At 40.6% G+C, this 144,179-nt stretch overlaps 3 protein-coding genes, 1 long non-coding RNA gene and 1 pseudogene across 5 annotated transcripts; 2 read left to right on the top strand and 3 right to left on the bottom strand.

Annotated features, from left to right (window-relative positions):
• Positions 1–22,862: 22,862 nt before the first annotated feature.
• LOC104585614 (Chaperone DnaJ-domain superfamily protein) lies at positions 22,863–52,486 on the top strand. The gene is made up of 6 exons (XM_010242548.3): positions 22,863–23,128; positions 25,798–25,875; positions 26,006–26,081; positions 26,791–26,864; positions 50,778–50,848; positions 52,182–52,486. Exons 1-6 carry the CDS (start codon positions 23,102–23,104, stop codon positions 52,219–52,221), a joined length of 366 nt encoding a protein of 121 aa, XP_010240850.1. The 5' UTR covers positions 22,863–23,101; the 3' UTR covers positions 52,222–52,486.
• Positions 52,487–87,969: 35,483 nt separating this feature from the next.
• Positions 87,970–88,463, bottom strand: LOC104585647 (uncharacterized). The gene is made up of 3 exons (XR_016075929.1): positions 88,380–88,463; positions 88,208–88,282; positions 87,970–88,057 (listed from the first exon to the last, which is right to left on the bottom strand). It is a non-coding gene; the product is annotated as an uncharacterized LOC104585647 (long non-coding RNA).
• Positions 88,464–99,142: 10,679 nt separating this feature from the next.
• Positions 99,143–100,141, bottom strand: LOC104585615 (putative gamma-glutamylcyclotransferase At3g02910). Its single transcript, XM_010242549.2, has one exon. It carries the CDS (start codon positions 99,925–99,927, stop codon positions 99,343–99,345), a length of 585 nt encoding a protein of 194 aa, XP_010240851.1. The 5' UTR covers positions 99,928–100,141; the 3' UTR covers positions 99,143–99,342.
• A 3,266-nt stretch (positions 100,142–103,407) lies between these two features.
• LOC104585648 (heat shock cognate protein 80 pseudogene) lies at positions 103,408–105,174 on the top strand (annotated as a pseudogene).
• Positions 105,175–136,933: 31,759 nt separating this feature from the next.
• Positions 136,934–139,954, bottom strand: LOC104585616 (DUF740 family protein). Of its 2 annotated transcripts, none has more exons than XM_010242551.3 (2): positions 138,890–139,954; positions 136,934–138,793 (listed from the first exon to the last, which is right to left on the bottom strand). In XM_010242551.3, exon 1 carries the CDS (start codon positions 139,700–139,702, stop codon positions 139,064–139,066), a length of 639 nt encoding a protein of 212 aa, XP_010240853.1. In that variant the 5' UTR covers positions 139,703–139,954; the 3' UTR covers positions 136,934–138,793; positions 138,890–139,063. The 2 variants fall into 2 exon arrangements, with proteins under 2 accessions (XP_010240853.1, XP_088752156.1); XM_088896030.1 differs by having other exon boundaries at positions 136,934–138,803.
• Between the last annotated feature and the right edge of the window lie 4,225 nt (positions 139,955–144,179).

Raw genomic sequence — 144,179 nt, forward strand, 5'->3', positions numbered from 1 at the left:
ACCCATTCGACCTAGTTACTGGGTTACAAGTTGAATACTTAATGCATGTGCAAACTTTCGGAAGCTATAACTTTTGCACTTTGATGTTCACTTAAGGTGATCCCCTTTTTTATTTTGGGTAAGTTTTCAAGATCTAGGCGTTCTAAGGTGTCGTGGGTGCCTTACTCCGCTATTTTTGCAAAAAAAAAACCATTTTTTTTGTCCTAAAATCACAATTTTTTAACATTTTGTATAAACAAAAATTGAATTTAAAAAATATATAAACAATATAAAATAATACACATATTATATGTAAAACATAAATACACTATTTATTGATAAAATATGTATTTGCACACACACACACATATGCACATTTATATATGTATATAAATATATATAGTGAAGACGCTGAATGGTCTAACTTGTTCAACCAAGATGGCTGAATCAGTTTTCACTAATGGTTGGTTAGTTTCAAGTGACCAACTACCCAACTTGACCATATCAGTTTAACTGGCCAAATAGTCTGCAACTGAATTAAACCGCCTAGTGAACACTCCTAATTTAGCTAAATTGATAGTCTAATCTCAAACAAATAGCAATAGTTTAATCTCCAATAATTATTGAAAATTATAGTGAAAATACAATAAATAATTAGTGAAGTTTCAATACCTCTAAATTATTCAATCTACTTTCACTATTTCAATAATATTTAATATTTTTTCAATCATTTATATTTTATATTCTTATTATCAAAAATTAGTAAATCTATTATAATTAATTTTGTCTTTGATAATTTTTAAAGTTAGTACATAATTTCATTATTTAATCTATTTTTTATTTTAAAATAATGTTTAAAATATGATTCAGTATTGACTTTTTTATTTTAAAACAATTAAAAATTATTTATTTATAATATTACTTAGTTATTTTTTAAATTATTTATATTTTATATTATTATTATCAACTATTATTAAATCTATTATAATTATCTTGTGTTTTTGATAAAACTTTTAATGTTATTACATACTTTCTTTATTTAATCTATTTTATTTGTTTTAAATAATATTTAAAATATGATTTAGTTATTAATTTTTTAATATTTAAAATATTCGAAAATAGTTATTTAGAATATTATTTATCAATTTAAATAATATCATTATTTAGTTATTTCAATTTTACTTATTTATTGAATTTCATAATGCATACAATTATTACATAATTTCATTATTAATTTTGTAAAATATAAAATTATTATTAATTCAAATATTATGAAATATATTATAATGATTTTGTACTTTTAATAAAATTTTTAAGTTTATTATATAATTTTGTTATTTTAACTATTTAAAATTTAGTTATTTAAGTAAAATGTAAAATTTTTAAAAATTTTAATTATTTAAATTTTATTTGTTTTAAAAGTTATTAAATAATATTAAATATTTTGTTATATAATATATATCTATTTGTAATATTTAATTATTGAAATTTTTAAATAATATTTTTTTATTTTAAATTCTTATTATTTGAGTAATATTTAAATCAAATAATTCATAAAATTATAATTTATATTGTTAATACATAATTTCATTATGAGTTTCGTAAAAGTATAAAATTATTAATAATATGAATATTATTAAATATATGATAATTTTTTTTGTGTTTTTAATAAATATTTTAAAGCTATTACATAATTTTATTATAATATTTAAATAATTCTTAATTTTTGTAATTCAAACTTCTTTTTGATAGATATAGATCAAAAGTGGGGGATAGGATAATTAGGAATTAGAGATAATTGAGGAGAGAAACTCTCTACTAAATTAGAGCTAATTAGGAGTGAGAGAGATTTTAGGAATAGTTTTAGGAAGGAATATCCAAAGGGATAAACATAGAGGAAAGAGGGATGGGCTAGGCATGCTGAGATGTCGAAATGAGAGAGGGAGAAGGGAGTGATGAGGTGACTTCATGAGGGAGCAAGGAAGGCTAAAATGAAGAGGGTCTAAGAGTTCTCGGTTGGGATAAGGGAGAAAGATAAGGCCATGACGTGGCATGTTTCTACTTTATTGTATACTACCAGGGACCGTGCAATGCATGGGAAAATCTGAAAGATTTAATAATTTTATTTTTCATTTAATGTTGATTTATAAAAAGTATTTTTTGTTAATTGAATATGAATAAATATTTTTTAATAAATTTAGTTTTATTTATAATTTGTAGTAACTTTAATAATTTTTGTTCTTTTTTATTATTTTTAAATGAACTTTTGATTAACTTTAAATAAATAAAAATAATTATAAAAGCTAACATTTTTATTAATTCCACTAATAATTAAAAATTATATAGGAATGACAATGGGGTGGGTTCAGGGCAGGGCACCCCATCCCTTTTCTTGCCCCATAGTCAGGACACTCTACCCCATCCCCGCCCCGTTGCCAATGTCATGCGGGTTTAAGGCAATGTAACCACTCCTCGATGTCGGGCGAGTTCAGGGGCAAGACACCCCACTCCTCATGAGGGATAGAGAATCCTTGAATTTCCCTTCCTCGTCCCTAGTATTGGGCGGGTTCAAGTAGAGGTATAAATTGGGTCGTGCTGGGTTAGCACGACATAACCCGCATGTGGCCCGCAAAAAGTGCGAGTCGTGTCGTGCTAGCCCATGAGGCGTCCCGAGCAGTGCCTCCCTCCTCTAGGATAATTTGGGGGGTTGGTTTGGCACGACCCACGGCCTGAGCCCACACAAGCCCGTGCCATGCCGTGGGTGGGCTGGTCCATGGGTCGGGCCTTGGGCCAGGGCCGCTAGGCCATGCCGCACACCAAGCCAAGCTCAAGGCAAGGCACCCACTCCCCATCCAAGGTTTTTAAAATTAGACCAGATAGGGAACTATTTTGGGGTCAAACGATTCAACTGTTTGGTCTGAACGGATGACCCGCTCTAACAAAAAAAATAAAAAAGGCCAAAAACTATTTTCCGAGTTGACGGTTCAACTGCCCAAGTCAGCGGTTCGCTAACCAAATAAATGATTTTTGGACAAAAAGCGGTTTCAAGGTGCAACAATGTCCACTTCCCAATTTTTCCGATCTAACCATCTGGTTTGATTCGGTTTTGAAAACACTGTCCCCGTCAACCCAATATTCAATTTGATGATAGAAAAGATCACAAGGATATAATGAGTACCAACCACATGGTAAATTTGTAAAAGTACACTAAATTGTCTTTAATATTCAAAAATGTAATTTTATGAAAAATTTGGAAAGTTTATTGTACTTGTGTAATTTTGAAATTTTATTCAAATTTATTTAAATTTTTACTAAATAATTTATTTTCTTTTTAAATGGTTTACTTACAAAATTATACTAATTTATCTTATAATTTCTAATATAAACTAGTCAATAATTTCCTTTTTCCAATATTATACTAATTTATCTTAATAATTTGTGTAATTATTTGTTCAAATGATAGTTTTCTATTTCCCATGGTCATTTATCTTTAATAATTTTCAATAGTTTGCAATGAAAATTACATAATTTTTCAATGGTTTTCCAAAATCTATCAAATGTAAAAAAGTTTCCTAAAATTTCCAAAAATATTCTAATATTTTTCAATAATTATTTAATGCATTTTAAATAAACTTTCAAATACTTTATATCTTTTAATTTCAAAAATGTTATTTTACGAAAATGTAGTTTTATGAAAATTTTTGAAAAATTTATTACATTTGTGTAACTATGGGGATTTATTGATCTTTTTTTAATGTGTTATTAAATATATATTTTTATTTGGTAGTTTACTAACAAAATTACACTAATTTATCTTTTATTTTCAAAATAAATTAATTAATAATTTCATTTTTTAACATTATAATATTTTGTTCCCTCATTTGTATTTGGTTATTAATTATAATAATAACAATAACTAAAGTTTTATACTTTTTGATAATTGTTAAATATAATTCTCAATTTTATAGAAATTAGTTAAAGAGTTTTCAATTTCTATAAAATGTTGTTAATGTGTTAATTAATAACGGTATTTATAAATTTTTGGTAATTTACTAACCATAGTAATAAGAATATTTAATTTTCGGTAATTTACTAACCGTATTTATTTAATTTTGGTAATAACACTATTTAATACTCATTGAACATGGGTGGGATTAAATATTAACCGTAATTAACTATTTATTAATTAATATGAATATTTTAAATGAGGGAGAGTAGATATAGATTGGGGGGATGCATTTTAGGAATTGATTAGGGAGAGGGACAACATGATACTTTCCTATTGGTTTAAATGAAGTACCTTTGGGAGAGATTATATGAATATTTTTAGGTCATTGGTGACATGGCTTAATGGGGGTTGTGGGAAGGGGAGAGGGGAGGCATGGTGATGGGGACTCGTGCGATGCACGGGCTTTGTTAAGCGAAAGTTAAACAATAGAAATACATAAGAGTATATAATTTTTTTATATTCTAACTTTTTAATAAACAATCCGATCAAACTCAACCCGAGTTGGTTGATTTTCTAGTATTTCATATCAGCTTTGGTTTAGTAAATATATTAATATTTTATATTTTAAATTTATTTTTGTTAATACGGGAAGTTAGGAAAATTCCCATATTTGTTAGTCTAAAATATTTTATATCATAGATTTAATTTTTGTAATTATTTTTTAATAATATCATTATAATTTATGAAATTTAAAGTTTAAATCTTTTGAACAAACAAATTAAACCGAAAATAGACCCAAATTGATACAACTTGAGTTGGAAGGTTACTAATGGTGAAGCGGTTTCAAGTGACAAATTACGGACTTGACCAGATCGATTTGGTTGGCGAAACAGCCTACAAATGAACTGAACCAATCATTGAACACTCCTAATTTCAACTAAATTTATAGTCTAATCTCTAATAAGTAGCAATAGTTTAATCCCCAATAATTATTAAAAATTTATAGCAAACGTACACAATCCTTGAAAATAAGTTTATAATGAAAATATAATATGTAATAAAAATACAATAATTACAAAAATATAATAAATACTGAAAATATACTAAATTAGTCAATAAATAGTGTAATCTCAAATAATAGTTTAATCTCTAATAAGTATTAATATATAAATTATAAAAAATATATAATTACTAAAAATAAAATTTTAACAAAAATACAATAAATACAATAAATTAATTTCAAAAGTTAAATAATAGTTGTTACTAATAAATATAATTTTGTTGATAGTTATTTTCTATAATTATAAAATGATATAAGTGAAATTAGTTATTTACAATATTATTTAGTTATTGAATATAATATTGTTATTTAAATTCTTATGATAGTGCACGACCTGGATGCTCCTAGCTGGAGAGTACTGTCGATGTCCCTTACTTAGTACGACGATCAATCGGCAAGACGAATAGATCAGAGAACCCAGGATGGGTAGCCCGGAGAGGGCGCTACGATGCTTAAGTAGTATTAGGATGTGCGAGCTAGAGATTGAATGCTAGAGAGCTAGAGAGCAGATAGACGTGCGTACCTCGATTTCGGGTGGTTGAGGCCCATATATACGTGGATGATTGTAGGTCCTGCAAATTGCTGTCGGGTTCTTCGCTCTGAGCCATTGGGATCCATTTCTGAAAGGCGAGGATTCCGCTAATTGACGGGAGCTACTACTTCCTTCCGATTTGGACGGGATACAATTAATGCCTACTGTTACGCGATGTGCCCCCGAGAGGCTTGGAGACAACCGTTAGCCTTCTAGATATCCGCCATGTGTCACCCTGATAAGCTCGGTCTTCTGGGATACTTGGGCTTTGGTACCAATCGAGGTGGCCGACGTGCCCGAGGTGAAGCGACTGGCCAAGGTGGTCGGGGTGTGATCCGATCTGTCTAGGTGATCAGGTACGCGAAGTTAGTCTGCCAGATAACTGAAGATGCTGAGTCACGTGCTCAGTCACCTGAACAAATTCACGTGTCTGCTGCTTACTAGGTCAGGCCAAATCACCCCTCATCAATTGCTACTGATGGGAGTTACTACTTCCTTTCAATTCGGATGGGATAGAATTAATGCCTACGGTTACGCGATGTGCCCTCGAGAGGCTCGGAGACAATCGTTAGCCTTCTAGATATCCGCCACGTGTCACCCTGATAAGCTCGGTCTTCTAGGATTCATGGGCTTTGGTACCAACCGAGGTGGCCGAAGTGCCCGAGGTGAAGTGACTGGCCGAGGTGGTCGGGGTGTGACCCGACCTGTCTAAGTGATCAGGTACGCGAAGTTAGTCTGCCAGATAACTGAGGATGTTGAGTCACGTGCCCAGTCACCTGAACAAATCCACGTTTCTGCTGCTTACTAGGTTAGGCCAAATCACCCCTCATCAATTGCCCCCACTCCCCGTGCCAGGGGTCCTGACCTGGTGCGTGGAGGTCACGACGAGGCTAGGTCGGTTTGGCTCGTCTTCTTTTGGGTTATCACCCGGCTTGGTGGTCCATTGTCAGCAACCCACCCGGTTCGACTGTAAGCCCAGATCGTGTGTCAAGAATGTGCTCAGTTGTTTTTATCTCGAGGTGCGCGCAACCAGTTTTGAACAAGAACCGTTGGATCCTTTAGATCTAGACCGTCCAAGATCAATTATTCCAGTTATAAATAGGGGCCTTGGGGGTCCCATTTTGTTGCTTGTACTCGGAGTTGTCGTGTCTGGAGCTTGCTCATTGGTGTCTAGTTCAGTGGTGTCCGCCCTTGTGTCCGAAGTCGCTTGCTTTTCTCCTCGGGGTTGCTTTCTCTCTAGGTAAGTTCTCCTTTCTTTAGTCCGCTCCTTTGTTTCAGCATGAGTGATTTTAGTTTCTCCCATTGTGATAGTGAGTCTACTTAAACCGAGGAAACCTCCTCGGCTAGTGAGAATGAGTCCAGTCCGACCGAGGTGACCACCTCGGCCAGGAACATGAGGTCGGCACCACCGAGGTGACTTCCTCAGTGCGTCCTACTGATCCTAGTCCGACCGAGGTGACCCTTCGAGAATGCAAATCATCCAGTGGGAAGGTGTCTTCTTCCAGGCCGCCCAAAAAATCATCTAGGCCGGTGAAAAGTGCCAAGAAATCCCGGGGTCCAGACAAGTTCGGCCCTTCAACTCTATCTCTCGAAAGACTTTAGGCCTTGTCCTCGAAGCTTCCCGAGAACCTCGGTTACTTTATTACCTTAGGGCAATATCAACTACGATTAGATCACTATCTTTGAGGAGCAGCTCGTGGCTGGGCTTCTTCTCCCACTTCATCATTTGCTCGTCGAGGTCATTAAGTACTTCAACATCACCGTAGATCAGTTGCACCCGAACTCGATTCGGGCCATCATAGGAACCATCTTGGTCTTCCACGACTTCGACATGCCTTGAGACTTAGATGTCTTCAGTTCGCTTTGCGGGGTCAAGAAGAATTCTGTTGGCCTCGTCCAAGAGGACAAGTGGAGTTATTATACCTCCTTTCGTCCTGGGTACAAAATCCTCTATGAATACCCGAACAAGGTCCCGGCCTGGAAAAGGAGGTATTTTACTATCTCTTCCGAAGAGGGGTGGCTTTTTCCTACTCATTGGAGGACCTGTATTAAGGACCCTGTGGACAAGCTCAGCTCAAAGTAGTGAGAGGAGATATATTTCTTCATCGATCTCTACTTGTCTGCAGAGGAATATTTGTTTGAAAAGATAATTGTGGAGGCCGGATTGAGTTCTCCGGGTAGGTCGACACCTCGGCATATAAGCTCTCTCTCTTGCTTGTCTTTCTGATTACTTCAGCTAATCCGCTGTGATTTCTGCAGGAACTATGGCTGACATTCCCGGTGCTGAGCTTTTCGGAAATATTAAGAAGAGGAAGAAGAGGACGTTGTCAAAACGCCCCTCTTCAGGCCGCCGGTACTCACACCACCGAGCTTGCAACTATTAGTGCTCGGGTACCTCTGGTCATCAATCTAGTCAAGGAAGACCGTGAACAGACTCCACCTCCTCCACCCAAAGCAGTTCGATCTCCATCACGCCAGGTTACCACCCCCGGGGTTGACTCCTCCAGCAAGACCCCGAGGTGGTTCCGAGCATCCTAAACATCAAAACCAACCTTCTAAAGAGAAGGGATGCGGTCTTTCCCTCTGAGATTCAGAAGTTTGTCGGGCTGTCTGTCAAGCAATTGCTGTCCCGGGGTGCGAGTACCTACATGGTGGTACATCTCCGGCCTAGATTCCTTTAACTGCTTTGGTTTCCAACTCTTGGCCCATTTTTTCTCGTCTCGTAGGTGAATTCCATACTACACTTCCTCACCCAACAATTCTAACTGTGTCAGCAGGAAGCTTGAGCCGCTAAGGCAAAGGCTGAGGAAGCAGATGAAAGGGTTGTCTCCGCCCAGGTCGAATTGTCGAATACCCGTGGCCAAATCTATAAGCTCGAGAATGATGCGCGGGCTCATAAGGCTCAAGCACATGATGAAGGAAGTCGAGGAGCTGAAGAAGACTATGGAAGAGCGCGAGGCCGCCTTTGGTGAGGAAATTGAGAAGGCCAGGAAGGCCACTATCGCGGAGTATCCGAGTTCAAAGGAATTCCGCTAGCTAAAAATAGAGATCGGTACCACTGCTTATAGGAAAGGCTTCAAGTTGTGCTGGTGGCTGACTAGGCACGAGTTCCCTAAGCTTGGCCTTCATGCCATCACTACCAAGCGAGTCACTAAGGTTGTGAATACAGAAGCCGAGTAGGACCTAGACTCGGATGAGGCGAGTGATGACGAGCTTGATAAGGGAGATGGGATGACAGTAGTCGACGAGGTCGTTGGGACTGATGAGGTTACTGTTGTCGAAGAAGCTATGGAGATCGAACCACCCAGATCCAGCGAGCATGTCGAAGGCGGGGGCGAGGAGCCCCGAGTTGATTGATCCATTGCCTCTTTTCTTGGACCTTCATGTATATATTCTTATGTCGAGCCTCCGAGCTTGGCTTATCAGATTCTCTCTCCCTTTTTTTTGAATGTACTGGGACCATCCCCCTTTTGAAGTAATGAAGTGCGTTTTGTTCTCCAATTTTTTCTCTGTTATGCAAAGAATTTTCTAAGTATGAATAGATCCAAAGTCGATATAAGTCACGGGGTGTGGGTACTGTAAGGCGTATGCCCGACCTTCTTGCGCACCTATGAGGTTGATCGCAAACTATTTTTGTTTTGCCTATGCCAACGAGGCGACCAGGTCTTATAGCGTCAAGGTCTTTTCCCAAATCGGCCTATTAGCCCTTAGGCTGTGGGAGCGACTCATAGTCTACTCTCCTGCGTACAAACTGACAAGCTTGGTGGTCTTCTTGACTTAGCCCTTAGGCTTTGGGAGTGACTCGTAGTCCGCTCTCCTGAGTATGTCCGATCTATATGCTCATACATAGTATCTTCTTAAGTTGTCGGCATTCCAAGCACGGGGTACTTGCTTCCCCTTCATCGCTTTACCCTATACGGACCTTCCTAGTTCGGACCAAGCTTACCGACACCGGGCTCAGGTACCATCACCTTCTGGAGCACCAGGTCGCCAACTCAAAATTGGCGTTTCTTGACCCGGGCATTGTAGTACCGAGCTACTCGCTGCTGGTAGGCCGTAGTCCGAATATAGGCCAGGTCGCATACCTCCTCGATTAAGTCAAGGTTGGTTCATAGTTCATCGTTGTTGGCGTCTTCGTTGTACACTTAGAGCTGCAAGGTGGGTACTTCGATCTCAACTGGAATCACGGCCTCTGTTCCATATGTCAAATTGAATGGAATTTTTCCGGTCACGGTTTTGATAGTTGTTCGGTAGGCCCAAAGGACGTTGGGCAGCTCGTCCACCCACAACCCCTTAGCTCGCACCAAACGAGCTTTTAATCCATGGAGGATTGCCCTGCTCGTTGCCTCGACCTGTCCATTTGCTTAAGGGTGTGCAATCAAAGTGAAATTTTGTTGGATCCCCATCTCGGCACACCAGTTCTAGAACTTAATATCTTTAAACTGTTTTCCTTTGTCCGATATCAGCACTATGGGTAGTCCGAACTACAAACTATGCTCTTCCAGAAGAAGTTCAACATGTTCCTGGCTGTGATTGTTACTAGTGGCTCAGCTTCCACCCACTTCGTGAAGTAGTCAACTGTCATGACTAAAAATCTCCTCTACCCAGTTGTCGGTGGGAATGGTCGAAGGATGTCTATCCCCCATTGAGCAAAGGGCCATGGGCTAGTCAAGTATTTTAGGTCAGTAGCAGGTTGATGAAGGATGTTGGCATGTTTTTGTCATTTGTCACATTTCTTAACGAGCTCAAGTGCATCCGTTTTCATGGTAGGCCAATAATATCCTTGCCTTAGCGCCGTTTGGGCGAGCGCCCTGCCCCCCAGGTGTCCTCCACAAAGGCCTTCGTGGATCTCGTGGAGTACCCAGTCTTTTTCTAAAGGCTGCAAGCAACGTAGGTAGGGTCCCGTGGAGCAAATAATCGACGAGTAGGTAAACCCAGCTCGGTTCTGCTCGCAACACAGGAGAGACTTCTTCTACCCACCGAAAATGCTGGGCCGAGGCAGATTTTCTATGTACACTGTTCTCATGGTGTTGTCACAGGTGCTTGCTAGACGTGATAAGGCATCGGCTTCAGCATTCTTGGACCTAGGTATCTGTCGGATAAACCAAGAGAGGAAGGCTGGCAAGATTTTCCTTACTTTAGTCAAATAAGCCACCATGGTAGGGTCCCGAGCTTCGTACTCACCATTTACCTAGTTCACAAGTTGGGAGTCGCTGCATACTATAATGTTCAGCCCGACTATTAATGCCTCATACTCCGCCTTGTTGTTCGACGCCTCAAATCCAAACCGGAGAGCATACTCCAGTTTCACCTCGCTCGGCCCATATAGTAGGAGTCCGACACCACTTCCTCACTAATTGGACAAGCCATCCACGTGGAGGATCCAGGGCTCCTCATCCTAGGTCGGGGCTTCATCAACTGGGATTGGTGCCACATTGGTTGATGCTACCGACGTGCCCGCAGTTTCAGCCACCTCAGGGGCCAATGTGTTGAATGTGCATTCCGCATTGAAATCCGCCAAGGCCTAAGCTTTGATCATTGTACGCGGCTCGAACTGGATGTCATATTCGCATAGCTCAATAGCCCATTTCGTTAACCTTCCTGATACCTCGAGCTTCAATAGAACGCGCCTTAAGGGTTTATTGGTGAGGACGACGATCGTGTGAGCTTGAAAGTGTGGGCACAATTTCCGAGCTACTATTACTAATGCGTATGCCAACTTTTCAATATCGGGATATCTGGTCTCAGCTGCTTGCAACACTTTGCTTACATAGTAGATGAGTTGTTGGACCCGGTCTACCTCTCTGATTAGTACCGAGCTTACCACGTCGTCACTTGCTGAGAGGTATAGCCTCAATTTGTCTCCTTCTTTGGGTTGGGTTAGAATCGTTGGGGTGCTTAGGTACCTTTTTAGCTCATCGAATGCGAGCTGACATTCTTTGGTCCATTCAAAGTTTTCATTCTTTTTTATGGCTTTAAAAAAGGGTAAGCATCGACCTCCCGATTTAGACATGAATCGGCTCAAGGTGGCTACCCGGCTAGTTAGTTTTTGAACTTCCTTTACTTTCTGAGGCGGTCTCATATCTACTATGGCCTTTATTTTGTCTGGTTGGAAGACTCAACTTTGTTGCCAATTAATGGTTCGAAGACTTTATTTACAAGGCGCTGGAAGGTCTCTCTAGCGTTTTTTAGTCCGAAGGGCATTACTTTATAACAGTATAGCCCTAGTTCGGTTACAAAAGTGGTTTGTCTTTGCCAACTACGTCTATCATAATTTGGTTGTAGTCGGAGTAGGCGTCTCTGCCAACTTTGCCTTGCCTTTCAACGCGGCCACGTAGCACTTACGTGATTTGAGCTAGTCACCTCGTACTACCCCTACTCTATTGTCCGTAGGAAACTTTATGGACAGATAATAAGTCGACACCACCTCGCGGAGGGCGTGTAGGATGGACCGTCCTAAAATCACATTGTAGGGGGACGGGGTTGTGACCACCAGGAACGTGTGCTCGAGGTGACCAAATTGAGCCAAGCTCCTATTGAAACTGGAACTGTGATTCTACCGAGGGGCCTTACCACTTCGCCGTTGAACTCGACTAAGGGTGTGTCTACTGGCTTCAAGTCCTTCCGACTTAACTGCAGTTTGTTAAATGCTTCCAGGAACAAGATATCTGCCGAACTCCCGGAATCCACCAGTACCCGCTTTACCTCGAAGTCGTTGATTACGAGCTTGATGACGAGGGCATCATTGTGCAGATACTATACTCCACATGCATCGTCCTCGGTAAAGTAGATAGGCTCTTCTACCCGAGGTCACTTGGGCAGATTCTCTGCTTCGTGTTCCAATTCGCGGATCGAGGTCTTCCCTGCCGCTGTGTTGCACCCCACAACGATGGATCCGCCAATGATCATATTGATCACCCCGTGGATTGGCTTGTCTTCCGGTGGTGGATGTTGCATAGGTGGCTAATCGTTTCTTCTACTTGACTTTGAGGCTTCTCTTCTCTGGCTGGCTTACTGGTCCATCGTCTCCCTATCCTTATGCTGGATGAATTTCTTCAGATACCCGCGATAAATTAGTTATTCAATCTCATCGCAAAGGTTTCGACAATTCTCAGTGTTGTGCCCAATGTCACGATGAAAGTGGCAATAGACATTCAGGTTTTTGGTTGTTGGATCTCCCCGCATCCTGGGTGGTCACTTGATGTAGCTAGCATCCTTGATTGCCATCAAAATCTCACCCCATTATGTGTTGAGGGGGGTGTAGGTCCTTTGTACTAGGGGGGGGGGTCCTAGGGCCTCTTTCGTCTTCATGAACTTTTCGGCGTCGAAAAGGAATTTCTTGATCATCTTCGGTGGGTGTACTCTGAGGTTCCGCGTGAACTCGACATGCTTCACTCCTTTCTGAGCTGTGGTGAGGCGTACGGCTGGGTCGAGGTCGGGTATTTGTAGACACTCGTCATTGAAATGCGTAATGTAGCTTCTAATTGATTCATTATCCTTCTTGACCACGTTCAAAAGGCTTGACATGGACTTTGGGCACTTATTACTAGTGATGAAATGAGCAATAAAAATGTCGGCGAATTGAGCCTAGCTCTGGATCGAGCCCGGTGCTATGTTCCTATACCATGATCTGGCTAACCCTCTGAAGGTGGTGGAGAAGGCCATGCACATGCTCACCTCATCTACCCTGACAAGGAGCATTTGAGACTGGAATGCACCGACGTGGTCGTTAGGATCAGACTTCCCATCGTACGTCTCAGAGTAAATGGTGGCGTAGTCTTGGCCCCCAATAACACTCATGTCAATGGCCTTGCCGGTATTGCTTGATGATGCCATCGAGTATAGTAGAAATTGTGAGTGAGTAGGGACTTAGCTTTTATATAGCATTCCCACAAACGGCGCCAAATGATAGTGCACGACTTGGATGCTCCTAGCTGGAGAGTATTATCGATGTCACTTACTTAGTCGGACGATCAATCTGCAAAACAATCAGATTAGAGAACTCGAGATGGGTAGCCCAGGGAGGTCGCTTCAATGCTTAGGTCGAATTTGGATGTGCGAGCTAAAGATTGAATGCTAGAGAACTTGAGAACAGATAGACGTGCGTACCTCAATTTTGGGTGGTTGAGGCCCATATATAGGTGGATGACTATTGGTCCCGCAAAAAGCTCCCGGGTTCTTCACTCTGAGCCGTTGGGATCTGTTTCCGGAAGGCGACGATTCCACTAACTGCTGGGAGTTACTACTTCCTTCCGATTTGGATGGGATAGAATTAATGCCTACGTTTACGTGATGTGCCCCCGAGAGGCTCAGAGATAGCCGTTAGCCTTCTAGATATTCGCCACGTGTCACCCTGATAAGCTCGGTCTTCTGGGATACCTGGGCTTACGTACCAACCGAGGTGGACGACGTGCCCGAGGTGAAGCGACCAACCGAGGTGGCCGGGGTGTGGCTCGACCTATCAAGGTGATCAGGTATGCGAAGTTAGCCTACCAGATAGCTGAAGATGCTGAGTCACGTGTCTAGTCACCTGATCGAATCCACGTGTCCACTGCTTACTAGGTCGGGCCAAATCACCCCTCATCATCTTAAAATATTAATTATTTATTGAATTTAATAATCCATAAAATTATAATTGTACTATTATTATATAATTCGTTATTAATTTTGTAAAATATTGAAATATTATTAATATGAATATTATGAATTCTATTATAATTAATTTTCTACTTTTAAGATTTTTTTAAATTTATTACATAACTTCGTTATTTTAGCTATTTAAAATTTTTTCGTGTTAAATATTTTGTTATTTAAATATTTAAATACTATGTAAAATATTTAAAAATTTTCATTATTTTAATTTTATTTATTTTAATGTTATTACGTAATATTAAATATTTTGCTATATTATTTAGCTATTTTTAATGTTTTTTATTTAATATTTTTAGTTATTGAAATATTTAAATAATGTTTTATTTTTTTAAGTTAAATTTTTATTATTAGAATAACATTTAAATTGAATAATTCGTAAAATTGTAATTTATATTGTTACTACATAATTTCATGACGAATTCTGTAAAAATATTGAATTATTAATAATATGAATATTATTAAATCTATTAATTTTTTGTGTTTTGATTAAATATTTTAAATTTAGTATATAATTTTGTTATAACTATTAAATTGTTCTAAATTTTTTTAATTGACACTTTATTTAGATAGATATGGGTAAAAAGTGGGGGAGAGGATAAATAAGAATTAGATATAGTTTAGGAGAGAATCTTTCTACTAAATTAGAGATAATTTAGGAGATAAATAGGAATTAGAGACAATTTAGGAGGAAGTGGGGGAAAGTGGTGCCGCTAAACATTAGAAAATCAAATCCCTCTTTCTTTATGGTTGTTAGAAATAGTTAAGTATATGTGATTTCCTTATTGGTTTAATGGGTAATTATGTGGAACTAAAAAAATAAAAATTCAAAAAAACAAAAAATTAGGAAGGGGGGTTTGAAGCAAGGAGAGGTATATATATATATAGATAGATAGATAGATAGATAGATAGATAGATAGATAGATAGATAGATAGATGCATTTAGGAGATAATTAGGAATTGTATATAATTTAAGAGATAATTTAGGAGAAAGTGGGGGATAGTGGTGCCGCTTGGCTAGATTAGATTTGGTTTTGGTAGAGAGAGATTATGAATAGTTTTAGGAAGGGATATCCAAAGGGATAAACATAGAGGAAAAATGGATGGATAGGCTTGTTAAGATGTCAAAATGAGAGAGGGATAAGGGAGTGATGAGGTGGCTTCATGAGGGAACTAGGAAGGCTAAAATGAAGCGGGGCTAAGAGTTCTCCATTGGGGTAAGGAAGAAAACTCAGGCTTTGACGTGGCATGTTTCTACTTTAATATATATATATATATATATATATATTGGGCCAGACTTTTAGGTTGATCCATTCAAATTTTAACAAAATCCCAATCCAAACCACACAAGTTGCATTTTTAATAAATAAGTTATTAAGTGATGGGGTCGATTTACCCTTCAACTACATTTTGACAAGTGGTGATATAAATGATGCTTTATTGCACTTCATCACCACATGTGGCAGGATAGCGCTTAAACAACAGTTCGGAACACAAGTGACAGCCTGATCCTGGGTGTGCCCAGGTAGAAGTCGATCTTCGACCTAGAACGGGTCCAAAGATGTACTTCCAACCTGGTCACACAAGGCACATTCCCAATCTGGTCCATCCGACCCGGTCTACCTCCAACCTGGGAGAAGCACATCCGACCTCAGTCCTCTAACTTGTAAGACGAGTTTGATCTTATCTCCGACATCAAAGCTGAAGAGCCGATACCACCTTGGACAGTTCAATACTTACTGACTTGACCTTGTTCACCTTGCAGATCTGCTATTAGAGTTTGCATTCGAGTTCGAGGCTGTCAGTTCTAGCATGGGTCAAATCTACACTTTTGATCTTCATTGTTTGGCTGATTAATTTATTATTATTATACCCCATTAAAAGTTTTTAAAGTGTGTTTCTTTTGGTATTGCTTTTGTTTGGGTTTTTCTTCTCTCTCTTTGCATTACAAAAGTAACATTTATGACATAAAAGATTCCAAGTTAAATCTGAAAAAAAATTCAATATAGAAAGTGTAGTTATAAAGCTTGTTATATCCGTTGCAAGAAATGCTAGGCCTGGATGTAGACAAGTAACCAATGATATAACACAAAACCCAATGGGAGACGAGTCACTTAGTCAGGTGGATTTGCCGTATGTACAACAATTCTCTATAAACTTGTACTCTTTATAGCATTATTTCTATTAAAACTTATTTATATATAGTTATTTTTAGGGAAAATTCTCGATTAGTACCTTGTAGTTTAGGTCTAGTGTCACTTTGGTTCCCGAACTTTAAAACATGACAATTCAATACCCGAACTTTCAAAACATGTCAATTCAGTACCTGCCATTAAACAGCCATTATGTGGCATTTGAAAAGACATAAATGTCCTTCAAACGTCATCTAATTTTCTTTATCAACCATCCAAACATTGACAAAAAAATTAACTATTCCAAATCATCGCCTCTTCTATTCAAGAAAGTTGGTGTCACCAGAGTGCCCATTGAGGCGTGACCCCAACTTTCTTAAATAAAAGAGGCAAGGATTTGGGACTATTAATTTTTTGTCAACGTTTGGATGGTTGATAAAGAAATTTAGATGTCACTTAAAGGGCATTTGTGTCTTTTTCAAATGTTACTTAATGGCTGGTTAACAGTAGGTACTGGATTTACACATTTAGAAAGTTTGGGTACTGAATCGTCGTGTTTTGAAGTTTAGGGACCAAAGTGGCATTAAGCCAAAAGTACAAGGTACTAGTTGGGAATTTTCACTTATTTTTATATAATTATACAACCACAAAAAAAATAATGTCACCAACAACTAGGAAGATAGAAAATGAGTAGAAAAATGTACCCACATTCACCCCTTATAACAAACAAACAAGACTAGTATAAACACGCTGCAGTGAATTATAAGGTTTAATTTTAGGGGTGCAAATGGACCAATTGATCTGAAATCCAATCCCATAAGAGTATATAATTGTTTTATATTTTAACTTTTTAATGACCAATCCAATCGAACGCGACCCGAGTTGGTCGGTTTTCTAGTATTTTCGATTGGCTTTGGTTCATCAATTTTCCAACACAACCAAGTTAGGCCAATTTCAATTTGGCCATTTGTAAATTGACCAAAACTGAACCGACCTGACAATAGATATATATTATTGTTTTATATTTTAAATATATTTTTTAATACAAGAAAGTGAGAAAATTCCCATATTTCTTAGTCTAAAATATTTTATATCATAAATTTATTTTTTTATCTATTTACTAATAATACCATTATAATTTATTAAATTAAAATTTAATTTTTAAGTTTTAATCTTTTGAACAAACAAACCAAACCAAAAATGGACCAAAATTGATACACCCGAGTTGGTGGGTTTTCACGAATGGTTAGTCAGTTTCGAGTGACAAACTCCTGACCTGTCCAGGTTGATTTGGTTGACAAAACAACTAGCAACCAAACTGAACTAATCCTTGAACACTCCTAATTTAAGCTAAATTAATAGTCTAATCTCTAATAAAAATTAATAGTTTAATCTCTAATAATTATTAAAAATTTATAGCAAAAACACATAATTATTAAAAATAAATAGTGTAATCTCAAATAATAGTTTAATCTCTAATAAATATTAATCAATAAATTATAAAAAATATATAATTACTAAAAATAAATTTATAACAAAAATTGAATAAATATAATAAATTCAATTTCAAAATTAATAATAGTTGTTTAATCTCCAATAGTTATTGATAATTTTATGTTAAATAACAAAACAAAAATATACTTATAAATAATTATTGAAAACATATTTATCAAAAATACTATAAGTAATTACTGAAAATACAATAAATATTAATTTTAGTATAAATAAATATACAATGAATATACACTATTATTGTAAAATTATTAATAATAAATATTAATTTTTTGAAAGTTATTTTCTATAATTATTAATTGATATAACTGAAATTAGTTATTTACAATATTATTTAGTTATTTAAATAATATTTTTATTTAAAATTTTAAAATATTTATTATTTTTTGAAGTTAATAATCCATAAAATTATAATTAATACTATTAATACATAATTTTTTATTGATTTTGTAAAATATTAAATTATTATTAATGTGAATATCATGAAATCTATTACAATTATTTTCTACTTTTAAGATTTTTTTTAAAATTTTATTACATAATTTTGTTATTTTAACTATTTAAAATTTAGTCATGTTAAATATTTAAAATTTTTCATTATTTTAATTTTATTTATTTTAAAGTTATTGCATAATATTAAATATTTTCTTATATAATTATTTAACTATTTTTAATGTTTTGTTAATTAAGATATTTTGTTATTGAAATATATAAATAATTTTTTAATTTTAGATTTTTATTATTTGAATAACATTTAAATTGAATAATTAGCAAAATTATAATTTATATTGTTACTGCATAATTTCTAGATGAATTTTGTCAAAATATAGAATTATTAATAATATGAATATTATTAAATCTAATAATTAATTTTTGTGTTTTGAATAAATATTTGAATGTTAGTATATAATTTCGTTATAATATTTAAATAATTTTATAATTTTGTAATTAAAACTTTCTTTAGATAGGTGTAAATAAAAAGTGGGGGAGTGGATAAATACGAATTAGAGATAATTTAGGAGGGAATCCCTCTACTAAATTGGAGATAATTTAAGAGATAAATAGGAGTTAGAGATAATGTAGTAGATAAAGGAATTAGAGACAATTTAGGAGAAAGTGGGGTAAAGTGGTACACTTTTGGTTTCTTTGGCCATGGTTTGTTTGGTTCGCACGACAAATCAAATCATGGTTCCCAAACTATTAATGACGACTGAAATTGTTAAACTTAACAACTTATTTTTTTTATCTTTTATTGGATATAATAATAATAATAATAATAATAATAATAATAATAATAATAATAATAATAATAATAATATAAACTAAAATTAGGTTTGTAATGAAACGTGCCATATGAATTTAGGTCCAGTCCAGTCCTAATCAATTCAAGATCCAGGCACACCAACCTTTGGCAGTTGTTAGTTGATGGGATGAGGCCGATGGCTATGAAAACCTACTTCCCTTAACATGAAGATGGAGTCATAAACTTACTTCCCTTAACCATAGTCAAAACTATGGTTTGGACCAATCAGCACCCGCCATGTCATTTAAGTTCCTCTTTATTTACGACGAAGACAACTAACGGTCACATATGTGCCCACGTACAACAGAACCAGCTGAATATGAGGAGGAAATTTGTAGATAAATCGGCCTCCAATATCTACAAGTTAGGAGTAGGATTAAAACATTCCCCAAAGAATCAAACTTTACCAACTGCTTCGGTTGATATCTTTTTGCCCATAATCCATATCTGGTCTATTATAGTGTAATTAGAAGTAGCCTAAACCAAACCCAACCTTTTTCCTATCCAGATATCGGGTGTGAACGGATCAAATCCGAATTGAATCAGCCAGTATCCGAATTTAAAATCGATTAGGAAATTTCATATTTGAATTTGATTTGATATTTAATGGATATTAAAAATTAATGTTTGAATTCGAATTTGACTGATTAATTATTTTAGATAATTGATAGATATATAAAGTATATAAATATATAAATTATTTATATAATTTAAATATTCTATATATAAATTATATATAATATTTAAATATTTTATATCTATATATATATAGTAAGACAGTCCACATCAGCATGCCTCTTCTTGTTTTATTACCCCCACTCTGCATTCTCTTTAACTCTCTCTCCTCTCTCCTTTCCACCACGTCATGTCATAATTCCCAACCCAGGTATCTCTTCTAAGCCTTACCTAGAGGTGTAAAGTGAGCCGTGCCGGATTGGCACGACATGACCCGCGGGCGGTCCACACAAAGTGTGGGCTGTGCCGTGTTGGCCCGCGGGCCATTATAGGTCGTGCCGCCCTCCTAGGTGAAAATTTTGGAGGTCAGCCCGGCATGGCCCAAGCCCGTGCGGGCCCGTGCCATGCCGTGTCGTGTTGCGGACCAAGCCTTGGGCTAGGTTGGGCCGTGCATCGGGCCAAAGCTATTTATTTAAAAAAATTGACATAAACTTAAAATTTTAATTTTATATGAATTTTTGTGTATACAATTGCTTATATATACAACAATTAAATAATTAGTATAATAAAATTATAAATTATTTATTTTATTATATAATTATAATATATATATTATTTTATTATTTATATATATATATATAAATAATATATATGGGTCGTGTTGCGAGCTAAGTCGTGCCGGCCCATGGGTCACAGGCAGCACGGCCAGCTCGGTCGTGCTATGTTGTGCCGGCCCATGGACCTAAAACCCTAGGTCCAACACGGCCCGCATGATCGTGTTGGGCCTAGCATGGCCCGCGGACCATCGTGTCGGGCCGCGAGCGACACGACCCAATTTACACCTCTAGTACCCCACTCCCCAATCAATTCCTAAAATCTCTCCCTGCAATCTATATTGACTCTCTCTCCCATTTAAAATATCATATTAATTAATAAATAGTTAAATATGGTTAATATTTAATCCAACTCATATTCAATTAGTATTAATTAGTGTTATTACCAAAAGTTAATAAGTATAGTTAGTAAATTACCAAAAATTAATAAATATTGTTATTAATTAACTCATCATGACTTTTTAAAGTATTTTGGGTAAATATTGTTATATTCATGTTAATTAACAACATTTTATAGAAATTGAAAACTCTTTAACTAATTTATATAAAATTGAGAATTATATTTAACAATTATAAAAAAATATAGAATTTTAGTTAGTGCTACTATTATAGTTAATAACCGAATGAAGATCATGGAATAAAATATTATAATGTAGGAAAATGAAATTATTCATTAATTTATATTGGAAAATAAAAGATAAATTAGTGTAATTTTGTTAGTAAACTACCTAATAAAAATAAATATTTAATAAAAATTTAAAATAATTTTCAATAAATCTCCATAATTACACAAATGTAATAAACTTTTAAAAAATTTCATAAAACTACATTTTTGTAAAATAACATTTTAGAAATTAAAAGATATAAATTTTTGAAAGTATATTTAAAATGTATTAAATAATTATTGAAAATTATTAGAATATTTTGAAAATTTTAGGAAATTTTATTAGATTTGATAGATTTTGGAAAACTATTGAAAAATTATGTTATTTTCATTATAAATTATTGTAAATTATTGAAGATAAATGAGTATGGGAAAGGGAAAACCGTAATTTGAACCAATAATTATACAAATGATTAAGATAAATTAGTATAATATTGGAAAAATGAAATTATTAATTAGTTTATATTAGAAAATATAAGATATATTAGTGTAATGTTGTAAGTAAACCAATTAAAAATAAAATAAATTATTTAATAACAATTTAAAAAATAAATTTTCAAAGTTACACAAATGTAATAAAATTTTCAAATTTTTCATAAAATTACATTTTTGAAAATTGAAGACAATTTAGTATCCTTCTAGAAATTTGCCATGTGGTGCGGCTAATACTCAATATATTCTTTTGATCATTTTTGTCATCAAATTGAATATTGGGTTGACGGGGAGTGGGTGCCTTTCCTTGAACCCGCTCGACACTGGGGACGGGGCGGGGAAAATTGGAGGATTCCCCATCCTTGATGAGGAGTGGGTGCTTTGCCTTGAACTCACCTAACAATGAGGACGAGGTGGCAAAATTTGAGGATTCTTCGTCCTAACAGGGAGTGGGTGCCTTGCCTTGAACCTACTTGACACTGAGGATGAGGCGGGGAAATTCGACGTCCCTAACGGGGAGTGGGTGCCTTGCCTTGAATTCGCCTAACATTGGGGGCGAGATGGGAATGGGATAGAGTGTGTTCACTATGGGGCGGGGACAGGGATGGGTGCCCCGCCCCATTGCCATTCCTATATAATTGTTAATTATTAGTGAAATTAATAAAAGTGTTAGCTTTTGTAATTATTTTCATTTATTTAGGGTCAACCAAAATTTTATTTAAAAATAATAACATTTATTAAAATTACTACAAATGATTAATAAAATTAAATTTATTAAAAAATATTTGTTCATATTAAATTAACAATAATTATTTGATGTAAACCTACATTAAATGAAAATACAATTATTAAAAATTTAAATATTAACAATAACTTTGAATACTTTTAGTTAATTAACATCAAATTTTGATTATTAATTTATCAATAAATTAATAATAAATAACATTATTCAATCTTTTAAATTTTCCCGCACGGGTCCACGCTAATATTATATATAGGAATTAAATAATTAATTAAATTCGAATATTCATCGAATCAAATCAGATAATATCCTAATTTGAATCGATTACTTAAATGGTATAAATAGAATATCCAAATTCAACTGATTATTCGAATTATCAAAATCCATTTCGATTATTTTGAATGTCGAATTCGTTGACACCCTACTATACGCCCCACGAGCCACGGCCCCAGTCAAGCAGCGACCCATCTATCACTTGGTGGGCTTTTAATCGGACCCAAAAAAAACCCATATCTTTGGGACCCATATTTTCTACCCACGTGTGCGCGTGCGTTATCTGTTGCAACCGATGTGTATTAAAAATTTAAAAAATGGCTGCCTCTCTGTCTCTTTTTAAGTTTTATCGCTCCTTCTGTACTCCCCCTCCAAATTCTACCACAAAACTCTTTTCATCCAACTCCAAAGATTTATCTTCTTTTTTTTTTTTTGTTCTTTTTCTCTCCAGTTTTTATTTTCTCTCTCCTTGGATTTTTTTTTTCTGTATTCCCTTTTTTATGGTGGTTTGCTTCATCTCTGTGGAGATTCTATCAATGAAGTATGTAGTTGGAAGATTCTTCAGACCGCGGCGAATTTTAGCAGATGGAAAACAGGGATGAAACCCCAAAGGTATACCAATCTTCCTCGAATTCTGCAATTCTTTTCTTTTTCCCATGAGCTCATCTCAACCAATTCGAGTGAAAGCTATGTATGTTCTACTTCTAGGGTTTTATCTTTCAGTTTCATGAAGAACGCTGTAGCTTTTTTGCTATTACTGAGAAAGAAGCCAAAGTCGTTTAACATTCTCTTTATTGATTTCAACTATTTTCCTAGTTTCTCAGGTATCCCTTCTCTGCTACGCTAGAATGTTTGGAATATAGGAAACTGATATTTCGGGATTGTTAATGCCACTTTAAACTTTAAATCCAGGCTTTCATATGGGTTTTGCACCATTAGTCCTTATGGCTTGATGTTTGGTTTGGTGTTTCCGTAGCTTAATGCTATGTTTGACCCGGAAAAGTTGAGTAAATTGTAAGATTCAAAAATTGGATGATAAGATTTAAACAATAATTAAGAGAACATTTAAAGGACTGAATGGTAAGATTGATTCTCTTAGGGTTCGTGAATTGTAAATTGTTTCGTGAATCATAAGGTTTTGATAACATTGGTTCCTATTTCATACGTCATGTAAAGGACAATTGTGTATGCCTTGGGTGTTGGCATTTTATAATACAGTACTTACATGGTCATTGTTCAGATATATGCTAGTGCCAAGCCAAGAACCATCTTCCTTAGATTAGGTTTAGCCTACTTAGAAAGCAATGGACTTCATTCATGCTTTTGCAGGTGGCTTTCTAATTCTACTTTCTTCCCTACCACTGACACTGACACCCTGGAAACCATCTATTGTGTCTCATTTCTGGGTTCATTGTAAGATTACTGGTTTTTATTGCCTGCCTAAACATAAGAAGACACCCTGTTTTTCCATACAGATGATTACTTCCTTTGGGGGGCCGAACTTGAGAAGAACTGGGGCAGAACTAGAAGCATTGTTGAAGACTCTTGGCATTTGGGAAGTTCAATTTTAAAATCCTTTCATGTCCTTAGTCTAAACCAGTCTATCCTAATTCAGCCAAAGTCCATTAGCCTAGAACTAGGCCCATTACCATCCATTTCTGGAAACCAGCAATAGAACTGGAATAAATTCTTCATTTTTATCCTATTTTAATAATAAAAGAACTAAAAAAGGAATTACAACAAAGAGGTGATGAGAAATCATAAGCAGCTGCATACACTCAAAATTAGCCCAAACAAATAAACACCACACCATAACACCTTCCCTTAAAACTGATCCTTCCAAACAAAATCCTCTTCTACCCAAAACAATATTGTAATTCCTTGCTAATCAACTACCCCTATCTGATTAGTCTATTAACTTAAAAACCCCTATAGGCTACTACACTATCTCCAGACATACATCATCATCATCATCATCATCATCCGAGCCTTCTCCCAACTATATGGGGTCAACTACATGAATCCTGTTTCACCATGCCCCTAACAGAAGATAAATTCTTTATTTCCCTGTTGATTCTGATCAAATTTGGATCATTGGATAAGAGACTTATAGGGCTTCAAAACATGACCATTGACCAATTTCCAAAAGAAGGTAGTTGAATAATCATTGAGGCACATCTACAATGGCTTGCAAACAGAAGGTTTTTCTCATAAAATTATTGATTATCAAATGGAGTTTCCACCACCACGGCACTACCACCAAATGTCTCTACAAATGCTTCAAAATGGTTGTTCTGTTGTAATTTCAATAATTTTCTGAAAAATGAAAAGGACATTCCTATTTTGGTTTTATATTGAGATTTCTGCATAATGGTGATTTAATATAGAGCATTGATTTCTAGATTGATCAAGAGATTGTTAAAGTATTTCTCAAGATTAGGAGTTCTAAAGGGACAAGTGGAGCCCTGGGGGATTGGAATACTTTTAATGGATTTTTTGTGGTTGGTATACACTCACATTTAACGGATTATTCTAGAAAAGGTTTGAACTCTTACTTTAAGGCAAGGGTAATGGCTGAGGTGGTCTGACGATGGTGATATGCATGTTTATGCTCTTTTACTTACTTTACATGATTGATTGGAAACCATGATGTCATCACTTGTTGTCTGCCAAATAATCAATCAAGAAGCCTTTTGATTGAAATCAATCAGCGCTCCCAATCAGTGGGCAAACAATTTATCAATCCCTGCACCCTAGATAGAAGGCTTAGGAGGCTCATCAGCAAAAAGTTGTATGGTTTTGGCAGATCTGCCCTTTTGAGGGGTGGGTGACCTGGACCTAAGGAACAACCTGTGAACCCTCTTGAGTTATCCCTATCCGTTGTGTGTGTTTTTAATTTTTTTTTTTTGCGTAAATAATTGTGTTTTATTTGTATTAAACCCTTGTAGAAGTAAATTTAACCCCTTGATGATCACATAAGATACTTAGGAGATCTTCCGAGCCAAGTAACTGACACGAGTTTGGATGACTAAAACCTTCCTATCTGGAGAGCTTCAGGACTTTTCCTCATAATCTTTTTTTAGCTCCTTGAAAGAATGTAATAGAGTGGATGGTTGCAGTTACCTGACAAAGTCAAACTTACCATACAGTATCTTCTAGGCAGGGTTAGTTTAATGATGTATCTACTGTGTTTTATACGGTTCAATTCCATTCTAAATGACTCGACTTTATATCTCCACTAACATTGAAATTTCCTTAATGTAAACATTATCTACCTCAAGGATTATTACAAAATTTTGGAGGTTGACTACGATGCAACAGATGAGAATATCAGATTAAATTATCGAAGACTTGCTCTGGTTAGTAATATTTATTTTCTGATTTGCTCTTCAAATCATGGTTTTCTATTGCTTGACCTCAAATATCTGTTCTTTAAATGCTTTGGGTGACTTTCAAGGGAAATTTACATGGTATCTTGTCTTTCTCCAGAAGTGGCATCCTGACAAACACAAGGGTGATAATGCTGTTACCGCAAAGTTCCAAGAGATAAATGAAGCATACACAGGTAGTTCTCTTAAATCCTAGTGGACTTAGATAATGGCTAATTGTTTATGAGATGATTGATGGCCTTTCTGGCATGTAGCTACAAGTTAAGCTAGGCTACTTATGCTTGTGTTCTTGAATTGTGCCCCCCTCCACCCCCACCCCTACCCCCACCACCATGCAATGCTTTACTTGGAGCCGACCTAGGCGTCAATTCAAACTACTTAGTGGGTGAGCTGTGGGTGTGAGTGAGCCTCGAAAGGAACATGGATACACCCAGTTGCTTGGCTTTTTTAATTATCTTTTATTATTATTATTATTATTATTATGATTATTTTTAGTATTACATACTATACTTTACAGGGGAATTGGGGTGGGGCAAATCAGTGTGCACATGAGGCCCATTGGCCATACCACTGAGAGCCTGCAGTTAACCCGCATCTACAAATTGGAGGGGGTGCCAAGTGACCAACTTGACTACATGATCATTAGCCAGAGTGACAGAAATAATGATAAAAGCTATGATGACCAAATAATAATTGATAATTTGTTCCCCTGGAAGGTAAAACAGGAGGAACTAATTCATCATATGTATCATGTACTTTCAAGTTTGGCATCAATTTGGAAGTAATTAGATTCTTATAGTAACATAAATATTCTGTAATTCTGATTCCTCATTTGTGCAGTAAAGAAGAAAACCCATTAATTTGTTGGATGTTCACTTTTTTCAGTATTGAGTGATCCAGCCAAACGACTTGACTATGATCTGACTGGAAACTATGAGATTGATAAATTCACATTGCGGGTAAGAGGTCTTGCATATTATAATCATTACTTTTTTTCTTCTTCTTCTTGGGGCTACATAACAGGGGTAGTGATAGGAATCGATCAGCACTCTTGAAGACTTACTCTAGAAAGAAGAAGGCCTTACAACAGGTCCTGATATGGCATAGTGATGGTACTTGGGATTTGGACTGAATTGAACACCAAGGGTATTTTTGTCATTTTATATTTTTCTGTAGGGTCCAATGATGGGGTTTAATTTGTCTAGTTATAGTTTGTTTATGTTTAAAATTTCAGAGTCATTGCATAAGTAGGATTATAGTTATTGAGTCTTTGAATTGAAATAGGATATGACAGCTTAGTTTGAGTCCTACTAGGATTATTGAGTCTTATAGTTTGACTCCTAAGACTATTATGAGTCTAACAGTTTGACTCCTAGGATTATTATGAGTTTAGAGTCTATAAATATGTGTGGACGTTTTATATTGATTTTTCTTCATCTTATGCTAGTTATGGTGAGTGATTCCCGTGCCCTAGTGTGATTGTAGGCACCCTGTGAGTGATTCCAGGCATTTTTTCTCTTCTTTCTCTCCTTATTTTCTCTCTTATTCCTTCAAGATGCCATTACAGCCATCAACAACCATAAAACTCTGATCAAGAAGATCATTCAACATTCTCTAAGGATTAGAACTGAGCTGGTCCTACATCAGTTGGTATCAGAGCCAAGGTTATAAGCTGTTATCATAATGGCTACACGTAGTGGCAAGCAGTACAGGGGTCGGCTGGTTGATACATAAAGAGATTCATTGATTTCTACCCTTTACAAGAGGGTTGAAATCCTTGAAGCACAAGTAAAAGAACTTCAAGAAGATAAAGAAGAAGAAATCTAGCAAGCAGCACCTCTAATCAATGAAAGGGATGGAGGACGAAACAACGGATCAGTCCATGAAGATGAAGGATCTGTTAATCTAAGAGGATGACAAAGAGCTGCAAACTGCACAAGGGTACCACTTGCACAAGCTAATCGAACCCGAAATACCCATCAAGGAATTGATCAAGAAGCATCACTCACAAATTTATTTGATGAGATGATGGAACAAGCTGAACATGGTGGTTATTGCAGATGATATAACCAAGAAGGTAAAGGTGGATGTTTCTGATTCCAATGGAGATTTAGACCCCCAATCTTTTTCGGATTAGCTGGCTGCACTAGAGGAATATTTTGACTGGAATGACATGACTGATGATCGGAGGATCAGATTTGCACGTATGAAGCTTGGTGGTTATGCTGAAGTATGGTGGAGAAGCATGGAGTGACGATTGGAGAATAGAGGTGATGGTTCTATTTCTACATGGTCAGAAATGAAGAAACATTGTACCTCCCAATGGACTTCCAAGATGACTTATATGAGGAATTGACTAACCTCAAGCAAGGTATGCTATCTGTAGTTGAATACATGCGTAAATTTGGTGAATTATCTATTGGATATTCTTGACAGTATGGCCGGCCAGAAATAAGAGGATGAGAAGAAGAGAAGAGAAGAGAGGAGGGAAGAAAGAAGGGTTTTGCAATGTAACAGTGTTGGCGGTGCCAACCTTTATTTTAATATATATAGGGCGGCAGAAGTAACAAGGGAAAAGACCCTTGTGCCCCTGAGTACAATAACAGACATAACAGAAAGAAAAAAACGAAATAAAAAACACTTTAATAAGCCAAATAGGCCCTAACATCAGTAACTAAATTATTTTAACATTATTTTAACACTCCCCCTCAAGTTGGAGCATAGATGTCAATCATGCCCAACTTGTCACACAAATCTTTGTGCTGCACATGATGGAGACCTTTGGTGAAGATATCTGCAAGTTGTTCTTCTAAGTTGACATATGGTGTACACACTTCTCCACTTTCAAGTTTCTCTCTAATAAAATGCTTGTCCACTTCAATGTGTTTTGTCCTATCATGCAGAACTGGATTAGCAGCAATATTGATGGCAGCCTTATTGTCGCAGTAGAGTGACATAGGATTGCTTATTGCGAAACCCAGTTCACCTAACAGATTTCTTATCCACATGATTTCCGCAACTCTATGAGCCATTGCTCTATACTCTGCTTCAACACTGGATCTAGCCACCACACTTTGTTTTTTGCTTCTCCATGTGACAAGGTTTCCTCCTACAAAGGCACAATACCCACTGGTAGACTTTCGGTCATTGACTGCTTCTGCCCAATCTGCATCAGTATATACTTCCACTTTTAAGTGACTGTGTTTCTGGAACAACAAACCAGCTCCAGGAAACTTCTTGAGATATCTCAAGATCCTCTCTATAGCCTCAAAGTGAGTTGTCTTAGGGCTGTGTAGAATTGACTAAGGACACCCACTGCATAGGCAATATTAGGCCTGATCATAGACAAATACAAAAGTCTCCCCACGAGTCTTTGGAACATCTTTACATCTTTCAAAAACTCTCCCTGATTGTATCCCAGATGGTGATTAGGTTCAATAGGTGAATCAAATGGTTTTACCCCCAACTTGCCTGTATCTTCTAGTAGATCTAGTACATACTTCCGTTGGGAAATAAAGATGCCCTTGTGAGAGCGGGCAACTTCAATACCAAGGAAGTATCGTGAAGAGCCTAGATCCTTCACCTCAAATTTAGTGGCTAAGAATTTTTTCAGTCTCCGGATTTCAGCCTCCCAATCTCCTGTGATCACTATGTCATCCACATACACAATAAGGGTTGCAATTTTACCTTCACCTCTTTTCACAAATAGAGTATGATCTGACTGGCATTGTTTGAACCCCATCTGTTGAACTGCTAAATGAAACTTACTGAACCAAGACCGAGGTGATTGTTTCAACCCATATAGAGATTTTTTTAACCTGCACACCTTTTGTTCACTGCCTTTGGCACAAAACCCTGGGGGTTGAGTCATGTACACTTCCTCTTCCAAGTCACCATTCAAGAAAGCATTTTTTGATGTCCAATTGGTGAAGATCCCAGTCAAGATTTGCTGCCAAGGAAAGAAGAATCCTAATAGAGTTCATCTTGGCTACTGGAGCAAAAGTCTCTGCATAGTCCACTCCATATACCTATGTGAAGCCTCTTGCTACCAGTCTAGCCTTGTACCTTTCAACAGTTCCATCAGCCTTGTGTTTCACTGTGAATACCCACTTGCACCCCACTGGTTCGTTCCCTTCAGGAAGGTCTACCAATTCCCAAGTGCCATTTTTGTGTAAAGCATCAATTTCTTCCTGCATTGCATCTGTCCATTCAGGTTTTGACAAAGCTTCTGCCACAGTCTTAGGAACGGGGACACTATCCACAGATGAGAGAAATGCACGGTATGAAGGCGAAACATGCTCATAGGACACAAAATTAGAGATAGGATGATTAGTGGTACAAGACCTAACACCCTTCCTCTTAGCAATAGGAATATTAAGATCATTGGTGACAGGTGAATCAACATTTAAAGGGGCAAATATATCAATGGGAGCAAGAGTACTTGGCTGATGAGACGGATCTGCCTCGGGTGAATTCGATGATGTTGATTGCATAGTGTTAGGCACCACGGCTCTTGAACTCTACTGGCTCTTATGGTGACGATGAAAAACCTGGAATGGAGGAGGATCAGGTAAAGGAGGTAGTTGAATTTGAGTTGTCCCCTGTTTCTCCTCAACCCTACTCTCCCCCTGTGGAGAAACCGAGAAAAAAGGTTGATTCTCAAAGAATGAGACATCAATGGAAACATAGTACTTGCGAGCAATGGGATCATAGCAACGATTCCCCTTTTGAGATAAAGGGTAGCCAAGAAAAACACAAGGAGTAGCCCGAGGATCAAGCTTACCACGAGTAGGGGACAGGTTATGGACAAAACAACGACACCCAAAAACACGCATCGAAATAGTGGATAGCGGGGCTATAGGGAACAAGAGCTGATGTGGGGCCTTATACTCTAGTAGCCGAGAGGGCATGCGATTGATGATATATGTCGCACACAAGACTGCATCCATCCAGAACTGTTTTGGTACACATATGAATCAACAAGCCACGAGCGACTTCGAGAAGGTGACGATTCTTCCGTTCAACCACACCATTTTGTTGGGGTGTCCTGGCATAAGAGCTTCGCTGAAGTGACCCACTCGAAGCAAAAAACTTCGTGAGATCACTATGGAAATATTCCTTGGCATTGTCTGACTGGAAGATATGGATTTCCATTTGGATCTGAGTGAACACCATGCGTTGAAAATCTTTCACAATTTGTGGCACTTCATCTCGAGATCGCATAGGGTAAACCCAAGTGTATCTAGAATAATCATCAATCAAAGTAATGAAGTACTTATAGCCAGCTGCAGTAGGTAGAGTAACAGGGCCCCAAACATCAGAATAAACAATATGAAATGGAAATTCAGATCTTTTATTTCGTAAAGGTAAAGAACTTCTACAACGCTTACTCAACTGACAAGTTTGACACTGTAACTGACTCACTGACAAGGACTCAAACAACTTTGGAAACATAACTTTTAACGACTCAAAAGAAAGATGACCTAAACGACTATGCCATAAATAGGCTTGATTCTCACTTGACGAACTTGTGGACTCTGTCGCCGCTAGACCAGCATTATTCTCCAACACGTAGAGACCATCCACCATGCTTCCTCTACCAATCGTCTTCCCCGAGGTCAAATCCTGAAACACACATGAAGACGGAAAAAAAGTGACTGAGCAGTTCAAGGAGTGAGTCATACTACTAATAGACAACAAATTAATAGGTAATTTCGGAACGTGCAGTACATTAGGAAGAGTAAGGCCAAGTGGGAGAGGTATGGTGCCTCGACCAGCTATGGTAGAAAAAGAACCATTAGCCAGTCTTACCTTATCTTTCCCAGAGAGATGGTTATATGTCTGAAACAAATTAGACTTACCGGTCATGTGATTTGAGGCTCCGGAGTCAATAATCCAAGGAGAATCAATAGTATGAGATGACACATGGAAGACTGTGGCATTACCTGATGTAGACGCAAACGAGGTAGAGGGAAGGAGTTGATAATATCTTCTTTAGGGTCAGAACTGGGATGTCTCTCCTGAGTTACCGAAGGACTAGTCTCTGTCGATGCCATATTAGCTGAGTTATACCTTTTTTGATTCTGCTGGCCTGGTTTGTTGCCCTGATCAGGTGCTGACTTCTTACCCAAATCCTATGCCCATTTAGGTTTTCCGTGGAGATCCCAACATGTATCTTTCATGTGTCGTGTCTTCTGGCAGTGAGTACACCAAAGCTTGCTCTTATCATCTGATTTTTTTCTGAGTGTCATCCTTTTTAAAACCACCTCCGACATTTGTATCTGAATTTCCCCGGACAGCTAGGGCAACTGACTCCCTTTCTACACCGTTCATCACACTTCTTCTGCTTTCTTCTGACTGCACCAAGGCATACACCTCCTCAACTGATGGCAAGTCTTTACTACCCAAGATCTGCACCCTGATGGACTCATACGACGGATTCAGCCCTAGGAGGAAGGCAAACACTCGTTACTGAGATACAAGTGACTTATAGGCATTTGCATCTTCATCACACTTCCAATTCACATTCTGATAGTGATCAAGTTCTTTCCATATTGGTGTCAAATCAGAATAGTACATTGAGAGACTCCTCTCCCCTTGCTTGCAAGTAGAGGATTCAGCTTGCAGTTGATATATCTTGGCATAGTGTCTTTGCTTTGAATAGGTGGACATTGCTTGTTCCCATATCTCACAAGCAGTTTCAGCCCACATAAAAGTCTTCCTTACTTGTGGCAACATTGAAACCAAGAGCCAAGACATCACCATACTATTCTCTTAGTTCCACCTATCATGCTCAGCACTTCCATACTTCGGTTCCTTCACTCTCCCATTGATGTATCCTATTTTCCCCCTAGCAGTGATGTAGAGTTTTATCAAGGTAATTTAGACCATCAAAGGGAATAACAACCATGGGAAAGCTCATATCCATTCCCCTACTCACTCCATTGTGGCTCCCTGAAATCTCTGAAGTAGTAGAATTCTCAGTCGACATGGTCAAGCAGTTAATCAGTCCCAAACACCGGACTTAGGACCCCTCCTTACTCCACAAAACAATGCTCCACTCAGTTCACACCCACACACTTGGGTTTAACAACCAGGCTGAGCACAAACAGTACCAAATTCTGGACAAAACAGAGGTAATATTCGGTAGATTTCAGACCGGTATAGTTTTAATAGTCCTAACCTACCAGAATTCCAGAATGTCTTAACAACTACTAATCAGCAGGAGAGATCCTTCGTACTTATAGTCAAATCAAACCATTGAGAAGACAGGTCATCCTTGACCTACAGTTGTCTTAACACATGAACAGGATCACACGATCCAAAAAAACAGGGGGTACACAGGTTCGATAACATTCAGCCACCCAGTTGTAGCTGTTTTTTCAGTCCAGAATCAGATTTCTGTTCCGCCCAGGTTTTGCTAGTCTGTTCGATCTGTCCTCTCAGTAGGGTTGTTCGATCTGCTCTCTTTAATCAGTATTCCCGCTCTGATACCATCTTGACAGTATGGCCGGCCAGAAATAAGAGGATGAGAAGAGAAGAGAAGAGGAGAAGAAGAGAAGAGAAGAGAGGAGGGAAGAAAGAAGGGTTTTGCAATGTAACAGTGCTGGCGGCGCCATCCTTTATTTTAATATATATAGAGCGGCAGAAATAACAAGGGAAAAGACCCTTGTGCCCCTGAGTACAATAACAAACATAACAGAAAGAAAAAACGAAATAAAAAACACTTTAATCAGCCAAACAGGCCCTAACATCAGCAACTAAATTATTTTAACAGATATGATACTATTGAAAGTGAGGGGCAAAAGTTGGCTCGATTCAAGAATGGACTAAGGGCTGAAATCAAGAAAGAGATTATAGCTACTCGAGTCTTTGACTTGGAGGATGCCTACCAAGTTGCTGTCAAAATTGAGAAGAGTTTAGATCAAACAAATACAAGGCAATTTGTATCACAAGCCGGGGAGTATGCAGCTCATAAGCAAGCTGATGGGGGAAAGACTTCTAGGCCAGCATATTCTAATGCCATCTCTAATAAGTTTAGTGAGTCTAGACCTTATCAAGGGGCTGACTATAAGAGTAAATTAATTGCTAGAGGTGTTACTCACAAAAAGCAGCTTGATACTAGTTGCTTTAGATGTAGAGGAAAAGGGCCATATGGCTTACCAATGTCCTGCTAAAAGCCTTAATATCATTTATAAAGAAAGCATTGAAGTGGTAGGTGACCCAGGTGATGACTTAGCTGAAGAAGAGGATTATTCTTTTTCTGATGATGATGCTTTAGATGAAGACAACAACTATGTTGGTGTAGTTCGGCATATTCTTGCATCCCCAAAGGAAGAACTTGAAGGGATGAGAGATCCATCATATGGATGGCCGAACCCTGCAGGAAGGTTGGGCGAAATTTCAAAAATTTCTCTTTCCCATGTGGGAATCACATTCTCTATTTTAGAAAACTATATTTTCAAGGATCAATCTTGAAACAAACCAGACTAGATCTGAAACAAAAAGGGTAGGAGAGGGATATGCCTGATACAGAGTAACAGTAACTCCCAATGAAGGTGTTCACGCTCAAAGAGAAAACCAAAGACTGCTTCCACCGAAGATGACACGGTGTGAGGTGAAGCAGAATCAGTAGGACGGTTCTAAAGCATGAACATATGATGGAGGGCTGGTGAGCACGACTTCAGATTGCCTCTTCTAGCAAAAGGCAATATCAAGAACCGTTCTTGATCACTCATACTGGTGGAGATCGAACTGGGTAGGGTGGCTAGAGCAGGAAAGAACAAGAGCAAAAGACAGATGTAGTCGAACTGTGTAGTCTTCTCTCTCAATTCAGCAGACTATGAGATGTCATTGGAGGTTCGCCCTGCTCTCCTTTTTATAGCCTTAAAAAGAGGTTCTCCTAATCCCATTAGGAGTTTCCTAATCCAAATCTTATATTTGGATCTGGACTCTCTTTAAGAGATAAGGATAATCCCTTATCTTATCTACAGATAAAGATCAGCCATCCTAATCCAATTAGGAGTTTCCTGATCCAAATCTTTATTTGGATCTGGGCTCTTTGAGTGGATAAGGATAATCCCTTATCCTATCAGCTGATCCAAATCCCAGAACCGCCCTTTATTTAATTAATCTTATTAAGCCAGTTCGAATGGGCTTTAGGCCCATTAAGTCTATGTGCTCACTTAACCTCTTAACCTACTGCCCAGTTGGCTGTCCTTGTATGGCGTGGGACCCAAACATTGATCTACACATCAGCCACATGGGTTCAACCCAGCCTTTGTTACAAGGCCTAGCTGAATTCACTGTAGGAGACAGTGAACCCCTGAGTCCATCACCATGGGCTTTTAACGGGCCCGACATTTACATTAAATGGTCCTTGGGTCCAGCCACCTTATGAAAACCCAAGGACTATGGGCAGATGCAAGATTAGCCCATCAGGTATTACCCTCAATGGTCTTACACTTAACCTCTCAGCCCATAATGATGAAATACTGCTCGACAAGAGAGGATCTCTCCCTCGGTTGCAAGGAACAATGCTGCACTCTCTACTCACATGGATCCCGGGAATTAAAACCTTTTGCAAACATTTTGAAACTATATATATCTTTATATAAATATATTTTGCAAAAACAAATTTCAGTGGTTGAAATTAACTGTCGGCAGTTTAGTTTTCCATCAGAGAGTGCATACCCGATCATTCACTTTGTCCGATAAAGGGGCTGATCCTGTCACTATGATAACCTACTCAGATGAATTCTCGGACTGTCCCAACATACCCAGGTTTTGACCCCTTCTAAGGATCTCACTGATTGGCACATCAAAGACAGCCCAATCCGACACCTAGTGCAGTACCATAATCGAGTCTAGGGTTAGGTGTAACCTTCCAGTTTTGCCCATCTATCTCCAAGGTCCAAGGCAATACTGGAATTTTGGTCCGGTTCAGGGTTTCAAGAAAATCCACACTGCATGTACCTTAGGTCTCACCCTGGCAGCTGAGACAAGCCACCCCAAGCAACTTGGTGGCACATCAGTGTCAGCCTTGGCAGGATAAATCTCCCCAGATCTATCCAACGACTGTGAAGATTCTAAACTAACACGAGTCTCATTAAGTATCCAGTTTAAGGGTATTACACAGAAACACACCACAATGACATGAATCAATTATGTACTTTATTCATTTACAATAAATGTCAAAAAGGTACATCAATTTGATTGGAGCTAAAGGGCATAACTGTCTAACAACTCCCACTTCCACTTAGGTCTAATCGGGTACAAGCCGGAGTCTCATACTTTCCACATGTTTCTCAAACACTTTCTGTGTCAGTGGCTTAGTCAATGAGTTTGCTACATTTTCTGCTGATGCTACCTTCTGAATCAGGACATCCCCTCTTTCAACTATCTCCCGCAGTACGTGGTACTTCCTCTTGATGTGCTTCGACTTCGAGTGGGCTTGTGGCTCCTTAGCCTGAGCAATGTCTCTAGTGTTGTCACACAACAATGGAATGGACGATGTGCTGGATGGAACTACTCCTAATTCCTGAATGAACTTCTTCATCCAAACGACTTCTTTGGCAGCTTCACTTGCGGCAATGTATTCGGCTTCAGTTGTGGAATTTGCGGTGGACCCCTGTTTGCTGCTTTTCCAGCAAATAGCACACGATCCTATCGTGAAGATATAACTAGATGTAGACTTTCTATCATTTGGATCTAATTGGAAATCAGCATCAGTATACCCTTGGATCTGTAGTGAACTACCATCGAATACCAGACAAAACTCTTTTGTCCTTCGAAGGTATTTTAGTATGTTTTTCACTAGCGGTCCAGTGCTCATTCCTTGGGTTAGATTGGTATCTGCTTACCACACTCACTGCCTGAGAAATGTCAGGACGAGTGCACAACATGGCATACATGATGCTCCCTATGACTGAGGCATAGGGAACCTCTTTCATGCCCTCAATCTCTTCGGGAGTCTTGGGAGACATACTCTTGGAGAGAGTGACTATATGCTTGAAAGGAACATTTCCTTTCTTGGAGTTCTCCATACTGTATCCTATTATCCTCTTCGATCTATCTCCATAGAGTCGAAAACCCAGTATGTAAGAGGCTTCTCCAAGATCTTTCATGGAGAATTGCTGTGAAAGCCACACTTTCACCGTAGTTAACATTCCTACATCATTCCCAATGAGTAGAATGTCATCTACATACAGAACCAAGAACGTAACCTTATCACTACTGTTTTTTTTGTAGACATAGGGTTCATCCGGAATTTGCTCAAAGTCAAACTGTTTGACGGTAGAGTCAAACCGGATGCTCCAACTCCTAGAAGCTTGCTTAAGTCCATATATGGATCGGTTGAGTTTACATACCATGTGTTCTTGACCTGTAGCTATGAAACCTTGCGGTTGTTGCATATAGATATCTTTAGTAAGATCTCCATTCAGGAACGCAGTTTTGACATCCATTTGCCAAATCTCATAGTTATTGTATGCTGCTACAGCTAGCAGGATCCTAATGGATTTAAGCATGGCCACGGGCGAGAAGGTTTTCTCATAATCGATTCCTTTTTTCTGAGTGTACTCTTTCGCTACAAGACGAGCCTTGTAGGTCTCAACTTTACCATCGGGGCCCTTTCTCCTCTTATAGATCCATTTGCAACCAATTGCCTTTACCCTAGGGGGCGGATCTACAAGAGTCCAAACTCCATTGGTATCCATTGAGTCCATCTCAGCTCTCATGGCATCTACCAACTTCAAGGAATCTATGTCCAACATAGCTTCCGTATAAGTCACGGGATCCTCCTCACTGGTCGTGGCTTCCACCAAGTAACTTTCTTGGTCATAGCCAAAACGAACTGGAGGCCTGGAAACCCGAGTAGATATCATAGGTTGGTTATTTTCTAGAGCTGGTGGGACATCTCCCACTACCCCTGGGCTCTCCTCATCAAGAACAACTTCCTGATGATGATTATCCAAGATGTAATCTTCTAAGAAGTGGGCATTTCGAATACAAAACACTTTTTGCTCTTTTGGATCATAGAATAAGTAACCCACAAAGCCTTTGGGGTAACCTATAAATAGGCAATGACTGGTCTTGGATTCCAATTTGTCAGCACTAGTTCTTTTAACATGTGCCGAACAACCCCAAATTTTCAAGTGTCTCACACTTGGTTTTTTGCCGGTCCAAAGATCATAGAGTCTTCGGAACGGATTTGGTTGGAACTCGGTTCAGCACGTATATCGCAGTCTCAAATGCATAACCCCAAAAGGATGTGGATAGCTCTGAGTGTACGAGAAGTGATCGGACCATATCCAATAAAGTCTGGTTCCTCCTGTCTGACACACTGTTTAACTGTGGTGTAGAAGGAGGAGCTAGTTGTGATACTATTCCATTGTTCTTTAAGTAGTCATTGAATTTGTCAGAGAGATACTCGCCACCTCGATCTGATCGAAGGGTCTTAATTTCTCTCCCTAACTGTTTCTCGACCTCTTGTTTGAATTCTTTGAACTTTTCAAAAGATTCAGACTTATGTCTCATTAGGTACACGTAACTATACTGTGAGTAATCATCGGTAAAAGTTATGAAATAAACATGCTGGTTACGTGTCCCAACATTCGACTTCGGGTGGGCTCGTGGCTCCTTAGCCTGAGCAATGGCTCCAGTGTTGTCACACAACAATGAAATGGGTGATGTGCTGGATGGAACTACTCCCAATTCGTGAATGAACTTCTTCATCTATACGGCTTCTTTGGCAACTTCATTTGCGGCAATGTATTCGGCTTCGGTTGTGGAATCCGCTGTGGACCCCTATTTGCTACTTTTCTAGCAAACAACACACGATACTATCATGAAAACGTAATTAGATGTAGACTTTCTATCATCTGGATCTAACTGGAAGTCGGCATCAGTATACCCCTGGATTTGTAGTGAACTACAATTGAATACCAGAAAAAACAACCCACATTGCATGTACTTCTGGTCTCACCCTGGCAACTGAGACAAGCCACCCCAACCAACTTGGCGGCACATCAGTGTCAGCCTTGGCAGGATAAATCTCCCTAGATCTATCCAACGACTATGAAGATTCTAAACTAACACGAGTCTCATTAAGTGTTCAGTTTAAGGGTATTACACAGAAACACACCACAATGACATGAATCAAGTATGTACTTTATTCATTTACAATAAATGTCAAAAAGGTACATCAATCTGATTGAAGCTAAAGGGCATAACTGTCCAACAGAACTCAAGGAAGATTGGCTTCGTACAGCAATATTTCAAATTATAGTAAATAGTGGAGACAAGTATTGTAAGCTTATCATAGATGGTGGCAGTAGTATGAATGGGATTTCTGAAGTCATTATGGATCGGCTAAAGTTGACACCACAACCACATCCACAACCATACAAGATTGCTTGGGTTGATAAGGCAACTGTTGTAAGGTTTATTTAATTGTTACTTTATAGCTGCTGTTAGTAGGCTGACTTCTTAGGATACTGTCAGTTAGTTACTTATCTTTTTTTCTTATTATTTTTGGTTCTAGGGTGTGCCGCCAGGGGCATACTTGTAATTTCTATTCCTTTATTAAGTTAATATAAATAGAAGACTGGCGGCGGCCAGTAGGATCTTTTTCCTCTCAATCGTAACTCTCTTTTTCTTGTCTTTGTCTCTCTCCCACTCTCCATGAATCATTACATGGTATCAGAGCAGGTTTTCTGGATTGTAAAAGACCTACGATCCCTCCTGTTTTGAGCAAGGTTTCCTTCTTTAAAAATTTTGGACGTGGAAGACAGGGAAACCCTAGTAGGTTATTGGCGAAAACCCTAGCAGTTTTCTGGCGGCAATTTCTGTGTTTTTTCCTTGGTCGTAATACCAAGAAAACTCTAGTCGGAGAAGGGCGATGCTGGCACAGACTCCCTCTGTTCGATGCTGTGAAGTCGAGTTCAGGTTAGCACCTTCGTACAAGTGCTGAACAGGTGTGTTTTTTGTTTCAATCTTCTTTGGCCGATGATGTGTAGGGTTCATTCCTTGGTTATATAGATATTTGTTTGGATGTTGGATTGTTAGACTGTATGAACTACAGTCAGACTGATAGTAATGTCTGCCTTGGTTGTGTTGAACTGATTATCGGGCTGGTTTAATGACTGGTTGTGTTGACTGAACCTTCTTAGAGTTGTTTTTCAGCAGTGTTTTTTGTTCTTTTGCTCACATCCTAGAAGTAAATTCCTTGAGGGTTGGTATTCTGTTTGTGGCTGCTATGTAGTTGGGTGGTGTTTGGACTGTTTTTCAGTAGTATCCGATGGCAAATTATGAATCAACTTCAGGGGTTACACCAACCCGCAGCACAACGGGTATGGGAGGTGAAAACATGGTTTTTCCCATGCCAATTACCCCTTTAAACGGTCTGAACTACCTGGAGTGGGCTAAGAGCGTAAAACTCTATGTAACGGCAAGGGGTAAAGCTGGTTACATTAATGGAAGGGTGAAAGAACCCAAGGGTGAGACAACTGAACATGATAGGTGGGACCAAGAAAACAGTATGGTGATGTCTTGGCTCCTCGCAGCCATGGAACCTGATGTGAAGAACTTTATGTGGGCAGACACCGCTAGTGAGATCTGGGAACAGGCCAAAACTACCTATTCTGAGCAAAGGCATTATGCCAAGGTTTACCAGTTACAAGCTGAATCTTCAACATGTAAATAGGGAAACCATAGTTTGTCTTCATATTATTCAGCCCTTACCTCCATATGGAAAGAATTGGATCATTATTAGGCTATAGAGTGGAAACATGATGATGATGCTAAGGCCTACAGGAAGCTGGTCTCTCAGCAACGTGTGTTTGCCTTCTTGTTGGGACTGAACCCTGCATATGAACCTTTGAGGGTACAGATCCTAGGAAGCAAAGAGTTGCCTACGATTCATGAGGTATACTCCCTTGTTCAATCGGAAGAAAGCAGGCGGAATGTAATGGTTACAGCTGAGGGGGAGCAACAAGTTGCTTTAGCTGCAATGAATAATAACTCCATAGGGAAGAAAAGTGACACTAAGAAGATTGATGATAAAGATAAGTTGTTCTATTCCCATTGTCGGCATTCACGACATACACGTGACACGTGTTGGGACATCCACGGGAAACCCAAGTGGGCAGTGAAGAATCAAGAACAGGGTAAAGGTCAAGGTCAGAAGAAAATGAACACAGCACATGTGGCAACCCAAGATACTCAGGTTGCCGGTAGTACCTGGGACACCCTAATAAGTCTGACCCCAAGGAAGATATAATAAATTCCTTCAGAGAGCACCTGGAATCTTATGGTAGGGCTTTGCGACAAATGGACAACTCAGTCACTGGTACTCCTTCTACTTCATTTGCATCTACTTCAGGTAATACGACTTCTGCATTCCATGTCACTCCCACGGATTCCCCTTGGATCATTGACTCAGGGGCCTCCAATCACATGATTGGTAAGCTGAACTTGTTTCAGTTTTATAGCCTTTTGTCAGGAAGGGATAGAGTGAGACTTGCAGATGGTTCTTTTTCCTCCATTGTAGGCCAATGATCAATATCTCTTCCCCATGGCCTTAACCTGAATTGTGTATTGCATATCCCTCAACTTCCTATAAATTTGCTTTCAATTAGTAGCATTACAAGCTCTTCGCACTGTAGTGTGACTTTTTTTGCTGACTCGTGTTTTTCAGGACCTAACTTCTGGGAGGACAATTGGTAGAGGAAGCCTAGTGGATGGTCTCTACATTCTCGACAACAAAGCTGGTCTCTCGGTGTCATCCTCAGAGTCACATAGTCAGTCAAATCAGAGTCAAATTTTTTTTATGGCAAAGTCGTTTAGGTCATGCTTCTTTCGAAATAATAAAGTCTTTGTTTCCAGTTTTATTTAAGTCATGTTCAGTGTAAGAGTCCATGTGTCAAACGTGTCAGTTGAGCAAACAATGTAGAACAACTTTTCACTCAAGTAATAAAAGATCAAATGTTCATTTTCATGTTGTGTATTTTGATGTATGGGGGCCTACTAATGTAATCTCTGAGGGCGGATATAAGTACTTTATCACATTGATCGATGATTACTCTCGCTATACATGGGTAATTCCTATGCGTAGTAGAGACGAAGTTCCAAAGATAGTGAAAGACTTCCAGAGGATGGTATTTATGCAGTTCCATGTTGAAATACAGATCTTCCAATCCGATAATGCAAAAGAATACTTCCATGGGGAGCTCAATGAGTTCTTTGCCTCCCACGGATCTATTCATAGGAGCTCATCTGCCAGAACACCACAACAAAATGGTGTTGCAGAAAGGAAAAACAGACACCTCCTTGAGGTAGCTCGCGGGATGATGTTACACATGAATGTTCCAAAAAGGTTTTAGGTGGATGCTATACTTGCAGCTGCTTGTGTCATCAATCGCATGCCCTCCAAAGTGCTGAACTACATGGCCCCTCATCAATTATTTTACCCTTAGTCTCCTTTATTTTCCATCCCCATGAGAGTCTTTGGTTGTCGTGCATTTGTCCATGATTTGTCTCCATCTCGAGGTAAGTTAGACCCTCGGTCCATTCTTGTGTCTTTCTGGGGTATCCCTCCTCTCAAAAAGGGTATCGGTGCTTTGATCCAGTTAGTCGTAAGTTTTTTGTGTCTATGGATGTGTCTTTCTTTGAGTCTGAGCCATTCTTTCCTTCTTCTCCTTAGGGGGAGAGTGGTAGTGTGGAAGAGGAGAAGCAGGTTCAGGTATCTCTTCCTTCTATTCTGGACTTACCTCCCTTCCGTGTCTTCCAACGTACACGTCGTAGAGATTAGCGGTGTGATAGAGATATGGAGCAGCCAAACACTGAGCAACCGACACCATTAGACTCCCAGGAGGTAAGTCCACCCCCTAACCGCACTCCTACTGTGGATGACATTGACATTCCTATTGCCCAATGAAAGGGAGTCGGGTCATGCACTACCAAACACCCCATTACCCATTTTGTCTCTTATGATCACATTTCCCCCTCATGCCGTGCCTTCCTATCGGCAGTTGATTGCGTCCCTGTTCCCAAAAATGTTGTAGAATGTAGAGAAGATGGGCCGAATGGCCCATAGGCTGTTTATTCTTTTCTTATTATTTATGTTTTTCTGTAATGGGCCTTATTCTGGGCCCATCCTGTCTATATTATGTTCTTTGTAATTTTTTGCCCAACTAAGGGCCTCTTTGTAATTATTCAAATCTATCTTAATAAAATAGTGTTAGGGTGCTGGGAGAGTGTATGGTTCGAAACTCTCACTCTCAAACCCTCATTGCCAAACTCTCAAGGTCTACTCTCTTCAGTTTTCTTCATGATTGACATCTATGCTCAGCTTGAGGGGGAGTGTAGAGAAGATGGGCCAAATGACCCATAGGTTGTTTATTCTTTTCTTATTATTATGTTTTTCTGTAATGGGCCTTATTCTGGGCCCATCCTGTCTATATTATGTTCTTTGTAATTTCTTGTCCAACTAAGCGCCTCCTTGTAATTATTCATATCTATCTTAATAAAATAGTGTTAGGGTGCTGAGAGAGTGTATGGTTCGAAACTCTCACTCTCAAACCCTCATTGCCGAACTCTCAAGGTCTACTCTCTTCAGTTTTCTTCATGGTATCAGAGCAGGCCTGAACTTCAATATCCTAGGGCTGGAAGCTTAGCTCGTGTTGCCTGATTCTTGGAGGTCATTGGAAGTGCCCAAGACTCGAATCTCTTGGAGAAGTGGTTCGGTGGCCAGGAAGAATCAGAGAAAAAAAAGGGGAAGGGGAACAACTCGGTTCTGATTTGAAGCTCAAAATTGTAAATTGTGCTCAGATTTCTGGGTTTTTTTTTGGGTGTGTTTGGACTGCTGTTGTGTTCGAAATTTCTAGGTTGTTTCTGTACAACTTTCGGCTGCCCTTTAATCTGGTTTAACCCAGAAATTTCTGGGCTGTTTTCACTCCTTCTTGGACTGTCAAAACTGCCGAAACATCCTTGTTTCAAGAGCTGTGGATTGTTGCTTCTATTTGGTTGTTTTTGGGGACTGTACGGACAATTCTTGAGGCCTTTTTTTTCTTTTTGACAGTGGGGTCGTCTCTATTGCCCTCACTGTGTTTGTAAAAAGGCCTTTTCAGCAATACCGATTGGTATTCACTCTTCTTGGCTATTTCTTTGGTGATTACCTTGAAGTCCCTGATTTGAAAAGGAACTTCGGTTGAGTGCACAGTGCCTAGAAGTTTCTGATTACTTCTTGAAGGCCGAACCAAACTGTTATTTGGGTGACTCGTGTAGAAGTTTCTGCTTCAGTCTTGGTTCTCACAACTTTCGGGTGTAGTTTGGCCTTATGTATTGCCTTCTTGAGGACGGTTGAACTCAGTCCTTGCTCGTCCTCATTTATTATACTTGTAGAAGGCATCTGAAATCATATTTGAAGTGTTTACATGATGTACTCCTCAGAGTTTGAAAACAAGAATGGTACTGAATATGGACTGGTTCAGGGGACTCCAAGTGATTCTTTATTGACTGTGACCACAGTCAAACTAGATGGAACTAATTATCTGGCATGGTCACAATCAGTAAAGATATATGTATGTAGTAGAGGAAAGTGGGGGTCCATTTCCGGGAGCAAGAAGGCTCCCCCAGAAGATGATCCATCCTACGAGAAGTGGATGCAAGAAAATTACACCATCATTGGGTGGCTTTTGAACTCAATGCAGCCACAAATTAGTCAACACTACCTATGGATGAATTCAACAAAGGAAATTTGGGACAGTGTTGCAGAAACCTATTCCCAAAAACTCAATGTGGCCAGAGCATAGAAATTGAGAAGTGATGTAAAGAATTTAAAGCAAGGGGAGAAACCTCTAGTTGTATATTTCTCAACCCTGAAGTCTCTATGGCAAGAGATTGACCTAATAGAAGCTGTAACTTGGGACACCACCAATGATGCAGAGACTTACAGAAAATTGGTTGAAAGGAACAGGGTGTTTGAGTTCTTAACCGGACTGAACCCAGAATATGATATCACAAAACAGAATATTCTTTCCAAGGAGTGTGTCTCATTGTCACAAGCTTATGCATTGGTGAGTAGTGAAGAGAGCAGAAGGGCTGTCCAGGTTCAAGGGGCTGATATTAGTGATCACTTTGCGAATATGGGGGTTAAACCTAAAGGGAGTGCTAGAAGTTCTGGTGGCACAGGAAAGAAAGAAGTTATATGTGAGTACTGCAAGAAGCCGAAGCACACCAAAGACAAGTGCTGGAAATTACATCCTAATCTTGTTCCCATTCGGTTTTAGAAAAAACATGATAGTAAAAGATCAGGAAGTGCAAATGTAGCTGCTGGGCTAGATACTGAAGAGATGTCTGCTTGTGCACAGTTGGCAGCCATGAGAGCAGAATATGAAAAGTTTGGGAAGATGATCAGTCAGCTGGGTGATGTGACTTCTCCTTCCAACCCTTTAGGAAATTCAGCTTTTTCTGCATTTGCTCACTCAAGTATAAGGGCTTCTGCCAATCATGCAACCACTTCAGGTAATCTCAAGATTCCTTGGATTATTGACTCAGGTGCTTCTGACCATATGACCAAACTTTCTACCTTGTTTGTTTCATATGACTTGCTTCCTGGACGTGATAAAATCACTTTAGCTGATGGTTCACTTGCCCCTATCTCTGGTAAGGGAACCATCAAGGCTACGGATTCCTTGTTCCTTGTTCACGGTTAAGCACAAGGCAGATGGAACAGTTGAAAGGTACAAAGCAAGATTAGTAGCCAAAGGGTACACACAAGTATACGGGGTTGACTATGATGGGACTTTTGCCCTAGTGGCTAAGATGAACTCAATTAGGGTTCTCCTGTCCTTAGATGCTAATCTTGACTGGGAATTGCATCAACTGGACATAAAGAATGCTTTTCTGAATGGTGACTTAGAGGATGAAGTATACATGGTTCAACCCCCTGGATTCTGTGCCAAGGGGAGTGAAAATAAGGTGTGCAAGATGCAAAAGTCTCTTTATGGCTTAAAACAGTCTCCCAGAGCCTGGTTCAGTAAGTTTCACATGGCAGTTCAACAAACGGGTTGTTGTATTGATAGTGTATGTGGATGATATCATCATTACAGGAAGTTGGAGCTCAGAGATACAGAACTTGAAACAATTCCTTGCATTTAAATTTGAAGTGAAAGATCTAGGCCCCCTGAAGTATTTCCTTGGGATTGAAGTTGCCCGCTAAAAAAATGGTATCTTTGTCTCTCAAAGGAAATACACCCTTGATCTATTACAAGATACAGGCAAATTAGGTGCAAGGCTGACAGGTACTCTATGGATGCGGACCACAAGTTAGGTGACTATGTTGGTGAACCTTTGGAATATGTGAAACAGTTCCAAAGGTTAGTGGGAAAGCTGATTTTTTTGTCCATGACCCATCCAGACATTGCCTATTCAGTTGGGGTTCTAAGCCAATTCATGCACTCTCCTAAGAAACCACACATGGAGGCAGCAGAGAGAGTTCTTAGATACTTGAAAAAGTATCTCGGAACAGGTCTACTATTCAGTAAACATAATCACCTAAAGGTGGAAGTCTTTACAGATGCTGATTGGGCAGGTGCTGTGGATGACAAAAAGTCCATGAGTGGGTATTGCACATTTGTGGGAGGAAACCTAGTGATTTGGAAAATATAGAAACAAAGTGTGGTAGCAAGGTCAAGTGCTGAAGCTGAATATAGAGCTATGGCACATGGGGTGGCTGAAGTTCTTTGGTTAAAGAATCTTCTAGGGGAGCTTGGAGTTGTTGTTCATAGTCCTATGTCCCTTTACTGTGACAACAAGGCTGCAATAAACATCGCCAGCAACCCTGTCCTACATGAGAGGACCAAGCACATTGAGGTGGACAAACACTTCATAAGGGAAAAATTGGAAAAAAGGGAAATTTGCATTCCTTATGTCAACTCCAAGGAACAATTTGCTGATGTCCTCACAAAGGGGCTTCCATGCTTGCGGCACAATGAGTTATGTGACAAGCTGGGCATGATAGACATATTCAGCCTAACTTGAGGGGGAGTGTTGTAAGGCTTATTTAATTGTTACTTTATAGCTGCTGTTAGTAGGCTGACTTCTTAGGATACTATCAGTTAGTTGTCTTTTTTTCGTATTATTTTTGGTTCTAGGGTGTGCCGCCAGGGGCATACTTGTAATTTCTATTCCTTTATTAAGTTAATATAAATAGAAGACTGGCGGCGGCCAATAGGATCTTTTTCCTCTCAATCGTAACTCTCTTTTTCTTCTCTCTCTCTCTCTCTCTCCCACTCTCCATGAATCATTACAGCAACAATTCTGGTAACTAAACGAGCCCTTATTACTATTTCTTATGGTAGTTATTTTGATTCTATTTGGTGTGACATTGTTCCTATGAATGTGTTACACACATGTTGCTTGGAAAGACTTGGTTGTATGATGGGATATCTTCCATTGTGGAAGGGAGAACACCTATCACTTCCTGTTTAATGGGAAGCGAGTTATCATGAAGCCAATGTCACTGGAAGTTATTAAAAGGCATGCCAGGCCACCTCAAAAGGAGACTACAGCCCAAGGGCCTGTTGCTGAATCTAAGAAAAAACCATTGCATTTGCTCTCCAAAAAAGAGTTTGAAGTAGAAAGGAAGGAGACATGAGTTGTATATGTTGTAATATCCAAGGAGGTAAAGCAACCGGATGTTGTTCCACCTATTGAAATGCCTAAAGAAGTGGTCCAAGTGTTGGATGAGTTTTCAGATTTCATACCAAAAGAGCTACCTAATGAGTTACCTCCCATGAGAGACATTTAACATGCTATTGACTTGTAGCCAAGGTCACAATTGCCCAACTTACCAGTTTATCGTATGAATCCTATAGAGCAAGCTGAACTTAAACGACAAGTTGATGACCTCCTAAAGAAAGGTTTTATTAGAGAAAGCCTTAGTCCATGTGCTGTTCAAACTCATCTCACTCCAAAGAAAGATGGTTCTTGGCATATGTGCATTAATAGTAAAGCAATCAACAAGATTACTATCAAGTATAGGTTTCTGATTCCTAGGCTTGGTGACATGCTTGATTTGAGGACTGGAGCAACCATTTTTTCTAAGGTCATTCTAAGGAGTGGCTATCATCAAATACGGATTAGGCTTGGTGATGAGTGGAAGACAACATTTAAGACAAAAGATGGCTTATACAAGTGGTTAGTTATGCCATTTGGACTAACCAATGCCCTAAGACAAAAGATGTTTCCTAGTTTATTTTGATGATATTCTTATATATAGCCATAGTCCAGAAGAGCATATTGATCATCTATGTCAAGTGATGAGAGTTTTACGCTAAGAGAAACTCTACATCAACTTAAAGAAATGCTCTTTCATGTCACCCAAAGTTATATTTTTGGGGTTTGTTGTTTCTGTTGATGGCATAAGTGTTGATCCTGAGAAAGTAAAGTCTATCTTAGAATGGCCCTTACCTACCAATCTTCAAGAGGTTAGAAGCTTCCATGGCCTAGCGACTTTTTATAGAAGATTTATTAAGGGGTTCAACACTATCATGGCTCCAATTACATATGCAATGAAAAGAGGTTTTAATTGGACCAAGGCAGCAAGAAAGGCATTTGAGACTATCAAGAAGAAAATGACAGAGACACCTATTTTACAACTTCCAGACTTTTCTAAAGTCTTTGAAGTGGCATGTGATGCATCCGGTGTAAGAATTGGAGGGGTTCTCATGCAAGAAGGCCATCCCATTGCATTTCAAGTGAGAAACTAAATGAAGCCAAGCAGAAATATTCAACCTACGACAAATAGTTATATGAGTAGTGCAAGTTCTATGACATTGGCGACACTACTTAATATCCAAGGAGTTTGTGCTCTATTCAGATCATGAAGTTTTAAAGTACTTGAATTCCTAAAAGAAACTAAACTATAGGCATGGGAAGTGGGTTTAATTCCTACAAGAATACACCTTTGTTCTTAAGCATTAAGCTGGAAATTGTCCTTGGGTTGCCCAAAGACTACTAGGGTTCACGATACAATATATGTTGTGGTGGATCGTTTCTCCAAGATAGCTCATTTCTTACCTTGCAACAAAACACATGATGCTTCACATATTTTTCAAATAAGTGGTTCGACTTCATGGAGTACCTTTTATTATTATATCAGATCAGGACACCAAGTTTATGAGTTATTTTTGGAAGACACTTTGGAAATTACTTAATACTCAGCTGAAATTCTCTACATCGTTTCACCCCTAAATAGATGGTCAGACTGAAGGTAGTAAATAGAAGCTTGGGAGATCTTTTACGGTGTCTAGTTGGTGATCATACTTCTAGATGGGATCTAGTGCTTTTAATAGCTGAGTTTGCTTATAACAGCTCAGTAAATAGATCCATAGGAAGAAGACCATTTGAAGTGGTGACTGGTATTCAGCCTAAGCGGCCAATTGACTTGGTTACCTTACCACCAGATACACGTACTAGAACTGAAGCAGAATCATTTGATAGGCACATAGGAGAAATACATGATGATGTTAAGAGAAAAATTACATTGAGCAATGATTTATGCAAGGCTAGAGCTGATATTCATCGACGGTTGGCAAATTATCAAGAGGGAGACATGGTTATGGTATGTATACGACCAGAACGTCTTCCTAAAGGTTTGTACAAGAAGCTCCACTCAAAGAGTGCCGGTCCTTATAAAATCATCAAGAAGATAAGTTCTAATGCCTATGTTCTAGAGTTGTCAGATGACATGGGAATTAGTCCTATCTTCAATGTTGAGGACTTAACTCCTTACCATGGACATGTGAATTCTTTTAAGACTGCTATACCTAAATTGCCAACTATTGCAGCTCCAAATGACATTCTAGAGGATGTTTTAGATGAGGAATCATTATCTACTGCTACAGGAGGGTATAAAAAATTCCTTGTCAAGTGGAAGGCAAGCCTATGTCTGAGAGTTCTTGGATCACTGCTTAAAACTTTCATCGTTTCAACCCAGATCTTTATGAAAGGTACCATGCTTTTAACTCGCCGGGGTCGAGTTCTTTCAAGCCAGGGAGAGATGATAGGAATCGATCAGCACCCATGAAGAGTTATTCTAGAAAGAAGGCGGCCTTACAACAGGTCCTGATATGGCATAGTGATGGTACTTGGGATTTGGACTGAATTGAACACCAATGATAGTTTGTTTATGTTTAAAATTTCAGAGTCATTGCATAAGTAGGATTAGAGTTATTGAGTCTTCTTTGAATTGAAATAGGATATGACAACTTAGTTTGAGTCCTACTAGGATTATTGAGTCTAACAGTTTGACTCCTATGATTATTATAAATCTAACAGTTTGACTCCTAAGATTATTATGAGTTTAGAGTCTATTAATATGTATGGACGTTTTACAGAAAGGTGATGAAGTATATTGAGTTTTCTTCATCTTATGCTAGCTATGGTGAGTGATTCCCATGCCCTAGAGTGGTTCTAGGCACCCTGTGAGTGATTCCAGGTATTTTCTCTCTTATTCCTTCAAGAAGCCATTACATCCATCAACAACCCTAAATCTCTAATCAAGAAGACTATTCAACATTCTCTAAGGATTAGAACTGAGCTGGTCCTACATCAGGTAGCCTGTTGCCCTACCCATAGCCCCCCTCCCCCAACCCTGGTGACAGTGGGATTTGATCCCAAGTCTCTGCTATAACCAGACAGAAATCCTAGTAACTAAGCCAGTTGGCACTGTCATTTTATAATCATTACTAGAAATATCTATATATGTTACCTTTTAGGACATGGTACCCATTAAGATTAAGTTGCTTTAAGCTATGGCATTATTACAATGTCACTGACGATTTGAATTGTTTACCCTTTGAATACAGGAATATCTTACTAGATTTAAAGGAATGATACTTACTTGCAATGGGCTCGGTATCAATCATACTTCAATGTGGTAATTTGTTACCATCTACATAACAAGGCTTTCCATGTTTAATAATATTCTGTATTGAGCACAGGAATGTTGAGGGGCCATGAATGGATAATGTGAAGAACACCAATAAATGTACCTTTTATCTAGTTTTCTTGTGTATTGTTATGTATTATTTTTTAATAAAATTTTCTAGAACTTTTATTCATTTTTAATTTTTATGTTTTTAATTGATAGTTTGATATATAGGCATTGTTCACTACTTCTTAGTCATTTACCCTTTAAATGAGTTTTATGATACTCAGTTATAAGTGTAACAGGTCAATCTGGATAGTATTTGGAGCATTGTTTTTACCATGTTCAGAGAACCAGACCGGGCATAGAACCAGAGAAGGGAGAGGTTCATGGGTCAGAGGTTCAACTGGGGTTGAACCAGAGGTCAAACCGTGATGATGTGGCATAAGCATTATATGTACTGTGGGTCATATAAATACTATATATAATATATTTTACAACTTTTAATGTACTTAAATATGGTGGATGGAATGATAAGCTTCTTAATTTTTAAAACTAATGACTAGGGTTCAAGCCTTTTAATTTGCATTTTCTTTAAAATACGTGCATAATAATGAAATATGTACAATGAAGAGTCGTTTATTAACATAAGAGGTGGATTAGTGGTAATTAAGTAATATGTGAAAATAAGAGGTCTTGGGTCAAGTCTTGTTAATTACATTTTAAAATTTCACTTATGTATGGACCCGGGCAGTTTCATGAAACCGGGACCGGTTCACCAGTTTTCTGGTTAAACTGGCCGGTCAGCCAGTTTTCACTGGGTCTTGAGCAAGTCCGGTTATTGGGGTGTGACCGAACTGGCTAGAGTCCTGGGTCATGGTCCAACCAGTTCGACCAGATGGTCCGGTCCAGTTTTCTAAACACTGGTTTTTACCACTCCATCATTGAGACAACAATTTGATGGACCATCCCCTCAGCAGTCAGCATTAAACATCTAACTGCATTTGACATCAGCCACTTGTTTTGACTGTTCCAATTATTTGCAAGTGAACTGACTCCTGGAATCATGTGATCATCCTGACCTTAATGGTGCAAACCTCATTCTTCCCCTCCTTGGCTTCTCCAGAGAAAAATTAATAAACAAAAAATAGAGAAAATAAAGAAAATAAAATAGCGAACATTCCAAGATTTTTTCTCCCACAGCATCGGTTGGAATGTTGTAGCAGATGTTCTTTTTTTTTTTTGTAGCAGATATTCCTTATTCATAAGATACACAAAATTTAATCACATATCAAGTGAAATTGCAAACTGGTTATCTTACTGATCTATGCATTTTTTGCAGGACACAACTGATGGAAAGCAACGAGTGTCTGGAGAAATGAAGTTCATAATTTTCCATCCATTTAGCGTACAGGTTCCGTGGAAGGTATGTAATCATTTTGGCTCAAAAATATTGCAGAGAAGGTGGCTGATTAAGTATTTTTGAATAATTTGGTCTAGTGTGGACAAACGTTAGACACATGAAAAAGTTGAAGATAAATGAAGAAAAGTGTCAAAGGAAAATCATCTTTTCAATACTATGTTGGAGTTACTAATGATGAGCTGATAGGCAAATTAAAGTACATGACAAAACCATATCCATCTCCAGTTTAATGGATTGAAATTAGGTAGCATGGAATTTATTCACTATTATTTGGTTAAGGCTGCATTTGGCATTCCTTATTTTAAGTACTTACCTCTAAGGCTGTTCACGGGTCGGGTTGGGTCGGTTTACTGATATTTTTTCAACCGACCCGACCTGATCGGGTCACCTGAAATTGAAACTGAAACCGACCCTGTGTTAAGCAAAACCGACCTGATTGGTTTGAGTCGATTTCGACTCTACTTAGTGGTGACTTAATTGCTGTTCACGTGTTCATTTCTGTCTCTACATTCCCAAAGGAAACCAGCATTTTTTTGATGAATAAGGAAACCCGCATTTCCTTAATGTTTTGTGACCCATCCATGGATCCAGTTGTGGAGGGAGTAGAGTTTGAGAGACAACTTAGTTAAGTAGGTTGTAACTAGGATAGAGACAACTTAGTTAAGTAGGAATTAAGTAAGTTGTAACTACTAAGTAGGAACTAACTACTAAGTCGGTTTGGTTCGGGTTGGTTTCGGTTTTCACACATGAAAACCAAAACCAAACCGAATCATCGGTTTATGATTTTTTTATAACCCGAAGCTGACCGGTGCTGAAGAAAACCCGGCCGACTCGGGTTGGGTCGGTCCGGGTTGGTCGGTTTGGTTGGGTTGGGTCTTCTTATGAACAGACCTCATTTGTGCAGTTAAAAACTTGGTGTTCATAGGAGCATTTCAACAGCAAAAAAGGAGATAAGTCCTTATAAGGAATGCCAAATGCCAGCCTAAATATAATTTTAGTCACCAATTGTGAGCCGACGAGGGAAAATCTGTTGTAAAAGCATGATCACTGTATTGGTTGATGGATTGGAGCTACTCGTGATAATTGGTGGTTATGTCTTGTTGAGGAAAGACCTATGGAGAGGGCCTTTAGGGGGGGGGGGATATAAGAAAAATATAAATACCAAAAAGATCGATATGAGAAAAATATGTATGTTAGAGTTATATTACCCAATGATGTTCTCGGCTATCGGGGGTCTTGGGAGAATGGGAGGGGTAGGTAAGACTGCATATGGATTTAACCTTTTTGGGAATTTTTTTTTTTCACAAAGTGGCCACTCAAAAACTCGAACACCTTCCCTGTGTTAACCTAAAAAATGAACATGATATTCAATTCCTACTAAAAAGTCTACAGTGATGGCTTACAATAATCAAACAAAAGACATCAATCTTCTTGTATGATTTCCTTTTGTGTTTGGTTTAAATAAAGGTAGGGAAATTTGTAGAAAGCTCCACTGTAGTTTGTTTTTCTTATCTTTTCAAGTTTAAATTAGAAAGATCCAACAGCAACTGATCTTAGGAAGCTCTACCTGATCATAAACGCCTATAAAACCAGTCGGTTTTCCATCATTATATGCAATATAAAAGGAATTAAAAGCGTCATCAAGGCAAAGGAGTGAAGGTCATGGTCTTTCAAGGCAAGTGGGACCGTGGGAACGTGATGGAGTTCTCAAAATAAGAGGGTTGAATATGGTTACATTAAAGGTTGCCTTGACTTTTTCTTATGCGTGTGGATCCGGGGAGGTTTTGAGTTTATTTTTTTCGTTTTCTTCGAAGTCTGTCTTAGTTTTGGTTCTGGCTTGCTTTAAGAAATGGTCTTAGTCTGCTGGCCCTCGGATGCTGCTTATAATTTTGACCCTGAATTAACTATAAATATAAATGTTATCAACGCCTAGTAGACCTGACATCAAAAGCATACCAACCCTTTGTTATTTGTTTAGAATGGGGGGACCAGTTCAACCTTCAACGATTCTTTAAATTGTTTTTGGGCGGAATTTATATACGTAGGTGAAATGTTCCAGCATCAACATGAATTCTTGGTACGTTCAAAACTTCAAATGGAACGAAAATTTAAGTTGAAGGCTTAAACTTAAAGCAATGTTTAAGTCGTTTTACAAACAATTCGAGTAATTGGGGTGAACTCTGAAGCAACGAAAGCGTTAGCTTAGGCCGCTGGGAAAGTTTTGTGCTTAAATTATACAATTACATGTAACATGTTAAGATGAAGCCAGCCATGGTTTTTGAACTGCCTTTGACCTGGATGGTTGGATCGTTTGGCCTGGGAATCCTTCAGGCAACTAGTTTTTTTTACTCTAAACCCCCGGTCTCTGGCAAAAAATTGTTGAAAATGTCAATGGCCCGTTGACCTGTTCAGCGGTTTTGACTATTTTTTATTTTTAATTTTTTTGTCATAATGGGCCATTTGTTCAAACCGGATGGTCGGATTGTTGACTCGAAAACTGGCTGGTGGCCAAAATAGTTCTGTTTCCGAGTCTGTTTTTTAAAATTATGAAGCCAGTCCTAAGCCCAGATATAAAGGAGGGTTGCGTCAGGTTAGCAGTTGGTACTCAAATTTTTGCCGAATTCTTATGATAGCCAACCCTATATAGGTGGGATAAGGTTTTATGATGGGCCATGATCAAATTGAAATAGCAAGAAAGTACTTTTTTTAGTCTTAATTTATTTTTTTGTAATGGGGGAGGGGTGCAAATTTCATTCTCCCAAATGATCAAATTAGGCAATTGGAAATGAATGCCACTCATAAGCATGTGTTTTTTTTTTTTGTCTCAATACATCGGGCTTGGTTTTCAATAAATAAATTATAAATACTCACCTGTACTATGCGGTCTGTGACAAAAACCCCCTATACTTTTGCGATAAAGACTCCTTATATGATATATGACCATGAGACAAAGACCCCCTTCGCCTTCCGTCCAAAATCCGCTGTTACAATTTATTTTCGGACAATTTTAACCTCGTTTGAGTTAAATGAGAATACTGGCAAAAATGGCCAGAAAAAAAACTCCAGCTGTTATAACCCCCGCCACCGCGCCGGGTCTTTGCTTACAGAGCTGGTTATGGCAGGATGACTTGTTGAGGAAGGAGTTGCCGAATTTGATGCGTTAGCCGTTACAGAGGATGGGAACGAGGAGACAGAAGATGAAGCTCAGCCAAATGAAGAACTAAAACTCCACTGTTCAATGCTGTGAATCTCTGTACTCCCTTGAGTCGAACCAGAGAAACCCACGTACATGAAATCGTTGACGAACCGTTCCAGGTCGAGATTGAATGACAGAAGCGGATCGGTTGGCCGGAGAAACAGAGATATTAAACGATCGAGTCGGGCCATCATAATCGATCCAAGCATTCACGAGATCCCCGCTTTTTAGCTCCACATTAACTGCACCCAGATCACCCACTTGAGTAGAAAGCAAGCCGTTCAAATCCAAATCCACATGGTTCCCATTAATGTCCCTGAATTCTACGTCCATTAATGTGTCGAGTTCAACCACAATGAATCCAGACATCGCATTTCTTCCAACCAGGCCAAGGAACCCACCATTGTTGCCCATCGTCTCGTCATCTGACGAGTTTAGAAAAGCGAGTCCTCCACCGATGGAAGATGGGTTGAGATTAGTGATCGAGAAGGAGAGAAAAGTCGAGAAAGAAGCCGGAGGAGTCCCCGGCTAGCGGAACCTGATGGGCTTACTATAAAAGATCCTCCCAGTGCCGGAATTAGGGACGGACAAATCACGAGTGAGACGCAAGCTACCATTACTCAAATGAGCATCTCCGAGAAGCTTCGGATTGTTCAAAAGGCGAGGATCCGAAGGAATTCGACTAGATGGGGATGGGCATCGTATCGTAGCTGAGTGACACGTACTCATCTCTAACGGTTAGTTATTGGGTGAAAAGGAATCCTCTCTCTGACTTGACTTCTGGTCTGGGAGAGGCGGACGCAGATTGCAGGCTGCTGATAGAAGATGGAGGCAGATTAGCATAGTGCTACCCACACGGACCTACGGTGATGATAGTGCTTTGGCTATGGGTTGGGCCCCACATAGTGTTGCTTCGTCTACGGGCTACGGTGAGTGATGACAGTGACCGTATTGATTGCTCCCCTGCGACAGTGAAAAGAGCCTTCTCCGGCAAATTGATCTTCTTCTTCCACAACGACGAAAATAGATTTTCTTCTTCGGCGTCTACATTCGGTGTGGCATTGGTGCGATCTCCAATAGAGAACCGACACTGGGATGGATTACACGAGGGGTTTCGGAGGCAGTATTTTACATGCTGGTTTTCGGTGGATGTCTATTTTCGCCAATTTGAAAATGTTAATTCGAAAAATGTTAATTCGACTTGTAGAGCGTATTTTCGGCAAATAACATATTAAAGGGGAGTTTTTGTCTCACGGTCATACTACGGGGGGAGGGATCTTTATCACAAAACAAAGTATTGGGGGTCTTTGTCACAGACCCCATAATACAGGGCAAGTCTTTGTAATTAACCCTAAATAAAATGTCCACAAATAAACCAATAGCGCAGGTCACAAGTTCGCCAAGTTTCTCTCTGAGAGCTGGTTTGTTAACCTCAATGTATCATTATTGTATTGTTGAGAGTTTCTCTTTGTAATAACCTCTTCCTCATTGTTTGACGCTTCCTTATTTACCCCGTAGTGGAATGGAACGAGCCTGAGGGCTATTGTCGAACATATAAAATATCCACAAACATGTAATTCATATTCTTGTGGTTAAGAGTGAGGATCGTCTCTGTGGGCTTTAATGCCCGCACAGAAATTAGGGCTTCTTTCTCTGTCCACATCATTCTCAAATGTCCATTACGTCATGTATTTCTCATCTAGGAATATTCATATCCCTTGAAATTTGATGAAAATTTCAAGCAGGCTTTATCTTATCGTTGTCACTGTACTGAAATTTGCTCCAAGAAAAGAGTGGTTCTCTGATTGAAGGGCTCGTGTTGATTTGTCACCTCAATTCCCATCTCCAGGAATAGTTCAAGTCAAAATATCGTTGGTTGAAAGGCATTTTCAAAAAAAAAAAAAAAATAAAGTGCTGGCTTATTCAATAGGCACTTAAAAGAAGACAACCATTCTTTGGTTATTTTCAAAACAAGTACTTATTCTAGGATTTTTTTGCCAAACAGGGATAAGCACTTATTATCCATTTATCATATATGTACTTGTTGTGCCTTGAAAGCTTCTTTATACAGTATAGAATTAGCTTTGGAGAATAAGAGATTTTTCATAGATTTGCGATTTTATATATATAATTAAAACCAAATGGTCTAACGCTGGCATCTAGCTTTTTTCTCCAATTTTTTTTTTTCAATTTTTGGTCTTTTTAATTCTACATAGTTCCACGTTATATGCAGTAGTAGTGAATCACAAGTGAGGGATGTGAACACCCTCTTCATACAATTATCTTGTGTTTATGTCTGCCTCATTAAAGCACCAATAAGTGGCGAGAAACGAATCACCTTTCAAAATACCACCACAATGAAGATGTTTTGGAAACAAAAAGATGAATTGCATTAAAGAATCCTCAAAATATAGGATTATGGAGCTCAGCAGTCATTTTGGAGCGAAACTTAAACCATAGGAAGGATTTTAGAGGAAGAAAGTTGGAGATGTCAAGCACGCCTGGTCAGGGTCATACGATGCAAAGCTGTGGTTTTGGAAATGGGAAGCATTGGTGATCAAAGAATCGGAGGTGGCTCCTCCACAGGAGTTCAGATCTGTACCCCACAAGGGGGTGCCCCACAATGTCTTGCAGCACATCCTCACCGTGTATTGGAAACATCTCCCTATGATTGTACCAGAACCAATGATGTCATCATCAGTAGATGTTCCCGATACACTATGGGGATGTTCTGTGGGACGTTGTGGGGCACAGATGTGAACTCCCTCCACAATCAATGGAGATCCAAGTGAAGATCCTCTTCTTTTGAGAGGCCAAGGGACAGATTCCTATATTTAGGCGTGAGGTAGGAGGAATCATGGAGATCGTAGGCAAAGGGGTGATCGATCTCAACCGAGGAGTCTATGTCCTCCACAAGGGAGTGCAAAGAGTTGTCCATTGCAAGTATGAAACACATGTGACCTATCTACCAATGATGGAATTTCAAGCTTCCCTATCAAGGAGAAGCCTATATTCCACGTCATTGTTGGAACCTCCACCTTCAATGAATATACATAGATTCATGTTGGCTGCCTTGCCAAGATCTCCTCTTGATGAAGTTTACGTCCTTTATGTTTATGTTGGAGAATGGAGATCCCATTTGTATATTGTTAGTTTCCTCTTTTATATTTAATTGTTGCTTGGGTTTGTAAGGTCACGGTTCCGCCTTGAATGTTGCAAAATCCAAAGGGTTTCAACTATTTCTATTTCTGATTAGGGGCTCTAGGCCTTGTGAGTTTCTCATTTTCTAATTCTACTTCTACAATATAGTTTGCATTTTGTATTTATTGTTTGTGAAAGGAAAAAAAGAATGTTATAACATATCATTTAAACATGGATAGTGATGGTGCGTGATTTGGTTACTCCTAACTGGAAGGTGATTTGAACTCCAACTGGGCGGTGAGCTGGACCGGTCTGCAAAACAGTGAATCAGAGAACCCGGGGTAGCTAACTCGGCAAGGTCGTTCCGATGCTTAAATCAGCACTTATGCTGTGAATGCGAGCTGAATGCTTGAGAGCTTAAGTGCTAGTGAGTAGAATAATCACACATACTTTTCTTTTTTCTCCTCTCTAGGTCTTTGGGGTTAGTGCCTTTATATAGGCATTGTTCAAAATGGGCCTCACGCACCGCATCTGAGATTTCCGGGAGATTGTGCCTAACTGGTCCGAAATCCTTGGAGGTAAACATCATGCACGTTGACCACCCTCCGGAACATTCGGTACGTGGGCCAACTTTCAAGAATCGTGGGAGTGTCGGGATATGCATGCCAAATTTTTCGGCGAGCACGTCTCGCAGGTCACCACCTGGACCTCAGTCAGGCTAGCACACCCTCGAGGGAGGTCGCTCCTTGCATCGAGGTCACTTCGGCTAGTGACGAGGTGCTGCAGGTCGGCCCTGGACGAGGTGTTAGACAGTTTTGTATGCCCTTAGCTTCAATCCGATTTGATGTACTTTTGACATTTAGTGTAAATAAATAAAGTGCATGTTTGATTCATGTTGTTTGGTATAATTCTGTGTAAGACCCTAAAACTGGACACTTATAGAGACTCGTGTTAGTTTTAAATGTTCACAGCCATTGGATAAGTCTGGGGAGATCTATCCTGCCAAGGCTGATACTGGTGTGTCACCAAGTGTTGGGATGGCCTGTCTCGACCACCAGGGTAAGACCCAAGGCACATGCAGTATGGGATTACTCGAATCCTTGAACTGCACCAGATTTCCAGTATTGCCCTGGACCTTGGAGACAGATGGGCAAAACTGAAAAGTTACACCTGACCCCTTGACTCGATTATGACACTTCACTAGGTGTCGGATCGGGCTGTCTTTGATATGCCAATTAGTGAGATCCTTAGGTGGGGATCAAAACCTGGGTATGTTGGGACAGTCTGAGAATTCATCTGAGTGGGTGATCATAGTGACAGAATCAGCCCCTTTGTCGGACAAGGGTAATGATCGGGAATGCACTCTCTCTGATGGAAACCAAACTGCCGGCAGTTGATTTCAATCGTTGGAATTTTGTTTTGCAAAATTAACATATATATATATATGTATATGTATGGTTTCGAAATGTTTGCAAATGGTTTTAATTCCCGGGATCCATGTGAGTGGAGAGTGTGGCACTATTCCTTGCAGTCGAGGGAGAGATCCTCTCTTGTCGGGCAGTACTTGATCATTAAGGGCTGAGAGGTTAAGTGTAAGACCATTTAGGATAGTACCTGATGGGCTAATCTTGCACCTGCCCACAGTCCCTGGGTTTTTATAAGATGGCTTGGCCCAGGGACCACTTAATGTAAGTGTTGGGCCCATAGGGTCCATGTGATGGGCTTAGGGGTTTACTGAGCTTTTCAGTGAATTCAGCTAGGCCTTGTAATAAAGGCTGGGCCGAACCCATGTGGCTGGTGTGTAGATCAATGCTTGGGTCCCACACCATACAAAGAAGCCCAACTGGGCAGCAGATTGGAAACTAGTTAAGCACTGAACACTTAATGGGCCAAAAGCCCATTTCGAGCTGAGTTGATATAAACACCCATCCATGGGGCGGATCTGAGATTAATGTTAGCAAAAGGATAGGGCCTTTTAACCTTATCCACTATGGGAGACCAAATTCAAATCAGATTTGAATCAGGTAACCATCTGATAAGAACAGGAGTAAGCTAACTTAATCTACAGATAGGATTAAGATCATCCCCTATCCAGATACTGATTTAAATTGAGATAACTCCTAATTAGGAGGTTTCTTAATCAAGAAGAAAAGGAGGAAAAACTCTAAGAGAAAAATATTAGATTTCGAACAAGGGGTTTTGAAAAAGCAAGAAAGCTTCCTGCGAACGGAGATTAGATCACATTCACACTCCAGAGAGAAGAGAAGCAATTCAGCCATCTTCGTCCTTGGAGTTCTCCTCCAGCCGCCGCCATTCCTTCTTGCAAGATTTGATCTTTGAAAAAGAAAGAAGTCAAGAAATCAGTTCTTGACATCAGTATTGCAGAAAAGACTGAAAAAGATTCGGTGTTCAGAGTTTCCAGAGGATTCTTGCAAAGGATCCAGTGTGTAGGACGCACTCTGCTGGTTCCGTTCCACCCACAGCTGTGTCATTTTCAGCAGAAGCAGATCTTGGTGTCTTCTTTGGGCGTGAACACCAACTTTGGGAGATACTGCTTCTCCGGATCTGGTACATTCCTCCCTTTTCCTTTTTGTTCAGATCTGGTTCGATTATGGTTCAAGTAGGATCCTTGAATATTGTATTCTAAATTTAGGGAATATGATTCCCAGTTGGAAGAAGGTAGGAAAATTTTTGAAATTCGCCCACCCATTCTGCAACCTTCTTGGTGTCCATTAGATGGATCCTACCATTCACGAGGTGCTTCTAGCCAACTTGAGTTTTGGTCGAGGTTGCCAGGTTGGCGGTGAAGGCAGGTCGCCAAGTCTGGGCGAATAGAAACCACGATTTGGGACTCCAAGTCATTGCTTAGGTGGTGTCTGTGTCAACTAGCTTTTCCAAGATGCCATATGTCATGATGTCATTGGAGGGCAAAATCCGCCCTCATCAATTGCCCCCACTCCCAAGCTGAGAGTAGCTCGGCGAAGGGAGGAGATTGCTCATTTTGGCCTAAGATGACTGATTCGATCAGTTCGTAGTCGCAAGCGTTGGTCTGGTTTACTTCTCAGATCGGAATAGTTCGAGTGTTTGCTGCCTTACGCAGGACCTCGCTGTCTTGATTCTCGGGGCACGAGAGCGAATTCATCCTTTTGAGAGAGGTGAAGCAGGTACCCCGAGGACATCTACTTTTTTAGGGATGTAACTGTCAAGGGGTTCTGCAATCTGACCATTACCTCGAGACGAAGCTTACCATGCTTTCCTCAAAGGGTGGTTTTAACTACGTGACTGCTTTATTAGGTCACTCCACCTAGGTAGACTTCGATGCAGTGTCACTCGAACTGGTTCTCAAAAGAGTAGCCAGTGAGTTCGACGCGGAGCCTAAAACCGAGGTAGAGGTCTACTCTGAAGAGATCAACCAAGTTTGTGTTTGTCATGGTGCCCAACTGGTATGCTGAATAGGTGCTGTATTTTGTCCTCCACTTCATTGCGTAAAAGTTTTCTAAGTGTGGATTACCCCGAGGTGCCAAACTGTATGCACACTGATGAGGCTATACGCGAACTGCTTTTTTATTTTGCTCATGCCGAAGAGGCGACTAGGTATATGCCCGACTTGACGTGGATAAGTGTGGATTACTAACGAAGTGTCGGGCTGATGAGCTAGGCTCTAATAGGAATAACCCGATCTCAATGTACGCTGAAGTGAACATACATTGTAGGGTATGTGCTCGTCCTACCTGCGCACAAGCTACTTTTTTATTTGCCCATGCCGAAAAGGCGAATAGGTCTCATGTGGTGCCAAGGTCTTTTATCAACTCGGCACCTTAGCCCTTGGGCTTTGGGAGTGACTCGCGGTTCACTCTCCTTATCCTTATTTAGCCAACGTGCGACCTGACCTTTCCGCCTAAGCGGGTGGTCATTCTGTAGTAACTTCTTATATGGCTGCTTCTACGTTATCCCGTGGGATTATCTTCTTGGGTGAGTGCTTGCGAGACCACAACATACATGTTCTGCCCCCCTTGCAAGGGCATAATATTGTTGTCGGTGTGAGTCGGTAGTCCAGGGCCATGGCTGCACTGCATCAGTCTCGTTAGTAATGTCGATCATCCACTCCTACAAGAAGCCACTAGGAGCTTGACCTACGGGGGTAGCAGTCCGTTGGCCTGCAACTCCCGCGGAAGCCACAAAGAGCTCGTATTGTAGAGGCGACCTCGCAAAACAGGGCTGTTGAGGCCTCGTCCTAGCTGACTGCTATTGCGGATGAGTTGAGGATATTCTGCTGTTGTCTACATTGAGCATCTCCCATTCTCAGATCTAGAAATTCATACTTCATCTCATAGAACTGCTACGCTTCAATCCCGACGGGAACCATTGATGGCTTTACCGCGGGGAGAGGGGCGTTGCCATACAGTAGCGGTGTATTTATCTAGGGCACTGGGGATGCTGAGTTTGGCCTGAACTTGTCTTCTTGTCACAGGGGAGTTCTCCAGGTTCATCATAGGTGTTTTTGTCCCCCAATAATCGGTATTCGTTCTAGGTGTTGATGCTGCTCAAAAGTGCCTTTAAGTTCATAAAAAATGGAAATTAGAAAGTGAGAACTTTAGTTTCTAAAAGGTGAGATCTTAGCTTTCTGGAAGAAGAGAACTTAGCCTTTTAGAAGGTGAGAACTTAGCTTCTTGTAGTGCTTCTCACAGACGACACCAATTGATGGTGCGCGATCTGGCTACTCCTAGCTAGAAGGTGATCCGAACTCCAACTAGGCGGTTAGCTGGACCGGTCTACAAAACAGTGAATCAGAGAACCCGGGGTAGCTAACTCGACAAAGTCGCTCCGATGCTTAAGTCAATACTTATGTTGTGAATGCGAGTTGAATGCTTGAGAGTTTGAGTGCTACTGAGTAAAATAATCACGTGTACCTCTCGTTTTTCTCCTCTCTGGGTCTTTGGGGTTGGTGCCTTTATATAGGCATTGTTCAGTGTGGGCCTCACACACCGCATCCAAGATTTTCGGGAGATCGTGCCTAACTGGTCCGAAATCCTTGGAGGTAAATATCATGCACGTTGACCACCCTCCGGAACATTTGGTACGTGGGCCAACTTCCAAGAATCGTGGGAGTGTCGGGATATGCATGCCAAATTTATCAGCGAGCATGTCTCGCAGGTCGCCACCTGGACCTCGATCAGGCCGGCACGCCCTTGAGGGAGGTCGCTCTTTGCGTCGAGGTCACTTCGGCTAGTGATGAGGTGCTTCTAGCCGACCTGAGTTGTGGTCGAGGTCGCTAGGTTGGCGGTGAAGGCAGGTCGCCAGGTTTGGGCAAAGAGAAACCACGATCAGGGACTCCAAGTCATTGCTTAGGTGGTGTCTATGTGTGAACTAGCTATTTCAAGATGCCATGTGTCATATGATGTCATTGGAGGGCCAAATCTGCCCTCATCAAATAGGAAAATGGTTTAAAATGCCACCGACACAGCAATGACTTCATATAGTGTTTTTGAACCATCGTTGACCTAGATGGTTGAACTGTTCGGCTCGGGAACCGTCCAGGCAACTGGTTCTATTTCACCCTTAACTCGTTAGACAAAAATTATTGACTTGATTAGGGATCCATTAACTTGGATGGTCAAACCGTCAATTTGTTCTACCCGAAGAATGGTTTTGGCCATTTTTTATTTTAATTTTTTAATTTGGAACAAGTCATCCGTTCGAACTGGACAGTTAAACTGCTAACCTAAAAATCGATAGTCAAAGCGGTTCCGGTTCCATGTCAGTTTTTAAAACATTGCTTCAACATTTGTTGTTTCCATTGTATTCTTAAAGCGGTTCCGATTTCATGTCAGTTCGAACTGGACAGTTAATTTTTTACTTTCAAAGGAACCCATATTCTTAATTGGGTGAGGAAGAAGAAGTGAATGGATTGTGATTTACCCGTTTCCAACAACCCATACACCAAGTAATATCAATTGTACAGATCACCCATGTTCTTAATTTTGTGAGGAAGAAAGGGGTGGGGGGGGGGGGGGGTTATGGGTTGAGGGATGGACTAACCCCGTTTTATAACCCTTCAAAAGATATAAAAAAAGAATAAATGGTTTTAGTAATTATTTAGTATTAGTAAATAAAAGAGTTGTTTAGTAATAGTTAACTTGTTAAACTTAATTGACTTAATTAGGAATATATTAATATATTGATGAATAGAGAAAATGCTGAAAAGTAACTAAATACTTCACTAATTTATTTAACTTGCTAAAACTTAATTAACTTAACTAGGAATATATTATGTGCTAATAAAATTAGAAATTAAGATAAATAAATAATGAATAATATAAAATAATGCAGATTTAGTAGTTTGAAAATTTGTTTTAATTAATTTAAATACCATTTAAAAGTTGTTAAAATTAAATCTTAACAAAATATCTGTTGGAAATTGATGAAGGGTGATTTGGCACGACTTAACAGGAAGGGGACACATAGGCGTGATCTGATTGAAAGATGACAACTCAGCCAGGCAAGTCCAGTTCGCAACCTTCATAGTTTGGGTATCCAGCCACCTCGGCCCAAAACCCACCTCGGCGTAGAGGCACCTCGACATCCAATCCAGTTTGGGACTGAAGAATCGAAGTTCCAGCTCGAGCTAACGAGCCGAAGCGTCGTATAACCAACTCCAAAGGCCCCCCCAACAGATCCCGAATCTCTTGGGGTCACGATGAGCCAACAGATCCCGAATCTCCCGAGATCACGATAAGAACTCATCCCGGTTCTGCCTGAATCGGAGGTGAACGATAAGCCTCATCCACGTACCACCCTCCTCCAAAAACGGAACCAACCTTATCTCTATAGCCCAGAGAACCTGGAGCTCTTTCGTAAAGTCCATGACTACTCCAGTATATAAAGACTCGAAATCTCAAGGCAAAGGTACACGTGATTACTCTACTCACTAGCACTCAAGCTCTCAAGCATTCAACTCGCATTTATAGCATAATTACTGACTTAAGCATCGGAGTGACCTCGCCGGGTTAGCTACCTCGGGTTCTCTTCTGATACACTGTATTGTAGATCGATCTAGCTCGTTGTCCATCTGGAGTTCGGATCGCCCTCCAGCTAGGAGTAGCCAGACGCGCACTATCAATTGGCGTCTATGGGAATCAATTGAAAGGTCATCCCTATCTCTTTGTAGCTTCAAGCTTAAGCTCAATCTCAATGGCATCCTCCAGCCACACCGAAAAAAAGTGTCGAGATGAACACCACCGGGGGGCAAGCCCAGCTGCCAACCTTTCCCCAAGCTACTATGGTGTGCATCGGCTAGTTCACCATTCCGTTCACAGCGTTTAGAGTCCCATCACTGACTGCACCACCGAGCACCACACAAGTGAGCGCCCCACTTCCCCTGGTGGTAGGCGCAACTTTCTCTAAGCCCTCCGTGGTTCCTCCCGGAGTTGGGCATTCCTAGTTCCATGACCTCGTTCAATGTGTCTGGGCTATTCAGATCCAGATGCAGCAGGTCTAGCAGTTTTAGCAATACCATCAGTATTACTTCTACCAGCAGTATCAACACCAGTTCCCTCCACTATAGTCAAACCAGTAGTCAGTCCCACCTTGGCACCTAGGGCCCCATCATGGTCAGAACCCGTATCGCCTTGGGATTAACCAGAACATCAGCCGATCTCCCCATCGGGGCGAAGAGACCTCACAAGTACTGATTCCTCTCAGGAGTCAGGTCTTGCCCCGTGGAAGGAGAGACGCTCAGCACACTCCGCCAGCCTCGCAAGGAAATAGGTCCGGGGATAGTCAACCTAATCCGCCTCGGTACTCACAGTGAGAGAATGACGGATCGCGAGCAGATAACCAGTTTGGGGTTCGAGGTGCAAACTCGAGACAGGGCCTCTCCGTCCCTCGTGATAGCCAGCCCCAGAATCCCACTAGAAACCAGGAGCTACCTCGCAACAAGGCCAAAATACCATATCAAATAGAAGTCAGCAGCACCAATGCCGAGCTAGTGAAAAAGCAATAGTGGAGACGTCGCAAGACACGCCGTACCTCGGTCAAGAACAGCCCGCCAGCAAAGCCAGGTCAGCGAGAAGAGCAAACCATAGGAAAGGAAGAAGCGAGCTTGGTGGCTACAAAGACCGCACCTCCACTACTTTGTAGGTCATCTCCTCTGTCTCCCGAGCTCTCGGCGGCTCCAATGCCAAAAGATTTCAAGATGCCCCTGTTAGATAAGTATGACAGGTCGTTCGATCCTAATGACCATGTGGACTCTTTTTAGTCTCAGATGCACCTAGCTGGGGATGATGAGTCTTGCATGTGTGTATCCTTCTCTACTACATTTAAAGGAGTAGTTCGAACTTGGTACCGGAACCTTGCGCCGGGCTCAATCAAAAGCTGGTCGCAGTTCGCCGACTTGTTCACTACACACTTCATTACCAGCAAAAAGTGTTCAAAGTCGCAGGAAAGCCTTCTCAATGTGGTTCAAAGGGAAGGAGAATCAATTAGAAGGTATATCAAGCGCTTCAACGACACTTGCCTACAGATACTAGACCTCGACCCGGCAATAAGACTCACTGCAGCCAAGAAAGGAATCTCCCACAAGGATTTTAAATGGCATGTGGTAGCTAACAAACCGAAAGACATCACCTAGTTCCTCAAGTTAGCAGATCAATTCATTAGTACCGAGGAGGAGATCAATCAGAAGGTTGATAACCCACCACCAGAAAAGTGGAAGAGAGAAAATGAAGGGACGAGCAGTGGCGGACAGAAGAGGAAGAAAAGCAAGTCCCCGAGTTGAGGAAGAAACAACTCCAGAAGTCGGTCCCCCTTGCGATCTCGTAAATCAAGTCGGTGCTTCAAGACCCCACCTGTTGAGAGAACGAACTACACGCCCTTGAACGCTAAAAGAGGAGAGATCCTAATGGCCATTAAGGACTCTTCCTTCGTCAAATGGCCTCCCAAGCTAAGGGGAGACCGAACAGCAAGGAACCCGAACGTTTATTGCCATTTTCACCGAGATCATGGGCATAGCACAGAGAACTGCAGGAATCTTCACGATGAGATCGAGGAACTCATCTGACGCGGATACCTGAAGAACTTCATCTTACGTGAAGAAAGGGGACAAACAGATCACCATGCAGACCGATAGGGGGACCAGAAGAGGAATGCTCTAGAAGCCAATAGGCAGAACGAGCAACCGCCACGACAGTTGCTAGAAGAGAGACTGATCCGAGGGGTAATTAACATGATTACCGACGGATCCATCATCGCGGGGTGTACATCGGCATTCAGGAGGACCTCGGTCCGCGAGCTAGAAAACAAAGAGGAAAACCCGCCAAAGCAACCTCGGTTTGAAGGACCAATATACTTCACTGAGGACGATGCACGCGGGATCCAGTATCCTCATGACGATGCTCTAGTAGTAAAGGTGCGAATCAATGACTTCGAAGTAAAGCGGATATTGGTAGACTCAGGCAGCTCGGCCGATATACTCTTCAAGGAGACGTTCGATAAATTACAGTTACAGCAGAGCGACCTGAAACCAACAGACACCCCTTTAATAGGGTTCAGTGGTGAAGAGGTTATGTTAGATAGTGTATGCCCTTAACTCCAATCAGAATGATGTACATTATGACATTTAATGTAAATGAATAAAGTACACATTTGATTCATGTTATTATGGTGTGTTTCTGTGTAATACCCTTAAACTGGACACATATGAGACTCGTGTTAGTTTAGAATCTTCACAGTCGTTAGATAAATCTGGGGAGATTTATCCACTGATGTGCCACCAAGTTGGTTGGGGTGGCTTGTCTCAACTGCTAAGGTGAGTCCTGAGGTACATACAGTATGGGTTTTCTTGAAACCCTGAACCGGACCAGAATTCCAGTATTGCCATGGACCTTGGAGATAGATGGACAAAATTGGAATGTTACACCTGACCCCTAGACTCGATTATGACACTACACTAGGTGTTGGATTGGGTTGTCTTTGATATGCCAATCAGTGAGATCCTTAGAGGGGGTCAAAACCTAGGTATGTTGGGACAGTCCGAGAATTCATCTGAGTGGGTGATCATAGTGACAAGATCAACCCCTTTGTCGGACAAAGTGAATGATCAGGGATGCATTCTCTCTGATGGAAACCAAAATTGCCGGCAATCGATTTCAACCGTTGAAATTTGTTTTGCAAAAATATATATATATATATATATATATATATATAATATGGTTTCAAAATGTTTGCAAAATGTTTTAATTCCCGGGATCCATGTGAGAAGAGAGTGCAACACTATACCTTGCAGCCGAGGGAGAGGTCATCTTTTGTCGAGCAGTGGTTGATCATTATGGGCTGAGAGGTTAAGTGTAAGACCATTGAGGGTAATACCTGATGGCCTAATCTTGCATCTGCCCACAGTCCTTGGGTTTTTATAAGGCAACCCAAGGACCATTTAGTGTAAATGTTGGGCCCATTAAGAACCCATGGTGATGGACTCAGAGGTTCATTGTATCTTATAGTGAATTCGGCCAGGCCTTGTAACAGAGGCAGGGTTGAACCCATGTGGCTGATGTGTAGATCAATGTTTGGGTCCCACGCAATACAAGGATATCCAATTGGGCAGCAGTTTGGAGGTTAAGTGAGCACATAAACTTAATGGGCCTAAAGCTTAATTCGAACTGGCTTAATGAGATTAATTAAAGAGGGGCAGTTCTGGGATTTAGATCAGCAGTTAGGATAAGGGATTGTCCCTATCCACTCAGAGAGTCCAGAATCAAATAAATATTTGGATCAGGAAACTCCTAATTAGATTAGGAGGGCTAATCTTTATTTGCAGATAAGATAAGGGATTATCCTTATCTCTTTAAAGATAGTCCAGATCCAAATACAAGATTTGGATTAGGAAACTCCTAATGGGATTAGGAGATGCTCACTTTAAAGGCTATAAATAGAGGAGCAGGGAGTACCTCCAAGATACAATTAAGTTCAGAGGTTACAAAGAGAGAAGAACCTACAGTTCGATTGCTCCTGTTTTTTGCTCTCTCTCTTGCTCTTGCCGCTATACCAGTTCGATCTCCACTTTGGGAGTGATCAAGAAAGGGTTCTTGATATCACTTTTTGGTAGAAAAGGTGATCTGAAGTCGTGCTCACTCACCCTCCATTAGATTATTGCTGAAGAATTAGGTTCTTGCTGAAGAGCCATCCTACTGATTCTGCTTCATCTTGCACCGTGTCATCTTCGGTGGAAGTAGTCTTTGGATTCACCCTTGGGCGTGAACACCTTCATTGGAGGTTACTATTACTTCGTATCAGGTATAACCCTCCACTCCCTTTTGGTTTCAAATTTAGTATGGTTTAGGTTCAAGATTGATCCTTGAAAATGCCATTTTCTAAAATAGGGAATGTGATTCCCACATGGGAGAGAGAAATCTTTGAAAATTCGCCCAACCTTCCTACAGGGTTCGGCCATCCATATGATGGATCTCTCATCCCTTTAGGTCAGACCTCTTGGGCGAGTCACAGTACCTGTAGAAGTCAGCACGTGGCTGAACATCGTGCGGTTTGAGCACACCTTCCTAGTAGTCACAACTCCCTCCCCCTACAACGCCATAGTAGGTCGGCACATCACGCATGTTCTACGCGTGATAGTATCCACTTTACTATTTGGCGATGAAGTTCCGAACTGATTACGGGGTGGGAGTCGTGCGAGGTGACTAGCTTGAATCGCGCAAATGCTACATAGCTGCTCTTAAAGGAAAAGCAAAGCTAGCAAAAGATGTCGAGCTCGAGCGACATGCAGAGTACACCGACGAGCGAGCTGCCCCAATAGAGGAGACGGTCCACATACCTGTCTCTATCAATGAACCGGCCAAGACTCTCCAGATCAGTGCCTCGTTCAATGAACCACTCCCCTCCCAGCTAGTAAGTTTCTTACTCGAAAACTTAGATATTTTTGCTTGGTCCGTGGCAGAAATGCTCGGAATTGATTCGGAAATTATAACTCACAAATTGAACACCGACCCTTTAGTCAGGCCAATAAGGCAGAAGAAGCGCAACCTCACCCCAGAACGTTGGAGGGTAGTCGATGAAGAGGTTGGGAAGCTCCTAGCGGCATACTTCATCAGGGAAGTCCATTACCCGAGCTGGGTGGCTAACCCGGTTCTACTGACGAAGAGAAGGCCTCCTTCATAACTGAGCTTGGGTTATACTGTTACAAGGTCATGCCCTTCGGATTAAAAAATGCTGGGGCAACCTTTCAGCGCCTTGTAAATAAGATTTTTGAGCCGTTAATCGGCAATAAAATGGAGTGTTATGTTGACGACATGGTTGTGAAGACCTAGTTTTCGGATTTTTTTATTTAATGATTTAAAAAGTGTTTTCCAAATTTTACGAAGTTATAAAATGAAGCTAAATCCAAATAAGTGCGTATTCGGAGTCACCTCGGGTAAATTTCTAGGCTATATAGTCAACCGGCGTGGCATCGAGGCCAACCCGGATAAAATAAAAGCCGTTCTAGATATGAGATCACCCCGGAAAAAAAAATGGTTTAGAGACTGACTGGTCGGATAGCCACCCTGAGCCACTTCATGTCCAAGTCGGCAGATCGCTGCCTACCCTTTTTTAAAGCGATAAAAAATAGTAAAGACTTCGAATGGACTGAAGAATGCCAGCTCGCTTTGGACGAGCTAAAAATATACCTAAGTACCGCCCTAGTTTTAACCCGGCCCGAAGAAGGGGACGTGTTAAAACTATACCTCTCTACGAGCGACAAGGTGGTCAGCTCGGTACTAATCAAAGAAGTAGATCGGGTCCAACGACCCATCTACTACATTATTACAATTTTGCAGGATGCAGAAACCAGGTATTCGAAAATCGAGAAATTAGCGTACGCACTGATCATAGCAGCCCGAAAGCTTCGCCTGTACTTCTAGGCCAACACTATCGTCGTTCTCACCAACAAACCTCTGAGGTAGATCCTACTCAAACCCGAGGTATTGGGAGATTGACGAAGTGGTTTATCGAACTGAGCGAGTACGATATCCGGTATGAGCCTTGTCTAGCAATCAAAGCTCAAGTCTTGGCCGATTTTGTAGCAGAATGCACGTTCAACACAGCGACCCCCGAGCTGACCGAGCTCGATCGCACGATGGGAGCTTCGACCAGTATGGGACCGGTCCCGGCCAGAGCAGAATTGACCTGGGACAAGGAGCCTTGGGTCCTCCACGTCGACGGCTCATCTAACCAGCAGAGCAGCGGTGTTGGACTAATACTGTATGGCCCAAGCGGGGTGAAACAAGAATATGCTCTCTGGCTCGAATTTGAGACATCAAACAACGAGGCGGAATACGAAGCATTGGTCGCCGGGTTAACCTTTGCAAGGGAAATGAAGGCCAAGCACCTCATTGTATGCAGTGACTCACAACTGGTGGTTAACCAAGTCACTGGTGAGTACGAAGCCCGTGACCCTACTATGACAGCTTATTTGGCCAAAGTCAGAGAGATTTTGCGCACCTTCGTCTCCTACTTCATCAGACAGATTCTGAGGTTCGAGAACACTGAGGTTGACGCCTTGTCATGACTAGCCAGCACGAGTAGCAACACCATGCGAACGGTGTACATAGAGGATCTACCTCAGCCCAACATTCTTAGGGGGGCAGGAGAGGTCGCTCTCGTATCACAAACGGAACCGAGTTGGATTGATCCACTCGTGATTTATCTGCTCCACGGGACCCTACCTACAGAACGTAACGTAGCCCAAAGGGTAGAGTGACAGTCAGCAAAATACGTCCTCATAGATGGATAGTTGTACAGGAGATCTTTCACACTCCCTTACTTGCACTGCTTGCGACCTTTAGAAGCTGAGCATGTACTTTGCGACACTCATGAAGGCTTGTGCGGCGGACACTTGGGGGGCAGAGCTCTCGCATAGAAAGCATTAAGGCAAGGCTACTACTGGCCCACGATGAAGGTAGATGCACTCGAGATTGTCAAAAAATGGGACAGGTGCCAGAGGCATGCCAACATTCACCATAAACCTATTATTGATCTGAAATACCTCACTAGCCCGTGACCCTTTGCGCAGTGGGGAATCGACATCCTCAGTCCTTTCCCCTAGCAACAGGGCAGAGGAGGTTCTTGGTTGTAGCTGTAGATTACTTCACAAAGTGGGTGGATGCTGAACCCTTGGTAAAAATCACAGCCCGCAATGTACAAAACTTCTTCTGAAAAAACATAGTATGTCGCTTCGGACTACCTCGGGTGCTGATATTTGACAATGGGAAATAGTTCGAAGATATTAAGTTTTAAAACTGGTGCTCCGAAATGGGGATCCAACAGAATTTTACCTCGGTGGCACACCCCCAGGCGAATGGGCAAGTAGAGGTCACTAACAGAGCGATATTTCGTGGACTGAAAGCTCGCTTAGCTCGAGCTAAGTGGTTGTGGGTGGGCGAACTACCCAGTGTCCTTTGGGCCTACCGAACTACCATTAAGACCGCTACAGGTGAAGCCCCTTTCAACCTCATGTACGACACAAAAGTGATGATCCCGACGGAAATCGAGGTGCCCACACTACGGTTGGAGGCTTAAGATAAGGAGACGAACGATGACGAGCTCCGTACTAACCTAGACTTGATAGAAGAGGTACGAGACCTGGCTTACATTCGAACCGCAACTTACCAACAAAGAGTAGCTCGGTACTATAACGCCCGGGTCAGAAAATGACATTTTTGCGTCAGCAACTTGGTTCTTCGTAAGGTTATGGTACCAAAGCTCAGCGTTGGCAAGCTCGGACCGAACTGGGAAGGACCATACCAAGTAAAACGGGTATTCGGGAAGGCACGCATGAGCTCGAAACCTTAGAAGGGAAGCAGGTAACACGAACATGGAATATCGATAACCTAAGAAGGTACTACTCGTGAACTTGCAACCCAAGGGCGAAATTTCCTCAAGTCTATGTGACCACCGAACTGGTCGAAACAGATGACGGACTGGAGGGAGGACTGCGAGTCACTCCTTGAAGCCTACGGGCTACGACGCCAAGTTGACAGAAGACCTCGGCACCGAGACAAGTCCTAATCGCCTATTCGGCATAGGCAGACAAGTCCTAGTCGCCTCTTCGGCATAGGCAGACAAGTCATAGTCGCCTCTTCAACAAAGGTAGACGAGTCTTAGTCGCCTAGGAGGCATAGACAACTTGGGTGCAAACCCTATGGTGTCTAATTCACCTCGGCGTACAACAACGTAAGGTTAATCCCACACAGAGCCGAGCTCGTTAGCTCGACACTTAGGGATAACCAACACTTAGACAAATAAGCAACTCAGGCATAGACACTTTGGGTATGTACCCTACAGTGTCTGATCGTCTTGGCATGCAACAACAATTATATCGTTCTTAATATGTTGAGCTCACCAGCTCGGCAACAACCTATACTTAGGAAAAGTTTACTCCTATTTGGTTTAGTTCGGCAGCTTGGGAGTAATCTTCACTTAGAAAAATTTTTGCACACGAAGATTGCCAAAACACTTATATTTCATTAATGTAGAATTTTGAGTACAAAAAAAAAAACTACTATAACTGAGCTCGGAAGCCCGGGAGGTACATTGCACGTAAAGAGGTACAAGAAAAGAGGCAAGGTTATACGTTCGAACTGCCAGGTGGGTCAGTTTCCATGCGATCCTCCTCCGCGTCCTCTCGGCCTGCCTCTCCTGATGGCACCGCCTCAAGGACTTCATCGTCACTTTCCTCTTCGGCGGAGTTGGGTTCTTCATTAGCCGCCTTCGCCATGTCAGGAGTGACATCCGACATGGAAACAACTCTGAAGTCGAGCTCGGGAAACTTTCACCGCATTAACCACTTGCAAAGTTTAAAACCAGATCAATATGAGCTTGATCCGTACTCAACTTGGAGATTGTGAAATTCCGGAGGCTCCTTGAAATCTTTGACGACGCTCTGTCTCTCCTGAGCCCACGCCTCCTGGATGGCGGTGTCAAAGATCTCAGTGTGCTCCTTGATCATTGCATCGATGTTCTCGTTCTTGTGCTTGAGTTTCTCCTTCTCCTCCATCAGTACGATGATCAGCTCCTGCTGGCTCCGAGCTCCCTTCTTAGCTCGAAGAACCTCACCCCGAGCTAAGTCCAGCTCGCGGTAAAGTTTCCGAGCGTTCTCCTCGGCTTCCTAGACTGGCTTCAAGCGGATCTCGGACTGGTAGACAAGTGAATGAATGGTGGAGTTCACCTGGCGAATAGAAAGCAGATGTAAGTATCATTAACAGATGAATAAGGAAATAGAACAAAAGGGCGAGGTACTCACCACCATGCAGTAACTGGCCGCCCTGCACCCGAGCTGACTTGTGGGCATGTCAGCCCATTCCACGACTTTGGCAGGAAAAACGACGTCTTTGCTCTTGAGGAGCCTGAACCGCAGGGTCATTATGCTCTCCTTTGAGAGCTTAGGCTCGGGCACCGAAGCACCCTCGGGCTCGCGAGGTGGGGCTCCCTCGTCTTGGTCTTCATCCAGGTCCACGACTGGAGGTTGGGGACGAACCTCCTCCTCTGGGAGCTCAGCCGAGATCGGCTCTGGTGCAATGACCTCGGGTTGGGTGGGAATCGAAGGACCGGCTCCTGACAAGACTTCTTCGAGGCCTTCCTCTTCTTCCCCCTCTGGACGCTCCTCAAAAGGTTTTCTGCATCAACGTCTGGCATAGCTTCTACAAGAGAAAAAGGAAGAAGTTAATCATGAACCGAAGTAAGTACAAGATAAGAAAGAGTAATATGAGCGCCGAGGTGGAGGCCTACCAGGAGGACTCGACCCATCTCGTACAAGCTTCTCCTCGACCAAGAAGTCTTTCATTTCAAGGTCGAGGTCCCTCTAGGAATTAACAACCGCCCTGGTCTCAGCATCTAGCCTCACCCCATAGTCCTTAATGGCCACTCGCTAGTGAGTCGGGAAAGGCCACCCCTCAGGGTTCCGAACGAAAAAGTACCTCCTCTTCCAAGCCGGTACTTTGTTCGGGCTACCGAATAGGATTTTGAACCCGGGGTGGGGGGAAATGTAATAACTTTGTCGGGTATCCCTGCGCAGGCAAGTGGAGTTCTTCTTGATCGAGTAGATTGAACTAAATGTGTCTAAGGAAAGAGGTCGGTTATACTCGTGAAACAAAGAGATCGTGCCAACTATAGTTCAGATGGAGTTCTGGTGTAACTGGTCGATGGTAATGTCAAATAAGTGGAGCGGGAAGCGCAACCCAGCTATGAGCTGTGCCTCAAAAACCGTGAGCTCATGGTGATCATGAACCCAAGGGTACCGACCCAAAGGAATACTAAAAGTAAGGGTGTCGGGAAGATGGTAACGGGCTACCAAGGACATTAATCTGTCTGAAGTCATCGTGGAAGGGCCGAAGTCAACCGGATCCCGACCCTGAGAAGAAGATGGGACCCCCTCTTTGGAGGTCGGTCCCTCCACCCGAGCTTCAGGTTCCTCAGGCCGAGATGGCCTGACGTCGGGTAAAGGTGTTTCTCCTAAGAGGTCAAGAGAGGAACTCTCCGGCAAAGAGCTGACCTCGCCAGCAGGAGCCGAGGACTACACCTCGACACCCTCGAGCTCACTAGAATCACTAAAAAGCCTATCTATACTAGCAATAGACATATAGTAGCCAGATCACGCACTATAAAAAATGTTATAATCTTTTTCTGCTTCAATGTCTCTTAATAAATTATTAAGCAAGTGCATCACGAGTCCTAACTCGTTATATGTCACACACATTATTGTATTCAACTCTAGAGGAAATTCTTGTCCCTTGGGTTGTGTTCAGTACCCTAGTGTGTTGTATTTTCAATGTTTGCAGTTGAAATTCCGAAATTCCATATAAATGTGCCGTAGGTGTTTTGACTTTTAAGTTACAAAATTTTTAGGGTTATGTGCCTTGAGGGTTGTTGGATAGATTTAAGTGCCAACATTTCTATAACTTGTTGGCTTGTTGGTAGGGTTATGTGCCTTGAGGGTTGTAGAAAATTTTACATTTTTTCCAAACAGGGGTATTTCTACTTTAATTGTTAGCATCTTATACAGGAGGAGGAGATGTTCCAATTCACGGAGGATAATGTATTGTAAGTAAGCGTGGGCAGAATTCTCGTGGGCAGGCGGTCGGGAGTCGAAAGAGAAAAGAAAAAAACAAGATAAGGAAAAAAGAACTCCATTGTTCTGTCTTATAGTCGACCATTATGTTCTGGTGAATAATGAAGTGGGTTCAGGTTTGAGACTTGAGATCAGCTGATGCGGCGGCAGAGGGTGATACCGTCGCCGACAGTGAACTGGCAGATCTTGATTCAGGGATCCACAGCCGGGGCTTTGTTAAGCTCCAACACGAATTCCCTGTAATACCTAACATTCTTGCGGACGGGTGCGTCCAGTGGACGGGCGGAGCCACCACCGACCCTTGAGATAGTTGTTCACAAATTTGAAATCGAACGTCCCAATGATACTTTCCCTGTAAATTCATTCATATTCACAAAGCCCAAATATCAATAAATCCACTATCTGTGGTTGATTTAACGATTAAAGGAAAAAAACTCAGAGATGGATGGTGGTGGGTTAATAAGGAAGAAAGGATTAGTCACTTACGTCTTCGATCATTTGGTCGAGAATAGGTAGAGCAGGGCCTTCCCGGAATTCGATCTTGGAGTTCAAACTTGTACTATTGCGGACACTCAAACCCCAATACAGATACAGAAAAAGAATGTACCGACTTACATAAAAAATGATAAAATTTTGCATCAAAATCAAATAAAGTAGATAAAAAAAACCCTTGTAATAAGTTATATAGAAAATGATAGAAAAATAGCAAAAAAAAAAAAAAAAAACCTTGCTTGTCTTTTCTCGTCTCGTTTTCTCGAGTAACAGTATGATTAAAAACACTTCTGGAAAATGCTCTTTGTTCCAGTGATATTTTCCCAAATAAGTGGAGAAATGTTTTACATTTTGTGCAAGGCTCCATTACAGCGGTAAATGCACTCTGTTCCCATGTGCAGATGGAAGCCATGTGTGCAGGGTTTTTGCTTTTAGGATATTTGTAGATATTCTTGATGAGGGGTGATTTGGCCCTCCGTTGATTTAGCGACATGTAGCATCTGTTTTCGTTGCTTGATATCTCAGCGTCATGCGGATAGTCGTGTATCTCACCAAGTCAAGGAGATACACCTTGGAATCAGTCTAGAACACCTCATACCTAACTTGGGCACCTCGGTAGAGTAGCTAGTAGCATCTCGTCCAAGACTGACCCGTGGTACCTCGGCATGAGGAGCGACCTCCCTCGAGGACTTGTTGATGGTTATTCCTAAAAGAGTGGGTTGAGGCTGAAATAGAACCGACACTTTGGCCAACTCATGAGCGAAGCGGTCTGACCATCTGGTCAATGACAATTTAAAACCTTCCATTTTTTGAAACATGATCTAGGGGTGCTCATGGTTCGGTTAACCGAACCGTGGACCCGAACCATTAGCCTTTTTTGTAACCGAACCGGTACTATCGATTTTTGGAAAACCGGTAACCAAAACCAAACCGAAGCCAATCGGTTAACCGGTTGACCGGTTCGGTTTGTTGGTTTTTTAGTCTTTTAATTTTTACAGTATATTATAAAAATATGTATAAATATAAAATAAAAATTATAAATATATATAAAATATTATATTTTAAATAATAAATAATATATCATATATTATAAATATATATATTTATGTATATAATGCATATTGATTAATTTATAATATATAAAAAATATAAAAGACATATTATATATATATATATATATATATATATATATATATATATATATAAAATATATAGAAATATATGTATACCGATCAGTTTGGTTAGCTATCGGTTTTCTATATTAATTAACCGAAACCGACCTGATACCTTCGTTTTTTTTTTAAACGTCGAACCAAAACCGAATCGACCGGTTTGATTAACCGATTTTCCGGTTCAGTTTCGGTCATTTTTTTGGTTGATTCAGTTTTTTGGTTTTTTTGGCTCACCCCTAACATGGTCTATTAGTATTGATTGTGTAACAACTTGTGTGTAAACGCACACTAAATATTTATTTTTGACCCTACTGATTTTACAATTCGGATCTCCTATACCCACGTCTACCCATCATTAGAACTGTATTGGTGTGTAAGACACCCATTTTGCTGGTTGTAGAACCATTAATTCCAGAAGTAGCAACAACTTGCCAAATAACCATTTAGTTGTGGTACGTTGTACAACCATGCAAAAACGAACACAACCACAAGCTTGACATGCCATATAATTACTCGTGCCCTCTTTAAAGATTAGCAATTGTATTGAGTTTATGTTAGTTGCAATTGTCTGTGTTATGTAATTGAAATAATTGGTTTTATACGATTCCCCATATTCTTAAAGAAATAAATAATATCTCTATCCAACAGAGTATTCGCAAAGATGAACAAATGAGATTGAAACCTAAATAAAATCTCAATTTGCTGTCAATAACATGAAATAGTAATAGGTTGTAGATTAATTAATTTCTTGTGCAATTTGTATAAATATCACACAAACCATTTGCTAGACTTGTAGATGACAATAAGCTTAAAAGACCAAATTATACTACTGCAATTTCTATTCTTCTTTCCTTCACTTAACCAATTATTTGCGCCACTCCTGCACTACTTTCGAATAGGTTCATTTCTAGCTTTCTTTGATCTCAATCAACACCAATAATTATATAATGCATTTGTGCATCTTACAAGTTTGTTCACACAAGCATGAACAAATTTCTTATCTTCTTCCATTAAAGATCCATCATAATGCTCAAACTTCTTTTCTTAACCTACCAGATATTGTTTATTTAATTTGTTTATCTAGTTTGATTAAAAACAAATAAATTAATGCATTGGTTATCAATACGAATTTTTATTACATAATAAAATAATTAATACTTATAAAACATTGATGACAACATATATCATTTTGGGTACAATACACCATTTATTCAACAACATATATGATTACTGGATGTAAAGAAGATAAGCTAAAAGGGTAGGTGCCGTCGGAATTCAAAGCCACTGCCTTTCTGTGTTAATATCTTCTCTCGGCCGGCCAAGAATTGCCTGTACCATATAGCAGAAAGTTTGGGTGTTCTCTCTAATGTGTTGTAATCAACATAATAAATCCCAAATCTCAGTGTGTATCCATATAGCCACTCGAAGTTGTCAATAAGAGACCATATGAAGTAACCCCTCACATCGGCTCCATGCCTGCAGCAAATATATGAATGTGAATATAAAAGCATATATATGATGTAAGGTTCTAAATATCAATACAGGCCGATACGTCAGTAAGCGCCGGCAGCAAATATATGAATGTAAATATAAAGGCATATATATGATGCAAGGTTTTAAATATCGATCGGTGTTTTTTTATGTTTTATTTATTTATTTTTTAAAACCGGCTCAGAGGGGTCAGTTTAAATTCTGGTTATCTTCTGAACCATGACTTGACCCAATATACCCCCTATAGGAACATATCAAAAAGGTCTCAATATGATACATATCAACCGATACATAACCATATTTTAAACCTTGATACGATAGTAATAAATACATAAAATAAAAGGACTTTGTTATTATGAATAGAATACTTACTTCATTGCCAAATTTACGGAAGCCAAGTAGCTTTTAAGGTATTCTACTCTCCCAGTCATTGAGTATGTCTCTCTTAGAAGTATTGGGATTACTTGCTTGTGCATACCCTGCAAATGAAGTGTTGAAGCGGTTGATGAGATGATCTGACTTAATTGGTTACCAATTTTAGTTCAAAGTATTTACTTAATAGATGTTTTGATGTATATAAATGATCATTAGTTGGGATACATCATTACCATTTTCTGTGATTGTTAAGGGCCTGAGAATAGGATCTCGTCACGGGTCGGTCCACCGGAAAACCTCCTGTTTTCCCTTGTCCCTCCCTTTTCTTGAGGTACCTATCTTGGCGCCTTTGTGATTTGTTTAAGAGATCACCAACTCTCCTTACTCTCTTATTGACTGAATATTCGATGCCTTTATTCAATAATAGTGGCTCCTTAAATAGGAGATTACAAGAGTCCTGTTCTTAGGAAGACTCCTTGCTGAATAGGGAGACCTCCAGCTTTATCTTGATAAGATAAGACTGATAAGATAAGATAAGTTTCTCTTAATCCTAATCTGATAAGATAAGGCAACCTAATAAGATAAGATAAGATAAGGTAATCTAATCCAATCTGCCAAACTGATAAGAATACTGTTGCTGCCGAATTGGATAGGATGAGAACATCGGATCACTGCTGCTGCCGGCGGCGATGATATTTCTTCCCGAGGAACGCGTCCATATCATTACTCCCCTCCTGGACTAAGAGCTTGTCCTCAAGCTCGAACTCAGGATATGTGGCTTGGAACTCGGTCAAGGGGATCCAAGTGGCTTCGGCTATCGGTAGGCTGTCCCATTCCACCAAAACTTCCAGAATACCTCGATTGATACGAGAGCGAACTAGAGCCCTAGGTTGGGGAATAAGTTTGCCCTCCTTCAAGGGTGGCAGGGAGGGGACTTGGTCCGGAGGAACACCCGTAAATGGTTTTAGCAAGGAGATGTGAAAAACATCATGAATCCGACTGTTCTCCGGTAATTCCAACTGGTATGCAACTGCGCCAATCCGCCGCAGAACCTTGAAGGGTCCATAGAATTTAGGGGCCAATTTAGGGGCAGCCCTGTGGCGCAAGGAGCGTTGCCAGTAGGGCTGAACTTTCAGCAAAACAAATTGTCCCGGTTTGAACGACAATTCCCGGTGGTGTTGGTCATAGGTGAGCTTCATGCGGAGCTGGGCCTGCTGTAAGTGGAGGTGTACGTCAGCTAGAAGGGCATCACGTTCTTGTAAGGAGTGATCAATTTCCTCCAAACAAGTAGAACCGGGTTCATAGGATAACAAGCGAGGAGGGTTCCGGCCATAGACGACGCGAAAAGGGGTCATGCCGAGGGAAGAATGGTAGGCAGTGTTGTAATAGTACTCGGCCCAAGGAAGCCAATCCACCCACCGTCGTGGTTGGTCTCCCACGAAGCAACGGAGATACATCTCGATCATGCGGTTTACCACCTCCATTTGCCCGTTGGTTTGTGGATGATATGCGGAGGAGAAGGCTAAGGTGGTGCCATGTAGTCGAAACAGTTCCCTCCAGATGGCACTAGTGAAAACTGGGTCCCTGTCGCTGACGATGGATTCCGGTAACCCATGTAAGCGGAAAACATGCGTAAAGAAGGCGAGGGCAACTGAAGTGGCGCTGTACGGGTGTGATAGAGGAATGAAGTGGGCATATTTAGAGAAGCGATCCACCACCACGAACAGAACTTATTTGCCGCCTACCTTGGGTAATCCCTCGATGAAGTCCATGGAGATGTTGGCCCAGATCTGTGTTGGGATCGAAAGGGGCTAAAGAAGGCCTGCCGGGTGCAGGTGTTCCCATTTATACTGTTGGCACATGGAGCAATTTTGGACAAAATCCCGAATAGAAGACTTCATACCTTGCCAATGGAAATCAGCCCGGACGCGGTGCAGCGTTTTCTGAATGCTCTCATGGGTGGAGTTATGGATGCTGGAGATGATGGAGGGAATCAAAGGGGAGTCTGGTGGGAGATGTACCCGACCCTTATACAGTACCAACCCGTCATGAAGGGACCAATTGGAGTTGGTGGCCCCGGACTGAACTTTCTATACAAGGAGCGACCATTCAGGTGATTGTGGTATTGCCTTCTTGATGTCGTCTAATAGAGAGATCCGGGGTTGGGAAATTCCACAGAAACATTGCGTCCTCATCGCATCTAGTCAAAGCATCAGCTGCGAGATTCAAGGATCCTGCCTTGTATTCCACCCGAAAATCGAACCCAAGCAGTTTGCTAACCCAATGCTGTCGAGGAGAAGTGGTGAGTCGTTGCTCCAACAAGTACTTGAGGCTGTAGTGGTCGGTTTTGACGACGAATGACTGCCCCCACAAGTACGGTCTCTAGTGCTGGACCGCTCTAGCTAGCCCGATTAGTTCGTGCTCATAGGCTGGAAGTTTTAAATGTCGGTCGGCCAGTTTGCGGCTGAAGAAGGCAATCGGGTGCCCTTGCCGCTGTAATATGGCCCCGATACCCATTCTGGAGGCATCACACTCGACTGTAAACTTGAGAGAGAAATTTGGTAGTTGCAGAACAGGGGTGGAGGATAGGGCATCTCTTAATGTCGCAAAAGATGTATCGGCTACGTCGTCCCACCGGAAGGAATTTTTCTTTAATAGGTTGGTTAATGGGGGGCAGCCAACAAACCATAAGTCTGCACAAATTTGTGGTAGTAACCTGTTAAACCTAGGGGATTGAGGCTTGAGCCATTCCTTGATAGCTTGAATTTTGGAACTGTCGACCATCACACCTTGCCCGTGGATGACGTGACCTAAATAAAGAACCTACCGCTCTCCGAAGGAGCACTTGGACCGTTTAAGGAAGAATTTGTGTTGGCGCAGGAGCTCGAAAACAGTTCGCAGATGGTGCACATGTTCTACCCATGATTTACTGTAAATGAGAATGTCGTCAAAGAATACTAAAACAAATTTGTGCAGATGGGACTGAAATACCTCGTTCATCAGAGACTGGAATGTGGATGGGGCGTTGGTGAGACCGAACAGCATGACTAAAAATTCAAAGTGACCGTGGTGGGTTTGAAAGGCAGTTTTCTCCACGTCTCTAGGAGCCATTCGGACCTGGAAATATCCGGACCTGGGGTCTAACTTGGAGAAGTACTGGGCACTGTGCAGCTCGTCTAACAGTTCGTCCACAATGGGAATAGGAAACTTATCCTTGACCGTCCGGCTATTGAGCTCCCTGTAGTCAACACAGAACCTCCAAATTCCATCCCGTTTTCCATGGTTGCTGTATGCGTCGTTTCTATCTGAAGCGCATTAACGTGTGCTGTTCTCACCTTTACCCTACAACCTTGCTAAGAGACATGCTTCCCATTCAAGTGGAATGTCATTGTTAGGGCGCTGAAGTCCCATAAAATAGGACCTAGGGTGATCAACCATTTGACCCCAAGAACAATATCGAAACCATCCAAGGAAAGTACGAATAAACAGCAGAGAATAGTTCCGAGTTGACCTGTATCTGAACGTCCTTATAGATTCCTGGACTATGAACCCTTTCACCATTTGCGATGGCTACCTGTAGTCGTGGCCGGAATTCCATTGGTAGTTTTAACTGAAGGGCAACTTGCTCACTTACGAAGTTGTGTGTGCTCTCTGAATCGATGAGTATGCGCTCCGGATTACCTGCTATCTGTGCCTGCAACTGCATGATCTGAGAGGTTTTTATTCCGGTGATTGCATGGAGAGAGATCTTCGGCTCGAATATGGCGGGTTCTTCTTCGTCCTCCTCTTGTTCATCCACTAAGAGGTAGAAAAGCCTCTTGCACCTATGTCCAGCCGAGTAGAGATCGTCGCAGTTGAAACATTGGCCCCTCACTCGGCGTTCTGCCATCTCGGCCCTAGTCAAACGCTTAATGGGGGGAGCCACTACGTTGCTCCCTACACTTGCCATCGATATGGAGATGTTGTTCGTGTGAGACCTCTGTTCCCGGCTGGTTGCAGAAGAAGGGGTTGCTGTCACTGATTTCGGGGGTGCCCATGAAGTCGGCGAACGTCCCATACTGAAGGTCCCGCGGCTGAGTTGCAGCTTGTGCTCGAATGCGCGGGCTAAGTTCATGGATGTAACAAGGTTGGGGGGATTCTGCATTTCCACGTCCACCCTCAGGGGTTCTACTAACCCGGCGGTGAACATGTCTACCTGCTGGTCCGGTCGAACTGAAGATGCCCTGGCAAGGAGGGTCTAGAACTGGCGCTGGTATTCTGCCACCATGTCGGTTTGTTTAAGGTTGATCAGCTCGCCTAAGGGGTTGCTTGTCAGTGGGGGCCCAAACCTAAGAAGGCAGTAGGATTTGAATTGGGTCCAACTGAGCCCGGGCTCTTCCTGTTCCAATCGATAGAACCAGAGTTGCGCTTCCTCCGTTAGGTGGAAGGCGGCTAGGCTTACCTTGTTTCGGTCGTCTGTCCGTTGATTTCGAAAAAACTGTTCGCACCGGTACAGCCATCCTAAGGGATCTTCGTTGCCGTTGTATGACGAGAATTCCAACCTGCTGTACTTGGGAATGACCGCGGCCCCTTGGTTGACGATCTGCTGCTCGCCGAAAGACTCCGACAGATCTAGTCGGCGGCCGCTAGAGGTTGTCGCCCCTTCTATGTTCCTCTCCTTGCTAGAAAGGAATAACTCCATCAGACGCCGTAGCTCCCTAACTTCGTCCTTGATTTCACGTACTTCCGAGCTGGTCTCAACGAGCCGGTGCTCGAGTTCGTGGACCTTGGACGGCAGCTGCTCCAGTTCACCCATGACGCCTTGCTCTGATACCAAATTGTTAAGGACCTGGGAATAGGATCTCGTCACGGGTCGGTCCACGGGAAAAACCTCCTATTTTCCTTTGTCCCTCCCTTTTCTTGGGGTACCTATCTTGGCGCCTTGGTGATTTGTTCAAGAGATCACCAACTCTCCTTACTCTCTTCTTGACTGAATATTCGATGCCTTTATTCAATAATAGTGGCTCATTAAATAAGAGATTACAAGAGTCCCGTTCTTAGGGAGACACTTTGCTGAATAGGGAGACCTCTAGCTTTATCTTGATAAGATAGGACTGATAAGATAAGATAAGTCTCTCTTAATCCTAATCTGATAAGATAAGTCTCTCTTAATCCTAATCTGATAAGATTGGGCAACCTAATAAGATAAGATAAGATAAGGTAATCTAATCCAATCTGCCGAACTGATAAGAATACTGTTGCTACCAAAATGGATAGGATGAGAACATTGGATCATTGTTGCTGCTGGCGGCGATGATGTTTCTTCCCAAGGAACGCGTCCATATCAGTGATGAACATTGGTATATTGTTATATCTTTCTTTGAAGTACATGATAATTTTCTCCATACCATATGTAACAACATAGATTGATGGCATTGGCTAAGATATGGGTTATGGGTGAAACCATGGTTTTTAAAACCGGATCGGGCAGGACGGTCGAGCTGGAAAAACCAGGAACCGGTCAAATGATCGGTTCCATTTTTCTCCAAAACCAGATATTTGCAAAAAAAATGTTGATTTGGTCAACAAACCATTAACCCAGGCGGTTGAACCATTTAAACCATTCAACGATTTTGACCGTCTTTTATTTTTTAAATTTTAAAATTTTTTTTGTTAGAACGGGCTGACCATTCTATCCAAGAACCGGACCCATAACCGATTCGTTCTCTAAGTTGGTTTTAAAAACTTTGGGTGAAACAAAACCAGTTGCCTGAATAGTTTCCGTGCCTAATGGTCATCAGACCGTCCGGGTCAATGATGATTTGAAAACCATGATATTAATTATCTTCAGATGAATTCCAACTCTTGGATATCCAAGATAAGCGTATATACCAATGCTGAAAATAAGTTTTCATTAAGATATTATTTCTTACCGGGTGTCCAATTGGGTGGCCATCTTTTTCTCCAGTAATGTAAATAGAAGCTTCCCCTAAAGAGGTACTAGATTCACATTGAGAAAACATGCAGTCTTTTACATAGTGTGTAGTATAATGGTTAACTCCAATGATATCCAGCTTGTTCACAAACTTCTTCTTATCCTCCAAAGAAAATGTTGGTAATCTAGAACCCAAAATTTGGCGCATTTCAGGAGTATAGTCACCATAAATTATGGGATCCAAGAACCTGTGATTCCATATTAGAAGAAAAATCGATGAGCATGAAAATCAAGCATTTGTTATCAATATTTATATTGAAAACGATTTTGAATTAGTTACCAGGCGGTGTCAAAGGCTAGAGCTCGTTGAACTGCGAAATTATCTGTTGGGGTATCTCTAAGTGGCTCGTACCAGGAGGAGCACATCACTATCCCAATCTTTCCTCATTGTTTGACGTTGTTTATAAAAATTACAATTTATTCATCACATAAGATTCCAAGAGAATTTCGTAAACAGTAAGAAGTATATTAAATGATTTCAGGTTAATGGTTCAACCATTTAGGCCAATGGGTCATTGTCCAAGTCAACTGTTTTATCTGTAATATATATAATAGTTTATAGGGTCTGATATCAAAATCAGAATAGACTATTCTGATTCTAACTATTTGGTTGAGTGGAATCAAAATCCTATTCCTATTCTTGTTGGAATAGCATTTCCTCATTTGAGAGAATGGTTATTTCATGAAATGAAATCACATTTCTTCTGATTCTAATTTCCATTCTCATTCCTGTCTGAACCAAACAGACTATGAATATAGATCATTCCGACTCTGATTCCAATTCTGACTGCAAACCGAATGGACCCTTAGATATTGACCCAAACTGGAACTGTAACTGGGCCATTGGGTCACCGATTGGACCGGCCGATCAAATATATATGGATTAAAAACACTGGCCACAAATGTTTTTATAATTGGGTAATGTTTATTTTATAAATATACCTGATATTTTTTCCTGTAGATAATGTTTTTACATTATGTGTAGCAATGAATGGCTCCAATGCAGAGTCCCCAAACCGACAATCACCAAAAGGGATTGGAACAATGGGAAGGTGGGTATTTTCCAAATAAGTAACCATATGTCACCATGATGTTTGGCTCATTGAATATGCTCCAATACTTCACTCTATCACCAAAAGCTTTGAAGCATACCTCCGCAAAATATCCAAAGTCTTGCCTAAACAATTTTTTTTTTTTTTTTTTAATCCAAGTAGAGGCATCAATTTGTTGTGCAAGCAAAGAAGAGAATGACAACAAATCAAACAAATTTACTAGCCAGCACAGATGTTCTAAGGCCCGTTTGTTTTTTGGTTTATTTAATCAGGTAAGTGTATTTATCCATATTCTTTTTATTTTCCATGTAAATAAGACAATGACTGTTTTAGCCATAAAAGTTCGTTATTAAAATGGACATTTTTGTCTTATATTCAAGTGCTGACAACTTTTCCCCAAGTGGGAAAGTTATTTTATCCAGCCACCTGGGTGATGGGTATCTCTTATCTGGGTAAGTGATACCCAGGTAATTTTCCCTAGTCCCCACATAAATCAGAAAATAGAACATGGGTTTCTTGATCAATGAGAACCAAAATCTATTGACCAACTTTCCCCCTCTCAAAATCCAAAAAACAAATGCTCCCTAAGTGAAATGTTGCATATTATTGCTAGTTTATTCTTGAATTCAGCGTTTTTAACAACAGCAACCAAGCCCACAAAATAGAAGAAAAGTATAAAATTAATGGAAGAGAGAAACTTATTGTATTTGTGCATTCAGCCATGCCCCATATCGGTCTTCAAGTTCTTGAGGGATGTCATAATGATTTAATGTAACAAATGGTTGTATCCCTGGTTCAATAACAAGATAGGAACTATTCTAATCAGTATTATGCCTGAATAGAGATGATATATCTGACCAAGAAATTAAAACCGTATTATGAATGTTTGTTTACGTAGGAGAGGGATTTGAATAGGAAAAAAAAAACCAAAAGGAATTACCCTTGAGCAAGAGGGCATTTATAAGTTTGTCATAAAATTCAATTCCTTCAGAATTAACCTCCCCAAATCTGCCTCCTGGTGTTAACACAGATTTAACTGTCAGTTCCATGTTGCTATGATCTCTACTGATAATTAACAAGGAGTTAAAATTAAGAATTCCACTAGAACTTACTTGGCAGGACCCTTGACCATGAAATAGAGAATCAGTAGGAATTCACTCCAAGTTGATGCATTAATTCTATATCTTCCTGTTTGAGATGAAAACATATAAGGAGATTAAATGAGAAGTCCTCTTATTTGATATGAAAACATATAAGAAAGAAAAATAGTTTCCATTGCTGACACAAGTGCTACTAATAAACTGATGTAAAAGATTAATGCAATCTAACACTCAATTATTAAATTTGGGGTTTAAGAGACACAATCAATATTTTCCCTTTTCTTTTTTTTTCTTTTTTTTTTTTGGTAAACCCTTGTTCCAATGTATTTTATTAGTTCAACAATGAAACAAATATATTTATTTTATTTTATTTTTACCATGTAACGGTGGTGGTGATCATCTGCCACATCTCCATTACTTCCATCCTTTATTTTGCCTGAATATAAGAAATGAAAATGAAAATGAGATGGATTTGAACCAGTTTCATTAATTTTTTTAATTTCCATCTCTACAATAATGACTACCCAATGAAGAATATATAATGGAAAAATAAATAAACTATAAGTAATTTCACCTGGTATGTGAGTGAACACATCCCAATTGCTGAGGCTTTTGTTTCCTTCTAAGTAGGCACCTTCAATCTGGGAAATAAAAAGCATAAAAAGGGCATGAAAATCTTTTCCTTGTGTAAAAAATAAAAAATAGAAAGAAAAAGAAAAAGTATCTCGAGATACAAAAGTCTTCATCTTGGAAGGATTTAGTTGATCTTTTCATTAAAGTCGTGTTTGGTTTGAAAGAAAAATAGGGAAAGGAAGGAAAAGGTTGAATTAACATGAAAAGGTCCAAGTATTTCGGCCTTGATTTAGGGAGACAATGGGTCTGGTTGGGTACGGAGATTCCTACATGCTTAACCCGAATAAGCCAACCCACCACATCCAAATTAACATGGCTTAACCTAGCCAAACTGAAACCCAGAAATAAACACCCAGTAGCTGGATCAGGCAGAGAATGCCATGAATGGCATTACCTGATAAGAAGATGTAGCAGTTCCAAAAAGGAACGATTGAGGAAACTGGCTACGATCCAAAACACAACTGATGAATCTTAACAGATGAAGAAACAAAACAAATGCCAAGACTGTCTTCATGTTTAATGTTTTCTGGTAACAGATAAGTGTGAGGTGTAGTCTCTCGCCTCTGTTCGATGCTTTTCCTGATAAGTTTCTGGGGTTTATATAGAAGAAAGGATTTGGAAAATTTCAGCTTCCATGCGTATTGGTATATACAAGTTACAGAGAATCTCCATGCATGCACGTCTGTTAACCTCTCAATCCGTTCCTCTGGCCAAAAAAATTAACTTGTTCAAAACAACGTTTTCCATACATATCTTGAATTTGTGTGATCAGTTTTAAAACCCAGAAAAATCCACACACGTTTTCTCAAAAATCATTTCACCTGTAGCAATAAACAACTAGAATCTTATTATGATCAAACCATAGCATTGCATCTACAGCTTCTGTTATGATCTGACTTTTACTGTTTATCTGTTTAATTTATTTATATATATACTAAACACAGTAGTCTAGAATTTTTTTTCTTTTTTAAATTTTTTATTTTTTTATTCCATGTCATCTGTGAAACAACCAATGAAATGTTCTCCTTCCCCACCTAAAATTTCTCCTAAACTACCTCCCCCACTATCCCCCACTTTCTCCTAAATTATCTCTAACTCCTATTTATCTCCTAAATTATCTCTAATTTAATAGAGAGTTTCTCTCTTAAATTATCTCTAATTCCTATTCACTCTTTCCCCCACTTTTTATTTAGCAATTATTTAGTATTAATAAATAAAAGAGTTGTTTAATAATAATTAACTTACTAAACTTAATTGACTTAATTAGGAATATATTAATATAATGATGAATAGAGAAAATGCAGAAAAGTAACTAAATACTTAACTTGCTAAAACTTAATTAACTTAACTAGGAATATATTATATGTTAATAAAATTAGAAATTAAGATAAATAAGTAATGAATAATATAAAATAAATTAGTAATATATATGTCACACACATTATTGTATTCAACTCTACAAGGAAATTCTTGTTCCTTGGTTGTGTTCAGTACCCTAGTGTGTTGTATTTTCAATGTTTGCAGTTGAGATTCCGAAATTCCATATAGGCGTGGCGTAGGTGTTTTGACTTTTAAGTTACAAAATTTTTAGGGTTATGTGCGTTGAGGGTAGTTGGATAGATTTAAGTGCCAACATTATTTGTATAACTTGTTGCTAGGGTATGTGCCTTGAGGGTGATACCGTCGTCGACAGGGAGCTGGCAGATCTTGATCCTGGTGGGATTCACAGCCGGGGCTTTGTTAAGCTCCAACACGAAATCCCTGTAATACCTAACATTTTTGCGGACGGATGCGTCCAGTGGACTGGCGGAGCCACCACAGACCCATTCTAGAGGATGTTGTCATACCCAATTACACCCCAAACCTTCATCAGCCTCTTGTGGTAGTTGAGATAGTTGTCCTTGTCCGTGTCCACAAATATGGAATCGAACGTCCCAATGATACTTTCCCTGTAAATTCATTCATATTCACAAAGCTCAAATATCAATAAATCCACTATCTGTTGTTGATTTAACAATTAAAGGAATCAAGACTCAGAGATGGATGGTGGTGAGTTAATAAGGAAGAAAGGATTAGTTACTTAACTTACGTCTAAGATCATTTGGTCGAGAATAGGTAGCGCAGGGCCTTCCCGGAATTCGATCTTGGAGTTCAAACTAGTACTACTGTGGACACCCAAACCCCAATACAGATACAGAAAAAGAATGTACCGAGTTACATAGAAAATGATAAAAATTTGCGTCAAAATCAAATAAAGTCGATAAAAAAACCCTTGTAATAAGTTACATAGAAAATGATAGAAAAATAGCAAAACAAAAACCTTGCTTGTCTGTCCCGGTGATATTTTCCCAAATAAGTGGACAAATGTGTTGCATATTGTGGTACTTTCAGTACCAATCCAAGGGACCTCGGCAGGCATGAGGAGCGACCTCCCTCGAGAACTTGTCGACCTGACTGAGATCTAAGTGGCGACTTGCGAGATGTGCTCTTTGACCTTTTATGTGGGCACCCCATCATTCTCAGGTCCTCCAGAAGTCAACTCCCATACCGAATGTTCCGAAGGAAGGCACAAAAGCCTAGTCAGCTTGCGAAACTACCTTTGAGGATTTTGGACCGGTCAGCTACGTCTTCCCAAAGATCTCGGATGTGGAGCATGGAGCTCATGCCAAACATTGCCTTTATGAAGGTCTCATTTCCAACTTCAGAAGGTATGTGCGATTTACCTCTCACAACTCTCTAACTCTCTCACTTTATAGCCCTTAATACACTCATCGCTGACTTAAGCATCGGAGTGCCCAACCGGGAAAGCATCTTGGACACTCTGATCTCTCTCTTCTTGTAGCTCGACCAGGCGACTTACTCAGTTCGGCATCCAAGCTGTCTGCCAGCAGGGAACGTCAAATTGCACATCATCAATTGGTGTCGTCCGTGGGAATGCTACACAAAGCCAAGTTCTCACATTTCTCTAATCCTAAGTTCAATGGAATCCCCAAGCAACAATGTCTTCAACAATGTTAATAGAAATGCACGTTTTGATGATGCTATCACAAGGGGGCAGAATCTGAACGGCCAACCCAGGCAAGCTTCAGAGATCTGGCCTAGATAGTCTCTCAACCCTAATTGCAATGTCACATTACATATCAAGCCCTTCATGGCTCCTGTGAGAGTTGGCAACCAGCTGATTGTGGAGCCAGCCTCATAGGTCGAACCTTTCATGCTTCCTGTGAGAGTCGGTGACCCATAGATAGTAGAGCTGCCCTCTCGGGTTGACCCCCCCCTGGCTCTCATAGGAATGGATGACCAGCAATTCCAGGAGCATGTGCAACACATGTGCGGCATTGACCTATGAACACAGTCTTGGGAGGGTGCCCCCACGATGGCATAGATGCAGCTGCAATTCATGCCCAACTCCCATATGCTTTAAATGCACCCACAACCTCAGTATGACTTATAAGCTTGTAGGGTGAGCATAGTTTCGACTTGGTCAAGCCGAACTCTGCTTCTAGCACTTCGACTAAGGCACACCCGAACTGATCTTAAAGGACATCGACATTTCATGGCCGACATGATAAATAAAAAAAGGGGGAAATGCGAGGAAAGCAAGATTTCAGAACTTCCATTTATGGGAGAATTCCCTACAATTAAAAAAAATAGAAGATAGGTCGCAACAAATTCAAATTCTATCGAGCCCACAGGCCTAACGTATATGGAAAGACAGATCCTCTGTTAATTTTCATTCTCGTTGCTACCCTCACGATCATACTCATCGAGTTGTCCTCATCTAGAGTAGTTAACTCTTGCTCGACCTCTTGAGTTAGATCGTTCGAAACCGACCTAAGCGAGATAGAGCCAAAGTCAAGTTCCAGGTACAAGCGTCGAAGAAAGCGGTGCACAGCTTGAAGCCCCTCTCCAGAGAAGGTATTGATGCTTCAATTTTCTCTTGTTCGAACTCCGAAGATTGGCGAAAGTGCTCAGCAACAGCAACTAGGGGTGGATTCGAGCCAAGATGAGCCGAATAGTAGGACGCTCGAGCTCGACTTGCGAAGGTAGTACATGGCTCAAACTTGAGCTCAAGCTCAATTTGAGCTAGAACCTTGAGAAAAAATGTTTTATAAAAATAAATATATATATATGTATATATATAATATTTTTTATTTAATATTTAAAAAATTAAGAATTATAATAATTATTATTATATATACAAATAATATATATATATATATAATATTTTTATATTATTATTATTATTATTATTATGAAGCTATTCGAGCTCGGCTTGTGAGCCTCATGAGCCGAGCTCGAGTAGCTCATGAAGGGCTTGGCTCGTGGCCACCCCTAGCAGCAACTTCGGCTCGGTGAATATTGTCAGAGTACCTGGCCCACTGTTCCTAGAGCTCGCTATTCAGACTGGCAATCGTCCCCCTTTCTTCTTCTAGCTCGTGGTTCATACTCGTTCTAAGGGAACAAAACCACTACTAGTCCTCCTTGGCATTGAGACAAGCTGCTTCTAGTTGAGATTGGAGGGTCTTCTATGTTGGCCCTCATCTCGTAGGACTCATGCCTTGAGGCGGTGACCTGATACAACATGACTTGACCCAGTGAGTTGATCAACGAACAGAAAAACAACTTGGTAAGGGATAAAAAAGCAGTGAAGCAAGTTTTTTGTAAGGATGTATACCTGCATGGCATTCTGAATGATCAGTGCATCGACTTCAGAGGGATCAAGCTCATGGTATACACAAACGTCTTCAGGAAGATGCCCCTTTCCATATGAAGTGCCACGTATGGGTCATGAATTCGATCGGTGATCAAGCAATTGACTCGGGGAACGAACGGAGGGATTTCCAGGCCGTAAGGAGTCATTGCTTCCTTGAAGTGGGATGCATTTGCCGATTGTACTAGAGCAATGTAAGCAGGGCCGGCTTGAATCGGGTCATCACCCTCCTTTCGGTCAACTGTAGCATGGCGATCTTCCACTGACTTCTCTTCGACATTGCGGCTAGACTCACCAACCGCCCTCCTCTTCTTCTTAGATGGCTTTCGTGTTGCATTTATGATCGAAGAAAAGCTAATCATCTTTGTGATAAAAAAAAAACTCAACTGAGGGACAAAGGGCAAGAAACAAAATTTGAAGGTAATGAAAATAGTGCGACCTACCTATAGGGCTAAGGCCGACCTTGATGAGCAACAATTCATCTAGGAACTAGGGGTGAGCAAAAAAAAATGAAAAACCGAACCGATCGAAACTGAACTGAAAAATCGGTTAACTGAACCGGTCGGTTTGGTTTCGGTTAACCATTTAAAAAAACCGGCGGTTAACTGAACTGACCAATATATATATATATATATTTATATAATATTATATATATATATTATATTACATTTTTATTTTTCAAATAGGTTCAACAGTAGGTTCGGCGACTGAGAAGAGGCTTTCAATTTTTGCCTCTCTTTGAACCAATTAAAACTTTCGGCGGAGTGCTAGAGTGCCACTGCTAGTCACTCTCTTTAAAACTCTGCAAGTCTGCCACCAGACACTCTTCAAAACTCGAAACCACTCAAGCTTTTTTCTCTTCTCAACTTCTTTCACTCTATCTTTTCTTTTGTCTCTCTAGTCTCTCCCTTCTCTTCTCAAACTACCGCGCGGCCTACGCCAACCACCAGCACCAAGCGGCAATGTCGGCCGCTGCCTTGCCAGTGGGCAGTGGTTTTGAAGCATCTGAGATCCTTCTCTCTCTCTCTCTCTCTCTCTCTCTCTCTCTCCTCTCCTCTCTACGGCTCCGCTAGTAATCACCAACACCAACTAGTCCGACATCGACAACAACCACCACCACCAACCAGTCCAACATCAACAACAACCACTGACAATTTTAGGGTCTTTTTTTATATTTAAGTGCATAAAAAACCAAAAAACTGAACTACGGTTAACCGGTCCATCAGCCAGTTAACTGATTGCATCGGTCCGATTTCGGTTTGGATATTTAAAAAACTAATTAGGTTAGTTCGGTTTGAAAAAAATATGAGCACCCCTACTAGGAACTCGTCGACCAAGGAGAGTCGTTCAATGAGGAGTCTAAAGTCATTCAGTAACTCCTCATCGAACTCAACTTCGTACCTTCTTGGTTCAGCCCTCCAGGTCATCGACATTGGCCAACCTTCATCATGTCTTAGAAAGAAGAACTTTGTCTTCCAATTCACGATTTTAGATGGAAAACCGCCCAGAAGCTTAAACCCAGACCAGTAGCTAATGTAGAAACAGTAAGGCTCATTGGGAAACATCTTTATATTGCATAGCCCCAAGAAGATATCTATATATAAGGGGAAACCAAGGTGATAGCTAAGAGAAATGGTGCCTACAATGGTCCTGGTTAAGTTCGGGTGCAGTTGACCTAGTGCCAAACCATAGTGATGGAGGATTTCACAAACAAACGGATGAAAGGGAAAGCAAAGCCCGATAACGAGGGCTTCCTTGAAGACACAGGCCTCGGTTTGTCCATGGCTCCACGGATATTTCCCATCCTCAGGCTGGATACAATTCAAGTTATTAGGGATCTGATAGGTGGTAACCAGATCCACTATCTCCTCGTAGGACAGCTTGGAAGGCCCAAAACCTATTATAGACGAGGCCTGTTAAGAGGTCGAGGCCCCTCTATGGGAACCTCTTCGTTCTTGAGACGAGGACCCTCCTCTGCTTGAGCATTTGGGTAACACTCCCTCTCCAATCCGCTAGACATGACTAAGAGGAAAAAGAGGCTCATCGATGAGAAGAGGAAAAAGACGGGTTGCTGGAAGCTGCCACCGCCGAGCCGAAGATCGTCAAAGCTCCACCAATCTTTGCCCCAACGTAAATCCAAAATCGGATAGAAAAATGGGGCCCTTGAGGGTCCCCTAAATTTATAGATAGAAGCATGAACTACCGATGGACCAGATTTTCCCAATCCAATGGCACAAGAGGAAGCATGTGTTTGAAATTTTAAAGGTTGTGCACACCGTAATTTTATATTTTGAAAGCGCCCTGTTTTGAATTGTGAAAAGCCACACCCAATTTCAAGTGCGTGCCTATTTTAGACTAGAAATGTTGTTTTCGCACCAATAATAGCTCAACAGGTCGGACAACCCAAGCGGACTGACTCGACTGACATCCAGAGCAGGTCACCTCGGGCCTCATATTCAAACAAGCTACACCCTTCACCGAACTGGCCTCGGCTCGAGTGTGGGGGGCAACTGATGAGGGGTGATTTGGCCCTCCGCTGACCTAATGACATGTGGCATCTGTCTTCGCTGCTTGACACCTCAATGCCACACGGATAGTTGCGTATCTCACCAAGTCAAGGAGATGCACCCCAACATCAGTCCAAGGCACCTCATACACAACTTGGGCACCTCAGTAGGGCGGCTAGCAACACCTCATCTAGGGCCGACATGTGGTACCTTGTCATTACCGGTCCAAGGGACACTTGGCGTGAGGAGCGACCTCCCTCAAGGACTTTCCGACCTAACTGAGGTCCAAGTGGCAACCTGTGAGGCATGCTCGCCGACCTCCGGAAGTCAATTCCCGCACCGAATGATCCAGAGGAAGACACAAAAGCCTAGTTTGCATGCGAAACTACCTCCGAGGACTTTAGACCGATCAGCCACGTCTTCTCGGAGATCTTGGACATGGAGCGTGGAGCTCACGCCAAACAATGCCTATATAAAGGTCTCACTTCCAACTTCAAAATGTATGTGCGATTTAGCTCTCACAGCTCTCTAGCTCTCTCGCTTTAAAGCTCTCAATACACTTATCTCTGACTTAAGCATCGAAGTGTCTATACTGGGAAAGCATCTCGGACACTCTGATCTCTCTTTTCTTACAACTCGACCAGGTGATCTACTTAGTTTGACATCCGAACTATTTGCCAGTAGAGAGCGTCAGATCGCGCATCATCAATTCTCTATGCGTGGATGGAATGAATGTGATGCAGTTTGTGCAAGCGATTCATAATTCAAAGAAACTCAAAAGGAGGAAGAACTGAATCATGATATATTACATCTGGCGAGAGTCCTGCTTCTATTGATTTATTTGCAGAGAAGAATCAAAAAGCTCAGGTGGGTGGCGCTTCTGATGGGAGGAGAAACGATTGGAGAGAAAAACGATGGAGAGGAGAGGAGAGAAGAGAAGAGGAGGGTTTAATGCCTGCATACTACTTCGCTGATTTCAGCTTGTGCAAGGCTCTGATATAATTTTCAATCGATTTCAGTATTCCGACGTCATATTCCACTTATCAGTACAACGGGGAGAATTGGTCTGTTAGGGCACAGAGTGGTGAACAATGATTCCCACTTGCAGAGGAAAGCTATTATCATTGAAGGCATTTTCGTCATTTCATTCGGTTTTAAAAAACGTGAGGGGTAATTTTATCATTGACGTCCATTAACGGAAGGTATCAAATTGTCACGTTTTAAAAATTCGGATAATGAATTATGGTTATTTTAAAATTCGAAAGCCAAATTAATATTAGATCCAGAATTTTTCTTAAATTATAATACATTATCTAGCGTGTCAAAACGTTCTTGATTTTCAATGAAATAGTTGCAACTAATACACCACGATACCAAACATACCCTTAATGGTCAACTGATGTGACTGATCGAAGGCAGCATGGTGTATTAATTTATTTCTTCCAAAACGTCATACACAATTTTCTATAAAATAAACTAAAACTCCTCCATGCGCCAGATTCTATAATCACGCCCAATAAAATAATAGGTTATTTAGATTCCAATTTGTTTGACAAGTGCATTAGCATTAGCCAAATAATTTATAAACTAGTGGACGTGGATCCACATTTAAATTATTATTTAATAACTTTCTTGACTCAACACTATTTAATACAAATATGTGGAGACACTACCAGGGGCGCTTGCCCCAGGCCCCCAGCTTTGTTTAGCCACTTGGAAGATGAATTCAGTGAAAGCGAGTGATGTTTCTTTTGATTACAACTCTTAATATTGGACTTTGAGGGGATTCCTATTAATACAGACTAAAGTATTGTATTTATATATGTGGATTCTAATTCAGCCTCAAATCATAGTGCTCTCATGATTCTTGGTACTTTGTTTTCCTTTTGGTGAGTGAGTTCAAAAGTGGAATATGCATCACAATTCATAAATGAAGTGCCCATTGAGTCAGTAACTGCCTAAATTGGTCCACAACACTAGTCCAAACCTTCATCACTACATCTATGGTGAAAATATAGGGTTAACTGGGGCCCAACTCCTTAGGAACTGGTTTTACAATTCAAGGACTGATAAGAGTATGCCGTCTATGAGTAGTATTCTACAATTGTAATTTGCAGCTGAATAGAAATAAAGGGGATTTTGTGTCAAGAAACGATTACCATGAAAGGTGTGTTTCTAATGAGGGTTTGAGACTTGAACAAAGAAAGAAAAAAACAATGATTGTCTAAAATGTATCCCAGGTAACACAACCAGTCGAATTCATCTATTCTTAAAGATGGAGGCAATTCCATTAAACAAAGCTTAACCAATTACTAGCCTTAATTTAGTGAAATTTCAATATCCACCATTGCAGAATGAGAGAAGACCTCTGCTTTTTCCAAGGAGCATAGTCTGTCCATCATCTCCCTGATTACAACATTCTATTCTTTCACTGTCCATATCTTGCTATTATCAATGCCAAGACACCAAGACAGGGACCTAACAACATTCCATGTTCACATTCTATTAGAATTATATTCCTCTTTATCTTCTGCAGTTTTGTAATGGGGTCATTCCCCAATGGTCTCTCTCTCTCTCTCTGGTGAGGAAGGCTGACATGTGAAGCAGATTTGCTTTTGGATGCAAATTGAGAGGACACAAAAAAAGATTCTAATCCAAGTAGATCACAAATCATATTCCATGTTCACATTCTACTCATAGAAGGTTCCATCCATATAAAATCCCCCAACTGGAAGTTGATCATCTGGAATCACAAGATCATCTCTAATCAAGCATATATGTATGGGTCTTCCCCCTGGACCAACATCCAAACACTTCTCATCTACCACTTGAGTCCTCGTGAAAATGAAGAAATTTAAGTATGGAACTACAGCTACCCAAGAGCCTTTGCCCTTTAGCCTTATGATATAAAGCCAGCAAAAGAACTAGAACCAGAACCACAAATATCAAATATTAAGGTTTGCATACATGAACAAGTCACAACTAAAGGCCTATCCTTATTCTTAACCAAGGGCAAGATTAAACCCAGAACCAGGTTTCAGATGCAAAACCTGAGCAACAACAACAACAACAAAAATCGAGCTAATTCAAATATTAAATTCTTTGACTGATCATCGATCGATCAATCGGCCAAAGCAACCGCATGATGATGAGGAGGAGGAGGAATAGGGGGAAGAGAATGAGAACAAAACAACTGAATCTGTTGAAGAAAAGTAAGATGCTGAGGCCTATCCTTTCTTCTCACGTAACCACTCGCCTCTTTCTCGGAATACCTCCTGAACCCCTTCTCCCCATTCCTTTTCCACAACTCTTCTCCGTAACTCCTGTGCGCGTAATACGCTTCCGCACCCACCACGATCGTTCCATCTCCGCTCTCGACGCCGCTGCTTGCCGAACATACCTCCACCGGCAACCTCTCGTAGTGCCCTCGACTCGTTCCCTCCAACTCGTCCATCCGAGCGAGCCCTTGTGCGGACACGGCGTACAATTCTCCCCAAACTCGCTCTCCGCATCCCGGGAGGTTAAGGAGGAAAGGGACTCTATAGGGACCGCAGACAAGTGGGTAACTCTCCACCGTTCGGTAAACGCCGAGATAGACGGCGTCCCCTGTTCGGATCATGTCCTGAACAAGGTTGTGATTGAAGAAGCCTCGTTTCAAGGTCCCATACGTGAAGATCAAGCTTCGGTGCTCCTCGTCGGCGCCCATCTGCGCTGCTCCGATGGTGTCCGGAAAAGCCCAACTAGAAACCTAATAGTCTCTCAGTCCCTCCCTCTTTGATTCTCTTATCAAAGGTCCGTTCTTTATAGAGGGAGAGGGAGAGAGAGAGAGAGAGGGAGGGGGGAAGAAATGGAGCAACGGACAGAATCTGAGGTTGTCGTGGGTCCGGTTGAGGTCACTGAGTGATGCGATCAAAAGAGGGAGACGGGCGGAAGGTAGTAAGTTGTTTTATACTTTCATTTCGTTGAAAGGTGGTTTGGGATAATTGGGGGTTGGGGTTGCGTTGGTTGCGTGATACAGTTATACTATACAGAGGAGACTGGTGATCTGCTGCTCACAACGCTATGTTAGTTTGTGTAACAAACACGTCAGTGGGTTTATCGTTATGTTCAGAAGACTGGCCTGGCCTCTTCAGTGGTGATTGGTTATGTAGCTCGTTACACACGAGTTCCCCTGCGCTACACATCTACATGTTACAAGGCGGGCGGTACTTCCATCCGCTTGTAATACGTAGATGGTTGGTTAGTGACGTAAAAAAAAGTAAAGGCAAAAGTGCTAATTTCCGTTATTTATTCTACATTTTTTAACCTAAAAAATAAAAGAAAAACTATAAGTTTATTCATGATTTTTGAACCACTATTGAACCGGACGATCAGACCGTTTGGCCTGAGAAACGTCCAGACAATCAGTTTTGTTTTACCTCAAACTTGGTTTTTGGCCAAAAACCTTTAAATCGGTCAATGACCCATCGACTCATTCAACGATTTTTGACTATTTTTTATTTTAATTATTTTTTAAAATTTTTATGAAAAAATGGGCCATTCGTTTGAATCAGGTGGTTGAACCGTTGATTCGAAAACTAATTGTTAGAACAGATCGAATCGGACCGGACAGTCATATCGGAGAAACCGTCCATTTTACCACAGAACTGTTATTTTGCCAAAAACGTTGATTTGGTCAACAAACCACTGACCCATGCGTTTGAACCGTTTGAATTGTCCAACGGTTTTGGCCGTTTTTTAATTTTTTTTGTCAGAATGGGTCATTCGTTCGATTCGAACGGTCGGACTGTTCGACTTGGACTGGACCCCTAACCAGTTAGGGGTCCAATGGTCAAACAACGAACTGATCAAGGGTCCGGTCCGGGTCAAACGGATCGACTGTTTGAATCGAATGAATGGCCCATTCTGACATTAGGGGTCCAATGATCGAACAACGAACTGGTCAAGGGTCCGATCTGGGTCAAATAGACCAACTGTTTGAATCGAATGAATGGCCCATTATGACAAAAAATTAAAAACAAAAATAAAAAATGGCCAAAACCGTTGGATGGTTCGAACACCCGGGTCAGCGGTTTGCTAACCAAATCAACATTTTTGGTAAAATAACGGTTCTGGGGTAAAATGGATGGTTTTTCCGATCTGACCGTCCGGTTTGTTTTGGCCACCGGTTTTTGAGTTGATAGTTCGATTGTCCGATTCAAACGAATGGCCCGTTTTAACATAAAAAATTTAAAAAAATAATTAAAATAAAAATGGCCAAAATCGTTGAATAGGTCGACGAATCATTAACCAATTCAAAGGTTTTTGGCCAGGAACCGGGTTTGAGGTAAAACGAAACCGGTTGTCTAAACGATTCTAATGGCAGTTCAAAAACCATAAATAAACTTAAAGCTTTTCTTTTATTTTTTAAGTTAAAAAAAATGTAGAACGAAAATCAATACTCCCGTCTTTACTTTTTTTGTACTTCACTTAAACCATCTATGTGTTACAACGTGGATGGAAGTGCAGCCCATGTTGTAACATTTTTTGTACTTCACTTAAACCATCTATGTGTTACAACGTGGATGGAAGTGCAGCCCACGTTGTAACATGTAGATGTGTAGCCCAATCGAACTCGTTACATACAGCTTAGAGAAATACCCAAGTGGAAAATTCCAACCCGATCCAATTTTTGGTAAACCACCCAGTTCACCTTCTTAAGCCGACCTTCATAGGAGGTGTAATGTGGTTTTACGGGCAGCCTGCACTGGAACGGACAATGCTGGTATGCGGGTTTGGGCAGGCCATGCTTGCTTGGCCTGGAATCCCTCGAAAGGGAGGCCCCGGGGCAGCATGATTTTTTTAAGTTAAAAAATAATAAAAAAATTAAAATAAATTAATAAAATATACACGAAATTGAAAAAAAAAATCTTAAAGTTTTATTTTATATGAGTTTTGATGTATACAATTATTTATATATGAAATAATAAAACAAAATCGAATTAAAATAATATAATAAAATTGAAAAAAAATTATATACTTAATATAGATTATAGATATATATTAATATATTATTATATATAATAATAATATATATTCAGGCCGTGTCATGCTTGGGTCGGGCCTGGCATGGCCCAAGTTGCAAGTAAATCTCCTTTCGTTAAAATCTTTTAAAAAGAGGCATGGATGGAAGTGTCCAAAATACCCATTTAGTTACTTTTGGCCAAAATGTTTATTTTTCCAAATTTTTTCTTCATATTAATTGCTAACCTAAACCCTTCCACTCTGTTTTTTTAATTGATTTATTTTTTTTAAATTGCCTTTAATATTAATTGCTAACCTAAACCAGCCTCAATAGTAATCGCATGAGTATTTTAGACATTTTCATGCCTCTTGTTAGTAGGTTCTAACCAGGGGGGGTTTACTTGTAGCTATGTTAGAAAGTCCAAGATAGGTTTTAGCAACGGTCAAAAAGTTCAAGGGAGATTTTAGTAATTTATCCTAAATTTTATCATCATACAAATTCCATTCATGGCAAACTCAAGGGGAGGGGTAGTATACTAAATTTATAAAAAATATTCATCTCTTAATGTACATCTCTAACGTGCTATCTTTGGAAGGTTTTGAAAAGTTAGGGTGAGTTTAAGAGAAATGAGGAAAAGAAAAGTAGGGTTGTCAATGGATTGGGTCTGACCCCATGGATCCGAACCAATTGGGTTAGTTATGGTTCTAGGGTTTGGTACTAATAGGTCAGTTTTGATTCTTGATATGTTGTCTCGATTATTATTGGTTTGGAGCCGATTCTACCTAGTCCCAATCCCATGGACCCGAATTGATTGGGTTGGTTATGGTTGCAGGATTGGTACCAAAGGGTCAGTTCCGAATCTTGATATATTGTCCCAATTATTATTGATTTGGAGCTTATTCTACCTAGCCTCGAATTGACTTAGACCCAAACTAAGTCATATATTATTAAATAAATTAATATAATATATTAAATGTATAATATTTTTAGTAGGTTTATTATAAGGGCAAATTTCTTAAACTACCCCTAATATTTAGCTAATTAACAAACTATACCCTTACTATGTAACTAGTATCTTAAAGTACCCTCAAGTTTTTTGACAAATGACTAATTACTCCCCTACTATTAAGGTCCCGTCACAATTCGACATGCCACACCACGTGACTGTTATATTTTGAGAAAATGGCAGTAATATCATTTTCGTGTGGAGAACGGAGAAACAACTCTCTTATTCTAGAAAATGAACCAGAGGAAGATCCCTTTTTCTACAAAAACTTCCGTGTTGCTTTCGTCCGAAAAATGGGTCGATCATCACTTGGGTTTTATTTTGAAATTTTGAAAAATAATGAAGGGTAAATTTGAAAATTTACTTTTTCTGTCAATAGTTAACGATGATGACAATTATTAGATAACTTGGAGGTACTTTAAGACTACAATAAGGGTACAATTTGTTAATTAGCTAAACAGTAGAGATAATTTAAGAAATTTGCCCTTATTATAATTGGATCTATCGAGTCAGACCTAATTGTCTCAATATCTAATCGATTTGGTTTTAGGTATAAAATTACAGACCCCTATAGGGTCTGATTCAATTTTTGGTCCTTAATACTTCTTGTCGAGTCGGTTCAAAATCTACCAGGACCCGACCTAGATTGGCTTGTTGCCAACCCTAAAGAAAGTGAAGGGAAATTTTAGATAGTAACCCTAAATTAAATGGTTTCAATTCTTAGACTTGAGATAATTGCTTGACTTCAAGATATTAGTCCTATATAGAGGCAGTTATAAGTGCCAATGCCTTTAAATGATTTTGAGACGATTTTATATGCCTCTAAAAAAATCTAAGAAAAGGAAAAATCTCAATTAAAAAGGTTTCAATTTTTTAGAGTCACTTTTAGCTGCCTCTAAAACTATATGCCTTGACATTTAGAGACACTTTTGATTGCCTCTAAAAAGGTTCCAACTTTTTTTTTAAAAAAGTACAATATATTGTGAATATTATTCCATAAAAATTTCAATTAATACACCTGTATGAAAATATATCTTCAATCAAAACATAAAACTTGTATGTTTCATCGAAAAGATACACCTTATCCATAAATTGTGAATAATTCCAATTGAATTACATCATTATTTTAAGAACAAAAAACACAACATTTAGCCCTCATTATATTCCTTCTTCAATCAAATATAGAGTCCAAAAGAAATACCTTTTAACATTTAAAGAAACAAAATGCTCTTTATAGTCTTCATCCAATCCTCTCTTCCTCTACAACCTGTAAAGAAAAGCAACAAAAAGAAAAAAAAAAAAAACAAAGTAAATAGGTATAATTTTTGTAAGTTAATAGCTTTTGTCTATCTAATTACATATAGCAAGAATTATGAAACAAAAATAATTGTACGTGAGTTTGTAATATTACTAAGAATGAAGGCCATGCAATAGTAGCTTTGAGGGAGAAGTTCAAGGGTCTCTGCAAGGTGATAAAGGATGTCTTGAGAGATAAGGTTGAGAAGGTTGTAGTGTTAGACTGTGTGGTGGACTCTCCTTGTTGTTTGGTTACTGGGGAGTATGGATAGACTGCCAACATGGAAAGGATCATGAAAGCACAGGCACTGAGAGACATAAGCATGGTTGGCTATATGTCTAGCAAAATGACCATGGAAATTAATCCCAAGAAGCCCATCTTGGAAGAGCTCAGGAAGAGAGCTGATGCTAACAAGAATGATAAATCAGTAAAAGATCTGGTTCTCTTGTTGTTTGAGACCACTCTTCTCACTTTGAGTTTCAGTCTTGAAGACCCCAACACATTTGGCAATTGGATTCATAGGATGTTGAAGCTTGGGATAAGCATTGATAAGGATGGTGGGGATGCTGATGTGGACGCTGATATGCCCCCACTAGAGGATGCTGATGCTGTTGCTGAAGGCGGCAAGATGGAGGAAGTTGACTGAAATCTACCACATCTCTGAAATTCTAATCTAGGTATTTTATGATTTGGTTTATTTTGGTTCGCCTTTTCTTTCACGAGGATGATTTAAGGTGGGAGGGAAGAACTTGACAAAGCACCTCTCTCAGTCACTAAGTAGTCCAAGCTTTAGACACAGCCAAGGATGTTAACAGGTCGGGTTCAATACAGATTTAGCTCAATCCAAACCTGATCCCATTTGCCAGATAAAGGAGGGTATTTACCACTTAGCCCAATTCAAACCCAAAGCTCAATTATTTACCACTTAACCCAATCCATTGTCATCCCCAAACATATAGCATGCGCTTAAAGCAATACTTGATGAATCTATGGTTAATCATTAGAGTTATTTAGAGTTTTTTTTTCCTTTCCTTTTTTCTCAGTTTGGTGAGAGTACAAATAGTCAAATACAAATTACCATTCATTTCTGATTATGAGCTTGGTAATTAATTGATGCTTTGTCTCGATATAAAGAAATTAAATCTTGGATGACATTAGCCAATTTCATTCCTTCAATTCTTATTCTATGTTTTTTATCATGAAGAAACCAAAAAGGTCTATAGTAATTAATACCAATCATCTGATATTATGTTCATTTCAAAAATCAATAGAATATTATTGAACTAGACTCATACAGAGTCTTATGTTCTTTCTTTGCATCAGTATTTGGTGATCCAAAAGTCTTCACATTTTCATGGGGTCTTAATTAAATTAAGGAAAGAAACCCTTGAAGGGTCATTCTGCCTTTCTTTTTAGACGAGGCTGATTGGTTGACTCTCCTCTCATTGAAGGATCAAGAGATGTTATTGAGTGGGTGAAGACAAGGATCAGAGGCTGTTGTTTAGCTAATTATAGTTATTATTATGTAGCTATGTCCCACTTACATTGCTCATAATACCCACTTGGCACTCCATATAAGATTGACTTCAATTCTATGCAATCTCTCTCACTCTCTCTTGTTGTCTCCTCTTGGTTCTCAGCTCACTCTTCCCTTAGAATCGTGGATAAGAGAGTAACATATCATTCAGTCTGGACTAATCTCATTTATAGAAACATAAGGAATTCATGAGTTCTGTTCTGTCTGAGCCAAATGTATGGCCTGTTTTGTAGTATGTCCCAACTACTAGGTTGTTGCACCCCCTAAGGCTGAGGATTTTATCTTTTCCCACACCCTTTTCATAATCTTTTCATTTGTATTTTTTTTTTTATTGGAAACGGTAACTTTATTAAATAGCTTTCCAGATTTAAGTACAGCTGTCAACCCTTAAGTAGGTGTTGAGTCCCAGTTATCTTTTTTACAAAACTGCCCAGAACATACTCTCCCTCACAGTCTCTTGTTTAGCCAACGTGTCAGCTAAACCATTAGCTGATCTCCTTGTCCATTTGAAGCATGCACCGATCTCCCTTGTTGTATTGTGGATTTCCCTTATGAGCTGTCTATAAATCCAGGCTCCCAATTTACCAGATTGCAGCCACTCGATCAACAATTTAGAGTCTCCCTCAATCTCAATTTGGTGTAACCCCAACTGTTTTGCATATCTTACACCTTGAAGCAAGGCCATCACCTCCGCTCTCAATGAGTCCCCCACTCCTATTGGTCCTGAAAACAAAGCCACAATTCTGCCATTTTCATCTCTGAAAACTCCAGGACTAGGAGTCGGAATATCCTATAGGGAGGATTGGTAAATGAACAGATGGATTATAATCTAATTGCTACACTTTGCTTAGATAAATTTGGCTATTTGTTCCCTATTTCTTTATATGTGGGCAAGCATGTATTACTAGGAAAAGCAAAAAAGAAACAAAAAAGAAAACAGAAAATTTGAGGGCATGACAATCAACCAAATTTCAGTTTCAGCCCATAGAGAGTTTTGAAATTTTTGAAGGTCTATAGGAAAAAAATATTGAAGTGGTTTTAGAACTTACCTTAGGCCTATGATTAGAAGTAGCCTCCCATTTCTAGACAGTGGGGTCTATAAGTGACAAATATTGTTAATTAATATATAATTAAAAACCAATAGTACTGATAGTGATATCTTACAAATGCATGTTTCGTACCTCCAAAGAATCCTTTTCTTGAGCATTGTTTGTAATGTTACACACGACCAATAGACTTGAAGATTTCTAAAAAAAATAAAAAAATAAAAAAATCTTAATAAATGAGAAGGATGTGGTAATTATATTATGCCCCAATCTTATTAATACAAAAATCATATTCTGATTTTATTGGTAAAAAATCCACTAAACAAGTTGGTTAATCATTATCTTACATGATGTATTGGAACTACATGACTTGCTGATGAAGATATTATGCTTTGATTAATACCAACTATAAGTGTATTAACATTGGTAGGAACCTATCAATAACAAACAAGTAATGAAATTTTACTTCCCAAATAAATTGTTAAAAAACTATTCTAATATGAAGAGATGTAAATAGCACAATGTCACCTGTGAAAAAGCATACATCTATATATTAATATTTTTAAAAATATGGTTGAATATGTTTAAATCTTTTTTAATAGGATTTTAAATTTTAATTATTTTATTTTTATTTTTTAAATAAAATAAAAACAAAAACAAAATGGTTAACATTATAAAAATTCATGGGAAATGGGGATCCCTGCAGGGATGGAGAAACCATTCCTAGTTTCGGGCTGGTTTTCAGCTCTTAGATGGGTCGAGAATGATGGTTTCTGAGGTGGTTTTTTGCTACAAAATACTGCAGATGGAAGGGTTCAAAGGGTGAGGTTTTGGACTGAGTTTAAGTAGGTTTTCTACTGCAAATTGCAGCAATGAAATGGGTCAAGGTTGATAGTTCCGAGGCTGATTTCGTGCCAATTTTCGGTGGTGGGTTGCAGTGGTTACGGGGAGTGGGTTCAAAGGTAAGGTCACCTGCAAAGAAAAAATCACTCAAATGTATGCATTCATTCATCCATTCCACCCCTAATGTCCGAGAGTACCTCCCTTTCATCATCCATCCATTCCAAGACCACCATTCAACACAAAAATCATAAGAGCACCATATTCATGACAAACTTCATCAGAACACGAGCATTAACCATTCAAATGAAACATGATCCCTGCGATTATTTCCAAATGACATTCAAACACACAAGAATCATCATCGTTGGAAATTTTCAAAAATACTCAAGCATGTCATAATCTTTGTTTTGATGAGAGATTCAACTTATTGGCTTGCAAGATCAAACAAATTAATGAATAATAGGATTCATGTGTGAATAAAATCAGAGGTGACTAGCAAGCACCATGCAATGAGGGAGGTTTTGAAATTTTAAATGAAATCTAGTTCGGGTAGTTATCCATCAAAATGTCAAACATATGCAAACAATGATAAAGCAAAACTCAACTTTTCCCAAACCTGGGTCCTAAGATGGATAGAGAACTGAAAGTCTATTAGCAATAAGCACAAGACCAAATACACTAAAAAAACAGCCTTCATGACATCCATCCTCTGAACAAAAAGGAACTGCCCCTGGTAAGCTTTCCTTTACTGTAACAAGATAACCCAATACCTAACCTACTGCAACATGATTTTCATGTTTTGAAGATCACGCAAACTATTCTGTTTTATTATATGATTCTAGCAGATAGTAAGGCAGTCCAAACCAGATTCAGGAACTTATACAGGGGGTCCTAATACAAGTAATCCATCTTGGGTCCATGCCTTATTCTTACTGGTAACCACCGGCTCTGAAACTACCTCATCCCATAATGCAAAGCCACCTGGTAAAGCAACAATCCTAAACTTATCATACTAATAGCCTCATAGTAGTTCGTGTTCATCAAAGTGTTCCGAGTTAATAATAATGACATCTTGCAGCCAATCAATTCGAATCTACCATGAGCAGCCCCGAAGATACGATTCTGATTCGAACAATTCAGAAACAACGAATTAGGGCTGGCCAATTATCCTCCATATTTAAATGGACTCACATGCTAAATCTAGGCTAACTCGGGATCACCTTTACTTGAGAAAAGGTGGATTGAGGTTGTCATTTAGATCTAAGAAAACTTGAAGATGACAAACTGAGGCCACTGAAGCTGATATGGAGTTATGAAAACTCAAGAAAGAAAAACTGAACCTAGAACAAACCACAAATTTGAAAAAAAAAAAGAAAAAGAAAAAGAAAAACCCACCTTGATGACCAGTGCTCAAAGCTATAACTTGGGCTAACCAAACCATGAAACAAAGATCATGTTGAATAACCCAATCGAAGTTCCAAAACCTTCTATCCCTATCAGCAAGTCCAAAATCCCTTAAGTGCATGGTTCAAAAGACAACCCTGATATACGCCTCGTCATGAAAATGGTTCAATAATCAAGGACCTTCAACTTGCAAATATGAAGTGATTAGAAAGGAGACAAATGGCTGACCTGCCCCATTGAAGTTCAGCAAGGGGGATAAATTATGCTCTTTAAAGACAACTCAGGATATGATCTCTAGATCATACAAGGACCTCAATCTAAGTCCAAACTCTGTATGGAAGCCTCAGTAAAAAGCAACCCTTTTAGAAAGGCAACACCTCAACTTGGAAATTAATGAACAAGAAGCCCGGGACCAAGAGGATGACTCTTATTAAAACACAAATTGCATAGAATTCTAAGCTTGAGAATTGATTGAACAGAATCGATATGTTATGTGAGAGGCCAAGAAGTGTTTCATTCAAAACTCAGAAGTATGGCATTGTTTGGAATTCGGTCTAGAAAGCATATGAAATCCAAAGCTAAGAATTCAACTTAATCAAAAAACATGCAAATACAGTATCGCCTTTGTTTATTTCCTTGTTCTTTATTTCTCTTTTTAACACATATCATAAAATATAGTAGTTCCCAGACTACATCCCAATTCCAAACTATCATTATCCGTATATTTGTCAGCTACAGAACAACCTTCCAAACTCAAGCTAAATTCTATACTAAACCATAGATATGCCAAAATGAAACTATACAGAGGTCACCTTCCCTTAGCCTATAATATCCCTGTCTAAGGTGCTTTCAATTGCTTAATTTATGCTTCAAGAAATAATAAAGGAGCAAGACGGTAGGAATTAACTAAAGAGAAGGATTTTACCTGACACTAGAAAATTTGTGTTCAAAACCATAGCTTCCTGATGCCAATAATTTCTGAAAATCAGACTAGAATTGTCAAATTTAAGGTAGCCATCTTTGCTATCAAATTAATTTAGATGTTAACTGATACAATAATACTTAGTTTCAAAGAAAGGTATAAGGAAACCAATGGCATAATCCAAGGTACCATAATGAAAGTACAAAATGGAAATTAAAAATGCTCTGAATGTTGACCAATTGAAAGTACAACTTAAAGTTCCAGCTTGAAATAGACCAAAACCAATATGGTCAAAGTAGCATGTCCCTATCATTTGCACATGTGCGCAGATGATGAAATGTGGCATATTCTTGCAAACCTAATTTGAGTTCTTTTTTCGGTAAATAAACAAAATGGAAATTAAAAACTATCCACCTTAGTATCTGTAAACCCAATTTGAGTACATGCTGTGAAAATAACCAGCTGAAGGACAATGTCTAAGGACAAAACCTGAGATTCAAATCTGAAACCAAACTAACAGCATAAGCCCAGGTTAACAACATGAATAATTGTCAACCTGTCAGGTGACTATGAATAATTGAATACTTCTACGTGCAAGACAACTTATTTACTAACAGAAAAGATAGTATTCTTCATTTTTTACCAAAGGAAAGACCTTTTCTTGTTTTGGGGGTGTTATAAATCTAAAACTTCAAAGGTCCAATAAGTCAATGGGTGAAAAGAATTCCAACTTGAACCATTTAGGAAAGCTCTTCGCTTTTAAATTTACTTTTGCTAAACACTCATGTCACCTGGCCACACCATCTTCCTACTGTTTATGTATTATCTTGATATTGATATTTAAAGTTACCTAGATGCAATAAGTAAGATAACAATTTCTGTTCAAGTCCATGAATAGGTATATTGGCTCATGAACAGGTCTACTTGCAACTTATAGACCTGGGCCTATATACCTGTTCAAGCCCGTCTGGGGGCCGGACCGGCCCGTCACACCACCCGGCCCATGAACAGATTTAGGCACAGATACACTTGTGTATCAGATTGTATCCACTAATACAGTGTGATACAACCTGATATGGAGGCATGTCATATGCATACCCAATCTTAGTGTATCCCGTATCTATGACCATGGATATGGATATGATACACCCCATATTAAGAGTAGTATATGATAATTTAATCCTTGATCTAAAGTACACACTTATACACACAAATGTTTAGTATACGTTAAGAAAAATCAAAATATTCTCTCTAATAAGGTTGGTTAATTCATTAATTTCATCGGTTGGTTGGTTCATTAATTTCATCCGTTAACTTGGTTAGTTGCTTTTCACCAACTCCTCCAATTTGAATTCAAATATGATTTGTTTAAATTGGATTTTGATATCAATTTAATGATAGGGTAAAATATAAAAACCTCTCCTAAAATTTTTAATAATCATAAAAATCTCCCTTATAATTTTATTTTAGCATAAACTTCCCTTAAATTTTTAAATAATTAGAGAAAAATCTTGCTTCCGTCGATAACCCAGACGGAAAACATCACTATTTACGAAATTACCCATCCACATTTACGAAATTGCCCTTATCACACACCAAAATCTGGGGAAAATCGAAGCTTGTTTGTATCACACACCCAAATCCTTTGCGCCTTCTTTCTTTTCTTCGATCAATCTCTGAACATGGTAATAAACCAATGTGATTGACAACGCTATTAACATTCCAAACATCACCCTAAGATTTAAACGTTGAGCAACATCAATTTCTGAACACGGTAAATTAACAATATATCAAATCTGAACTTAGCTCTTTATTGCCAGATGAACGTTATACTCTTTGGCGAAGACAAAAGGAACGATCCCTTGAGGGAGCTCGACATGTAAAATTGCGATGTGGAGGAGATGGCCTCGTAAGCCAATAGCAATGGAAGCCGCAACCATTATTGTTCGGCCCGTTAGAAAACGCATGACCATGATGAACGCTGCAACTAAGTCCCCACATGCCGGAGCACCATAACTAAACCGGTGCAGTTTCAGTCATGGAAACCTTCTTCCGATAACTGAATCGGTGCATTTTCAGTCATGGAACCACACAAGACCAGGAGGACCACAAGAAACGTGATCGTTGGTCCCACATATCGGTCAATGGACCTGGGATAATTGACACACCTCTTAATTTACCAGAAATGTCACAGGCTATTGTCATCCAAGGAAGTCGTCGCTTGCAGTAAATGACTAATCCCATCAAGCCTCAGTCAGCTCTCTGTTCAATCTTCTTTGTGGCTAGAGAAGATCATTAACCATGGCTCACAAATTGGATGGCCATGTTCTCTTTGCCAACGTTTGAGCACAGGGGACCGTTAATAAGTTATTAACGCCGGTCATTCGTATCCGGCCAACGCTTAGGCTGACTCTAACACTGTAATATAACTAACTGTCTATACAAAAGTACATACACATCAGTTTCATTGACTGAACTCACCTAACCAGAACATGGCCATTAGACCGGCGTCAGAGAGTATAGAGATTGATCCCTTTATAATTTGCAACATCGACACTCCATAAGCTAAAAATTCAACAAGCATAACGACAAATAGTTAGATAATGGATGCTTCGTGGGAAAAATCAGTTTTTCTTCGCCGAGAAGTTCACCGGAAGGAAATGAAGGACCAAATAACACCGAGGAGGCTGAATACGTTTTTGCACCATGCTACTTTACAAAATCTTTAAATGACGCCTCAGGGATAATTTTGTGACTATAAACGTTTTTTGTTTGGGTTATTGACGGAAGGGAGGTTTTTGTCCAATTTTTTAAAAATTTAGGGGAAGTTTTTGTTAAAATAAAACTATAGAGGAGATTTTTATAATTGTTATAAACTTTAGGAGAAGATAACTAAATTGGATCCTATCTAATGATTTATCAAGTGTCCTCTTTTATATTTAATTTTGTATATTTATACAAATTTATTGAATATCTATTGAATCAAATCCAGATGTCCTGGGTCATTGTCACATTGAATTCAAATCGGAATATACAAATTCGATTGGATCCATTTTTCTCTTTAAGATTATTCAATTGATCTCAGCCATCCAGATAAAGCATAGATATTCAGACACCATCAAATTCCCTACCATGGTTGCCCCAATAGTGTCCACCCTGATATGTACCTTCTCATAAAATAATAGGAGAGAGAATTTTCAATTACATAGTTTTTGGGTGGGAGAGAAGTAGGAATCGTAACGGGGCAGGGCGGGGACGGGGAGCCTCTTCCCATTTCCATCTCCGTGAAAATTCTCATCTCCGCTAACGGGGATAAGGTTATTCTCATTCCCATCTCCACGGGAATCTCCATCCCTGTGAGGATTCTCATTCTCCGTAATTTTTTATAATGTTAATAATTTTATTTTTGTTCTTTTATTTTATTTAAAAAATAAAAATAAAATAATTAAAATTTACAATCTATTAAAAAAGATTTAAACATATTCAACTATATTTTTAAAACATTAATATATAAACATATGTGTACATATATAATGTATACATGCATATATACATATATATTAGTGGGGATCCTACATCCCCGCCTCGTCCCCGCTGATGGGGATGAAAATTTTCTCATTCCCGTCCCCGCGGGGGGGAATCATCCCCATCACCACCCCATTCGGAACAGATCTCCACGAAAATCGGGAAAATGGGAAAAATTACCATCCCTAAAAAGAAGTAAAAATAGGAAAGAATTTTAAAGAGAGAAAAAGCAGAGTGGGCCGTGGATGGAAGAGCTACATCGGGCTTGGATTAGGATTTAGGCCCATTAAACATTTAACAAATTCCCAACTCAACAAGACGAGCACCAAAATATTTTGTATACACATCTACACTCTACAGCTGCACACTGGGAATAGAGAGAGCACTCACCCAACCAGCAAATTTCACGTGTCAACCAAATTATACAATTTTTTGTTTTGAAAAAATTTATAAAGAATCAGAGGGAGAGACATTCTCCCTGCTATAATATATAGTGCAAATATGATTCTGTGTTAGCCACTTAGCCTGGAAATTAGAAATTGGCGTTCACACAATTTTAATAAGGCCCAGCCCATAGAGGTTATCATTTGCTTGTTGATATCAGTAGTTAGTGGCAGTTGGTGTAATTGACCGGGTAAGGCCATTCTAACTCCAAGCCTTGTTCAACTCCAATCCTTGTAACAAATGGCTTGCCCCAACTAGAATTTGGGCCTAAAATAATACAAATAAGTGATGCAAATATGTAGAATATAAAATGGTTCATATAAATTGTAAAATTGGGTTAGTTTTGTACTAACAAATTTATCTTCTTACCAAACAGTTATTTTAGATATAATAGATGCAAACATTAATTCCAATAAAACATATGTTTTTTTTTTTATCAAAAGTCCACTTGAATACAAATTTATTTCTTTTTTATTAATGTACTTTTACATCTTATTATCAATGTAAAGATGCATTGGTCTGTCATTTTGTCAATGCATAAATGTAATGTTGCCAAACACAGGCAAAAGTGAACTAGAGTGCAAATTGTTGGAGGGAGATTCAAATCTTCAACAATCTCTCTCCTCCCTCTTGTTTTTTTGTCTTTTCCTCTTTCTCACCCTTGAGTGCATGGGAAAAATCATTGTCCCATATTGCTTGAGAAAAGAGTGAAGTTGAGTATATTTGCAACTTTGCTCTCTCTATGGGTAGGGATCTATAGGAGGAGAGCACTATAGATATTCTTTGCATGTGAAGGGGGTTGGGGGTGCTTTTCACATGTGCACGCCGATCTGAGCTAAGCTGGGTCGGGGTGCGGGTGTGTGTGATGCACAAGATCTTTTTTTGGTTTAACCAAATTACAACTTTTTAAAATGTGTCTCGTCAATTTTTCAATTTAATTTTAAATTAAAATATTTTCTTTTTTTTTGTCTCTTCTTCCTCCTTGTGCCTCTTCGAACAGGTGCACTGTTCTAAGGAGGCTCCTATTTGAAAGGACACATCTATGTCTATTCGGTTCTGAGAGCACTCTATAAGAAGAGTGCTGGCCGACCCAGACTACACACAACATTCTCTTTAGATAGTCTTCTTCTCTGTTTTCTTTATAATTTGAGCATCATCTTTTTTGTGGTTCGCGGAGGTCTGGTAAACGAGCGCACACCTACCAGAAGCCTGTGGGCTGTTTTATCTTGGCGACTGATTTGCGATCACCCGGCTGCACCATAGGGGCAAATGCGATTTTAAGGAGAGTGACCAAGTGGCACGACTCAGCCTTCATTCTTCTTCAATTCCCAGTTTCGAGATTCTACATCATCATATCTCTACAAGTTTGGTTTGTAAAGCGAATACCGATAAGTTCCATTCTACCTTATTTACTATTTTTATAACACAAATTTACCATGAACCGGGATTTACACTCCATTTGCATTGTTTCCAAACGTAGCCTAATTGGAAACGATGCAAATGGAGTGTAAATCCCGATTCAGGGTAAATTTGCATTCTAGTTCACTTTTGCATGTGTTTGGCAATAATACATTTATGCATTGACAAATGACAGATCAATGCATATTTACATTGATAATAAGATGTTTTTGCTCCATTTGTTTGCGATACAAATGCCGAACCAAGGTATTTATGTATCCCGGTTCGTGTTTGCGGGCATTTGTTTGATACGTAAAAAAGTAATGATTATCAAAGTAAAAATGTATTTTTTGACACTTTTGTACTCTGAAAAGAGAGCATTAAAGTACCTATTTTTTGGATGCAATTTTGTGTTCTTTTGATAATTAATTTTTTGACCAAAATTAAGGCATTGGAGCATAAGATAGTTGGAGCATTTAATAATGAATAGACCTGTTCATGGGTCGGGTGGCCCGATAGGCCGGCCTGGCCCGGCCCGACTCCCGGACGGGCTTGGACAGGCTTTTTGGCCCGCGGGCTTAACATCAATAAAAAAGGCATAAATTTGCATTCAAGTGAGCTTTTGATAAAAAAAACATATGTTTTATTGGAATTCATATTTCCATTCATTACAGCTAAAAGTTTGTTTGGTAAAAAAGTTAATTTATTGGTGCAAAACTAATCCAATTTTACAATTTATATGAACCATTTTATACTCTATATATTTACATTCACACTTATTTACATCGTTTCCAAAAGCAGCCTAAAGGTCCAATTATACACAGTAATGTTAACCTAAACCTTTGTGTTCACGACAAAATTTGTGTGTTCACGACACTTACTGCTGTGTATTACGAACATCTCTGTATTTATATTTTTTCATTCATAGGGAGATATTGTAAATGCACGGTGATAAATGTTGTGAGTACAGTGTGAGTACAAATATTGTGAGGACTGATCAATCCGGATTCAGTTTAGAGAGAGAGTTGTTGAAGTTCAATATGAATGCAATACAGAAGTGGGAATCGGTATTACTACTGGGCTTTCCAATCCGACGACTCAAAACATGTTCACAGTATGTACTAAGTATTCCCAATGCAAATGCTTTCACACCTCAGGGACTCAAATGGCTACTGATGACTTGTTGATCCGAATCCAATCAAGATTAGCAGGCTTTGGCTTTGGTTGAACATTTGAACAGGACCAAAGCTTTTTAATGAAGTTCTTATTATCTATCTTTTGTTTTTCTCTTTTTCGAGTTAGTCAAGTCAAAAATATTAAGCCTGAAAAAATCGTCTAAAGGTCGAAGCCAAAGTCAGCCAATTTCAGCTATTTGGGTTTGGATCCAAACAACCTTAGCCAAACATAACAGAATTCAGTCAGCATGCTAGTTCAAGGGGGGGCATGGGTTGGCTTGAGTCCCATTCCTAGTCATAGAGAACAAATGAATTATTGGATGTATTAAGTTTGCTGATGCGCAATTTGGCCGGTCTTAGCTGTCAACGACCTTGCCTCTGAACTGAGAAGCAGGGAACCTGAAACGGAGAAGATGAGGAAACTCCGGGGGGAACCCGGTGTAAAGGCTCCGAAGCTCAAGTTAGAATCCTTCAAAGGCAAGATAAAACCAGATAGCGCAAAGTTTGCTTACCATGTTCTTGGGGGGTAGAGAGCCTTTTAAAACCACATCGCGCACTCACTCCTAAGCTTCTGTCAGGTCGGGTATGATTACTTCCGTGCTTCTGCCAGTTCGGGTGTCATCACCTCTGCTGGGGCAGAACCGCCACTGCTCTTTTTGTCGGGGCCGTCTCTGTAACTGGAGATGGCGGTGGCAGGTGGCCATTGAAGTCCGGTTGTTAAGCGTAAGATCCCAAGTCAGTCAGGTGCGCCGCCCCTAGATACGGACTCCTTCGGTGTCAAGTACAGTGTTGTTTGTCTAGTTCGGTGTTCTGGAGGCGAAGTGATGGAGCGGTGTGCGAAGCGGTCTTGAGTTCGGATAGGGGATAGTCTCGAACTGCCATGAGGCAGGCCAGTTCGGGTCACTGCTTTGTGTGGCTCGGGGCCAAAGGGAGATTTTGGGCTCCTCATAGGGAGTTCGAGCTCTTAGTAGGGAGTTCGAGCTCTTAGTAGGGAGGTCAGGCTCCTCGTAGGGAGTTCGGGCTCCTCGAAGGGAGTTCGGTCTCCTCGAGGGGAGTTCGGACTGCTGGTTTGTTCCCTTTGGTGTTTGCACCCTGGGTACGTTGCTTTAACTGCCGAGCTACTTGTTTTTTTTTTGCCACGTGGCGTGATTGTGAGGTCGGGCCAAATCTTCCTTCATCAATTGCCCCCCACTCCTCGCGCTAAGGGTCTTGCCCTGGCGCAGGGAGTTCGCAAGGTGTCAGGTAGATTTGCCCTGACCTTTGGATCTTGGTTATGACGGTGCGAGGTGCGTTGTTAGGGTTCCTTGGGTTTTTTTCGAGCGTCCAAAAGGCGGGAAGCGTGCCGGCTTGCCTAAACGCTGATAGATGTGGCGGCGCGCTTTATTTCGAAATTTCAAAAAAGCGCGCCACTTGGGAGGCGCGATAGCAGGCGTCTTTTCAAATTTGAAAAAATGTGCCGCTGCCGCTTTTGTTGAGGAGACGTGCGCTGGCGTTCCGTCAGTTTCAAAAAGATGTGTGCCGGCACTCTGTCAGCTTCAGAAAGATGTGCGCCAATCACGTCTCGGTCTCAGGGGACGCGCGGTCAGCGCAGCTGTGGGCCATCGGATTGGCTTTGATCTAAGCCGTCGCTTTTCGGTCATTGTGAGTATAAATAGCACGGGGGACCCCAGTCGTTGTCACTTCTGTATTTCTCTCAAGCTCGCGTCCGAGTTTCAGCTCGCATCCAGTTCGCGTCTAGGTTTTTTCAGTTCGCGTTCAAGGTCTTTTGCTCGTCCGAGCTCCTGTGGTCTACAGCCTTTTTCCGGGTGAGTACTTTCTTGGATCCCATCTCACTCCCCGATGTCTAGCTTGGATAGCTCAGATAGTCCTTCCAGCGGGTCTGATGCAGGTTCTACGAACCGAGTTGCATCCCCTGATAGCCCTAGCGAGCCGGAGGTAGAGCTCGAGGAAGAGTTTGAACTCGTAGGTCGAGGCGCTTCGGGTAGTTTGGCGTCCACCTCTCGTCGAGGTCGGATGTTAGACAATTATGGTCCTTCGACCATGACGCCCGAGGGGATCCAATCCCTCATTACCTACTATAACTTGCCCGGGGAGTACGCTTATTTCATACCTTCGGGTAGCTTTCCTTGGGAACACGGTCCTGATGAGATCGTGATATTCCGGGAGCAGCTCGCCGCGGGGCTACAATTGCCTTTCCATCCCCTCCTTGTCGAAGTCTTGAACCACTTCAGCGTGACGGTCGGCCAGTTTCACCCGAACTCCATTCGAAATTTGGTGGGGACAATCTCCTTATTTTGCGAAGAGAGCTTTTCTTTGGAGTTGGAGATTTTTTCTTCAATCTTGATGCTTAAGAAGCAAGCGGGTCCCCTTCCCGGGCGTAGGCGGGCATACTACCTGTCTCCTCGCCCGGGCTTTAAGCTTTTACATGAATTCCCCAACAAGGTCCCAGCATGGAAGCGGGACTATTTTGGGGTGCGAAGTGTGCTGGGGTGGCCGTTTCAGACCGGGTGGGTGATGGCCGCTCCTGACTCTGGGGTCACGCTTGACAAAGAGACGGCGAAGGAACTCCAGCAATGGGTGCGGCTTGGGCTGAAGTGTCAACAGTATCTGACGGAGGCCAAGCTCATTGCAGTCGGCCTGAGCTCAGGTAGGTTCTTCACTTAGAGATTCTGTCTTGCTGTCTTTCTTGTTTTTAACTGATGGCGAACTTCTTTTCACAGGTGTGATGGATTCTCGAGAGACCTGGGGTGGGCACTTGTTCCAAGGCATGAAGAGGAGAAAGCGGGTTGCCAAGCGAACTCGAGTCGAGATGCCCCGGGATGCGAAGCCCGAGGTGCCAGACTATCTGCCAGAAGATCTACCCAGGGAGCCCGAGATGGTTCCTCCAATGCAAGAGCCAGTAGGGGGCCCTTATGCTGAGACTACTTACATAGGGGCTCCTACATACTCCAGTGCTCCTGCTTACTTCGGGTCTGCTCATACGCGAGTTGGGTCCTCGGGCTCGGGGGCCCCGGGGGATTTCAGGAGTGTACTGTCGCCGACCCATGCTCTTCAAAAGAGTAAGGAGGCTATTTTCCCCGAGGAGGTCGCGGCGTGGACTGATCTCCCTCTGCATCAAGTGGCCTGTCGTGCCGTTACCCATGCCATGGTGGTAAGTGTTCTCCCTTTTTTAGAGCTCTTTAGCTTTCGTTTTGTTGGTTCTTTTGATCACTCGGTTCCTTTTGGTAGGTGAATTCTTCTATTCACGCCTTGGCGGCTCAGGTGGAGAGGAGCTCGAGGCAGGTGCGAGCTACCGAAGAGGCTCGTCACGCTACCGAGGAGGCTGCTCGTTTTTCATGGATCAACAGGCGAGGTCTCAAAGAGATGCCAAGGCCATGGGAGTGGTGGTGAAGCACATGGCGGACTTGAGGCTGGATCTGTAGCATCAGGTTGAGTACCTTCAGGAGGACATCAGGGAGAGGACACAAATCTTTTCTCAAGGTATCGAAGATGCCAAGAAGATGGCTGTCGATGAGTACATTGCTTCGCTGGGCTTTGATGATCTGATTGTGGATTCATACAAGAGGGGTTTTAAACTAAGCCGGTAGATGATCCAGAATACGTACCCCGAGCTCGATATTAGCGTCATATCCACTTCGCGCATAACTCAGGAGATGGCCAATGTTGCTGACGGTGAGCCAGACTCCAAGGGCGAGGCGGGGCCTTCGGGTATTATTGAAGTGTCTTCTGATAATGAAGAAATAGCTTCGGGCTTGTAATTTTTTTTTTTTAAATGTACTACCTTACATTTGAAATGGAATGACTTTTGGTTAAGTGTTGGTTGTTCTTTCTCCCGAACTGAGCATATTTGCCGAACTAATCATACGTCCGATCTGTTTCCTGTCCGGGGTACCGCATTCGCGCGGCCTATTTTGGTGGTGATTTTATCCACTTTGCTTGGCGGTCTATAGGTAGTATTGCCTTAGGTTGACGATGTTCCATGCTCGGGGTACTTGCTTACCCTCTAAGGTTTCGAGCTTGTATGCCCCCCCCCCGATTGCTTTTTTTACTCTGTAGGGTCCTTCCCAATTTGGTTCGAGTTTTCCCACGCCGAGTTCGGGTACCATGATCTTACGGAGAACCAGGTCACCGACGCGGAAGCTCTTCTTCTTTACTTTAGCGTTATAGTACCGAGCTACCTTTTGCTGGTAGGCCGCAGTTCGGATGTGCGTGAGGTCTCTTACCTCATCCAGTAGGTCGAGGTTGGTGCGTAACTCGTCTCCGTTTGTCTGCTCGTCGTATGCTTCTAGTCGTAGTGTAGGTACTTCGATTTCCGCCGGAATTACCGCTTCGGTGCCGTAGGTGAGGTTAAAGGGGGTCTCTCCCGTAGCAATTTTTTCGTGGTTCGGTGAGCCCACAGGACACTTGGTAGCTCGTCCGCCCACAACCCTTTAGCTCGGTCTAGTCGTGCTTTCAGTCCGCGGATGATGGCTTTGTTCATTACTTCTGTCTGACCGTTTGTCTGCGGGTGTGCGACCGACGTGAATTTCTGACGAATTCCCATATTTTGGCACCATTCTTGGAACTTGATATCCTCGAACTGTTTGCCATTGTCGGACATCAGTACCCGAGGTAGCCCGAAGCGACATACTATGTTCTTCCAAAAGAAGTTCTGTATGTTTCGGGCTGTAACTGTTGCCAGAGGTTCAGCTTCTATCCACTTTGTGAAGTAATCTACTGCCACCACTAGGAACTTTCTCCCACCTGTTGCTGGCGGGAATGGCCCCAGAAGGTCGATGCCCCATTGTGCAAAGGGCCATGGACTGGTGAGGTACTTGAGGTCGGCAGCAGGCTGATGGTGGATATTGGCATCCTTCTGACACTTGTCGCATTTTCTGACAAGCTCGATGGCCTCTGCCTTCATCGTTGGCCAGTAGTATCCTTGTCAAAGTGCCTTTTGAGTGAGGGCTCTGCCCCCCAAGTGTCCGCCGCACAAGCCTTCATGAGTGTTGCGGAGTACGAGCTCGGCTTCGGCAGGTCGCAAGCAATGCAGGTAGGGGAGCGTGTAGGATCGTCGGTACAGCCGTTCGTCTATTATGACGTATTTGGCTGCCTGGCGCTGCACCCTCTTGGCTGCATTGCGGTCCGCAGGGAGGGTTCCATCTTGCAGGAAGCTCGCGAGTGGGTCGATCCTGCTCGGCTCTGCTTCAAAGATGGGAAAGACCTCTTCTGCCCCATCGAGAATGCTGGGCCGAGGTAAGTCCTCTATGTACACAGTTCTCATGGCGTTGTGACTTGTGCTGGCTAGCCGGGATAGGGCGTCGGCCTCAGTGTTCTCTGACCTCGGGATTTTCCTGATGAAGTGTGACTGGAAGTTGAGTAGAGCCTCCTTTACTTTTGCCAAGTATGCAATCATATTGAGCTCGCGTGCTTCGTACTCGCCTGTAACTTGGTTGACCACGAGCTAGGAATCACTGCAGATAACTACGTGCTTTGCTCCGACCATGTGTGCTAGGTTCAGCCCGGCTATCAGTGCCTCGTACTCCACCTTGTTGTTGGATGCTGTGAACTCAAAGCGTAGTGCGTATTCCAATTTTGTTCCGCTCGGGCCGTGTAGCACTATTCCAGCCCCGCTGCCCTGCTGGTTCGAGGAACCATCTACGTGAAGGATCCAGGGCTTCTCATCCCGGCTTGCATTTGGCCTAACCAGGAGAGATGCTACACTGGCTGCTACTTCATAGGGTTCGAACTCTATTGGCTTGGGAGCTCCGAGCTCGCCCGAACTATGGATCTCGGGCTCGACCGACTCAGGGGCTTCAAGGCTAAACGTGAACTCGGTGATAAATCTGCCAAGGCTTGGGCCTTAATAGCAGTTCTTGGCTTGTACCGGAGGTCGTACTCGCTGAGTTCGATGGCCCATTTCGTCAGTCAACCGGAAACCTCGGGTTTGGGCCGGGCTAAGGTTGGCACACTAGCAAGGTAACTTTTTAGCTCGTCAAACGCGAGCTGGCAGTCTTGGGTCTATTCGAACCCTTTGCCTTTGATTGCTTTGAAGAAAGGTAGGCAGCGGTCTACTGATTTGGACATGAAGCGGCTTAGAGCGGCTATGCGGCCGTTTAGCCTCTGAACTTCTTTTACTTTCCGGGGTGGTCTCATATCTTGGATGGCTTTTATCTTTTGGCCTCAATACCGCGCTGGTTGACAATGTACCCTAGGAACTTGCCCGAGGTGACGCCGAAGACACATTTGTTAGGGTTCAACTTCATGCTAAATTGACGCATGATTTGGAAGACAGCATCTAAGTCTTGTATTAATTTCCGTGAAAACTGTCTTGACGACCATGTCGTCTACATAACATTCTATCTTCGTTCCAATCAAGGGCCGAAACAGCCTATTTACAAGTCTTTGGAAGGTTTCCCTGGCATTTTTTAATCCGAAGGGCATGACCTTGTAGCAGTACAGGCCGAACTCGGTTATGAAGCTGGTTTTTTCCTCATCGGACTAGTCCATCCTGATTTGGTTGTAGCCCAAGTAGGCATCTAGGAAGCTTAGCAACTCATGTCCTGAGGTTGCGTCCACTAGGCGGTCAATTCTGGGGAGGGGGAAGCAATCTTTCGGGCAAGCTCGGTTCAGGTCGGTGTAGTCGACGCACATGCGCCACTTGTCGTTTGCCTTTTTCACCAGCACTAGGTTGGCCACCCAGCTCAGGTAATGGAAAAGTCTGCTGCGAGGAGCTTCTCGACCTCCTCGTCGACCGCCCTCCAGCGCTCTGGGGCTAAGTTGCGTTTCTTCTGTCTAACGGGTCTGACTACAGGGTCAGTATTAAGTTTGCGAGTTATTAGGTCGCGGCTAATACTGGGCATGTCGGCCGCAGACCAGGCAAAAATATCTAAATTTTGAAGTAAAAAACTCACCAGTTCGGTTCGTAGGGGTTCCTCGACGGAAGCACCGATCTGTAGTGTGCGAGCTGGGTCTGTAGCCGAAGGGACTGCGACCGTTTCCTCTGTAGGCGAAGCTCGTTCCTCACCTTGCTCCTTAGGCCGCTCCAATTCAAGGTTGTTGGCCACCTTGGTTTTTCCCTTCAGGGCGGCAACATAACACTTGCGGGACTCGAGCTGGTCGCCCCGCGTTACCCCCACACCGAAGTCTGTAGGGAACTTCATGGCCAAATAGTAGGTGGAGACCACCGCCCATAGGATATGCGTGATTGGCCGCCCTATTATGGCATTGTATGGGGAGGGGGTCGCGACCACCAGGAAATCATGGTTGAGTCTGACCGCACAAGGCCATGTGCCAACTTCCACTGGTACTGTTATTTTTCCGAGGGGCCTAACTTTCTCTCCGCTGAAATTCACCAGAGGAGTGTTCGTGGGTTTCAGCTCGCTCCTCTGTAACTGTAGCTGGTCAAATGCTGATTTGAAGAGGATGTCCGCTGAGCTGCCCGAATCTACAAGTACGCGTCTGACCTCGAAGTCACTGATCCTTAGTTTAATGACAAGCGCGTCATCGTGGGGGTAGTGGACCCCTCGTGCGTCGTCTTTCGTGAAGAAGATTGGTTCTTCGGTCTTCGGTCTTTTTGGGGGGTTCCTTTCCTCGAGGGTCGCTTCGCGAACTGAAGTCCAGGCTGCTGCCGAGGTACACCCTACTACCACCGAACCTCCCACAATTACATTGATGGTTCCCCGAACTGGCCTCTCTTCCGGAGGCTGTCGCTGCAACGGTTTGGCTGGTCTGCTGCTAGATTCGGGGGCATCCTTTTCGTGCTCCCCTTGCCGACCTGCCTTATTGTTATTATTGTTATGCTATACAAAATTCCTTAAGTATCCGCGACGGATGAGTCCCTCTTAGTAGGGAGGTCGGGCTCCTCGTAGGGAGTTCGAGCTCCTCAAAGGGAGTTCGGACTGCTGGTTTCTTCCCTTTGGTGTTTGCACCCTAGGTACGTTTCTTTAAGTGCCGAGCTACTTGTTTTTTTTTTTTACCACGTGGCATGATTGCGAGGTCGAACCAAATCTTCCTTCATCAAAGTTCAAATTAAGGAAACGAAAAATGTATTTCAATATATTTCTCTCTCTCTCTCTCTATCTATCTATCTATCTATCTATCTATCTATCTATCTATCTATATATATATATATATATATATATATATATATATATTCTAAAAATGCAAAAACTGGCCCCAACTCAGCCATGTTTAGTCCAAGCCCAGCCCAATTAGACTGGGCCAAGTTGTGACTCGAAGCCCCTACTGTAGTACTATTCTGGGTTAGAAATGGATTTTGTGACTAATATCTTTTATTCCTCTTCCCTAACTATACAATGATAATTAAACCTGCAATCTTGCAGATGTTTTAAAGAAAAAAGAAACTATTACTTGATGGGTTGGGACCAGGTCCGGAGTATAGGCATTTCTCACCCAACCAAATGAAATAGAGTTAATTAAAATTAGGGCTGGGAAACGGGTCAGATCTAGAGTGGATTTAGTAAAAAAAAAATGTAGGTCAGCATCCGGACAATGGATGCCAAAACCTCACCAAAGTGTTCATGTGGTAGCATGTCATGTATGGCAATTGGTGGGGTAGGACCGCTCGTTTCCAAACTCGGGCAAAAAAAAACAGAGGCTGAACCGCTCCTTTTTCAAAGCTTTTATCTAGTGGGAGTGGGACTAGTGTCGCTGCTGAGATCAGCGCATAAACAACACACTGCAATCTGCAAAATGGGAAGGGAATTCAATTCACTCTCCACTTCTGTAGGGCAAAGTCACCACTCGGGATCTACAAACCTGAACGTAATCTTATTGTCACCAATGGCCATCTATCAGCTCAGCAGCTATCAATTATCACATCCTAGACTATAAACCCCTAACCTCTAGAGCTAGAGCTAGAGTCTCAGTCTAGACTGGGCGTGGAGGTGTCAGCTTTTCTCTCCCTTGCCAGGCCTAGTGGGTGGGGCCACCTGGAGCTTTAACTTGATGTGTGACTACTGACTACCATACGCATACACAGAGATTACCTATTGTAGTGTATTACTTGCACTTTACACACCCACAGGCCACAACTCTATCCATTCGGGGACACTTTCGGCATTTCGGAATAAGAGATGGTACTTTGGTAATTATGAGTGGATGGGAGTTGGGACTTTGGGAAGAAGATTTTCAGATCCCCATCAGGCCATCACCCATGTGCGGAGAAAGACTGATGAGTGAAGAGACATCATCTATTTCATCTCATCTCATCACCTACGCCTCCGAATGAAATTGAAAACAACGCCCGATTGCAAAAGACGAATAAAAAAGTTGAGTCGTACGTGCGACCACTATGGAAGGCGACACTGTCACGTGTGTACGGTGGACGTCCACCACGTGAGCTACTATCAAAACTCAAAAGTTGGTCTCACCCCCGCCCCCCCTCCCCACGTGGGGCCCATCTTTTCCACTCTCGTCGCTGTCACGCCAATTGGGGAAAGCATGTTGCCGTTGTGTCACCTTTACAAGATCGACACGTGTTCTGAAAGTGTAGTACAGGCACTCCCCAAACGAGGGAAAAAGAAAGAGAGAACTGACCTAATCTTCTAGATAAGAAAAGGACCGCCGCCCCGGCTGGACCTGGACCCATTTGTTGGGTTAACAAATCCAGAATTAAAGATAAGGGTAGTGTAGTTTCTTTTTTCAATTTGGATCCGGGCCGGTCTAGTTAGTAGGTTGTCTCATGGGTGGAACAGACCACATCCATATTAGCCCGGGTTAAAACGTGATGACCCGAACCTAGAAAGCGAAAAATGGATTTCTAGTTTCACGAGGTAAAAAATTTTTGCAAACGATTTGTACGACAAAGCCTTGGCAGGCTTGCAGCCTACAAGAATGGCTTTATGTTAATTTGCTTAGGGAACTAGAGAGGCATGTTTTTTATGTTTTATTTTCTAGAGAAGTAAGTTTAAGTAGAAGAATAACCATGACCGGGATAGAAGGAGAATGCACAATTCAACGCAACTATAAGAGAGACAATATAAAAGATTAAATTGAGTAGTTAAACTCTGAGTAAAACTGAATAAAAACCAAAAACACTAGAACTCAAGTGGGTATTTTTCATGAGACGATCATTAGTTCATTACAGGCAATTTAAGGCTCAATTTGGAAAGAATATAAATGTAAATATATAGAGTGAAAAACCTTTTGTCTTTTATTGTTTTGTATGTATTTGCACAGTACCAGCAAAAACCTTTTAAAATATTTAACCCACGAGAATGATCTGCTTTAGTCCTTAAGATGTTTTTATTGAAATCAGAAAATAGAGACGTAAAAGTGTGGAGATTCCTCTAATAAGCTAATGAAGAACCATTTTGTCCTATCCCTCTCTTTTCTCAATAAACCAGCTCCCCATGTTTGTTCCCTTGTTTTTAATAAACAATCTAGGGGTGGGGAGGGGGAGAATAAAATAAAGAGGTGTTTCAGCAACATTATTAATTTTCAAAAGAAAGAAACACTGTCACGTCAGCAAAAAAAAGGGCTTTTTTTGGGTAATAACAAGGGAAAAAGAGATGAGATCTTGTACAAATAAAGGTGTATACAATGCGCTATACAACCATTAAAAATGAACATGCCAGTGACCTGTTCCTTAGGAGCCCACAATCTGTGTATGGATCTCTGGTATGTTTCCTTTCCATTGGCTATGTTGCTTGTTATGCACCCTTTTGTTTAAAATCTGGATTTGTTCTTGATCACAGAGTATTCCTCACAGCAATTGGGATTTGGGAGCATCTCCTATATTTGTATGTTATTATTTATGGGAGATGTTCCCAATGCTGTGAGGGAGACCAGATTTAGTCCTTACAAAATCATTTTTACATTGCATTTGTTGAGGGCCCGCAAATAGGATCTCGTTACAGGTTGATCCACGGGAAAAACCTCCTGCTTTCCCTTGTTTCTCCCTGCTTTTGATGAACCTATCTTGGCCGCCTTAATGGTGATTTATCCAAGAGATCACCAACTCTCCTTACTCTCTTCTTGACTGAATATCCGATATCTTCATTCAATAATGGTGTCTCCTTAAAGAGGAGATTACAAGAGTCCTAATCCTAGGGAGACTCCTTGCTGAATAGGGAGATCTCCTGCTCTATCTTGATAAGGATAAGATAAGTCTCTCTTAATCCTAATCTGATAAGATAAGATAATCTAATCAACTAATAAGATAAGATAAGAACAAGTAAGATAGTCTAATCTAATCTGGATAAGACTGTTGTTGCCGAACTGGGTAGGATGAGAACATTGAATCACTGCTGCTGCTGGCGGTGGTCAGGTCCCTGCTATTGTCGGCGGCGATGATACTTCTTCCTGAGGAATGCGTCCATAACAGCGTTCAGAGTCACTTGCAACTATGAATTGAAAATATCTTCATATTAATAAAAACATGTAAATATAGAGATATTCTTGATGCATGGCTGCAAAAAGATGTGAGCATAGTGTAAAGCTCTCCCTCATAGTACATTGCAATGGTGCATTGGAAACAAATCCGATTTCACATGTGATGCCCATCTCCTAAGTGGGTATGGGGGGAAGTTATCAACACTTAAATGGGACAATTGCCCTTTTTAATCATGGTTTTTTTTGACTAAAACAGTTATCGTGTTATTTACCTAAGAAATAAAAGAACATTGATAAATGCATTTACCCGGGTAAGTCTTTATGAGGAAACACTTACCCCAATGAGTGCATTTACCTAGATAAGTAACTTCCCAAAAAACAAGCGGAGCCTAAGAGGTAAACCATCTATTGCACCTCTTGAACTTTAAATGGAAACACAACTCTTAGATTTCTCATTTGTTCTTTTATCAATTCTACTAATCAATTGAAAAATTTACCCTAATTAAGGCTGTATTTTTTTGAAAGAAAAGATAGAAAAAGAAAGGAAAAGTAGAGAATCTTATACAAACTGATGAATCAATTTTTGGTGATGTATCAATTTTTTGTGCTAAGTACCTCGTCATTTGGGGACCTGGATGCCGAGCTGGGGGCAGATTAGGTGCCGAGTTAATTGGGTCGAGCTGGGCAGGTTAGGTGTCGAACTCACTGGGCTGAGCTAGGCATGTTAGGTGACGAGTTGACTGGGCCGAGCTAGGCAAGTTAGGTGACGAGCTTACCAGAGGGTTGAGCTGCCTATTAGTTGCCGAGCTGACCAGAGTGTTGAGCTGCCTGGTGGCGAGCTGGATTGATTGTTGAGCTTCGTATTTCTTTAGAGACCTGCAAGAAATCAATGTCAGAGGACCCGAGGTGGCTAACCCGACGAGGTTGCTCCGATGCTTAAGTCGGTACTCTCATAGTAGACTGCGAGCTAAAAATCACGAAGTATGAGAGCTAGAATATGCTTACTTGCCCCCTATGCCATTGGGGTTGGTGCCTTTATATAGGCATAGTTTGGCATGGGCTTCATGCACCGCACGCCTAGGCCAGGCCGCTAGTTCGCGCCTGTGCTAGGCCGCCAGGTGGGACACCATCAACTTGGCTAAGGCAAGTTGTTGCCTAAGTGGTTTCGGGTGTCACCTAATTGTTTCGAGGTGCCATGTGTCACAATATCATTGGAGGGTCAAATCCACCCTCATCATTTGCCCCCCACTCCCGAGCTGAAAGTAACTCGGTGAAGGGAGTAGATTGCTCCTTTTGGCTTGAAATGACTAATTCAATGAGCTCGTAAGTGTCGATTCAATTCCTTAGGCTCTGGGAGCAACTCACAGTCTACTCTCCTTACCCTTGGTTTTTCCCATGCCGAAGAGGCGCCTGGGTCTTATGTGGTGCCGAAGTCTTTGCCAGTTCGGCACTTTAGCCCTTAGGCTTTGGGAGCGACCCGTAGTCCACTCTCCTTGACCTTTGATTTTGCCCATGCCGAAGAGGCGACTGGGTTTTATGTGGTGTCGAGGTCTTTTATCAGCTCGACACCTTAGATCTACGGCTGCGCTGCATCAGCCTTATTAGTGGCGCCGGTTACCCACTCCTACAAGAAGCTATTAGGAGCTCGACCTACGGGGGCAGCACTACTGACTTTAGGTCACCAGCTCGCACGGGAGTCTTGGAAGGCTCGACCGGCAGGGGCGTTCATGCAGTCTGTTGGCCGCCTACTCCCACGGAAGCCACGAAGAGCTCATCTTTGTAGAGGGTACCTCACGAAGAGGACTGATGAGGCTTTATCTGAGTTGAAATAAAGTTGGTAGAGCTGCTTAGTCTGTTGGCCATCAACTTCATGCATAGTCTTTGATTTCATAAAAAATGGAAACTACAAAGTGAGAGCTTTTAGTTTCTAAAAGGTGAGAACTTAGCTTTCTGGAAGAAGAGGACTTAGCCTTTCGAATGATGAAAACTTAGCTTTTTGTAGCATTTCCCACAAACGGTGCCAATTGATGGATCAATTTTTGGTGATGTATCAATGTTTTGTGCTAAGTACATCGTCATTTGGTCTGCTTCCAAGTGGCCGATGACTTAGAGGCCGAAGTTAACTTCTGCTGGATGAGGACCTGGATGTCGAGCTGACCAGGCCGAGCTGGGAGCAGATTAGGTGCCGAGTTAATTGGGCCTAGCTGGGCAGGTTAGGTGTCGAACTAACTGGGCCGAGCTAGGCAAGTTAGGTGATGAGCTGACTGGGCCGAGTTAGGCAGGTTAAGTGACGAGCTGACCAGAGGGCCGAGCTGCCTATTAGTTGCCGAGCTGACCAGAGTGTCGAGATGCCTGGTGGCGAGCTGGATTGATTGTTGAGTTTCGTAGTTCTTTAGAGACCTGCAAGGAATCAATGTCAGAGGCCCTAGGGTGGCTAACCCGGCGAGGTCGCTCTGATGCTTAAGTCAGTACTCTCATAGTAGACTGCGAGCTAAAAATCACAAAGTATGAGAGCTAGAATATGCTTACTTTCCCCCCTATGCCATTGGGGTTGGTGCCTTTATATAGGCATAGTTTGGCGTGGGGTTAACGCACTGCATCCGAGATTTCCGAGAAGTCATCTAAGTGGTCCGAGATTCCCTGAGGTAACCGCCATGCACGTTGACCACCCTTTGGATCGTTTGGCACGTCAGCCAAATTCTAAGGATCGTGGGAGTGTTAGGATATGCATGCCAAATTTGTCGCTTGTGCCAAGCCGCTAGGTCGGCGCCTGTGACACGCCGTCAGGCCGCCAGTTCACGCCTGTGCCAAGCCGCTAGGTCGACACCTGGGCCAGGCCGCCAGTTTGCGCCTGTGCTAGGCCGCCAAGTGGGATACCATCAACTTGGCTAAAGCAAGTTGTTGCCTAAGTAATTTCGGGTATCACCTAATTGTTCCGAGGCACCATATGTCACAATATCATTGGAGGGCCAAATCCGCCATCATCACAAACAATATTTTCTTTTAAACCAAAGACAACCTAAATGTATCCAAATTAAAACCATGTTACGAGGGATCCGCAAATATACAACAGAAAAGAAAAGAAGAAACAAAAAGGTGCAATAAAATGTAGATAAAATGGTTCAAAGTATCGATATTGCAGTGTTTTGATGAATAGAAATTATTATTTTTATGACATCTGTTACATCAAATATAATTGTTTTAAAAAGATGAAAAATCTTATAAGGCTTTATATTAAAATATACATCGATAGTTTGAACCTTTCATTTCATTAGATGTTCATATACACTCAAAAAATCTTTAACAAACAAACGACTTTTCTTCTTTTGGACCTTCCCTCACAAACGTACTAACACACGGTGATGATCATAGGAATGCCCATTTCCACTTTGTCATGGTGCAATTTGGCCTAAGGAAGGGAGAAAGTGATGTCTAATCACCATCCAGTAGCAACCTTTCCTTTTTCTAACTCAAGTTGTTCTATAAAGAGCTCGCAACAAGGGACCACTGTCCACGCAGCTCATTGCAATAGCTAAAAGCTAGAATTTCAAGTCAGTGATGATGAAATTTCAAAATTCCTTGAATGTAGACACAACATGCATGTGTCTATGACAAAATCATGGTTGCTAAATTAAATGTGGTAATCATATATGATATGCCTAGTGATGAAGGGCGATTTGGCCCGATGTAGTAATAGGGGATACGTGAATATGACCTGACTAATACATAACAACTCAATCTGACATATCAAGACCCCAACAGATCGGACTCGGATAATCAAACCACCTCGGCATGGGTTATCTCAGTACAAGGTCACATCAGGACCACCTCGGTCCCAAGGCACTTCGGGGTTGAACCCAGTTCGGGGCTTAAAGACATCAGCTCGGGGATACCGACATGCCACTACGTGGTGATCCCAAAAACCCCTCCAACGGATCCCGAGCCTCACGGGATCACGCCGCGTAACAGCTAGCATTATCTCCCCGACCGATTCGGCCGGAAGTGATGAATTGGAAACGGGTCCAATCGTGACGAAAATCCCAGAACTTATTCGCGAAACCCACGAGGACTCTTCTATATAAAGGCTCCAACCCCGAGGGCACAAGGTACGCGTGATTTCTATGCACTCTAGCTCTCTACATTCTTAAGTTATTTCAGCTCGCAACAAGTATACTAATTTAAGCATCGGAGCGACCTCGCCGGGTTAGTAACCCTGTGTTCTCTGATCCTACTCTTACAGATTCAACTTAGTTCGTCGTCCGCCTGGAAACCAGATCACCTCCAGCAGGGAGCAGCGAGATCGCGCAACATCACCTAGAAATCAATAGAGGAGGCTTCTGGTTAAGTTTATTAATTTATTGCTGAACATCAACGTTCAAAATATCGTTATGTATTACCTATATTGATTGATATGTATCATATTTGAGTCTTTTTTATATGTCCTATATGAGGTGTTTTGAATTGGCGAATGGTTCAAGGGATAGACCGGCCTTAGACCAGCCTCTCTGAATTAGATTCAGAAAAAAAAATAAAAGAAAATAATATCGATACAGGCCGATACTATATCACCCTTATCAATATTTTAAACCTTGCTGAACATCTCAGTTAAAATTTGAAGACCCCACCGGAAACACACTTCCCCAAACTTCTTCGCTTATCAAGAAAAACGGGAAAGAAAAGAAACTTGTGCTCGTTGTGTATCAAACTGCTTTCATCATAAGTTGATAACCAAGGGCATGCCTGAAAACGACCTCAAGCTTGAAGAGTCGTTCTAGGTTAAAAAAAAAAATTGAAGAAGTAAAGAAAAGAAGGCCTCCCAAGTCTACATTTGGCTTTTTTCAAAAAAATCTGGTTGATTATTATGGCGTTGGATCAGCTCTGAAATGTACCTGCAAAACCTAACGAATGTCGGGCCGGGCAATAACAATTATATATATATAGTCTTGTATTGGTTGTAACACCTTATCACGGAGTTGTTATTGTTCTTCTCAATCTTTTCAAAACCGGATCGTACTGAAAAAATTGGGAATCGGTCTTTGATCGGTTTCGTTTTACCGTAGAATTGTTTTTTTTTTTTACCAAAAATCGTTGATTTAGCCAATAAATCATTAATCCGAGTGGTCGAACTGTTTAAATCATTGACCTAAACAATAATTTTTGGCCGTTTTAAATTTTTAATTTTTTTTACTTTTTTTTTCTGAATGAGCCATCTATTCATTTCAAACGATCAAACCATTTGACCCAAAAACTGAACCCTAAACGATTCATTATCTGATTTGATTTTAAAAACCTTGATTCTTCTATTCACCTGCTACTGATCCTTCAGTTTATGGATTTTTCTGGATTCGCCGGTGCTTGCAAAATGGTGTGCCATTCAACTCTTATTGATATTCAAAATTCGACGGCCATAGGGCTGATCTGCATGGAGTTGCTATTTACTTGGTCTGTAGTGTTTTTTTGAACATCTTTGGGATTAAAAAAAGAAAAGAAAAACAGGGTAATTACTTGTAAATTTGGAGAGATCCGAGCGAATATCTCAGCTATTGGGTCTAGCTAGGTTAGCCAATGCCCAATGGTCACTTGTCAAACACATTTTCCATGTTGATGTCTTTCTTTCATTCTATGTTTGTTTCTCTTTTTTGTTGTTTTGTACATTTAGAAAAAGCATGGGTGTTTCCGGTGGGGTCTATAATATGATATCACTCGATATCAGCATCCGTAAGTAGTTTTTGTTCCTACTTCTAGACAAGCCTATATAGAATTCAACAGGTAGACTTGGGATCAAATGCTGTTGCAATTAGGGTTTGGGGGGTTTTAGGTAGCAACGGGATTCTACGAAAACAAAAACTCTGTACACATATTTTAGAAATATGGAAATTTATATGGTGTTTGGAAGTGTGAACGTTTTTTGGGATCGATTTTCAAGAAAAAATGTTCATACATCTAAAATTCATTTTTCACAAAAAAACCTATGCTGCTTGGTAAAGTGATTTTCATTATTGTTTTTCATGTATATGCTGACAGACACATTGATGAAGTCCTGATATTGTTTTTCAGTTCACTGATGCATCGATGAAGTCCTGATTTTCGAGACATGCCCGATTTTTTTATAATCGGCTGAACCAAACAATGTGACACATAGGCATTTATTGAAACGCCTATGTAGATCCGACGTGGTACAATTTTTTTAAAAAATGACCATGGCTCCAAACATAGACAAAGCTTTTGCTTGCAGTATTAGCATTGTGCCGACTGCTAAGACACCCTTTTGTGCCAATCCCTACCATTATATGGTGCTCTATGTATAACATAGATGCTTTTGTTTTCATTTTCCATTTGTATTTTTTCAATCTCACTCACAGGTGGTGCTCAATGCTTTTGTTTTATTTTTCATTAGTATTTTACCGATCTCACTTTTAGGTGGTGCTCTATAATATGATTGCTTTTGTTTTCATTTTTCATTTGTATATTTTATTAATCTCACTCTTAGGTGGTGCTCTATAATACATATGATTGCTTTTGTTTTCATTTTTCATTTGTATTTTACCAATTTACTCTTAGGTGGTGCACTATGATGTGATTGCTTTTGTTTTCATTTTTCATTTGTATTTTACTAATTTACTCTTAGGTGGTGCTCTATAATATAAAAGCTCTTATTTTCACAATTTATGTGTATTTTAAAATTTCTACATTGCCAAATAAGTTGAAATGCATCTTTAAACTGTTTTATTATGTTTTTTTTTTAAGAAAAACCAAGTTCATCTCATATTAGAAAGCAATTCATATTTTGTGACCACCAAAGGATGGATTTTTGTAACAGAAATAAATTTTGAAATAAAGATATTATTATTATGATTTATAAAAAAGCAGGACATCGAATCAGTAGATGAAAACATGTTCTTAAATCTAAAATTCAGGAATACTATGCAAACACACCCCTTCCGATAACTGTCTTAACACAAAGTGCTGATAATTTAAAGCTTTTCAAATCTCATTTTTTGCCCATGAAAACCTTTATTGGGATAAAGCTTTGTTGAATTACTTCAAAACAGATGATCCACTTTATTTAAGTGGGTTTCATTGTTCATTTCATTGATTGAATAACAAAGTCCAAGTTGGGATTGAGCTTAAATCTACTCTCTTGGAAGAAACCCCATACTCGGATAGTTCGAAAGGCATGCAATTTTAGAGCGCTTCAAAGCAGCCGAACCACATAGACATCCTATAATCCATCTTTGGTGAAAAATATGGAAAGCCCAAATTGGTTGTTAGTCTGTCACATAAAGGGCTATCCACTTCAGCCTCTTTGTATAGTTTATTAGGAGCACACAACTGAAACAGCTTTCAACCCATATTTGCTATGTAGTAGCCCTGTGCCGAAACAAATAAATCAAAGCCTTTGATTTGCTGTCATGTCCCCACCTTGAATTATACGAGATGACTTCTTGGTGGTTCTGAATCTTGGGTTCAATCCTTCTAAATGAGCCCTACTAGTGTAGAATTCGGATTTGGTACTCACACTATCTTTACAATAACTGCAATCGTGGATTGGGACCATCTCCCCATAAATGAGAAAAAGAGTGGACGCTTACATTTTTTTTTTCCACTGCTTTAAATGGAAAAAGAGTGGATGTTTGATGGTCTACAAAGATAACCGTCACTGAAGTTTACTCACAGAGAAAGCTACCTCTATAATCTATATTGAATTAATGACAGGTGTTTTTAGAAACAAATAAGGCAACTTCCTCTGTGGCTTTTAGAGGCAATAATTTTTCAAAGAAAGCGCCTCTAAAAATATATAATTATTTTGTCTCTGAAAAGCGGCTTCTTGTAGAGTTGTAGTGCAAGAAAGAAAGGAAATTGGAAAGCTAAAGCCATTACCTCTCTATAATCTATATAATTATTTCCCGCAACCCACTACAGTGAGAAACCATAAAGACTCCGTGGATGTAACAAAGTCCGTAGGGCCACATTAACAGTATGTCTATTCTAATTGCAACAAAACACATGTGCAACAAATCGTCTAAGAACGAGAGCTTCCAAGTTCTATCCTTCTTTGTACTCACCTGCTTTTCTTTCTTTTCAAGTTAATTAAAAAAGATTAAAAAAAAATCTGCTTGTCCATGTAGGGCTACTCACCCTTTATCCGCCCCCTTCACGGAAAGGAAGAAGTGGGGACCCCGTGTGTCCACTGTCCACCCCTCTTCCTCTCCCACTTCCACAGACAAACCCTAATTTTAGTATAAGAACTAAGCATTGATGTTTGGTATTTGGTTTCTTTCGGTAAATTTTATTTTATTCTACATGTCTGTACTGTCTACTTGTTTAGAGTTTTAAACCTCATCTAATGTAAAAGACCCCTTTGTCCTTGTCTTTTGTTCCATCTCGCTACTAAAGTAAACCTAACCCCTGTGTGTGTGCGCTTATGTTGGAGGACCTCGTAAAGCCATGCAGGCAACTGAATCTTGCCGAGGAAGCGGACGAACTCAGTACTCTCTGTCTCTCAGCAAGCCACAGTTGGCGCACTCTAGGGAAGCCGGCTGCCGAAACTGTGCCTAGATCGAGGCCATAGTGTGCACTACAGCAACCCTCACCTTGGTTAGAGCGGAAGGCCGCTATCAATCCCAGGAATGTCTTAAGATGCCGCTTCTGTATAACTCTTTGTTCTTCATTTTCTTTTGTCTCTAGAACCTATTTTACTTGTGGCAAACAGTAAATGGAAACAATTTGCGGCTAAAGTTCTTTAGTGCGTAAATAGAGACTCGAGTCATGGGGTTGAACCAAGGGAATTTATAACCATCAAAATCATATGAAAAAGAAAATAATACAATAAAACAAAAGTCTCGTTTCCTGAGCTGCTTTGGAGAAGCCATTAAATTAAAACAAGTTCCAATGGAAAGCCATGTATTTTGGCTGCAAGCTAGTTGGGCTTTCTAGGGTTTTCACCAAACATTACTTGTAAGCTGTCTGACTGTCCAGATAGGGCCCATCTTGCACGGGGAGAAGCTGCAGGGTCAAAGCCCTCCCAAACAGGGCACCAAAACCTGAAATCACTCTGCATAGCCAGCCATAGGAACCCAACATTGTTTATACACTTTGACAGAACGCAACGAGCAGATAATTAAACTAAACTGTTTTGGCATGGGCTGAACTGCTGAGTCACATTATGGGCAGGCCATGATGCTTGCTGACGGCCATTCTCCATTGTTGGTCCCGACCGTTCAGGGTCTTGGGAGAGGGGTGGAGTGGAGTGGATATGGACGTAACCTACTCTCATACTCCAATCCATGTTCTCACTCTTGTAAGCCCCAGATTTTATCATTTCAGGGCTGAGAAACAGTACCTTCTTACTTATTGGTACCACAATTATAGGCCCACAGTTACCAAACAAAACCTCTAGTCTAAATTTTTTATTATTCTGTCTAATCCAGCTGAATCAGTTGTAGACTGATAAATGGTAGCCAACAAGGGGATTCATTGATATTTTGTGCCAGTGGTGACCTAATCCCCCCTTGAGATTCCGCCGAAGGCCGGCTGACCAAGAAGTTTTGCTCAGGAAGACAACAGCCTCCGGTCAATAGATAGCTACACTTGTTAATGTTTCAACCCAAGTATGTATATTTGACTAGGTGTGGGAGCATGACATAGTAACATGTGAAGGATGTCAAGGGCAAAATGGTCAAACAACTGATCAAGTTAATTTAATCTGTATGGAGTATGGACCATTGAGACTCGTCAAAGTTTGCTTGCTGGAAATAGCAATAACCTCGTTTGCCCATCACCCACCCTTCCCTTTCTCTTCCTCCTAACGTTTCAATTCAACCTTTTCCAAACTTCAAACGTTGAAAGAATGAAACCTCTCTTCTCTTACTGTCTTACATTCATACATACACAAACACCACGTACCATCCAATCCAATATATTTTATAGAAGCACAAGACCAACATAATTCAGCCATGGGCCCAAAAATGGGGTCCTAATTGTCAGACTAATTAATAAGATTATAAGAGTCAAAGAGTAAGCTTGTCAAAAAGCTAAAGCCCAACAACCCCTTACACGCCACAAACTATAATTAGCCATTAAAAATTAATAAATAATAACCACTTCTTAGAAAGCCAGTTTTAACACTGTATGTCGCCTTCTTTCAGAACTTCAGAATCTCTCTCTCTCTCACCCTGAAACTTTAAAACTTATCCTCTAAGTCTAATATAATAAATCTCCTATACCGAATCATACTCTTGCATGTGGGATGATTCCTATTTCGGTATTTCCAATGTAGAACAGTATAGGCGCATTACCAATTTTAATTGGTAAAGTGCACTCCACAATGGGACCCGCATTTGCGGTAACCATCTGATGGCTGATCGCGACCAATACCTTCCGTCGTATCCCATAATTGATGGTATGATGGCAATGGAACAGATAGATCAACAGCCAACAGGATAAATGAATTAGTGATCTGATAATCCAAAAACCTAACTATGCATAGTCGTCATCACTTCTGTAAACGTGGCGCACATGCAAGTGATTTGATCTTCGGATTCAATCTGGGTGGATACTTTGGATACCACGTAGGAGTAGGATTGAAGCCAGCACGTAGTCAGGACGGTCAGTTCGTTAAGCGTTAAAAGGGCCTGAGGGTATCTTCGTCATTATACAGAAAATTAAGATAAATTAAAAATATAAATGATGAAAATAAATTAAGAAAAATAAGAAAAAAAAATCCAAACCTTTGTTAATGATGTATCGAAGAGGCGAAGAGAACATTTACAATCTGGAATCTCTCACCTTAATAACAAAAATTAAATTTTTTTATCAAAAAATTAACAAGAAGAAAATAAAGAAAATAAAACATACAGATATTTTCATGTTTATTTTCTTGATTTTCTTGATGATGATGAGCCTCAGCCCCTGCACAGCGGCGACCGTTCTTGAACAACCTTAGGCGTCTTATGATGCCGGAAAACCTTCATCGGGCTCGGGAAATACCAACCCTTAGCTTTCAATCTCTCATCACCGCCGGAACCAGCGCCGACGGAACGTGGGTAAAGAGAGAACCCAACGGACCTCGACCTCATCATCTTCTTCTTCATCTCGTCTTCTTGTGCAACTTGTTTGACTTCGTCCGGTTTCTTCGGCTTGTTACCCTTGAAAACCGACCAAAACGACGGCCTGCTCCGGGGCCCCGAGGGGGGAAGCCTGGCTGCTGAGTCATCCTTATCGTCCAGCCTTCGCCGGAGAAATGGAAAGGCGGCGGATCTTGACCGTCGGAAGGCGGGTTCACTGTCAATGAGATTTGACATGCGGCCGATGGCTCCGATCCCGTTGCTAGACTTGGATGACGAGCGAGAGAAGAACGACGAGGATGACGAGGAGGAAGAGGAAGAAGTAGGACAACAAGTGCAGGGGCGCACGTTGGCGCAGTCGGGGCAGAGACTGATGAGGCGGTCTCTGAGGCATACGGGGCAGACACCAGTAGTTCGACGCTTGGAAGGGTGCTTCCGACATTTCCAGACTTCTTCATCATCGATGAACATTGCCATTGTTGATTCCCTGGTTCTTCTTTCCTGTTCGCTATTCGTTATCTCCTCTGGCTTTGCTTCGTCTCTCCGTTCTTGATCTTGTCTGGGGTTGGGGGAGTGTTCTGGTCCTGTTTTCGTTGGCTGCAAGTGAAATGGTATTTTGGGAGGGTGGGCTTTTGTTTTGGGCTTTTAAATAGTCAGGCAGAGAGTTAACCAAGGTTAAGGACTTTTAACCGTGGTTGAGACTTGAGGGGGTTCTGGTTGATTGATCGCCGATTGGCAAGCGTTGGTTGTTAGCCGGAACAGAGCGTTTCGGCTTTAGAAATTAGAGTCGTTGGGCATGGGCTCAAATAAAACGACATGGATATTCTTTAGATTTTCGAAAATACCACGCGGAGTCCAAGCGGTTTACTTGTGAGCAAATGAGCAATGCTCGCATCACGGGGTTAGGGATTTAGGAGGTCCGTAACCAGGTACACGGGTACACGGAGAGTTCTTTCTATACGAATACAAATACGGGGTTGAGGAGGTATAAAATTTTGTCGTTTTGTAATGGAAGGCCTCCGTGCCTCCGTGGCGCTAGCATGGTCTTTTCACAATTTTTTATTCTTCAACAGTTAAACTTTTTTGTAATTGGAGTTGGTCACAATAAGGTTAGCAGGAAAGGTTAGACTTTAATCAATCAGAATTGGTATGCGTGATAGTCCAATTTAACGGAAATTTCTTATTAAACAAATGAACCCCGTTGTTGAATTTCAATCTTTAGGTTACGCGGGGTTGTTGACATAGCCAACTAGCCAAGTATGTTTAAGTCATGGTCATATCCCGAAAAAATATAGAGAATAATTTGAATTTTTTTTGCCACGTGGCAAATTGAATTGGGTAAAGCCGTGATAGGCGTAGACAATTAATTAGTCATCCATCTTTGCTCTGGTCCTCCTGCTGTTAATTAGTCGATGAGTCATCCCTCTTGTCTCTGGTTTTTTGCCACGTGGCAAATTGATTTTGTGTAAAACCGAGATAGGCGTGGTCCATTAGTCATCCTTCTTGGCTCTGGTCCCCTTGGCCTAGGGATTTCTTTTTTGGCCCTAGTCAAGCCTGGCGTTGCAGTTAATTTACTTCTAATTTCTCCCTTTTGTCAAACAAGAAAAAAAAAAAAAGGGAACACCACTTCAGTTTTTTGCCATCTGATCAACAAATGAGCCTCTTTAAATGCAGCCTGAAGCCCAAATATCTTGCCACGTGTTGCAGGCCAGATGATCAATGAACTGGTCCCCCAAAATGAATTGATCTTCCATTCCATGATATCAGCTCCAACAGATCATTAAACCCATATCCATTTCTACGGTAGGTAAAGGATGTCTTAGATCCTACACTTCTCTGAATATCAATATTTTTATGACGATCAAATGCTTAATATTCTTCTTTTATTTAGGGGGACCCCAGACTCATGACGCTCCTCGCGTCCAACAAATTACAAGCCACCCCCCCCCCCCCCTCTCTCTCTCTCTCTTTCTCTCTCCCTTCTTTAAGTGTCCAAATATGTCTCATCAGGAAACATGAATTACTTTTTCACCAGACAAGAAAAAGAAAGAAGCTCAAAAAGGTAGCTTTGATGAGATAAAAGGTAATAGAAAGTTACATAGAAAATGAATAGTGTAGTGTTTGGGCCAACTTAATAATTGACATAAAGTTGGTGTCGAAAAGTAAGGTACAGAGGGTATCACGAAATCAGAATTCACAAATAAATAAGAACCCACGAAAGTGAGACTACCCGTATGCTTCTACAACTATTCACATAATTGGGGAACACCATCATTGCCCACGGCTCACTGCCACTCGTTGAGGGGTTTAGAAGCTGCTTCAGGACTGTATCCTGTGGCTGTGGGAGTGTGGCCGTGTGGGGTGTCCTAATTTAAATTCTCATTCTTCACTGCCTAAAGCATTAACAAAAGAATAATATAGAAATGAGGCTTTCCTTTTACAGTGTAGAAGCATAAACGCTGTCATCTATGATTGAGTTGCTAAGGATGTCTGAGGGTGAGAACAAAGTAGAGTCTAGAGTGTGGGTTTGTTTCAGACAATGAGAATAAGCCTATCTGTAATGTATGCAAATTTGAGCTTTCAAGGGAAAAATACGGTAATGTTTTGTGGTTCAGAAACTGCTTTCTTGTAAATTGTTTTGGATCGTTGGATGATGGGTCCTTTGTTTTGTCCAATTATTAACGACCGCTTCAATCAGTCAATCAACTAATCCATCAATCGTTTTCCTTCATTTGTGTTGATGATCCTAAAAAAAAAAAAGCTGAAAGGTTAAAGAACCTCACTCTTGAGTAGGGGCCATCCACTTTAGTAAACGTGTCCATCATGATTCTTTGATCATGTAAGCAGATTATCTTGGATCATGTAAAACCAGAACCATAGTACAGCACAAAAACAAGGGATCAGCCAACCACAAACACAGCCAAGTCAAGAACTAAAGTGGTTTGGTAACAGGCAACCGCTTAGAAAATTTTATCACTATGTCAACTAAAATTACTACCCTGGAAAAATGACCAAAATACCCCCAGTGCAGACGTTGTATCTCACTTGTCGTCTATATTCAAATATATGTGATACAGGAAATATCCAAAATACCCCTGTGTGAGCAATATTGTATTTGTACACTTCAAAGAACCGACCCACTTGTCGCCTACCTACCAGCTCACAGAATTCCCCCACTTGTCTCCCTAGGAAGCGTACATTTCACCCTTAGGGCCGTGTTTGGTAAGAACGTAAATACAGTACCCCAAGTGTTCAGGTTCGGTTTTACCGTTATTTGGTAAGAGGAATAGAATCATATTTTGCACTCAAAGTTCACCAATATAATATAGATAAATTACTTTTTGTATAAATTTGCATTTACATGTATATACATTATTATGGAAAACTATCTAAAACTTACCATGAGTTTTTAGCATTTCTCTTAAATTCACTACAACTTTTCAAAATGTCTAAAACTCACCATGTCATTAAATTGATGTTAAACAAACTAACGGGTGTTAATATATTACCATTTTAATATTTAGACATGAAAAAGAAAAAGTTTAAAAAAAATATTTTCAAATATAAAATACAAAAAAACATAGAAATTACAAAAAATATAAAAAATTATAGAGATTGCAAAGAAAATAAAAAATTATTTTCAAATTATAGAAACTATAGAAATTGAAAAACAAAATCAGAAGTATGTGTTTGGTTCCGTTTATGTTTATTAAATAAACGTTTGTACTTTATTTGCTGGTAAAACCGAGAAGTACAATAATTGCAGCCATTTATGACAACTAGGTGCAATTAGGCGCTACTTCAACGTAATATTGAATAAACGCCTGACCATTTGTGGAAGCTTCAAAAAACAACTTCTACAAACGGCTGGCATGCACAAAAACCAAAGTTCACTTTTTACATTTTCGATGTATGCATAAGTGCAAGAGAGAGAAAATGCTGAGATGGCGCCTATGTGGCACCATTAATAAACGTAAATGGAACCAAACACTCAAAATAAAAATTGTAGAAAAGACACCAAAAATTATAGAAAAACACAAAAATTGCAAATAAATAAAAAAATACAGGAAAGTTTATAGATTGTTGAAAATAGAAAAAATGTAAAAAAACAGAAATTATAAAAAATATTGGAAATTATAACAAAACACTAAAAATAAAAAAAAATCAAGAAATTGAAAATTGAAAAGACCATTTTTCCTCTAACTCATCATTCAAGGGTAATTTAATCATAAAAATTGTTATTTATGCTGACATGAACACCTCTGTTAAGAATCATTAACAGTGCACTAATCAAAAATGAGTTTTAGAAAATAAAAACTTTATGAGTTTTTAAATATTTTGAAAAGTTGTGGTGAGTTTAATAAATATGGCTTTTGCACCTTACCAAACGCAGCTCAGAGTACAACGGGCACCTACATATGATAGATGATGACTGATGATGAGTTGTAGTAGTTTGGTGCAGTGCCAAGTTTAGAAACATTTGAACAAGACGTAATTAACAGTGCTACTTTTTGAATACTTGTTGGATCTCTTGATGGGACAAGATTTTAAATAAAAAACAATGAGTCGAAGTACCATAGCCCAGCTAAGTGCATTAAACTATCAAACTCTAGTCCAGCCAACCTAGATTTTGTAGCTGAATATTTCCAAAAAAACAAGCCTAAGGATTCTACTCAACTTTCAAGAGTCAAGACCATTCATTTCAATGATGGTAAATTAGCATAGCTTGTTTATCATGAATGACATCAGAATCTGCAAACTTATTATAACTAGTTTCCAATAGTACTAATGAGCAATGTTATGAACCACTTGGACACTGGAGGCTCCTAGAGCTAGAGGCCGCCTGGGTTCAATCTATTTCAGCCCTCACAAGCTAGAACTAGAACTAGAACTAGAAGCCTATACTTGACCAGCTAGTGATAGTCAGAATGCTTCACACAACTATGATGGATAT

This window comes from Nelumbo nucifera, chromosome 1, assembly GCF_055504915.1.
Source record: "Nelumbo nucifera cultivar China Antique chromosome 1, China Antique-T2T, whole genome shotgun sequence".
NCBI lineage: Eukaryota > Viridiplantae > Streptophyta > Magnoliopsida > Proteales > Nelumbonaceae > Nelumbo > Nelumbo nucifera.

Bases quoted from the DNA above. Each gene is read 5' to 3' on its own strand.
- LOC104585614 (XM_010242548.3), top strand. From the start codon at position 23,102: ATGGAAAACAGGGATGAAACCCCAAAG. The intron at 26,082-26,790 runs GTAGTTCTCTTA...CACTTTTTTCAG, and splicing joins GATAAATGAAGCATACACAG to TATTGAGTGATCCAGCCAAA. The intron at 26,865-50,777 runs GTAAGAGGTCTT...CTTTGAATACAG, and splicing joins TTGATAAATTCACATTGCGG to GAATATCTTACTAGATTTAA.
- LOC104585615 (XM_010242549.2), bottom strand. From the start codon at position 99,927: ATGGGCGCCGACGAGGAGCACCGAAGCTTGATCTTCACGTATGGGACC.
- LOC104585616 (XM_010242551.3), bottom strand. From the start codon at position 139,702: ATGGCAATGTTCATCGATGATGAAGAAGTCTGGAAATGTCGGAAGCAC.